Source organism: Fragaria vesca, linkage group LG7, assembly GCF_000184155.1.
Source record: "Fragaria vesca subsp. vesca linkage group LG7, FraVesHawaii_1.0, whole genome shotgun sequence".
Lineage (NCBI taxonomy): Eukaryota > Viridiplantae > Streptophyta > Magnoliopsida > Rosales > Rosaceae > Fragaria > Fragaria vesca.
Genome location: NC_020497.1, coordinates 17,899,710 through 18,017,799, shown reverse-complemented (window position 1 = coordinate 18,017,799; position 118,090 = coordinate 17,899,710). Strand labels below are relative to the sequence as shown.

General features: G+C 38.6%; 19 protein-coding genes, 1 non-coding gene and 1 pseudogene across 20 annotated transcripts; 13 read left to right on the top strand and 8 right to left on the bottom strand.

The window, feature by feature from the left end:
- The first annotated feature begins 2,550 nt into the window (after positions 1-2,550).
- LOC101296042 (nematode resistance protein-like HSPRO2-like) lies at positions 2,551-4,160 on the top strand. The gene is made up of 2 exons (XM_004307573.1): positions 2,551-3,042; positions 3,091-4,160. Exons 1-2 carry the CDS (start codon positions 2,551-2,553, stop codon positions 3,985-3,987), a joined length of 1,389 nt encoding a protein of 462 aa, XP_004307621.1. The 3' UTR covers positions 3,988-4,160.
- A 3,176-nt stretch (positions 4,161-7,336) lies between these two features.
- Positions 7,337-8,678, bottom strand: LOC101294810 (annotated as a pseudogene).
- Positions 8,679-11,628: 2,950 nt separating this feature from the next.
- LOC101295757 lies at positions 11,629-14,629 on the top strand. Its single transcript, XM_004307572.1, has 3 exons — positions 11,629-11,829; positions 11,975-13,597; positions 14,119-14,629. The coding sequence occupies exons 2-3, from the start codon at positions 12,261-12,263 to the stop codon at positions 14,360-14,362; spliced, it is 1,581 nt and encodes a 526-aa protein (XP_004307620.1). The 5' UTR covers positions 11,629-11,829; positions 11,975-12,260; the 3' UTR covers positions 14,363-14,629.
- Positions 14,630-16,599: 1,970 nt separating this feature from the next.
- On the bottom strand, positions 16,600-19,420 carry LOC101294521 (exostosin-2-like; the record flags this gene model as incomplete). The annotated part of the gene is made up of 5 exons (XM_004308875.1): positions 16,600-17,126; positions 17,735-17,805; positions 17,923-18,086; positions 18,315-18,711; positions 19,167-19,420. Coding segments are annotated over 5 exons (1,047 nt in total), but the record flags the coding sequence as incomplete, so codon positions are not given.
- A 6,244-nt stretch (positions 19,421-25,664) lies between these two features.
- On the top strand, positions 25,665-27,253 carry LOC101295462 (probable aquaporin PIP-type 7a-like). Its single transcript, XM_004307571.1, has 4 exons — positions 25,665-26,109; positions 26,192-26,493; positions 26,593-26,733; positions 26,849-27,253. Exons 1-4 carry the CDS (start codon positions 25,773-25,775, stop codon positions 26,939-26,941), a joined length of 873 nt encoding a protein of 290 aa, XP_004307619.1. The 5' UTR covers positions 25,665-25,772; the 3' UTR covers positions 26,942-27,253.
- A 2,893-nt stretch (positions 27,254-30,146) lies between these two features.
- Positions 30,147-33,120, top strand: LOC101295176 (eukaryotic translation initiation factor 3 subunit F-like). Its single transcript, XM_004307570.1, has 6 exons — positions 30,147-30,520; positions 30,979-31,058; positions 31,330-31,601; positions 32,232-32,353; positions 32,444-32,557; positions 32,762-33,120. The coding sequence occupies exons 1-6, from the start codon at positions 30,302-30,304 to the stop codon at positions 32,849-32,851; spliced, it is 897 nt and encodes a 298-aa protein (XP_004307618.1). The 5' UTR covers positions 30,147-30,301; the 3' UTR covers positions 32,852-33,120.
- A 3,635-nt stretch (positions 33,121-36,755) lies between these two features.
- Positions 36,756-37,425, top strand: LOC101294227 (WUSCHEL-related homeobox 5-like). Its single transcript, XM_004308874.1, has 2 exons — positions 36,756-37,104; positions 37,211-37,425. The coding sequence occupies exons 1-2, from the start codon at positions 36,756-36,758 to the stop codon at positions 37,423-37,425; spliced, it is 564 nt and encodes a 187-aa protein (XP_004308922.1).
- A 1,056-nt stretch (positions 37,426-38,481) lies between these two features.
- Positions 38,482-41,639, top strand: LOC101294892 (probable 26S proteasome non-ATPase regulatory subunit 7-like). Its single transcript, XM_004307569.1, has 10 exons — positions 38,482-38,790; positions 39,416-39,508; positions 39,597-39,678; positions 39,975-40,071; positions 40,217-40,292; positions 40,408-40,466; positions 40,584-40,706; positions 40,822-40,879; positions 41,008-41,093; positions 41,196-41,639. Exons 1-10 carry the CDS (start codon positions 38,604-38,606, stop codon positions 41,262-41,264), a joined length of 930 nt encoding a protein of 309 aa, XP_004307617.1. The 5' UTR covers positions 38,482-38,603; the 3' UTR covers positions 41,265-41,639.
- A 1,356-nt stretch (positions 41,640-42,995) lies between these two features.
- Positions 42,996-58,815, bottom strand: LOC101293941. Its single transcript, XM_004308873.1, has 3 exons — positions 57,842-58,815; positions 56,763-56,806; positions 42,996-44,897 (listed from the first exon to the last, which is right to left on the bottom strand). The coding sequence occupies exons 1-3, from the start codon at positions 58,764-58,766 to the stop codon at positions 43,293-43,295; spliced, it is 2,574 nt and encodes an 857-aa protein (XP_004308921.1). The 5' UTR covers positions 58,767-58,815; the 3' UTR covers positions 42,996-43,292.
- A 4,641-nt stretch (positions 58,816-63,456) lies between these two features.
- On the top strand, positions 63,457-67,939 carry LOC101294604 (peroxisomal nicotinamide adenine dinucleotide carrier-like). The gene is made up of 11 exons (XM_004307568.1): positions 63,457-63,677; positions 63,768-63,845; positions 63,968-64,042; positions 65,274-65,404; positions 65,698-65,752; positions 65,915-66,025; positions 66,106-66,174; positions 66,262-66,369; positions 66,483-66,551; positions 67,114-67,168; positions 67,443-67,939. The coding sequence occupies exons 1-11, from the start codon at positions 63,597-63,599 to the stop codon at positions 67,622-67,624; spliced, it is 1,014 nt and encodes a 337-aa protein (XP_004307616.1). The 5' UTR covers positions 63,457-63,596; the 3' UTR covers positions 67,625-67,939.
- A 479-nt stretch (positions 67,940-68,418) lies between these two features.
- LOC101294307 (probable signal peptidase complex subunit 2-like) lies at positions 68,419-70,925 on the top strand. Its single transcript, XM_004307567.1, has 5 exons — positions 68,419-68,585; positions 68,672-68,823; positions 68,950-69,031; positions 70,262-70,404; positions 70,528-70,925. The coding sequence occupies exons 1-5, from the start codon at positions 68,502-68,504 to the stop codon at positions 70,622-70,624; spliced, it is 558 nt and encodes a 185-aa protein (XP_004307615.1). The 5' UTR covers positions 68,419-68,501; the 3' UTR covers positions 70,625-70,925.
- A 951-nt stretch (positions 70,926-71,876) lies between these two features.
- Positions 71,877-77,342, top strand: LOC101294017. The gene is made up of 4 exons (XM_004307566.1): positions 71,877-72,465; positions 72,674-72,789; positions 75,055-75,298; positions 75,649-77,342. Exons 1-4 carry the CDS (start codon positions 72,088-72,090, stop codon positions 77,113-77,115), a joined length of 2,205 nt encoding a protein of 734 aa, XP_004307614.1. The 5' UTR covers positions 71,877-72,087; the 3' UTR covers positions 77,116-77,342.
- A 7,643-nt stretch (positions 77,343-84,985) lies between these two features.
- LOC101293725 (coronatine-insensitive protein 1-like) lies at positions 84,986-89,003 on the top strand. The gene is made up of 4 exons (XM_004307565.1): positions 84,986-85,145; positions 85,219-85,850; positions 86,865-87,348; positions 87,838-89,003. Exons 2-4 carry the CDS (start codon positions 85,372-85,374, stop codon positions 88,660-88,662), a joined length of 1,788 nt encoding a protein of 595 aa, XP_004307613.1. The 5' UTR covers positions 84,986-85,145; positions 85,219-85,371; the 3' UTR covers positions 88,663-89,003.
- A 2,247-nt stretch (positions 89,004-91,250) lies between these two features.
- On the bottom strand, positions 91,251-93,561 carry LOC101293437 (transcription factor DIVARICATA-like). Its single transcript, XM_004307564.1, has 2 exons — positions 92,515-93,561; positions 91,251-91,987 (listed from the first exon to the last, which is right to left on the bottom strand). Exons 1-2 carry the CDS (start codon positions 92,907-92,909, stop codon positions 91,468-91,470), a joined length of 915 nt encoding a protein of 304 aa, XP_004307612.1. The 5' UTR covers positions 92,910-93,561; the 3' UTR covers positions 91,251-91,467.
- A 6,033-nt stretch (positions 93,562-99,594) lies between these two features.
- TRNAR-CCU lies at positions 99,595-99,667 on the top strand. Its single transcript has one exon. It is a non-coding gene; the product is annotated as a tRNA-Arg (tRNA).
- A 153-nt stretch (positions 99,668-99,820) lies between these two features.
- LOC101293645 (laccase-22-like) lies at positions 99,821-102,500 on the bottom strand. The gene is made up of 6 exons (XM_004308872.1): positions 102,405-102,500; positions 102,175-102,326; positions 101,859-102,103; positions 101,643-101,771; positions 100,516-101,433; positions 99,821-99,951 (listed from the first exon to the last, which is right to left on the bottom strand). Exons 1-6 carry the CDS (start codon positions 102,498-102,500, stop codon positions 99,821-99,823), a joined length of 1,671 nt encoding a protein of 556 aa, XP_004308920.1.
- Positions 102,501-103,401: 901 nt separating this feature from the next.
- Positions 103,402-104,101, bottom strand: LOC101293356. The gene is made up of 2 exons (XM_004308871.1): positions 104,093-104,101; positions 103,402-103,911 (listed from the first exon to the last, which is right to left on the bottom strand). The coding sequence occupies exons 1-2, from the start codon at positions 104,099-104,101 to the stop codon at positions 103,402-103,404; spliced, it is 519 nt and encodes a 172-aa protein (XP_004308919.1).
- A 423-nt stretch (positions 104,102-104,524) lies between these two features.
- Positions 104,525-106,650, bottom strand: LOC101293139 (sedoheptulose-1,7-bisphosphatase, chloroplastic-like). Its single transcript, XM_004307563.1, has 8 exons — positions 106,413-106,650; positions 106,188-106,307; positions 105,891-106,076; positions 105,628-105,709; positions 105,268-105,489; positions 105,048-105,148; positions 104,888-104,959; positions 104,525-104,806 (listed from the first exon to the last, which is right to left on the bottom strand). The coding sequence occupies exons 1-8, from the start codon at positions 106,524-106,526 to the stop codon at positions 104,525-104,527; spliced, it is 1,179 nt and encodes a 392-aa protein (XP_004307611.1). The 5' UTR covers positions 106,527-106,650.
- A 1,525-nt stretch (positions 106,651-108,175) lies between these two features.
- Positions 108,176-111,177, top strand: LOC101293055 (cucumisin-like). Its single transcript, XM_004308870.1, has 8 exons — positions 108,176-108,383; positions 108,504-108,747; positions 108,867-109,395; positions 109,501-109,595; positions 109,680-109,922; positions 110,011-110,122; positions 110,231-110,426; positions 110,645-111,177. Exons 1-8 carry the CDS (start codon positions 108,176-108,178, stop codon positions 111,175-111,177), a joined length of 2,160 nt encoding a protein of 719 aa, XP_004308918.1.
- A 2,285-nt stretch (positions 111,178-113,462) lies between these two features.
- LOC101292843 (uncharacterized protein At2g39920-like) lies at positions 113,463-115,462 on the top strand. The gene is made up of 5 exons (XM_004307562.1): positions 113,463-113,513; positions 113,679-113,831; positions 114,170-114,614; positions 114,715-114,915; positions 115,066-115,462. Exons 2-5 carry the CDS (start codon positions 113,762-113,764, stop codon positions 115,274-115,276), a joined length of 927 nt encoding a protein of 308 aa, XP_004307610.1. The 5' UTR covers positions 113,463-113,513; positions 113,679-113,761; the 3' UTR covers positions 115,277-115,462.
- LOC101292548 lies at positions 115,459-117,861 on the bottom strand. The gene is made up of 4 exons (XM_004307561.1): positions 117,748-117,861; positions 116,999-117,334; positions 116,240-116,896; positions 115,459-116,141 (listed from the first exon to the last, which is right to left on the bottom strand). The coding sequence occupies exons 2-4, from the start codon at positions 117,314-117,316 to the stop codon at positions 115,701-115,703; spliced, it is 1,416 nt and encodes a 471-aa protein (XP_004307609.1). The 5' UTR covers positions 117,317-117,334; positions 117,748-117,861; the 3' UTR covers positions 115,459-115,700.
- Between the last annotated feature and the right edge of the window lie 229 nt (positions 117,862-118,090).

Sequence of the window (118,090 nt, the reverse complement as noted above, 5' to 3'; positions counted from 1 at the left end):
AAAGTGAGGTGAAGGTTCGAAGTTCGAACCGTGAGGAGCCAACGTTTGAAAAAAGGTGGGTGGTGGTGGTGGTGGTGGGAATGAGACAAGGACTAAGTAGGAGGGTTATCCAAAACCTAACGGAAAGAAATGGCTAGCTGTGCCCTCATTGTTTGAATTGAATTTTTCCCACTAGGGTTTTTTGGATATTTTGATCTTATAGTCCACCCATTGTGCATCTTTTTTCATTATTTACTTCTTTAGTCTATACTCTTTCCATTAAGTTTTACACTTTTTGGTTTAGCGCATTCCGGCCGCCATTGTAACTTCTTATATTAAATTAGTGGACGGATTTTGTTACAATTGGTGCGAGCAAATGATTTATGGCGTTGACAATAACCATTTATTGTATTATGATGACCGTCATTTGTTGTTGTATATTTTGGCAACTTACGATGACTATGTAAATGTTTCATAATTAAATTGTGTATGACTCGTATTGATATTTTTTGTCAACTACGTGTTTTGACCTTTATAATATCAACAATTGAGAATAGACACTGCATAATTGTACATCAATGAAGAAATAGTGGACTGAACAAGACTATAGAACGCTATGATTGACATTTCATACAGGCAATGGAAAACATAACTACTGCTTAATTATGAATTTAAAATTCTAGTAAGAATAGTCTCACTATATATAGACTAGGAGAAAGAACCTACGTTTTTGGACTCTGCAACCAAGTAATTCTAAAACAAAAATCAAAGCCCTAATCAACTTGATGTATGTATAAAATCATTTTACAGCCAAATGACACTATAGCTATATAGAATCGAATAGACGATAAGAATGTAAAACTAAAACATTAACAAACTGTTGAAGCCTAATCCAAATTGCTCCTCCACTTGTGTAAAAACACACCCAATTGGCAGTTTTGTCTTGAACAAATTCCCAGGTGCCAGCACCCCCATTTTAGGGTTTTGTGGATAACCCTAGAAAGCTGGTTTACATGCACCTTCAAACCTAACTGAAAGGCCATCATCTCAGATTTTCAATTCAATTTGAGTAGCAACATATTGCTTGGTGCCTAATTAAAAACACATACTACTCATGTCACATTCTTAAATTTTGACCAGGAGTTATATAATAGACCATACACTTTTTTTCTCCGGAGAAAAAAAAGAGAGGAAGAACCAAACCCCAATTTCGGAATGGACAAAAACGTGCAGAAAAACCAGGAAGCATCCCACGAACGAAGGAATCGAAGGTTCAGCTAAAATCTGGAAGCTGACCAGAAAATTTCAGTTACAGCTATTGACGTGCTCAAGATATATACAGTATAAAATTGCTGTAAATAATATTTGTCGACAGAACATATGTATACTCTTATCAACAATAGTCGGCAAAATCGATCACAAAGCCTATTATAAAATTGTTTCTCCTCTATATTGGGAACCTATGCGTCTCCAGCTTTATTGTAGTTAATCTTTCGTAAAAATCTTTCATCCTTATCTAACCTCAAATTAAATTTACTTGGTTTTAATCGGACGAAGAAAGATATTTTGTTTCCAAATTTTTTTCAACCTTTTTATATTTTCAACCTTTTTATCCTTGTAGATAAGAATCCATATATCAAATCACAATGTAATAACATACCCTTGGTATGAGGGATACGACCAGATTTTTCAGGGGTTTGATGACTTTGATCCCCTTATTTAAACAAATTGAAATGTCGGTAATTTGTCTTGTACTGTAGATATTTATTATTTAATTTCAAAATTCTTTTTTGTTTTTGTGTTTCAAACATAAAAAAATTAGAAATTTAAAAAAAAACTCCAATGAACACTTCATTTGAACATATCCTCAAAGTAGTAACGTTTTATTATCGACACGAAAAGACTTAACACGAAATGCCTATTAGTCTCATTAAACCTTCCTCAAACTGGAAAGGAAGTGCACCGCACTCCAACCAGTATTAGGAAATGTTCTATCGATTTCACCTTATATACCATGTATCACACTATTTTAATTTTTAAATGAACTAAAATATGTCTACTTCACAGCCAACCTAAAATTTGGATTCAAAATTATGGATAAGATTACGAAGAGGATTTTGGTAGCTCAAAGATTATAGTTGACGACAACTAAACCAGTCCAAAGCAAGGCAAGACGGTGTATGGTAGGTGGTTTCATCGAACCAAACCCAAACAATGACCAAGGTCCTCGTCCATCTTTTCCCTTTAAAAAAACGGTTCGTCGTATATTCCTCCCAAAACATTCAAACAAAGCTAACGTTTACACCGTATAGGTCAGTCAGTCGTTTGGTCATATGGATAAGCTTCATTCCCCCCCTATCTAAAATACTAATATTTTTAATTGTTTTCCTTTTTTTAAACGGAAACCGCGACTATCCAAAATAACGCTGCCCATTCCACACGCCTTTAGGAGTTAGGATTTTGCGTTGCCCTATAAATACCCCGCCCTCATCCATTCCTTCTCAATTTAACCTAATCACACTAAAATCAATCCCTTCAGATTTCAAAACAGTTTTTCTTTCTCTGATAATTATGGTTGATTTGGATTGGAAAGCAAAGATGGTCTCCTCAGATATACCCAGCAAATCACCCAGGCTCTCCAACAAGCTCCACCACCTCTCCATCCCCACCTCCTTCCGCGCCGCCCCTCTCCAGTCCGACATCGCCGCCGCCTCCGACCAAGCCTGCTCCACCTACGAGCACTACCTCCGCCTCCCTGAGCTCCGCCGCCTATGGTCCACCACCGAGTTTCCCGCCTGGAAATCCGAGCCTGTTCTCAAGCCCGCTCTCCAAGGCTTGGAGATCTCCTTCCGCTTCGTCTCCACCGTCGTCTCCGACCCGCGGCCGTACGCTAACCGGAGAGAGTGGCGCCGCCGCCTTGAGTCGTTGATCACTAGTGAGGTTCAGCTCATCGCTTTGTTGATCGAGGACGACGAGGAGGACAGCGAGTCACGCGGCGCGGCGCCGATCGTGGATTTGACGACGTCCGGCGGCGCGTTGGCTCGCGACGGGAGCTTTGCCGAAGTGTGGAGAGGCTCCGGCGAGAGCACGGTGGTGAGCCGCACCAGCGAGTCCAGCCTGCTGCCGCGGCTCGCCGCGTGGCAAAAGTCGGAGTCGGTGGCGCAGAAGATTCTCTACTCGATCGAGTGCGAGATGCGGAGCTGTCCCTACACTCTCGGCCTCGGAGAACCAAACCTCGCCGGAAAACCGAACCTCGAATACGACGCCGTTTGCAAACCGTCGGAGCTTCATTCCTTAAAGAAAAGCCCCTACGATAACTACATCGACAACCACGAGAACCAGGCGTTGTACACCACGCACCAGATCCTCGAGTCGTGGGTGTTCGTCTGCCACGAGCTTCTCAAGCGCGTGAACCGCCGTGTGGAGAGCAACGCCGCCGAAAAAGCCGCGAGCGACTGTTACCTTATCGAGCGCGTCTGGAATCTTCTAGCAGAAATCGAGGACCTCCACCTCTTGATGGACCCGGAGGACTTCCTCCGCCTCAAGAATCAGCTCAAAATCAAAACCGTCGACGATACGGAGTCGTTTTGCTTCCGATCAAAAGGGCTGGTTCAAATCACACAGCTTTGTAAAGACTTGAAGCACAAGGTTCCGAAGGTGCTGGGAGTCGAGGTGGACCCGATGGGCGGGCCGAGAATCCAGGAGGCGGCAATGAGGCTCTACTCGGAGAAAACCGGGTCGGGTAAGATCCATTTGCTTCAGGCGATGCAGAGTATCGAGTCGGCGGTGAAGAGGTTCTACTTTTCGTATAAGCAGGTGTTGGTGGTGTTGATGGGGAGCTTGGAGGCGAAGGGGAACAGGGTCGTGGTGGGACCCGAGTACGGCGACGCGCTGAGTCAGATTTATCTGGAGCCGACGTATTTTCCGAGCTTGGATGCGGCGAAGACGTTTCTTGGGGACGGTTTGAGTCATGAGAACGTGGCGGAGAGACGGACGAGGAGGAGGTAGTGGGCTGGTTGTGGAATCGGGTTTGACCCGGACATATAGGATTATATATGGCTAAAAAAGGAAAGGAAAAAGGAATTCTTTTTACTGTTTTGGTTTTTAGACTTTTGTCGATGTATGATGGAAGCTTGTAAAATATTACAATTCTTATGAAATATATCTGATTTTTTCTGATCTAAAGGTTTTACTGTTGTTTTACCCTAAAAGGAAAGAAAATTACATGGTAGATTCTTTGATGGCGACTAAGCAATACTACAAATTCTTTGACAAGAGTACAAGCCTAGAAGTTTCTGTCTTGCTTTTTCAACTAGGGATATAGTGGAGGACTAAGGTTTGTTGGTAAAAATGCTTGGGCCTAGCATTGTTGGTTTAAACTTGGGCCAGGATTAAGACAGAGATCCATATTTTGTGATTTTGTCTATTTTTGCTTTTACGTGTTCTTCTATGCAATGGAGAGAGAGGAACTATAACCTAAATATTTTTTTTCAATAAAACAATCACAGAGGTTGGTAAGAATCTAGGTGCGAAATCTCTATAACCAAGTTTGATTCCTGTCAAGTCATTTTTACTATAGGCCTTTATAGTAACTTGGTGTTTCTTGACCAAATATCTTGACCATCAGGGCTTCCAAGGAGTGAAAACAAGTTAAACAAAGTCATTTGTAAGTTGAAAATAGATAACCTGGAAAGATAGAGAACGCGAGCTGGGAGACAATGCCAGTTTTTCTCGTTTTTGAAATGGATTTCATTTGAACTAGAAGGAATGAAGGATTTACAATTAGATGGTGGCTAATGAGTGGCCTCGTTAAAACCTTGCCCAGTTAAAACCTAGTGGGACAAAATCCTAGGCGAAGGGAAAAAGAGTACCACACACCCCTAAAGTAGAGAGATAAATGTACATGATAGCCTCTATCTGTCCACAATCCACAACAGTATCCAACACTAATGCAATCTTCACCACGACTAAGAGAAATTGCATGACAGAGGTGTTACATTTCTTTCGGAGAGATTTAACTTCTCTCATCATCTCTGCTTGCTACTCCAGAACTGTACGTTTTCATTTGTGTAACAGTCCCAGAAAATATACGAGGAACCAAACGATAATGAAAAATGTATAGGGAAACTTTAGCAAAGACACATTCCTCTTGCAGATGGAATTATGAAGAATTCTTTACCAAGGTTGAATGAAATCAACAGCTCCATCTAAGTTACGCTGACAAATCTGCAATGCAGATTACTGCATGTACATCATGGTAAGGTGCCTCTTGGAGTTTTGAGGTTCCTCCCTGTAAAAGAATCAATATGATCATTGAGTAACAATATAAAGCTTGTTTATGGCGAATCAATATTTGATCGATGCTCTACGTAGTTCTATTCATAACAGGAATTACAAAGCTGAAAGACAAAGGTATGCTCCTTACGCTCACGATCACATACACTACCTCTACCTGATGTATTACTCATGATCACATATTTGTATTACTCATAATGGTTTGCAAGGATGGTTGTAATTAAATGAATTAATTTATTCCGGACTATTGTCATTTTTCTTCCTTAGACCTTAGTAGTAATGATATCATAGCTATACAAATGTGTACAGCAGCCGAACCCAATGTTTTTACCATGAATCATCATTTCCTGCACATAAGCCTCGATCTTAAAAGTTAACTAATAGCTAGGTCGAGAACAAAAATAATTATCAGAGCATTGGAGACAAACATTAAAGATAATCATTTGCCACAGTATATAGCTGTGTATCTAATCTCCACATAACTTATGTGACATAAGTAATTTGTTGATGGACGGCTTATATATTTTCAAATTATATAGGTTTTAACCTGCTATAATCGTTCTTATTATATATATAGTTGTAAGTGTAATGAAATATTGTTGAAGGTGCAACATACATTTACCTTTTCAATCTTCAGAGTTCTTCTTGCGCGCTGTATCTAGACATTGATGGTTGGGATGTGAGAAATCTTGGTCCACGTACTGCTCACCTATTCCTTGTTGGTTGGGATGTGGCGTCTTCCACAGGAGTTCCTGCAGTGCTTTTAGCCTATGGCACCAAGAAATTGTCAACTCGGAAAGGCATGGCATTATTATTGCCATCTTCTCAGAACCTCCCTTGACTCCTTCCCACTCTTTCCAGAGAAGCATGTCGTCGAAGGTGAGTTGCTTCAACTTCGGGAACGACGTTTGCCTCCTACCTTCCCAGCTAGTTTCTAATTCATCATGAGCATGCAATCCTCAAAACTCAACTCCTACCATTCTCACAGAAACGCCCTTAATGCTCAGTGATTCAAGGGATGCCAGATTTGCTAAGCAAGGCAAATCATCACTGACATCATACCGTGTAAGTGTAAGCAGTCTCAAGGTGTGTAAAGACGACCACCAATCAGTCCACAAGGGCTTCCCTTTATAACGATGAATCCTCAAAGATTCTAAACGGGGAGGTGGTTGTAGGGCGGGCCATCATATCATTCCATCCCAAACCGAACTCAACATTTAAGACCAAACGAACGAGGTGCACCTTCTTAACCATGATCGCAGCTGCCTCTTCTTCTCTCTCTGCATCAGCAGCCTCTTCTTCTGTCGCCGCATCAGCCTTTCTGCCTCGTACAGTTTCAATAGTAAGACGTCTTGAAGGTGGTTCAAGTTTCTCAGATGTTCCAACTTGTTTCCTTCATCACCATCTTGGACATAATACTTATCTAGGGTTTGCAGACTCATTAGTCCATCTATTCCCCTCAGCTTTAGATTCTCACAGCCACGGACACTGAGAAGCTTCAAGTTAATTAGCCCTCCCAATTCTACTTTCTTGAGCCTAACGCACTCAACTAGACGCAAGGTTTGCAGATTGCGTAAGTCACCCACGTTGTCGGGTAATTCCTCCAGCCACCGGTTCTCCGATAAATCAATATACCTCAAATGGATCATCCAATTATCTCCATTGGAATTGCCTTAATCCCAGTTCTAATCCAGGTTAGTGTCCTAACGTATTTCAAATGCACAATCTCCCTTTAGCTAATGCAAAGATCGAAACCAGGATAATTCCAAACTACTAGGGTGCGCAAATTTTCACACCTGTGAAAATTATCCAAAATGCTGGAAGGTTTGAAATTTGTTAGAGTCAAATGACGAACCTTTTCATTCACTCTCTGGAAGAAAGGTTGCCCATCATTCACAATCAGAAAATAATTCTTCGTCATATACAACAAAAAGTCATGTATAATATCATGTATTTTGCAATTTGTTTTCCCGGATTCATCCACCTCAACTTCAAGGAAGAAAGATCGTTTTAGTGTTTTACTCATATGTCAAAATACTTTAGAACAGGACTTTTTGTTTCTTCACTTTCTTTCCCATTCAAATAATTTTGCGACCTTGTCATACACATAATCTTTTGGGAAGATAGTACAGTACAAAAGACAAATTCTGATTTCATGGGCCAAATCATTATAACTCAGTAATAGTGGTTGAAAAATTTGTTGTTCAATATCTTCTATCTCCCACAACTTGCTATTTAGAACATTTTCCCACTCTTTCAATGTTTTCTTCTCACGCACCATGCTACCTAATGTCTTAGCAGCAAGAGGCATGCCATGACCACTTTTCTACTATCTTTTCACCAACATCTAGACACATTCTAGACTCACTACGTTTCTCTGCGCCTGCATTGTAATAAAACAATGACAGACAAAATTCGTCACTCAACTGCTTCAAATGGATCAGAGTAGCAACTTCCTCATTTCGAGTAGTCACTATTATTCTACTGCCCATGACACCATAACGAAGAGGTTTAATTAATTCTTCCCACTGAGAATGTTTCGGGTTCCAGACATCATCTAAGACAAGGAGAAACTTTTCTCTCCTAATCAAAGAATGTATACATTCCATCAAAACTTGCGAGCTATTTGAAGTTTTTGAGGTGTTAAACTTGTCTAGACATTCGATAACATTTCTAGCAATCTTGACCTCATTAAAAGTGTCCGTCACACAAACCCATATTCTCTTATCAAAATGGGTTTTCACTTTTTTTGTCACTATATGCGAGTTGGGAAAGAGTTGTTTTTCCCATTCCGCCCATTCCTACAATAGGGATGATGAGAGGGACCTCATAATCTTGACTACTCTCCTCATTTAGCAACTTGCTTAGTATAATGTTCTTTTCCTTTTCTCGACCAAATATCCAACCACTGGGAAAACATGTGGTTTCTTGTCGAGGTATTTCACCCCCTCTTGTTGTGTGGTTTTCAAACTGAAATCTTTGTTTTCCCTTGTCAATCAAAGCTAATTTTTCATTTAGCTTTTTTATCCTCACAACAAAATCACGACAAATACTCAATCTACTAACTTGGCCAAAACTAGAGCAAGATGGAAAAGAGCGGCAACATACCTTCTTCACATTTCCCCCTCCATACGTTGCTTTAGGACATGAGTGCTCCATTCATCCAACATATTATCCATCTCGTCGGAAACTTCATTTAGTTCTTGCAGCTAATGTCTCTCGCATGCCTCCCCTGCTTGTTTCGACTCTGCATCCTTGAGGACAGTTTGAATTGCTTTGAGATTACGGGTGAGACTTTTGACTTCTTCCTCAACTTCAGTGACCAAGTTTAACTCTCCTCGGACCTTGTCCACGGTGATAGTAGCCGCACGCTCTAGGAGAGAGCCAACTAGTGCTTCAGCCATGTTCTTACTTCAAGACCGATCGAAATGTAAGTGGAAAGGATATGAAATATGGAGTAAATGGTAAGATTTCCCAACTTTATATCGCATTAATCATCTCAGTTTAATGTGTGGTCTGAGTGTGAAACATGTTTCTCACGGAACTTTCACTTTTGATCATTTGCTATCTTGCAAGCAATGTTCTAAAAAACGCTAATCGGGCGGACAGTTAGTGCCTAACGCCCAGAGGATTAATTGGACGCCTAGGCGGTTTTGTATTTTCCATATTTTTTACTTTTTAATAGCAAATAAAATATAAAAATAAATTTATATAATGCATTATAATGTTCCAAAATAGCAAATATACTTCAAAAATAAATAAAATGGTCAACTACTATGTTCTTAGAAATAAAAAAAAACAATTTGAAATAAACAAATTAGGCTTTGATGTGTTTTGATTTTTTTTTATTTAAAAAAAAAAACTAATTGGGCCGCCTAGCTAGCCCAGGCGCCGCTCAACTTGCCTAGGCGGCCGTTTTTCATGTTGCCACCCAGATTTAAATGATTAGTGGGAAATCAGAACGGTGAGCTGACGCTTAGCGCCTAGACGGCCCTGGGCGGAGTTTTTTTAGAACATTGCTTGCAATTGTGTCTATCGAGAGGATGATGCTACCAAAGACTAAAGACCATGTTCCTTTCGGGTTAAAGGTAGTGGTGGGAGATTGTCTGCTGTCTGCAAACTGTAGTTGGTTTTTTTGCTATTAACGTTTCTGTGCTGGATTAGAATGATGTTGATTTTGCTTGGGAGTGTGACGGACCAAAAATCCAAAATGAATTATTGAAGACTCTTCTACTTTTTCAAGTGATGTGGAAGCATCTTTGTGGTGATAAAGGGGAAAGATTCCTAGCCTGCTTTGGTTTTGGCACTTTGGTCATCTCAATATGCATAACTGAGAGTATGCATGATTGATATGAGGAGAATCCGATAATCTCAACTATGTATATGTGAATGTATAAATGTATATATGGAGATATATAAATACATATATAGCATATGATTTGGGTGGAATGATGATGAATTTTAGCGCAAGTAAAAAGTCCCCTGTTTTTCTGCTGCAAAATTCAACCCTTTCTTGGATCCGGAAAGGTTGTCAAAATATTTGATAATTTCATCTGTGTAATGGTACCAGAAAATGGATGAGGAACTTGACGAAAATGATAACCGATGAGGAAACAAAAAGTGCTTAGCAGTTGCATGACTTGCATCCCTCAAGCAGATGAAATTGTCTTGAAACTTCTAAATGAATCTAGAGACGTAAAATTGCAAAGATATTTCCCAGTTGTGCAAACTCCCCATCCTCTCCATTCTCCAAAAAGGAGTCTCCTAGTGAATGAAGGAAACAAGAGTGTGCTGAAGTCGTCTGATTGGTACCTCTGCTACTTGACTCGATCAGCCCTCACCTGGGTACATCTGAATGCTCGATCGACTTAGACTCGTGCATAGATTAGCCGAAATATGTTGAACAGAGCTGAAAGTCGATAGTACAAAACTACAAATACAAGACAAACTACTCTCTAATAGATGACAAAAGAAAATTCAATGAAACAGGGAAGTGGACATTTCTTCAGATAATGTCTCACGAGTTACAGGAGTTTCACTACCTGCAAGGCACAAGTTATAACTGATACAGAGTTGTGTTAATAACCAGAGAAGCATCCCATCAGTTGTGCTTGTGCAACTACAAAGTGATTCTGAATGCTTCGAGCTTCAATATGAGCTCAGAGCTCTGCCCTCTATCTTCTATAATTTGTACAAAAATTAGTGGAACTAGACGCCTAGTAACCTGAATTGAATGAAAATAATCACTTCTCCTCAACACTAGGGGAAGCAGGAAACTCCGAGCGGCTACTCATACGTCCATTCTTGCAAGTTGCAACCCATAGGTGCAGAGGATCTGCATTACTGCATATTATGAGAGCATATCATCGAACCACCTAATTTAATTTATCTACACCAAAGTACATCAACCATAGTATATAGTTTCATAGTTGCATGCCTTAACTAACTCAATCACGGTTATTGGATGCAAACAAAAAATGATAATGTACCCTCATCTCTTCATACTCATTCCATTTTCTTATACAACGAATGAAAGCTCGAAAACGGAAACTACATTCCTTGGTAGCATGTAGTCGCCTGCCACTGCTCTTTTGAACAACTGCAAACACATTTGAATCTAATACACAAAGTTATCCCCTAATCTCATGACTTCACTCTTTATCATACCAGTACTCGACAGGATTTTGTTACATCAACTTCTACATCCACCATGAACAATGTTCTAATTCCTGCCTACATTCATCATGGTTTGGAGTTTCAGGTACATATTCTCCCGATCCTTCTTTTTGTTGATAAGTTTCTTATATGCAATCATTTCATGTAATAAAAATGAAAAATATTTGGTGAAAGTTTTTTGACCCGTTGTATTTCTATAGGGAATCGTAGAAGAGTGCAGGATCACTACCCACTTGTTAAAAATATTGAAAGAAATTTAAAGAAACTCGAAAACGGAACACATAAGCCATTTGCGTGCTGACACGTCACAACTTCAGATCGCGGCAAGTGTCATCTCTTCAATCGAGCACGTGTGAAGGTGACTCAGAACCACCTCACATAATAGGAGCTTCGGCTAGTTTCAAGAGAAAAAGACGCTTGTTTAGTTGTAGGCATGTGACTCGGACATAGTCCAAGCTAATCCTCAAATTCAACTACATTTGTATAGTCACTGATGTTGCAAACAAATATATAATATAAAGATCTGTAATTTCTCCCCTGGATTTGCCTAAAAAGCAATCATCAAAATAAGCTGGTTCAAATTTAACAAGAGCAATAAAAAGCTCATTAGCTCTCATTCACTGAACTCCGAGAATTTCGACCATTCTATGGCCATTAAGCTCTTAACTTTCTTAGCAGAAAGGAAGGCTCTAAAAAGTTTCTTATTTATTTTTCCTCATTAGACTTTCTCAATTCACACAGAGATTAACAAGCTCCTATCTGCAACTGAAGTCTCCTCCATGTTAGAGGAATTTGTGAACAAAAATGGTGGTGGGAAGCCATTCCAGCCAAGCTGAAGATCATCTGGGTTTGCCATGCAATCATCTATTATGTAAGTATGTATGTACTCTCCAATTTCACCTTTATTGATTTTCAGTTTTAGGATGTGGGTTTGTGGAAAAGAGTTCCTCATTTCCGTAGATAATCATGAAGATTGTGAATTGTTGACTAAAAGGGTGTTTTCATTGCCTTTTATCCAATTCAGGTTGGATTGAATAAAAGCAAAAGCGATCCTAACTTGTTTATCAAGAAGAGAAAACGACTTCTGGAGCCAAGTTAGAGACTTTTTGGTGGTGGATCCATATCTTGTTTCCAAATCGAAGACGTCTTCCTCATTATAAGGCTTTTTGTTTCGGCACGGGCTTCATGGAAGTGTAACCCACTTTTTCTCTATTGCACACTTTCAATCTTTTCTTCAATTTTCAGTCTTGTTGTGAATCTGGGGTAGTATTTATTTGTGGTAATTCTCGAGTTCTCTGTGTTGAACAATCATGGGTTCGGGGATTGTTGCTTCTGGGACTTGGCAAAGGTTACAGATTCCAGCTTCTCGTTCAGTTTCTTGTGCTTCTTGTAGTTCAAAGTCATCGTTTTCGATTTCTTTAGCTAAGCCTAGTGGAAATGGAGGTATGAGGCATGGATTAGTTCATAGTTTGGTGTTTTCAGGGTCGAGTAAGTTAAAAGGTTGTAGCTTGAAGCAAACTTGTAGAGCTAGTTTTGAGGATTTCTCCTATGATGAAATGTCAGATCAGATTGAGGAATTGTCTCGGAAGTTGGAAAGTTGTAGCGATAATGACGAATATGAAGAGGATGATGCATCTTGGGTTATGTCCAAAGTTTCGATGTCTAGGCTCAGGCAAAGAGAAAAGAGAAGAGACAGTGGTTTTTCAATGCAATTTTCGAGGTGCAAGCTTAATGCTTTAGAGCCATCTCTGCTTGGGATTAATCCTGAGCCATCATTCTGGCCAGAGAGAAGTGATTTTGTTCTAGCAGACATTGCACGAAAGGCAAACAGCCTTGAGTTTCCTATGTCCCTTAGGTTGTTGAAGAAGAAGCATCAACAATGGGGAGAGAGTTCCAGAGAAGTAGGGCAGTACACTGCTTTTAGCTCTGTGAACAAGGCCTTCTCGTCCATGGTGTTTATCATCCATGAGCTTCATAGCTATGCATTAAGTATAGGGGGTTGTCTATACTGTGAAGACTTTAAGGATATCATATCAAAGGTGCAGAGAGAAATGAACTCTTCATTTGTATGGTTGTTTCAGCAGGTCTTTTCAAAGTCACCAACTCTCGTTGTGTATGTGATGATATTGTTGGCAAATTTCACGGTTTATTCAATGAATGGTAAGAATGCTGTTCTTCCAGATACTACTCCTATGCCTGATGTGGCCGGGACTTTGGGTCGGTTTGTGTATGAACCGCTAGAACTACCGCCCCTTTGGTTCCATGGGGATGATGACCCCTGTGAGCAAGGCGAATTGAGCCCCAGTGAAAATGAGAATAAAGATGGGGCTGGCCCTAAGTTGTTCAAGTTTCCGACTGAAAAGATATTTGATGTTTCGTCGTTGAATAATGAGGAGCTGAATTTGTGGAAATCAGTCCTGGAAGAAGCTTCTAACATGCAGGCAGAATTGAGGGCTGAGGATCTTGATCATGAGACTGTGCAACAATTTGTGTCACCTGTATCTGTGAATCTGGAAGCAGATGATTATGACTGCTACTTTAAAACAGATATTTTGTACCAGATGAGCTTAGCTCAGGAGCCAAATAATACACTTCTACTGTCAAACTATGCACAATTTCTCTACCTCGTGGCTCATGATCATGACAGGTGAATTACCATATTATTTGTTTCAACGTACTAGTTGCTTTTATGGATAACTGTCGTTGCTTGCTTGTCTGAACTAAACTCGATTATGAGGAACACACCATTAAGGTGAAATTTAACTAATAGATGCATACCATATATGTTATTGTCTATGCATACAAGTCCTTAATTTGTTAGGTTGGACCAAGAAGGAACTGATACATACATAAATTTGGTTCTATTTTGTTATTTTTTAAGGCCTGCATTGCACTGGAATAAAGGAAATTTAGGATTGGATGTTTATATTTGCTGCATGTTGTCTTCTTTGATGATATGTATACTATGGTGGGGTTGGGTGAGAGATCCTTACGGATTTTGCTGCTCTGATTTACATGGGTCCAAGAAGTTCAAGTGCCCAACAAATTTTACTTTGTATTATCTATCATACATATGGTTTTTAAATTGTGACCGATGTGGTGTTACTATCTAGTTTATGCCCGAGTAATGACTGATGTAATTTGTATGATCTATGTTGGTGTATGCAGGGCGGAGGAGTGCTTTAGGCGAGCAGCTCAAGCTGAGAAACCTGATGCCGAAGCTCTAAGCCTATATGCAGACTTCTTATGGTATGTAAGGAACGACATTTGGGGTGCGGAAGAGAGATACCTGCAAGCAATATCAGCTGAGCCCTCGAGCCCCTATTACGCCTCCAGGTATGCCCGTTTCCTTTGGCGTACCGGGGGCACAGACACTTGCTACCCTCTCGAATCCTATGATAAAGTGTCGTAATTGGTTAAATAAAGATACAGGGCTGTATATGTTCCTCGATGCTTTATTTTTGTTACATAATCTACTAATGAGTCACTGCACTAATTAGATTAGTTATCAATACCAGCGTAATTCCACTAAGGAAATAAAAATGACTGACCTCATTTGAGATCAGATTGATTGCAAAATTAGATGACCCAGTTTTGTAACCTCAGTCATTGCAGAATTATCTTATCCAATTTTGTACTCCAGTTTGATCATAATATGAAATGAGCTTGACATTGAGTTTTTCCACTGGAGTTTGTACCCCACTACCCTTTTTCACCAACATTTGGTTTTATTTTGTCATTTCACCTATCCTAGATTCCTAATTCATTGGATAATGAAGAACATGTGATTATCATCCGTGCAATTCTAGCCATAAAGTTGCAATATTGATGAATGTAAGCGAGTAATGCTACAAAAGTCGTTTGTGCTTATCAGAGACTTGTTCAGAGGTCTCTAGTTGATCTGCTGGACTTGTATTGAAGAAGTAAACCAAGGCAAGGTCCCTTCTTCTTGCTACACTATGCAGTCCCTTCATGTTAACCTTCCTCGATCGGTCGCGTGTATGAGCAGCTGAGCAAGAGTTGGATAGCAAAAACACTAGACTGTCGATCTAACTTGCTAGTAAGAGCATCTCCAACCCTTGGTCTAAAACCTATAATAGGTTTAGGATTTGTAAAATCTCATCTCCAACCCTACTACCCAAGTTGAGCTAAAATAGGATTTACCTAAAATGTGTCCTATTTTGACTAATCAAATATGACCAAACCTATAATTTATGAGGGTGAATAGGTGTGTGCGTGCCACTGGGTCAGATTTTATTATTAAACAATTGGATTTCATTTTATATATGATTAAATATGTTTGGGTTTTGCTTCCATGGGTTGAAGATGTAAAACCTATATGAATATTATAGGTTTGTGTGGCCTAAAATTTGAATATAAGTTTAGAATTTAAATCAATTGATGGAGATGCCCTAAGGTCATCGCTGCACAATCAAGAATTTTAAGAGTAGGTTTTAGTTGGGTTTATCTCATGGCAACGTAATAATATGGCTCTAAAAGCTGTAGAGAATATGTAGTTTTCATCTATAACCGCCTTCCGCTATTAATATGGTTGTTGATCATAGGGGGGTGGTAGGAAAATGAGTTCTAGGAGAAAGACCTTATATAAGGGTTTTAACAAACAAGCTTACACAAAATATGATTAGCTAGATGACTAATAGCTAGTGCATTTGATGCTTCTTGAAAAGTGCAAGCAAAGACTTCCAAAGGAAAACCACTTACATTTTGAGGGCACATAACAACTTCCCTGACTGTGTTTCTGTAATAGAATAGGAAATGGGGAAATGGATCACATAATCTGATCATTTCTTCCCAAGTCCAATCTGAGTACTTGAGTAAGAGGGATGCAAATAGAAGTAAAATGGCTGATCATGTTGCTTATTTGATTGCTGAGGGAAGGACCCGCTCCAGTAACTTGCTCACAATGCTCGGCATCAAAATGTGTGATCATGATCAAGCACAAAATTTGCATTGCATGCCTTCAGAAACCGCAATCATAATATCTGGATGAAGTAACAATCACAATAATCTGGAAGAAACCGCAACCACAATATCGAAAACACAAACTATTTCCCTTGGTTCATCATCGGATGTACATGTCAAGGTTTGCAGTCTTCACATGAGCCAAAATGCATTGGTAGTTTATAGGGCCTGTCTAGCAGTATTCTGTTGGAATCTAATTAACAAAATCTTAGTTACAGCATTATTTTTTATCCAAGCATTCGTTCGTTCATGACTTCAAATGACTACAGGCATTACTTAAACAAATGTGTAATCAAATGCTTAGTTGATATCAATTGTCAATGAAAGATATTGGGAGATATTAAACAAACTTGGTGTGTTTGTATTTTCTGGGACGTTAAAAGATCGGTGGTTTTTTGAGGGTTTTGCAAGAGGCTGACATACATATGGTAATGAGTTGGCTTGTGTTGGCTTCTCCGCTGTTCCATAATAGTTGTGCTAGCATTGCATTAGAGATTATCGCTATAGCTTATGCTTATGAAAATATGAAATTGTTGACTTCACTGTCAGAACGTGAAATGTAAAAACAATATGAATTGAGCTATAAAAGACATTTTATGTTTTACGATTGTCTATAGGCGTGTATGTATTGACCTTGAACAGTACTTAGGTTCCTCTAAGACACACAAAAAAAGTGACATGTAGGAAGTGATTCTATTTTGAATCTCTAACTATAATATCTGGACACAAAAATTACTCCAGGGGTACTTGAGCAAGATATGTTCTACAATCTGGTGCAAGTTAGACTTGGAAAAATCCTATCTAACTGCCTCGTGTTACACGGTAATGATACAAGAAATCGACCTAATATGGACGTGCAAAATTAGCTACTGTCACTAACATTGTGGGATGCAATATTACAACTCAGGAACCAACAAGCATAGAGAGTTATAGCCTATAGGAATGCCAGAACTCAAAGACTGGAAAATCTCCCAGCGATTTGATCAAACACAATGTAAAGCTATGAAATCACCAAAACCAGATATTATGAAATCACCAAAACCAGATATTGCGACTGTCAACAGCTTTCACAGAAGTAGGTACCAATGGCATCCGCCCAAACTCAGCAGCAAATCTATCAACACAGTGGGTTCTTTTTTCAATATGGCCTCCACTGCTACTGATTCCAGTTGATCCAATCTCAAATATCTTACCTGAATGAAAATAGAACATACAGCGAGACATAATTAGTACATAATAAAAATTAGAATCAAATCATAGATACTAAGATTGTAACACATTGCTCTGCTGCATCAGCTTGTCATCCAATTCCAGCAAACAAATGCATATTTTCCTTCAAGGAAAACAAAAAAAGTTGTACATAAAACCCACTTCCTAAGCACCTAATCATGGAGGACCTGGGACATGTCTGAAAAGCGATAACCCTAGGAAACATAAATATTCCCTCAATAGTGTAGCAGTTCAAATATAACAAAACATGAAAATGTCATTCAGGCCTATGGTGTCAACTAATACTGGACATTTGCTCCTGCCACAATCTAAAATTTGAAAGATGAAGTATAGACCAAGATGACTTCCAAACACGTAAAAAGTAACATGGTTACACCCAGAAGACAGTCGGCTCAAGTAGAAGCTATAAATGTTCCACAATGACCAGACAAACACCATCAGTTTTAAACAATCCAAATTGTAAAAATGAATCATGGACAGAGGTAAATGACCAAATTTGTAATTCATGCACAGCATATAATACAAAGGCAAACAAGGAGATGCAAGGAATCAAACTAGGATATAGAATTACCTTTAACCCATATAGGAGGAGCGCCAGTCACATTTGCTACAAGAAAAGACATCGCAATGTCTTCACAGTTCCTGGTGAAATTCAATCCAAGATTTAGTAATTGTGTACAACAAACAAACACACATACATTTGCAGGCACAACTGAAAATATATGACCCATAGGAAAACTTAAGCAGTGAATGAGAAACCTGTTCTTGGTTATAAAGTCTTTGATTGATGCTGGCATTTCATTTGTATAGAGTTTTAGATACTTTTTGTGGAAGAAGGCTGCCTTAGACAGTACCATACTGTATGTACCAGTCCACCAAACCGACCACCATCCACCATATATGTAATGATCCATATGACCATTCTGCACAGAGAGCATAAATCGGTCAGACAGTTGACCAAGTTTTCCATTTGAAAAGAAATGGCTTTCTTAAGTGATTGCTAATGGTCATTATATAAAGGTTGCCTAGTCTCTACAAGTAGGGAGCATTTAACAGGAATCACAATAGTTCATAACAGTCTCTACTGAGGGTAGAAAATCTCAGAAATAAAAATTGCAGCAAAAGGAAATATATAACAGACTGAGGCATACCGTGGGATCAACCCAGTGCATACGAGGCACAAAGCCAACCATAGTATCTGATGCACTTTGCCAAACATCAAAAGCAAATTCAACAGAAGAGCATGGGAATATGACATCATCGTCAATAGAAAAAACAGCATCCGTTTCCAAGTCTGGAATTTCTTTAAACCTGTTGTTCAAACTATCTTCCTTATTGATGTCGAACTTTAACTTAACTTGTCTCCCATCTCTAGTGTTCAACTCTATAATGTGGTAAAGAAACTTTTTCAGAGAATCTGAAGGAGGACTCGGCTCACTCCACACAATATGTATCGAATCAAGCCGAGGACATCTGGAATAGTGAGAAATAGACTGCTTCAAAAGATCGTATCTCTTCCATGTGTTCATTACAATAGCATATCCTTTGCTGTGTAAAATTGCACATCACAGAATGAATTTCATAAGAACCGGAATCAGTAATGATTTATGCATCATACGACATTCTTATATAAACATCTCGGCAGTGTACACTTCACTTTCGGTGAAGTCTACATCTGATATATTGAATTTTTTGCTTTATTTCTATATATGTACCATCCTACGTAGTCCTTCAGTTTTCTAATATGGAACATTTTCAAAGTGTCAGATCCAAACAAAGAAGATTCAAACTTTTATTTCCCACCATTTGACCAATGTAAGAATTTAGAGAAAGTTCCAGAGCTCAAGTCATGAACAATTAAGCGCTCATTTGCTAAATATAGAAATTCAATTAACACTAATCAAAATTCACAAACAAGTACCAAAATTAGAATCTAATTAACAATTTTCTGAATTTAATGGCTGCTAATCAAGTTAAGCAACTACTCGACTAGCTTGACTAACCTCGAACCGGAGTACCGTTCCAGAGAGGCACTGTGACTCGTCCACCCCATAAACCCCGACGCACGGCCGGCAAGCGCGATGAGAGTAAAACCGATGCAGAATCCGAGCACGAGCTTAATCTTGACCGATCCCACGGTCGAGATCAGCGCCTGCCGGAACCTCTGAACTCCTCGCCGGTTCATCAAGCTCCCCCTCTTCGCGCCACGTGGCTTTGCGAACTCCGTCTTGACGAGCTGAGTCGGAACCGTGTTGCTTCACGCTTATTGAGCCGTTCTAGAACCTTCCATCCAGCTCTGAGCTCGCCGGCTGTGGCGGAGAAGTACAGATGTGGACGGCTGAGATGAGATTGAGATGGAGCTAATGAGCTTTGATCTCGCCGTCCAGGCTTGGGTTCTCAGATCGGAGGAGGCTGAAGAATCAGAGCGCGGGGTTAAAAACGACGACGGTTTTGGTTAGAGTAGTTTAGATGGTGGAAGGAAAGATTGGTGTTAATTGCGTCACTGCCTAGGAATGAAAGTGAAAGGCAGCTATTTTTGACGGGGGGAAACGTGGATTTTGTTTTACCTGGTGGTTGATATTTTTGACCTTTCTGGAATCTGGATGGACAGGAAGAAAGGAGGTATGAGACTTTTGTTTCCCCTGAAATACTCTTCACGACGTCGTTACCATACGAGTCTGTGCGGAATCTAGTAGGGCCTTGCATTTATCGAACGAATAATGTAGAAAGAACTGAAATCTATTTCGATATTTGATAGCGTAATGAAAGTTATTCGAAGAGTTATTAAAAAGTACATGATAAATGTATATTTTTTTTCTGAAAAAAATAAGGATTCTATTTAATCCAATAAGGATGACTACACAAAATAAAGATGAAGACTTGCTCGTACCTCCCATGAACCGGGAGCGGATTCTACGCACCAATGTGTACTTACATCATTAATGTATAAGTCATCAAATCGTCGTATGCAAAGATCGAAAGAAGATTAGCGACCCTAAATTCTTTCCTTCCATTTTCATTTTTGATCCGATCAAATTAAGCACTCATAATAAGAGTGTCTATTCTTCGATCTCGGGTTCTCACCTTCTGAGTTGGAAATACTTAGGACTTTTTTCTTCTTTTTTTTTCAGTTTTGTTAACAGTATTGGTATATATACATGATAGTGCGACTTGATGACCGGATCAAAATATTGTATATTAGTTGTTCGGTTCACTTGCACATTGGTGCGTAAAAAAATTTTCACATGATTACAGCCAACCTCAGAAAGATACAATCTCCTTGCGAATTGTATATCAAATCCGCCAACACACGTGTAGAAGCATCTCGCCTTTACTTTTAATTATATTAGCATAAATGAGATTACCAATTTAACAATAAAATCATAAATAATTTAAATTTGGACACGTAACGTATGCTAGGTAACTACTTCGGACTAAACATCATCAGACTTTTAACTTCGGCAAAGTCGTCATTGGATAGTTATCGTCCAAAGTCCACATAGTGATTGTCAGACTGAAAGAAAATCCCAAATTCCCAATAGACCCTGGTCCAAAGCATTAATCGGGCCTTCTATGAACTAGCCCACAAGGAATCCCAGTGTATGATTATCATAATTCAACACGTATAGCTAAATAGCTTATAGAGATACGAATTAATCTGATGCACAAGCAATTGTTTTAGAGAAGAGAAAGATGAGCTGGTGAGGCTAGATTGTCCAAATAATCAATCTAGCCCTGTGAAATCCTCAATAATCAATGACTAATTGCTACCTAATCCATAATGTTTAGTTTCAACTAAAATTGAACTCTAGCTTAGTCTCTGACAAGGATTTTGTTTAGTTTCAACTAATTGATCCCTAATTCCCTATAGCTTAGTCTATGACAAGGATTTACTTTATGAGGCTAATATTAGCCATGCATGCATGACTTTACTCAAATATGAAAAGCGAATAATCATTTACTAAATATTAAGAAATGACACTATATACGGTCACACATACGCTGATTCGATATTTGTTGTATAAAAGCTGCATATTTATTTACATTCGAATTGTTAAAATGGAGCAAATTAATCTTATGTCAGGTACAATAATTTAGAGTTATTCATTGATTTATAGCACTAATACATCTCCATCATCACCAACATACACGTCTCGGATGTGTTAATTGACTTTGATTTGTCGACAAATATAAGTGTCACCGGACGATGCTCATTGACACGATTTAGGTGTTTTTTTACTTTAATGTATAGCTATGTCTTAAGTCTTAACTGCATCAATGCAAAATAATGCATCAAAGGAGCAAACTGCCCCTTTGCAAGCACCTAACAAATTCTTCAATTCTATATAAGGTGATCACTTGCGTTAAATTCCCGAACACATCACAAGTTTACATCAACAACAACAAATATAGGCACGAGTTTGGTGAAAAAACTTGCCTTCAAGGCTCGAATTATCGGTCGTCGAATTATTCTTGATATTCATCATGTACATGGGGAAGAAGCAAAATGATTTACGCAGTACATAGTACACACCGAGTGTCCTTTTCCTCCTAGCATGCCCGAGCATTTCCCATCATACACAGACCACTGAGAACAGTATCACCCACTGACCCATCATTTGAATTTTAAAACATCAACGCATCACAACGAGCAGAAGAAGTAGAAGAAGAGGAAGAAGGGCGGTGACAGTCGGTGTTACTTTATTCGCATTATTGCTGCGTCTGGAAATTTAATCAGTTAATTCTTTCTCTCCTATGAATGTTGATACAGACATCACAAAATACAAAGAGCCAAAAAAATAACACCAATTACAAAACTACTAATCTTCAAAACAAGTCGGCTGGTGACTATTTCATAGACTTTTCTGTACGTATATACAGAAATCTGAAATCTATGAGAATAATCCAGGCTATATTCTACGTACATGAACAATCACAGTCTCTGTTCTTGTTTGGTCGACCTTTGCGTGAACAGTCTCCACCACCTGTGCTCTTTAGTCACTCGATCAAAATAGATTGAGGTGAAATCTATGGAGATTTTTTTTGGCTTGATCTTGTCAATTAGTAGTTCGTCGCTAGCAACGAGGAAGTTAATCTCAGCTAATTATATTACTAGTTTCCTTAATACTGTATGTTTGAGTGTTGGAGCATTTTCCATAATGATGTCTTCCACATTGGATAGTCTAATCACTTTGTTGCTTGCATTCTACGTTTTGCTTAATTCAATGATCGTTATTTGAAACATTTTTTTTTTTTAAAGAAAAAGAAAATTACAACGAAAAATCTATAGGATAACCAGTTTAACAAGAATCTAACTAAAATACACCGAAAGCTTGAAGAGGGTAACTCAAATCTTCGGACCCTGAAGAGCATGACCTGTATTTAAAACATTGGATCATAAATCTCTTGAAACACTTTTTCTTCTTCTTGTTTTTCCATTAGATTTTGCTTTGTCTTTAGTCTTGTTTCTTTGAAACCCTAGAGGTAAAGATAATTTAAATGTCGACGCTTGAAAGAATCATCATTTATATGTTAAGAACGAACAATTATGTTGATCATTTCCTCGTCGTCATCTTTTAAAAACGCAAATGAGAGAGGGGATCCAAGCCATAATTGGTTATGATCGGAATTAGGATTATTATTTGCAATATTCCGACTAGAATATACTAAATTATCATTTGCCCCAGCTAGCCTCCTCAATCCTTATCATCATTTCTTTTTCATATAATGTAGGGTGATGGAATCAAATTACCTAATCACCTACTCCTTCGTCTTAATTTCTGTGAATATGACAGAACATCTCACTTTTTGGTTGCAGTTCTATAATCATATTTGTCTCCATGGTTTAATCCATAAAGATTAAGCTTAACTAAAAGTTTAATTATAAGCAGTGAAACGGTAACCCTAGCTAGCTGGTCAAGGCTTACTCCAGAAACGTCTGCACGTGCTGCCAAATCAGCAAAAGAAGCACTGGCCCTAATCAAATGGACGGCGCGGGTAGCTACCAAATTATTAGAATCAAATTTCGACGAGATTTTTGTCACCATTTATTGAGCATTATAAAAAACTATAACATTATGATTTTGGCTTGGAATAGTTGTCTATTCCGCTGGGGATTATCCGCATAGTATATGTTCATATTTATGATTTAAACATAAATGGCCAGATCATCAATTAGAATGATCGAGGGGGCTCAAAAATGGTTGGTTGAGCATTCCGGGCATGTCAATCCGAACATTATGACATAATAAGTTATAAACTGTCTTAAATCGCATCGTCAGTAGCAGTTTGAGTCAGTTCGTGTTTAGGAAAACCGCTAATATATTAAAGAATTAGACATGCAATCGATGGCATGCATCACTTATTAACTCAATAAGACATAAACAAGTTTAATTATAAATATGGTTGAAGTTTGGCCAAATCGTGATCATGTGGATAAATCTACCTCGATCATGGTTTAAAATGTGACATTTTGAAGTATACCTCGATCATGCGCGCCAATATAAACTATCAAGTAGATCGAAAGTATCATTGTTTGTGAAATGTTGAAATTAAGTCTTGCGTGCCAAAACACCAAACCCTACGTATCAGGACCAACCCTAATTCGATCTATCGTCTTGCGTAAACTATTCGTCCTTATAACCATAGAAGTCCATAGAATTCGTTTAGCTAATAGTAACCCTAAACTAGTGAAACAGTAGCAAATCTAGGGCAAAATAAAGCTTTGAAAAAAAGGTGTTCGCTATGGTGCACATGTGGTCCAGATGGACGACACCCCCGACCCCATAGTAGGTCGATGATGAAAGTCCCTGATATATCTGGCTCACTTCAATTCCAGCAATGTTTAACTTTGAAACGCAATAGTTTATATGAAGGGACAGATAAGACATTCAAATTCCACCCCATGTGATAGCTTCTAATTTTCTTAAAAATACTGGCTTATAATTTTGCGCCACAACAAAGTTGTGAACTATATTAAATCGCAAAAAAGAGTCATATAGAATTGGGAGATGATTGCAAATGCAACAACGACGGGTACCATTATTTTTCCTTATCTCCAAATGTCACTGCATGATGAATTAAACTATATAGGCTACTGCATAATTAACTAGCTAGTCTGTATATAATCATATTATAAAGTTTGATTAGTAGAATAAACTAAATTCCATGATGATTCCTAACCATGTTTAGTTGTTCATTTGATCAGTTGTTGATTGTTGTCTAAGCAAAGCAGCTCAGCAGATAACATTATTAGGTCTATTTGACATGATTAATTTGCTAAAATCATAAAAGTTTCATCTAACATGTGTGTTTTCTCCTTATGGTAAATATGTGAATGGAGACTTGGAGGAAGCACTCTGGTGAATCTTTGTTCTTTAACTACAAAAGTCTACAGTAAGATCCCATACTTATAGAAATTAGAAACTATATGTGTGTTCTTATCTCAAAGACTTTTCAGGCTCATAAACTAATCCGCGTTGAAGAATTTTGTTAGAATGCTTTCTCCCTTGGCCACCAATAATAAATTGAGATTTAACTCTCATTAGCGTCGGCTAGGATTCGAACCTGGGTATGAGGGTTCTACACCTAAACTCTTATCAACTCGACCACCTGTGGTGGTTTATGTGTTCTTATGTGTATATGTGTTATTCAAAATAACATATGCGAGTTAATGTCAAAACAAATAATCAACTAAAAATATCTCACAACTTTAAATTCATCTGTTTTATTTCGTCTAACATAAATTATGCACAACAACAACTCGTAGTCCGTAGACATAGAGTATTCTATTTCACGCCCTATCGGCCTATATCTTATATAGTGCATCAATTAGAGCGATAATGTCTTGTTTGACAAAGCTCAACCAAGAACAAAATAGATGCTTTTCTAAACTAAAAATCAAACCTATATCAAAATGCTGTATATGCAATAATACATAATCCATGTGTAAGAACACAAACAAAAGAAAGTACATTTTTCGATCATCATCTAGTTCCTTCTAATCTGTGTTTCATTTGCCACCTCTTAATTAGCATATATAAACTTTGTTTATCGATCTACAGCACGAGCTTAATATAATTGCATGCAGGAGAGACCGTGACCGATCATGGCCCTCACACGATCATAGCTCACTCTCACCAAAACTGTTGTACACTTCTGTCTCATCCTCATCATTCTCGAACTGCTGAACATGGACTGGCCGGTGCCCTATTCATCTCCTCCTGCGGCAAAACACCCACTCGTGGTTACAATTCCGCCACGTGTCCACCCTTCCCCGGTTTTCTTCCCGTTAAAATCATAAAAAGACATTTACGTCCCTATCCAAAAACACTCATGAATAACCCGGAAAATGATTGGTCGGCCACATGATAATAATAATAAGAAGAAAAAATAAATAAATAAAACCAAAACCCTTATTCACCCCCCGTGGGCCCCGCCACTTCCCTCCCCTCCCTTCCCCTTCAAAACCAGTACACTGCTATATATGACCCAACACCACAGCACCACTCTCCACTCAAACCCACTACTACTCTCTCTCACAGTCTTCAATCACATCAAACGCAGTCGTTTTACCTTTTTTAAAGCTTTTTTCTTCTTCTACTACGATCATGGAGGCCAAGGAGGAAGATGTGAGCTTGGGAGCCAACAAGTACCCGGAGAGGCAGCCCATCGGAACCGCCGCTCAGAGCCAGGACGACGGCAAGGACTACAAGGAGCCTCCCCCGGCACCGCTCTTCGAGCCAGGCGAGCTGACGTCATGGTCGTTTTACAGGGCCGGGATCGCCGAGTTCATCGCCACCTTTCTGTTTCTCTACATAACCGTCTTGACTGTGATGGGAGTCTTGAAGGGTCCGACTAAGTGCCAAACCGTAGGTATTCAAGGGATCGCTTGGGCTTTTGGTGGTATGATCTTCGCCTTGGTTTACTGTACCGCCGGCATCTCAGGTAACATTTGCTCTAAAGAATCAACACGATATCCTGACAGGCTTTCTAGGTCGAGAGACTAATACATCATTTTTGTATGCAGGGGGTCACATAAACCCGGCTGTGACTTTCGGCCTTTTCTTGGCCAGGAAGCTGTCCTTGACTAGGGCGGTGTTCTACATCATCATGCAGACCCTTGGCGCCATAGCCGGAGCTGCCGTGGTGAAAGCTTTTGAGAACAAGAACCATTTCTTCGAGTTGAACGGTGGTGGCGCCAACAGTGTAGCCCATGGCTACACCAAGGGCAGTGGTCTTGGTGCTGAAATTATTGGCACCTTTGTCCTTGTCTACACCGTCTTCTCCGCCACTGACGCCAAGCGTAGCGCCAGAGACTCCCATGTCCCGGTATGTTACCGCTTCACATAAATTAACGTATTTGATCGGAATTTACTAATTCTGAGATTATTTATTTTAGCACTAACTTGTCCGGTGATTGATCAACAGATTTTGGCCCCGTTGCCAATTGGGTTCGCCGTGTTCTTGGTGCACTTGGCTACCATCCCCATTACCGGAACAGGTATTAACCCAGCTAGGAGTCTTGGTGCAGCCATCATCTACAACAAGAAGCATGCCTGGGATGACCACGTAAGCCTAGCTTCCATTAGATTCTGACTAATTGGTTCACTTATCAATTCCAATTAATAGTTTCAGGAAAATTAGGCACTGATGTTAATTAACTGGGTCTATGTAATTGTTGCAGTGGATCTTCTGGGTTGGACCATTCATTGGTGCAGCACTTGCAGCTTTGTACCATGTGGTTGTGATCAGGGCCATTCCCTTCAAGAACAAGTGAATGCTTAAGCAGTGAGTGAGCGTTTCAACAATCAACAGCTTTGTACTTGTGGCCTTTAGAACATGTCAAGCTCATCAAATGAAGCTCCGGCTGATCGAGCTTGTTTGTTTTTCTATCTGTATGGGTTTTAATTTAAGTTTCTTAAGCAAGAATTGTAATATCTCTGGTTCTTCTTTTAGATCAAGGCCCTCTTTTCACTTTCTTTTTTAGGCACGGGGGGCCTGGCTTTTATGTGAGTGTACCATTGTATGTATTGGCTGTGAATTTGTGTATTGTCAATTCAGAAAAATAACACCCACCATTTTCCAGAATATATACCATCATCATGTGCAAAACACTATCACAGCTAAGAGTTGTTGAAGTTAGGTGGCAATCTAGCCAATGAGGGCCATGGGGCTTTGGTTTTTTGGTCGTCCTCTACTGCAAGTGTGTGCATAATTGAGGATAAGCATGAGCAATTCGAGTTTGCATAATTGAGGATAAGCATGAGCAATTCGAGTTTAATTAACTAGATGGTTTGGTACTAGATGGTTTGGTTTAGGAGTTGAACTTTTACAGTCAAGGGCCATCTTAACCACAGACCTTGCATCACGTTTGAATTGAAAATGGAAATTTTAACTAACCACCTGTCATCAAGTTGTTTAATGTGTTACGAGTGTGGTTCTATTCATCTGACTTTGGTTTGATACAGTAGATGATAATTTTATGTAGTAATGAGTTACACGCTAGTCTTGTACATGACAACATACATGATACTATGTGATGTTTATTTTTGTTGTTTGTTTAACGTGTCACAAATGTGGTTCTATTTATTTGACTTTCGTTTGATGCGGTAGATGAGAATTTTATGTAAGAGCGAGTTACACATTAGTCTTGTATATGAAAGAGTATATGATCATCTATGTGATGTTTCTTTTTGTTTTTGGTGAAGTAGTTCGATTTTTAAATCAGTAAGGACTACCATTTTACACATAGAAATAAAGATTAAGTAGATTCTTATATAATCATCAAGTGGAAAAAATGGTAATAGTGATGAAGACAAGTCTCATAAGAAATGTGATGCAATCGATATTATTAGAGGCGTGTTGCACACTTTTAATTGCATGCATCAAGATCTTTGGCATTAAGGGGAACATATATTGGTTGGCCAAGTTCTTGGTACGTGCTATATATTGAGGTGATCGCTTCCATATGTGTTTGTGCAAGTTGAGGCAACTTCTTCCCGGGGATGATGAATAAGAAGAACTGAGGAAGGATGGATCCTCGACTCAAACAACATTTCCATATAGCAGCTGGCTATCGGTGCTACTGCTGGGTTTGCTGAATGAACAAGACTATGGCGACGTTGCAACTCGATCACAATTCAAATTTGTAGTAACGTACAGCAACTAGCAACTAGCAAGACGAAAAACCAAGCAACATTGGCGACTTGTCGGTCGTTCAGGGTGGGATTACTGATGGGAGCACTTGCTTTGTTTTAGCTGCCGACTTTGTTAGTAAGGCACTATGGGGCACTATGGATGTAGTTGCCCATACTATATTTAGAATGATACTGTTTGGAGTGTTTGGCAAATACTATTCTTGAACCTGGCAATAGATTTTTGGTGCTCGAGATATGTACAAAAGTCTTATTATAGTCTTACAGTCTTAGAAACCTCATTTTCCAATAAAAATGAGTTTCTAGATCTTGAATTTTTCTACATTTATGTCAAATTGCTTTGCTATACTGCTATAGCACTTGCAATCCTTTTTTTTATTTTATTATTTTTTTTAATGATATCAATTTGTAAGTATGGGTGGTGACGAAGAATTCTAAGATCATTGTAACCAATCTCATTAGAAGTATTACTAGCACCAATTTTATTTTAGCCAGAACGCTATATATAACGTCATCAATGAAGAGCAAATAACGTATATTTTAAACAGTAATGTCCAAATGCTCCGACAATAGTTTGTTGGTGCTTAGGACATCTCCTAAAGTCCAAATCTCTAATATTGAAAACTTTATTTTTCAACTGAATTAATGTCAAGAACCCTTATGTGTTCGAATGACAGACTAAGAGCAACGCCCACAACTAATATATTTTGGTCTGTCTCAATTTTAAAGATAGTTGTTTTGCTCCAACAGATTGCCTAAACGTACTTTATTCCGTAATACAAAAACAAGGATATGAGATAAGAGAGAAAACAACATTCCCTATTAGAAATTTTGCTTTTTAACTAGTGACTAGTTATTATTTTTCAACAAATTTAGGGCCCGTTCGGTACGTAACTACAAAACGGTTTTATGTGTTACCAAAACAGAAATGGATGAAATACATGTTCGGCAACTTAAATCCCGGAAACACAAGAAACCATTTTTGAGATATAATCCGGAGCTTCCGTATAAATATCGAAAACGGCTTTCGCTCGTTTTTCTTGTTTTCTGAAAACGAGGGATATAGAAAAAGAAAGCCGACCTATCCAGTGAAGGGAGTCGACATGCCGATGAACTAATTAACTCGAGCTCATAACCCCTGCCCAGATTTTAGACTTTTTTTCCATCAATCCCTAATCCTTTGTTCCTGGCAGTTTATCATAATCAATCTCCCTTTCTCCATATCATCGCAGATAAACATATTTTTGAAATTCATTAGAATATAAAACAAGAAAGAGAAGAAGAAAGAAGCATATGCAAGTTTCTTCCATTGAGCCATTGCTTTTCTAATCTATAGTTGTGGATCAAATTGATTATCGGAGACATGGATCGTAACAATCATCCTTTGATTAACTATAAATGGATTTAAAGACTTGAGAGAAAAAAGCAGCAACAACTTCTGCCAAATCTACACAGAAAATCCAAATTTGGTTTCAGATTGTTCTTAAGCATTAGTTTTGATATACCAGTGAATGCACCTGGAGGTGTTTTACATAGAGAACGTGGAAGAAAGGTGGGCAGATATTGGTAAGGAAAAGATCAAAGCCTTTTGTGTACTAGTCTAGTTTCTCATCTCCTGTAAAACATTTTCTACAAAAGGATAATGCATTTTGGTATATTTTAGATTCTAAAATACAAAGTTTGATTTTCTGTTTTTGTTTCACAAAATAGTTTAAAAAAAAAATAATTTGTGAAATGATACATAACACACCCTTAATACCTTAGCCCGACCCGATTTGGATACGATATTTTGATGGACTCTAAAACTAAGTCCGAGATCGGCCCAATACAGAGCCGAAAAAATCCCCAAATACAATCAGAACCAGCTCTCCACTACCTCCACCAAAACCCTAGTTGCTCGCGCCATCCTTTACCTCTGTTAGCTTCACACTCTCTCTCAGCTTCACCGAGCCAGATCCAATCGAAGCTCAGAGAGAAAAGAAATGGCGGTGACGGTGAGCGAGCGCACGGTGCTACAGTTCTCGCCGACCTTGACGGCGAAGGTCCATCCTCTCGTCATCTTCAACATCTGCGACTGCTACGTACGCCGTCCTGACCAGACCAAGCGCGTCATCGGAACGCTTCTCGGCTCCGTCCTCCCCGACGGCACCGTCGACATCCGAAACTCCTACGCTGTTCCTCACAACGAGAACTCCGAGGAGGTACTCTCATCAACCTCGCGTATTTGTCTGAATTTGTTTCAGTGATGATTTAGGTTTTCGAATTTGGATTCATATTGGATATGATTTCAATTTGATTTTGTTCGTTTCGGTTTTTTGATTTGGTTACTGAGAAGATGCAATTTGTCCCCGAATCTCAGTTCTTAGTTAAGATAGTTGTAAATGTGGTGAAGTTGCTGCTGAAAATGTGTTTATGAGTTGCCTTGAAGAGTGATTGTGAGAAAGTTAGAATTGGTTATGCTTGCTTTCCTTCACGAAAAAGTAATAATTGGTTATAAGATGAAGAAATTTGTAATAGCATGTAAGATCATTGCTATGATTTTTGATACAGTAGATGTAATCATTTTGTTATAGGTCCTTTGTTATAATTATTGTTAATTCATCATATTGAGATTCTCGGGAAGGTGTTTAGATTGTTTTTTGTTTTGCCTGTTTTGCAGGTTGCTTTAGACATTGAATACCATCACAATATGCTGATATCTCAGCAAAAGGTGAATCCTAAGGAAGTCATTGTTGGATGGTAAGTTTCATGATACTTTTATCTGGCTATAGGAACCTTCTATTTGGCTAGTTATCGCCCTGACAATTTTCGGGTAGTTTTCTTGTTACAATGATATTCAATTTGTTGTCAGTTACACAATAAAATAAGAATTGATAAACAAAGAAATGGGAGATGGTAGATCAGTTGTTTGGCAGGTGTATGATGAGAGTCTGAAACATTATTCTCTTGCATTTTTTATTTTTGACCATTTGATTACATTTTTATTGTCGTGTTTCATCAATGTTTGTAGGTACTCAACTGGTCTTGGAGTTACTGGTTGTAGTGTATTAATCCATGACTTCTATTCTCGTGAGGTTCCCAACCCAGTTCATTTGATAGTTGATACGGGATTCAGTAATGGAGAGGGTGCAATAAAAGCATATGTTTCATCAAATTTGTCTCTGTCTCTTGGAGAACTAAAGCAAGCAGTACGACCAGCAGGAGATCATCAACTTCCACTTGCAGCACAGTTTCAAGAAATTCCTCTGGATCTTCGCATGGTTGAAGCCGAGCGAGTTGGATGTATGCTTTCACATTTAACCATCTCATTTTCATTCTTTCACTATTGTTGTTAATCAATGTTTTTGCTTATATGAACACAACACATGAGTCTCAGCATGGTGTATATAACTTATTTCACTTGATTTTCAGTAGGTCAAATGACACTAAATATTTTAGCATAGCTTTATTTGTCTTTTCAGTGTTCTGTTGAAATTGCTATTGATGTGCATAACATTGCATTTTGTAAGGCATATAGTTGTGCATCGCATAACTAACACTTATGAGTTATGATATGTGAATGACATGCATATGTCTACACATGCACAGAGAACGAAATGGGGTCAGATCAGATGTATTGAGACCAGGTGTATTTAAGTTATTTTTATTTAATCTAGCAGGTGGTATAGTTGCCCTTATCTAAGGACTTTTATAGAGAAGACATTCATATATGTGCACACATATTAGATCATGTTATTGATTTAAAAGAGAAGTAGGAGGGTTAAGGAGGGGGCTTCTCTCACCGTGTTCTTTTCTCATCAATCAGAAATAAGGTCATGCATCTAGTCAGGAATCAGTCTATGGGTTGAACTTAAGTAATTTTGCATCTGATGGTGAATATTAATGTGTGGCCTATATTTTTTCCCATGGCAGTTGATATTCTTAAGAAAACAATGACGGACAAGCTTCCAACTGATTTGGAAGGAATGGAAGCCTCAATGGAGCGGCTACTAGCTTTAATTGATGATGTCTACAAATATGTTGACGATGTTGACGTAAGAATCTTCAAATTTGTCAATCAGTCTTGGAAAACTTGTTCTGGAATGTGACCTTGTATAATGTTGACATAAGGATCATGTTTTCAGGAAGGACGTGTTGCACCAGATAACAATGTAGGGAGGTTTCTATGGGATGCTGTAGAATCTCTTCCAAAATTGTCTCCTGCAGTTTTTGATAAGCTAGTGAATGACAGCTTGCAGGTATGATGAAGTCTCTTTTTGCTAATTTTGTCAATAATGTGTAGTTTTCAGTATATATGTTCAATCGCTTTATCCTTGACCAGCTAAGTTGATAACAACAGCTACCTATGTTGCCGATCTTAAAATACAATTTTAATTTTGTAATTTAAATATTTGCATGAAAGTTTCGATATATTAAACTTTGTGTGATGTCACTCCTTGCAGGACAATATGCTCTTGCTATATTTGTCGAGTATCACCAGGACACAGCTTACCCTTGCTGAAAAGTTGAACACAGCTGCTCAGGTTCTGTAAGGTCTATCCACTTAGAAGATCTATGTGCCAAGACAACAAAGTCATATTAGTGATATATGGCCATCTGTGGCCATTGTTTTCTGAGAAGGCTGTAATACTTTTGCTTCATTTTGAATATAGGTAGGGATTTCAATGTTATTGAGATTGTTTCATCCGGTTTAAATTTTGACCTCTTACTGTTTGACTTCCAATCATACTGCTTGATTGCCTGAATTGTGTTGAGATGATTTGTGAATGCATATTCAAATCAGAGTTAGATCACATATGTTCTCTGATATTCAGATCCTTGATCAACCTCTTAACAACAAGACTGGCATAGAATACGATTCCAATTATGTAATTTCACCGGTTTGTTGAGAAACTTGGAAGCATTGTTTGCCCTCGCAGCGTCTCTCACTAGGAAGCCGCCAGAGGTGTAATATTGGTTTGTTGTAACATAGGTCGTCAGTATATACCAAATGGTATGAAAGGATAAACTAATCCCCGCTTAACTTTCTGTTAATACAGATTTGGTACTTGGACACCGTTAGCCTTATAGTAGACACCGGTACAAACCATAATCACCAGTACAAACCATAGTGATTATGGGGTTGCAGGATAGCCAAATGCCCAAACCAGAACATCTACAACAATCCCATTTGATTTTTAGTTGCATGAAGATGCTCCGGAAGAGGATACTATTAAGCACTTTGGCCTTTGCCAGTAATGACATACAAGCAGGCACTGGCTTTCCCCTAAAACCATATTCTCTTTGTTAAACTATAAAAATCTAAGGAATGATTGGTGGCTTTTGGCCTTTTTGTCTGGATGATGGCAGTGAAGCTTCCACTAATCCTCTTCTGCTAACTGCTTAAACTATAAGCAGCAATGGCAATGGAGACAAGAAAATCGTAAAGAAGGGTGAGATTTATTAGTGGGCGGCCTGGATTTCACGCGTGCCCTAATTCTAGCAAACGAAGACTACTGCTTCTCGAATCTCTCACATCTTTCTCATGTCTCAAAGACTCTTAACTCATCTATATTATTAACACCCTTCACTCTCTTTGATTACTATCTTTATAGAAATGATCGAGTTCAAAAAGTTTGGGTAGCTACGATGGATGGACAATTACAAAGGACACACAAACAGGACACCATGGCTCTTATACCAATCTTACTTGCCCTTCAACTAATTACTCTCTCTTATCAGGTAATTACCAACATACGCAACTGTTAAATTCATATGTTTGATTTCAATCTGAGTTTGGTTTCAGTCAATGTTCTTATATACTAAGATGCATTGATCGAGAAGATGGAACGAGGTGATCTATGTTCCTCAAGTCTCTCATATTCGACAGTAAATGATGCAGGTAAAACCTGCCTTACATAATCAATATTCAATCTGAAAAAGAAGAGCAGTACAGCTGATTCAACAATGATCGACTTGAAAGCTCAGAATGGTCTTTTTGTTTTATGCTCTTCCATTAAGAGACATGTTCAAGGTTTTCATACACTGATGATGGGTTGGCAGAGAGGCACTTACCCAGCAAACCCTAGTGCGCAAGTACCATAAATTTAGTGTCCTGGTGATCCATGTTGTCATAGTCATCCATCACCTGCATACTATGTTGGCTCTAGGTTTGTTTATTCTAGTTCAAAAATGGGACTCCTAGGAGTTAGATCAGATTCATTCACAGACAGCAGTCAGCAAACTATTGTGTTCCAAGAGCAAACAGACAAATATTTTGCTCATCGTGAACACAAGATACTCGGGAATTGTACAAAAGTGCCCAAAACAGCACAAGTTGCCACTACTGCTATTCGATCTTGACTGGCAATTATATACATTATTATTCCACATCTTCAGACCAAACCATGCATGCTCGAAGACTTTCTTGGGATTTTGTCACTTCAAAATAGGTGATCATAACCTTTATCTTCACAATCTTGAAGATACACATTATATATTTCGGTGTTTATTTGATATACATGCCTTATTTCAGTATTTGTTTTACAGTTTTCAAGTTCTAGTTCTACAGACTTATTTACCAATTATCATGAATTACCTCAAGAACAAAATTATAGATAACTGAACAAAGCTAGCTAACGAGAAAACGAGGGGATAGAGGTTGTTCTTTGATCTTTCACGTACAGTTGTAACAATACAGATGTTTTTAAGGTCTGGAGTTATATAATATGCTATCGAATCATCATTTCCAGAGGGTGCTACATCCAAATTGTCAATTGACAATTCATCCCCGTTGGATTTAGGACTAAATGAAAGGTGTTTATGCATGCACTAGTATCTAAGGCATTCAAAACTACACTGGTACAATGGTACACCAAGCTAACTAGCATGAGAATTTCAAACATTTAAGGAAACGTGGTATTATCAAGCAGTACTATATAAGTAGGGCTAAATATTGTTTAGTCCTTAAATGTTGCTTTCGAATTCCAGATCTCAGATTCGAGTTTCAAACTCCATGATATTCATTACCTGTGTAGGACAAGCCCCAAAATACAAAGTTTTCACCTATTACTTTTGATCACTCCCAGAATTTGTCACCTTCAATCAAATGAGAAGCTTCTGTCCAAAACTTATATCAATCAGTTTGAAACCAAAATTAGGAACCAAACCAGGTGACTGGAAAAGGGGCACTGTGATTTGCTTACGACAAGGAGCCCCATGACAAAACAAAATCCAATCTGTCTCCCCCTTTTGGCCAGTTCTGAGTTGTCTGCCTTTCTCTCCCTCATTTCAACTTGGTGGCTTCACTGGCATTTTCTTTATGTTCCCACTCCCTTCAAACCCTTAAAAGGAGGTTCATCTTCATTCCCACACTACTTGACTGCGAGAGCTGTTCATATTTAGAGTCAACCAACCTAACTAAACCTAACTCAGTATCTTTGTCAGTCTGCTGCGATCATAACCCTCCAATCTGGATCAGACAATGTGTAATTTTGACCTTCACTTGCATCGATCTTCAATTTTTTTTTTGCTTTTTTTGGCTAAATTACCCAAATTAAGATAATACTGTGGGTTCGGCACTGTTCTATATGGTCTTTAGCAGACACCATCTGAATTAAAAATGGTCATGCTTGGCTTACTCCCATGTCCTTGTGGTGTTGGCCTTATTACTAGAGTAGTCCTACTAAAGCATATACATATGCATGAGAATTGTAAAACTAAACCCAAGATCAACAACATTAATAATAGAAGAACATCCATGGTTTACTGAAAAGCACAAAACCCAAGCAATGAAGAAATGAACAAATCTATATGTGCTCTGAGCATTACGATCTATTTCTGCTTCCTAGAGGTCGAGATGCATAACTTGCTTGCTTTCATTATGCGGTTTGCGAGTTGCTATTGTCTACACATCTTTGAGGGAAGTTGTGAACATCTTATAGATCTTCAGGAACTGAAATATCAAAGGTGGAGGCAATTTGCTAATTTCATTGAGACTGCTTCTGAGTCTGTGCATATATGAAGTTATGAACAATGAACTCAAGGAGAGTAATACACTTTGTGAAATTTTCATATTGCTCTTCTCGCCGACCAATGCTGAATAGTGGCAGCTTTGGCGCATGTTCCTTAATATCTATCTCTAGTGCACAAAAACCAGGGAATAGATAATATAAGAACGAATACAAATCCATATAATTCAATCTCAAATTCCCTAAAAACAAAGCAGACTGCAATAAACTAACCAAGTTAAGCTGATTTCAATAAAACATCAAGACCAAAACCTACTCCATAAACAATACAAGGATAACGATTATAAAATCGAACTAGTCTCTAGCTTTAGGGTATTATATATGCACACGGGTTCACACAGTTTTGAGTTCAGAAGCTCAGAAAAAAAGTTTCAGAAGGCAGCAGAGACTTAGAGACTTCTTCTTTCTAGGCATTTGAAGCTGAAAAATGGATGAAAGCATGTCAGGGTTTTGTATTAAAAGTATTCGGGGTGGCGGTGGCGGTGGCGGTGGTGGTAATGGTGGTAATAACAAGTGCGGGCGTTGGAATCCTACTACTGAACAGGTCAAAGTTTTGACGGACCTGTTCAGGTCTGGACTTCGAACGCCCAGCACTGATCAGATTCAGAAAATCTCTACTCAGCTAAGCTTTTATGGAAAGATTGAGAGCAAGAATGTATTCTACTGGTTCCAAAATCACAAAGCCAGGGAGAGGCAGAAGCGCCGCAAAGTCTCCATTGATATCGACAAGGAGTTCATTCGTCCAGATCATGAGAAGAATATTACTTCTCCAAATGGTAAGAAGTTAATTAACATGAACATACATATAGAATCAGAGCTCTCTATGTTAATGTTTTTCTTTTGTATGATATATATTGTACTCATGTTCCATTTTCTTTACAGAAGTGATAAATCAAGTGAGTTCGGAGCCTGCAAGAGTGATTGAGACGCTTCAACTCTTTCCTATAAACTCGTTCGATGAATCAGGAGCAGAGAAGCTGAGATTTTATGCAAATGAGTTTGGTTGCAAAGAGAGTACTAGAGGTTTTACTTACACTGCTGTTGGGGGAGAAATGGATCATCATCCACCTTTGGATCTACGCTTAAGCTTCTTTTAAACTTCATGAGTAGTCTCTAGCTAGCCAGTAACCGTGGCTGTCGATCATTCTCGTAGAACTTAGGGTTAACTGGCACGAATGGTGAACAGAAAAAGGGAAGGGGGAGAGAAAGGAAACTTGTAGCTGATCAATATTTTACGTAATGAAATTAATTTCTTATGAAAGTTTTGTTGTTTTGAGTTAAATATTGGATGTTAGTGTTGAACATTCTCCTCCTGCATGCTCAGAAAACTTTGTGGTCAATTAATTTCTCTGTGATTTACTCTGTTGGATTCTTGTTTATGTGAATGCTTGGAAATTGGATTTCGCTTCCTCACATGAGAAATGTCTCCTTGGAATGCATAAATGTACTGGTGGTAATGTGATTGACTTACAATTGGCTTGGTCATGCTCATACCTACCTAGGGTTTGCTTCCAGCAGCTTTGAATTTCATGTGCTAATCTCTTGCTGATTTCCACACCCCTTGCCAGTTGCCACAACCTTTTGATGCAACTTTTCAGAATCAGTCAAGCTTGCGAACACAAGATCGCATCCATAGTGCAACAAGTTATCGACATAGCGAATCCGGCCATGAACTTAAAATTCCTAGTGCATTATCCATTTTGTTTTGCAATATTATCTATTGATAAACATTTTTCGTCAATATGATTAAACACGATTTATAAAATTAGGATATAACGAATATACAAAAGTTAACTCTCGTATTTACCATCACACAATACTCAACACAAAGCTTAGGTGAAGAGTAGAATTGAAAAATATACTCAACACAAAGCTTAGGTGAAGAGCAGAATTGAAAAACTACTCAAGAGAGTCACTAAAGGCGATTATATTGTCTTCTTTATATAATTTTAAACAGTTCTAAGTTCGAATCTTATTTCTTATTAAAGAAAAAAAAAAAAAAAAAAAACCCAAAACTAACCCACCCTAGTCTTATGCAGTGGCCAGGCCCAGGTGCAAAACAGCCGGTTGTAATCGTAGCCCAATATCTATTGGGGCCACAAGGCCCAACTCATGCTTCGATACAAATTCTTTTTCACACATAAAATAAAAATGGAGGCTTCGGGTGGGAGGTAAGAGAAAGAAAAAGAACTGAGAAAGCAAAGAGAGAGAGAGACTCTGAAGCTCTGAAAAAACTGTAGAGGTTTCCTGGAGAAGAAGCTACTGCAAATCCAGAATGGATGTGATTAAAACACAGCAAATCTCATTGACGCCGATCGAGAAGGTGATAGTTCACCCTCTCGTTCTCCTCAGCACCGTCGACAACTACAACCGTGTCGCCAAGGACACTCGTAAGCGCGTCGTCGGGGTTCTCCTCGGCTCCTCCTACCGCGGCACCGTTGACGTCACCAACAGCTACGCTGGTGAGTTTGTTCTTTCGCTCTTTGACTATTCGCTTCTGCTTTTGCCGTTCGGTTCTGTTTGGATCTCGCTGTTCTCTTTTTGAAGTTTAATTTCCCTATTTGGATCTAATTAGGTCAGTTTTGATTAGTATAAAGAGGAATTATTGTTTGTTCTTTTGGAAATTTGTGTTTAGGTTATGAAATTCAGTGTGCTTTGGAAAATTGCTATGAGCTTCAGCTGAAAATTGCTCTATTTTGCTGCATCTATACGAGTTTGTAGAGTTAATTTAGTCTAGACATGCAATTGAACTCGAGCGGAACTGAAGAATTGTACTATTGATTGTTTTTGTGATGCTTGGAGTTTTGAATGTGAACAAAATTTACTAGCTTTTTTGCGGCATTAAGAACCTTTGTGGATGTTGCGTTGAAGATTGATTATATTGTCTTTACCTATTTCGAGTTTCTTTCTATAATGCATTACTGTTGTACTACTTAAGCGATGGTGTCGTTGTTATGTTAATGCTGTGGTAGAAGGTTAACTTAGTTTTACGTTTCCCATCTTGATTTTGGAGATATTTTGTGTTTCCACATCAAACACATTACTTGTGAGTTGTGACTGATGTATACTTTGAACCTCTTTTAACAGTGCCCTTTGAAGAAGATGACAAGGACCCTAGCATCTGGTTTCTTGATCACAACTACCATGAAGCCATGTATTCCATGTCAAAGAGAATTAATGGTACTAGTTATCATATCTGTCTTTCTTTTTACCAGAATTATGTTATCTATGATGGAAAATTGACAAAAGAACTATTTTTTCTTTTCAGCAAAGGAGCATGTTGTGGGATGGTACAGCACAGGCCCAAAGTTGCGAGAAAATGACTTGGATGTTCATAATTTGTTTACCGAGTAAGATTGCCAACCCTATGCAATGCTGTTTGACTTGGTCTAGAATATTGAGAAGTGTGAGATTGACATTGTTAAAGTTAAAGCTAGATATACCTAACTAGATTTCAACAACTAGGTGTAAATTTGTACTTCTACACTGTCATGTAACAAAACAAAAAGGTTTACCTCCCTCCTGTTTCTTTCTTTCCACTGTCCAGTGATAGACAAAAGAAATAGTTTAATGTGGCACCAAGAGTGACCGTCTCCTTCCCCCTCTTAACTATTTTCTCTAATCTATTTCCCTTATTCATTTGTAGCTATGTTTCGAATCCTGTCTTGGTAATAATTGACGTCCAACCTAAGGAGCTGGGAATACCTACAAAAGCTTACTGTGCTGTTGAAGAGGTTAAAGAGGTAGAGTCAGTCTTTATACCTCCACTTTGTATTTGCTTGTATTGCCAGGCTGTTAGAAATTGTACTCTTAGGGTTACGCCTGCTATCGTTTGATTTGATATTATCTTTTGTGCTATAAGTGTAATTTGTTTCAATGTACTTACAGAATGCTACCCAGAAAAGCCAGAAGGTGTTTGTTCATGTGCCCTCTGAAATTGCTGCCCATGAAGTTGAGGAAATTGGTATGTCCATTGGAAGAAAAGATTTTCTATCATATTTCATGCACAGATATCCTTGGTGGGTGGGCGGGACATGATTACGTGCTTATGGATCTAATAATTTGTTTACCATCTGTAGGAGTGGAACACTTGCTTAGAGATGTGAAGGATACAACCATTAGCACTCTTGCAACAGAGGTTTGTTTGAACTATCAGTTACCTTTTTCAGTTTTTACTTGTATGGGGTCAAAAATATTAGATCTTCTTATCCTAAGGAGAGGGAATACGAGAACTTAAATTTCATGTCTTGTACAGGTAACTGGCAAACTGACAGCTCTGAAGGGATTGGATGCAAGACTCCGAGAGATCCGGGGTTATCTTGACCTCGTTATTGATGAGAAGCTCCCTTTGAACCACGAGATTTTGTACCACCTACAGGTAGACTTTTGGCTTATCAGCTTAGACTTGATATTCTATTTACTTATGAGTTTTAATTGTTATATCCATATTTTATTTTGCATTAATGAATCAGACTTTTCCTAAATCATTGTAGGACGTGTTCAACCTTCTTCCAAATCTTAATGTTTCAGAGTTAATCAAGGGCTTTGCAGGTAAAGAATCCTACTGACCTAATTACCTCTGTCTAGATACACTTGAGTTGTTTTGGATTGATTGATTCCTTCCCATGCGCCTGTGCCTGTGCCGTTAGAGTTAATTCATGCTGTTGTCGTCATTGCAGTTAAAACAAATGATATGATGTTGGTCATATATCTGTCCTCCCTCATCCGAAGTGTTATTGCTCTTCACAACCTGATTAACAACAAGGTAGAACGTGTTTCCATTGAATCCCCAATCTTCATATTGTTATTCCTCTGGTTAGAGTAGTTGTTGATTCTAACAAAGCATCAAAAATTTGGAATATTTCAGATGCAAAACAAGGAGCACGAAAAGGCAGAAGACTCTAAACAAGTTACTGTACCAGCTGCAGCCAGCTAGAACAATTTAAAACTTTGGACTTCAAGGGATGCAAACATCCAATGCGTACTTTCAGTTCATTCCATCAATTGACATATTTCAAGTTTGAAATGGAGGAATGCATATAGAACTTGCCTGATGGTGCTTACCTTTTTCTGAACAATGATGTCTGGGTTATCTATTGAAATTGGATAAACCATCTTGTACTTTAATTTGAGTTTTTTTCCATCGTGTTTATCCATGTTACTCTCAACCTTATGAAGCAGCTGGTCTAAGTCCAAGGCAAACTCATTTTATTATACAATTGAAACTGCAATTCATGCCATGTTTACATTCTGGGTTTCTGTAACTCTATCATCCTCATAAATTACAAACAAAATGTCAGGTTCTTCGCTCAATCTTCTTCCCCGTCATACTGAACTGATTGCCGGAACTCGGCGTCCATCAGAACCCCATCCATAACATGAATAACACTCCCCTTCCTCCGTAGATCAACTCTCTCCGATCGAACCCCATTCACAACCAGCCTTCCATCTTCATCTTTCGAAATGTGCAGCACAAACCCCGATATTGAATCATACGACATCTCCTTCCCAAACGCCACCGTTTCAGAAACAATACTCCTCGGCACGGCGGAGAAGCCCAGCACTCTAGAAACCACTGCATAAGTATCATTCATCTTCTCCCCCATAAAAGAATCACTCGGGTCCAGCCTCAGGTCCCGCTTGAAAGCCTTCTCCGATGGGAGAAAGACAGTGAAAGCTAGATCTTCCGGCAACATTTCCATCATCATCTCCCCAAACTTTCCGATGAGTAACTTGTTATGATTGTTGGAATGATGAGTGGTAGCTCTTGTGGTTGGATCTGGAAGACGAAGCATTGTAGTGAGTGTGAGTATTACAAAGCAGCCAAAGACAAGCCCCGATACAAAAGCGATTGGATTCCTCAAAACCCGGGTTCTTCCCCCCATCGTGCTCGACGATCCAATATGGTCAATTAGCTGAGGCTGTGGAGTAAAGTTAATACTGGTAAAGCCGTAAAGGTGGAGAAAGTGCTTGAGATGGAATTTAGGTTGAAATGGAGTTGATGAGGTTAAGTCTAGGAGCTTCTTACTGTCGTCCAAGCTCAGGCTCTGAGTTCAGAGCTGGTAAAGCTTGAGATTGACGAATGAGGTTCTTACTTCCACGCTTGAAAAAAGGACGTCGTTCGTATTAATGGACTGGAGTACTAGAGTGAGTCAGCCCAGATTCAACAAAAAGCCCATTGCTTTAGTTTGAACTTTGAAATAAAAATCCACTCCCATTTTGGATCTCATGTCCTAACGCTTTTTTCCTCGCGGCCATCAACAATAGTAACAATACTATAACAGATTCAGATTTAACTCCAAGCAGTATAGACGGGATTTAAAATTGAGTAGAAAAATTTGACACCTAAACTCTTACAAACTCGACCGCTTGATAACAAGATAACTGATAACTCCATATACAACGATCAGGATAAAGATTGTTTAGTATTGTGTCGAGTTGATCTACAATACACAAGACTCATTTTTGGTTTGTTTTTGCCATGTCGATACATCAATGTATTACAATATATTTCATATCAAGGTGACTCGCAAGATGACACAGCCGAATTACATTAAGAATTTATACCAAGATCGGTAATGTCATTCACCATAAGTCCACTCAATTCTTAATCACACTAATTAATAAAAACATTGAGAATCAATTCTTAATTTTTAACATAATCATGCTTTAGATAAGTACTAGAGTACTTGATGACTTATCACTTCCCAAATCATCATATAGAAACAAATGGCACTTGGTAAAGATAATGTTAATTAAAATAGTTAACAAGCTTAATACATTATATCTAATAGACTCAAGAAAATACCCAAAGACCAGAAATTGAGAAAAAAAGAAACTAAAAGTAGTCACAAATAGACAAGTCCTACACCAGATCAACACCGTCAACCCAAAGTCAACACCCCACTTTGCACACAACAATCCCATGCTGAACTGCACAAGATTATTCCCACCTGACCACCTATTAGTTTGACACGTATTGCATGAACTCCAAATCAGACTCCAACCCGGCCATCGTTTCCGGCGACAAAACCACCTCCAGATCAACGGTCCCTGCTCCGTCCCTCCCTGGAAACGCCGAGATCTTACCGTCGAATTTATTCGCCCTTCCGCTCCTAACCGCCAACGGCCTGCCCCACCCGAAATCATTATCGTACATGGGAAACCTCGGCGAGCTACCCATCGTCATTGATGCACCGTCGAAGTTCCCTAGCGGAAACACCCGCGGGTTCTTCTCCCAATCCTCTACGCACTCTCTCACCCTATCGCTACCGTGCGCCTTCACGTTCTCATTCAGCTGCTCCGCGCACCACCTCAGGTCCCGTGACGCCACGTCACCGGCTGACGCGTACGTCGGGATGCTTTGGATTGCGTTCCCGAAGTAGTACGCGTCCAGCTTCGGCTCCAGCCTGTGACGGCAGTTCACCGCCATTCTGAAAGTCGTCGTTTTCGCCTCAGGCAGTTTCCTAGCACGCGTCACTGCCTTCCATAGAAGCGCGCAGAGGGACTGAAACGACGAGATCTCGGCTGTCGTTTTGTCTTCAGTGATTTGCGGCTTGCAGTTGTTAAACCAATTTTCGAAGATTGCGGTCACTCTTGCGCCGTTGTTGTTGGTGTTGTAAGGGTTGTTGCTTTGTTTCCCGAGAATCTCGACGAGGGCGGCGACGTCGTCGTTTTGGGTCCATTTCTTGTTGTTAGTTCTGGCTTTCAGTTTCAGAATGGCTTCTCTGCTGAAGCTGAAGATTCTCTCGGCCAATGGCTCGTTGACGTTGAATGTGACCTTCGGGCCGCCTTCCGGCAGCTGAAGCACGGCCTGGGAAATCAGAATTGATTCTCGGGTGAAGTCCGGCTTTCTGGAGAAGCTCTTGCCACCACGGCAGACCTCGGCGAAGGTGTTGAAGAAGTTCCATAATGATGTACCATCAATGACGGCGTGGTTGACGGCGCAACCAATAAACACTCCATCTTTGAGCTCGGTAACCTGGACGGCCAGAATTGGGTTATGGTGGCCGGTGTAGCTCACAGTCCTGTCCAATGCGAAAAACTCCTTCACCGATTCCGGGACGTGAGTCGGAGACAGAATGTCACGCACGGAGACTTCAGTTGCAGTTGCGTGAATAAAATTAACACCGGCGTCGTTGCAGGTGATGTGTATGTAGCCATCTTTGTCAGTAATCAACCTTCCGGCCAAGGGCGGGAAGCGAGTGAGGGTCTGAGAAAGGCCGGTCTTAAGCAGCGAGATTAAAGATTGAATCGGGAAAGAAGGCTTAGTGAAGAGGCCGCCTTTCTGGATGTAGTGGCAGGACAACATGGGGAGGTCTGAAACCGAAAGCTTGAGGTCTGCAAGAGTTGAGGTCTGGTCAGGAAACACCATGGATTCCGAGACCACAGAGATAGAGATCGGCGAAGAAAAAGGCATTTTGAAATCTATGGTAGTTCCAAAACCGATCGCCGAATTCTGGAACGGGGGAGTAGTGAAGAGTGGAGTTGATGGTTTGGGAGTGAGGAGTGATGGGAGGTTGAGGAGGTATTTATAGGAAGGGAGGATGGAGTTGGGTTCATGAACGTGCTGGCATAAGCTTAATTTCGCTTAATTTAGTGATAATGATTATAGGCCTTAATCGGCATGACATGTTGTCTAAACACATCATTAATGTAAAAACTCATGTCATTTCATTCTTAATATATAAAAATACAATCTTATCATTCTTAAATCCAATGTTCTAGATTATTTTGTCTTTATTTATAATAAAATATTTTGAAGCCATTTTATTCATTATGTTCATCATGATTAAATTTAAATACCTAATATAATATATTTTTGAAAGTATTCTTGTTCAAAAAAATGAATTCTTATTTTTTTTTAAAAAATGAATTCGATCAATTGAATATTTATATATATATATATTTATAGATATATAGTTTTTCGAAGGAAAAAAGTTATACATATATATATATTGTACTTCTAACCGTAAAAGTAAAAAAGAATGATGAATTAAAAAGTTAAAAATTGAATTTTGATTCACAAAGATGGAAAGAAAATCGATTTCAAAAAAATAAGATGGAAAGAAAATTTATTAATATCGTAATTGTGACCCCTAAAATCTGATAAATTATTATAATGTTAGACTCCATTAAGAAATAAATTTAATATAATTCATGTAAGATAACTAAATCAACTCGATAAAAACGGTAACTAAATCATCTAGATGAAAGAAAAATTTGGTATAATTATTGTCTAATTTGGATTTGAGAATGATAAGATTGTATATTGACATAAGAATGACATGACATGATTTTTTTTAATTGATGATGTATTTAGGTGACATGACATGCCACGCCACGTAAAATTAAGACCATAAATATTAGGCTTCTAACACTATTGATCTTTTAGTAATTTTGGTTGTCATGGATATTTTTGTTATTTTTAATTGCTATAATTTGCTTTGAGATTCCATGCATGGCTCTGGTGATGCATTGACTCGTTTCATTCTTTTTTTGCAGTGTTAACTAATCAAGCTAAGGTTGATGATGATGACCGGGACAACCACGTGTTAATTTACCACTGTTTCAGCTTCTTCATGAAATAGCGGCCATTTTTATTGACCTCAATTTCTGTTTGGAGGTTTTCACTGAAGGCCAAAACCTGAGCTCATCTTCCTGCAGAGATGGTTGGGTTCGATGATGATGATGATCACGAAGACGAGTCAGGTCGTTGTTTATGAACTACATTACAAGCGCTTGTGATTTCCCAGCATCGTGGCAACTTCATTAGCAAGAAGGGTGGCAACTGTAGCTTACAGCATTATGTTGACTGTTGACCTCAAAATCTCAGGCATATATAACAATAATTAGCTAATTAAGACATAACCAGCTGGTGATTAATATATAATCAGATCAGTACTAGCTAGATATGTGATATCATAAACCAATTTATGTGGAATGCAGTGAGATTTTGTATGATCCCAAACAGATATCCAGAGTGGATTTTGCTGATTAATTACTATAATTAAGAATCTGTATGAGATATTTAGCTGCTTTAAGAATCTGTGAGATTTTTTCTACTAAAATCCCAGCTAGGGCTTCAGCAATATCCATTGGAGTCCGCCTAGAATTACACAATTGCTATACATATAGGAGATACTCATGCCTCCTGAACCATCCAACAACACTCTTTCCTAATAAGATTGTTCACATTCTGCAGTCAAACATTGATCACCAAACTCGAAGATTTGTGTTTATTTGGAAATTGGGCAAATCAACTTCCGATTTCATGCGTATATATAACGGATCGTTTTTTTGTGTATTCTGGCTTGAACATAAAGTAACAATTTCTTTCTCTAAACGAAATCTTAGTTAAAACTTTTTTTAATTGTCAGGTTATTTGTGGTCGAGTTAGTACTAGTTGACGCGTGTTTGTCTTCTATGACTTTAAAAATCAAAACTTTATCATCCAAACTGTTCATCATAGAAGAAGCTAGGTAGAACAACACATTAATAACTAGCATCAAACAATAAAAAATAAAAATTAGTAACTAAACATTTTGTACCCAATATTAAGTAAATCTCAAATAATTTCTTCACTGCAAGTTGTCAACTAGTATGATCATTGAGTTAATATAAGAGTTAAAAAAAATTTCTTTATCTTCTATGCTAGCTAAGAACTCCTCCTACATGGCAATATTAAAACTAATACTACCACCATGTTGCTTAAATCCTACTCACTTGCCAGTTAGCCAGTGTACTAGTGTGAGTTAAACTGTGTATTAATCAATCTCATGCAAAATTAAGTATTAATCGAGCGCCGACTATTAACATTCTGGGTGTTTGCTGTCATTCTCCCAATCCCTATAAAAGTCGGCTCCAAAGAATCTCAACTGTTTGATTAGCCTTAAACCTTGTTTCAACTACTGTCTTCTCAGCATAATCAGATTTATTAATCAGGGTTTTGCTAGCTTGCGAATCCTGCATTTGAGCTAGCATGCATATGTTGTATTATTGAGATTGTTCATGTTTGAGATTACCTAATGAAAATGGTCGGTTTATGAAAGATTCTTCAGACTCTCAAACCGTCATTTCTGATTTGTCGGCGTGTGGCAGGTTTATTTGTTATTAAAACACTATATAAACACATACATTAGATTAAAAATTAAGCACATTCAGCTTAAGAAGTAGCTGAAAGTGTATGTGGCTTTTTTAATTGTTTGACTTGTAAGTTCCATTTGCTCTGAAAAATAATACTATTTTTGCAGTACCAAAACAAAGTTTATAGTATAAATGCCAGTTCCAAACCAGCCGTGGTGTCCAAATACTAGGGTTCTGCCTCCCCTTTGCATATTTGGCATTAGGGTTTTATGGCTTCAGAGTGAACCTGGGTGTGTGCCACGTGTGTGCCAGTTCGAAACCAGCCCCCACGCGCCACTCGGCAAGGTACGTTCCCTGATTCTGCATTTGGTTCTGCCCCGGAACCACCATCATCGGGTGTTGCAGTCCTTTGAATCTGAAACATTATTGATGCTCTATGAGGCTGAGATGCAAAGGATTTATACCGAGAACACAAGAGGTGCAAAGGATTAATGACAATGTATAGAGGTGGTGTGATTCAATTCATTACTTAACTCTTTCGGTAAAGATTTGAAAGTCGTAATTTACGTAAAGACTAATCGTTTGTTAACGCTCGTGTAAAGAAAAAGATTCCATTGTCATGATATAATGTCCGACCAATGCTATATCTTTTATATTATGAAATTTCATTTTCTTTGCTTCATTTTTGTGTCTGTGTTCTTTCACTTGCAGCTAACAATATATATTATAAATTGTTAACCATGCATCGATCAGCTAGCAATATATAGCTTCCACTTAGAATAAAATAAAAAGGGAAATTTTTAAGAGCCTAAGTTTTCCCCTAAAACGAGAAATCTTGAGAGCTTATAATGGATACACCGCTACAAATTAACAATATTTCCACCTGATCTATAGTTTTAGGCGACCTCTATAAAGACTATAATCAACAGCACTGATCATGTTTGAGTAAAATAATGTATGATTATGCACATGCATGTAATGTTAATTAAATTGCAGTCTAATAGCATAAACACAAATTATCATTACTAGTGTACTATCATATTCATACTCACACCCACTAATTTAATTACCTTTTTTTTTTGCTTTTTCTAAAAATATTAAGAACTACTTAACAGAAAACGTTTTGTACGTGCATTTGCAATATATGAATGTGTCAATGTAGACATACTGCGCGCAAGTGTTAGATTGTAATTGATCGATGATGACAAAGAGTCCATCAGTCTCTAAATTTTCTTGGCGGTTCCAATCATATTCATATAGATTATGCATGCTTTTCGCTTTTTGGGTTCAAACCTACAATACAAAGAACCTCACGATCAGCTAGCCAATTGATTAAGGTCAAGAAAGTATTGCAATTCACTTGTATATAGAGCAAAAAAAGGAAGCTATATATAGCTTAGCTTGATAAAGTAATGGCCATGAAAGGAAGAAATCTCCACTCGATCTGCTAGATTGTCAATTCAAAAATGAAGCAATTGCTTAGCTTGATATATGTATTGAACACATGTACTTTGTTCTCCTCTAATGTACAAATATTTGTTGCTATCAACCGGAGAACTTATTAGAGGGTCGTAATTCAGTTCATTTTTATCCTCACTTTGTCTTCGTTTTGGCGAAGCTCGTAAGATTTGGATTTTGATATACGCATTGGTAAGTATCGTGAACATCTCGTATATGCCTTCAAAAATTTGCGTGAGACTAGCTCGGCTTCTTGAGCTCAAACTAAAAATAGAAAAAACCTAATGTGTAGACACATTGATGAAGTAAAACATGATGGAACTTCATTGCCATGATCTATATCGTTCTCCTCGGATCCGTAAGTGTCTTTGTATGATTCTTAATTTGACCAATGTAAAATGGAGGAGCCAATTCAACTATTGCCGTAGGCCGATATAGACGTCATTCCACCGACCTATCTATATACATTTCATATCTTCATGAATACTGCTACTGTTACGGCTACGGCTATACCAAGAAATGGAGTCACCTAGCTACATTCATACATTCATGAACTGCAATGAAGGTACATCTCGATCGATGGTGAAAAATCTAATAATGGCAAATGCAGGGAGTTGTTACATATACAGACGACGCAGTTTTTAGGGTTTATACTTATTTGCATGAGCATCATCACACAGAGGTCAAATTGTTAGGCAATATTAGGTTTATAGTATACGTACGTAGTTAGGTTTAATCGATCGTCATGTAGTGGCTAAGTTAGCGAGCAGCGTTCATGTACCTGCTGCCTGCAGCTGGGTTTGGAAACAAGCTTGATATTTAAATATGGGTGAGTAGTCGCGCATAAATATTCTCTTTGACGTTTGATTCTTTGAATTAGGGCTAGGGCTTCTAGTTAATTTGTATAGGCCGGCCGAGAGATTAAAAGACGGACGGCCATTCTGAAAGGTTCACCCTACCAAACTGCATGTATCGTTTTGAAGATAGAACACTAATAATAATGTTGTTGTTTCTTATAGGAGCTAGAACATTTTCATGTTGGGATACATAAAGTATAGAATAGGGTCCAACTTATTTACTTTTGATAATAAATAAAAAGGTTTAGTTCATGAGCCCGCACCGTATACATAGTAGTGCATCGAATATAAATCGGAAACAACAAATGAATAAATTTAATAGTTTGAAACAAGAACAAAATGGAGCAAATGCCACACAAAAGAGTGTGGTCTTTAGAGGTGTTGCAATCCACATTTGTGTGACAATTTTCCCCTTATCTCCACTAATATCCACACTTGCCATACATAACGAAGAATACAACACCTTTAAAGGCCACACTAACATTTGCTCTATATTGTTGTTGTATATACTATTGTTTGAGGTAGATTATTGAACACTTTGTTTTAACCTTTTTCTCAATTCAAATCTTCATACTTGTTTTCACATATTGCCATCTAAGCCTCTTAATCGAAGCAAGGCGAAGATAATCGATATATCATACGTTGAGAGATTAGTAATACCCGTTAGTGTTCATATAAGAGTACTCGATCTACCAACCACATTGATGCCTGGTGATTAGTGAGTGATAGAAAGAGTGGACGTCGGAGCAGTTTAAGGGGTATGTGATTGTTTCAAAGACTCTAAAAAGGTAGCTAGCTAGCTTAGGTAGTTTGGATTACGATTGGATAAGTTGAATAATTGAGACCAATACTTGAGATTCCAAAGCATAAATAGTTCCACGCTTTGCAGATCATGTTCCATGACTAAGACACAAAAACTTAGAGGTCCATTCTTCCTTCCAACATGAGGATTATGGAAATTTGTTGGATGAAAAGGTGCTCGGGACATGGTCGTTTTCTGTCACCCCCATCATACAACTACTACGTCCAACTGCATAATGCAGACAATTACGCCCCTCAGCAATACTTTGACGTCTATGCATGTATTTTCTTATTCCTTAATTATTTTAATACATAGATAAGAAAATAATTGAACGTTTACCATCTAAATTAAAATACAATATCTGTTGACATGTCTCTTAAGTCTCTAACCAGCACCAACTACAGAAAATAACTGTTTCTACGACTTAATCTGGGCTAACTTGAGCTTAAAAAGAGAGACCCTCTAATTAACCTAAGTATGAGCATGATTTACATCCATCCCTGCTGCATGAAATTGATTATTTTAGACCATGATTGATTCAATATTTGGAGTAATTTCATTACCCAAATACTCGAAATATTCATATGACCAGAAAGCTACTTTTCAAATGCAATTTTTTCTAGAATTCAGTGGTTTGCATTTGAACTTTAAAATCTCTATCTAGGTCGACTCTTGATAAATCTAAGCTTGCTGCCACATATTATTATATTTTATAAATCTTCCCCATTATCAACAAATTAACCCCTGTCTTGGCTGTTTAGAAACCAGCTGCATAAAAAAGACTTCCAATATATATTTTTGTTTCTTTGTAGTTACATCATATTCCTTCAACTATGTTAACACTAGGAAAGTCAGAAACTGAGGGCAAACCTGATCAGTGCATGCATATACATCGATCACCAGCTAGCTGCTAGTACATACGTAATAGTTTTGCATTCTGAATCAAACCTGAACCTGGACTTGGAGCTAGCTGTTGAAGATATATATGTTAAAAGCTTTAGGAAAGGCTACTCTCTATACATGCATATATATATTTGCAACCACTTGCATCATAGAAAACATTTTCGATGGCCGGTTTGCAACTTGGTTGCAGAAGTAGTACTGAGAAAACAAATTTATCCATCAATCACTAAGTAGTAGTCATTAATCTAGCTAAGGGAATCTTCGAAGCAGACAAGGAACTATGTACAAACATTACGTTTTAAAATCTATGTAGCTAACAGGTTCACGCATTCAGCCAATTTTGGAGTTGGATCTCAAATATATAGGTCATTGCTAGCTAGCTGCTTTCAGTATTAACGGGCAGCCAGTCCTGGCCTTATCCCAGACACTACAGTTACTTCGTTTTCTGGTTTTTCTTTGAGCAACTACGTACAAGTGGAAGGGAAGAAGAGTGGGTGTTTTCGGCGCTATATATTTCGATCATGTTCTTGCTCATGGGCGTGAAAGAACTACAGCTGCTAGCTCAGCTATTAGGGACCATGAATATTGTCGATCATAATTAAGCTTGTTTGTATCAATTTGTACTAACCAGGGGATAAGATAATTTGTATGCATGATTAGGGTTTGACAGGGACAACGCCTAATTAAGACTCAGCATCACTATAATCTTCCAAACGCATGCATGCTCTGAATTATCAAGAACTTGTGTCTGTTGTGGTCCAGATTCACATGCAGGTTCGATCTTATTAGTTTGATTTGCATTATCGTTGTGAGTTCTGAATCAGTAATAATTTTAACAGAAAGACAGATAAAGATCAAGCAGATAAGAGTTTTCTACAGTATCCAAAGCTAAATCCAATTCATGTACGTAAGACTACTATTCGGAACCATTTCGATTTTACAAAGTAATAATGGCGTTAACCAGATTAAGGAATATATTGAATACATACATATAATCTGCAAATCATATACAGAAGCTAGGTGAAAAGAGAGATCAAGTATATTAAGGAGAATGCAATGCATGATTCCAACACATTTTGTTGGTGGGGAGGAGTAGAAGATGCATGAATATGGTAATTGACTATTGTTCTCGGACTTCTCTCAGGATCAATCAATTGCAGGAAAGAATGTGATCTTAACCATTAGCTAATTCAACGTAGCGGGATATATAGCATAGGATATGATATGAATCATATCCCCCTAGCTTGTACGTACACTTCACTGGAACTCATTCGGTCATGATCACTAGAAACCTCCACTGAGAATCAATGAAATCTGCAGATAGTGACCTAGCTTGTTGATTTGTTTGGTGCGTGCTCGCTTGCTGGTCATTTCAAATAGCTAATCACTTCAACTATGTCGGGATTCTCATCTCATCAAGAGTAATTTTATCAGCATATTTACTAGCTATAGCCTTTTCTTAATTTTCTGATTTTCCACTACTCTAGTTTCTTCGGTCCATCTCCTTCTACATTATCAATAGCACTCATTCTGAATTTTCTCTTTTCCAACTCAAACGTGTAGAAGAAAAGTGGGGCAAATCAAAGAAATGAATAACCCTAAATATTCGATCTTTACAATATTGTTAATAATTCGACAGAAATGGCATTTATACATATAAGACGATGATGGTAAACATTCGATTGGCAATTTTGCAACTGAGAATAATATATCATGCAGCTGAGATTGAAAGATAGAAAGTTGGGGAAAATGTAGCTAGCATATATGCATTACCTCATTAGTTATTTACACTTGTATTCTTACATAGTTATTTCTGTTTGTTTTTTGACAGATAAATTGCTATCTTATTTGAGATTTTGAGTACGTACTGAGTTTGTTTCTTGTGGCCAGCTCGATCTGCATTATCACTGGGTTCTATTTTGTCCCTTTGGCTTCTAAAGCTATATATCTTAATCTAATATTGTCACAATCAATCTAAGTCAAGAGAAGAAACTAGCAGTTAAAAATAGTGTGCAATATTTACATACATTGAAAGGGGGCTCGAATTTGTGCTTCTAGTTCTACGTACGTACCCAGGAGGCAAGAGTGGACAATGAAACTTTTAAATATTTCCCATAATTCAGTTAATCTATTGGGACTTTGTCCCATCTAATGGTGTCTACTCAAGCATCAACCCAAACAAGATAGGGTTCTTCACATCAAAGGTGATTGAAATCCAATTCCAACTCCAATTGATTTGGGCATTCTTTCTAAAATAAATCAATGTCTTTTGGGGTACATTGAACGCCAAGATTGTGCTTCCAAAATATCTACCAGGAAATTATAACTATGGTTTTGGTCCTGGAACAAAAAATACAAAAGAAAACTGGGGACCCTCTTCCTATATGTGCTCCACTTCTCTGGAATAGATTATCTCGCAGATTGCAATGGTCAAAATGAGTTGATTGAGGGCGCTTATGTTTCACTCATTTCAATATTTTATCAAATTTATTTATTTTCAAAAAGTATGCAAGTTTATGAATCTAGCTCGTATTTGTGTTTGTGATGTTTTAGATTGATCATTTCTCTTTGTGGGTTTGCCTTTTGGAAGAGATATTATGCGATGTGGATTACCTAGTTTTTAACCAGTTGAATTAGATGTATCTTCCGAGTGGTGATCAAAGAAATGAAAACTACCTCACACAGGATAAAAAGACAGAAGAAAGATCAGACAAAGGTGAAAAAGACTTCAAAATTTGGTGAAATATTTACCATATCTATCTCGTGTCTTGGCCCATTTTGTATGAGAGATTTTTTGGATGAGAAATTTAAGAGAGAGGAATCCCCTAGCTTGGACGGAATTCTGGGAGTAAATTCTTTTCATAAGTTGTTTCCGAAACTCAAATACCAGTTATTTTGCATGTTGAAAAAACCACTCTAGCTTGGCACTGCTTGATTTGCCCCTGTAGGAGTAAGGATTGGAAGACTAACAATCCTAGATTCATTAACCAGTTCAAGTTTCGTATCTCTAGAACTTGTCGATCTTACAATACCGATCCAAGTTTTATAGGAAGAAAACGTAGTGGATGTTTGTTTCCTAGTACTGACTAGGAATGTGTTAAATAAGGAGTCCAAGTTGGTTAATCCTTTGTTTGGTGTCAATAGGTACTAATATAAATGGGTTTAAGTTGGACCTGTCTTAGCGTGGGTACTCCATTTTGACGCCCCTTGCTAACAGAATCTCTCTCAAGATAAGATTGATTTCAACTCTTCTGATCTTCCTCCTCCACTTCCTCCTTCCTCCTCGTCAATTTCTTTATCTCTCAAGGCTCTTGGTTTTCTGCGTTTTGGGTAATGAGGCAGACTACAAGGACGATAAATCTGGGTTTCTGCATTTGGAAAACTCTGGGTTTGGAGATTAATTAGCAGAAAATCTGGGTTTGAAAAAATTTGGGTTTAATGAGTTTTTGCATTTGAAGAAAATCTGGGTTTGAAGAAAATCCCGATTGCAGGCACTTCCCAATTTCCATTACCTATAATTTGGGTTTAATATGAGTTTCTGCATTTGAAGAAAATCCGGGTTTGAAGAAAATCTGGGTATGAAGAAAATCCCGATTGCAGGGACTTCCCAATTTCCATACCTATAGAAATGTAAACATCTTTCTGGTTATTAAAGACGAAATGGTATGACATGCATCAACTTGTTTGCTTTAGCTTTCGTTTTGCTGTATAATTTATTTGTTTTAGTTGCTAATCGGCTGAGAAAATTTAAGAAATATTGTTTCATGGTGGAAATCAAATTTTGTGTTTTCAGACACCGTTGATAATAGTTAATATCAACTACTGCAGGGGGATGAATTTCAAAAGCTAGCTGATTCTACAATACATGACCTGGTGTTTGTCTAACATCTTGTAGAATTACAACGATTGTTTCCTGGTTGATAAATAGGAAGCATGAAGAGATTGATACAAGAAATTATCATGAAGTTGAAAGTTAGTCCAGTGCACCACCAAGGCTCAATATTAGTACAACTTAAGGCAGTCTACATAAGTCCAGTATTAAAATTTAAGGAGGTGAAATGCAGTCCTGGGTGCCCAACGTGCACTATTAGTATAAAGCTATACACTACAGTAGTTTATATATACTTTCTCAAGGCCTCAGTGTCTCGCACACTCGAATGCGGGCATAATATGGGACTTCCTGTAAAGCTAACTCTCACACCCACCAACACAAAAGGATAAAACCAAATGATCTGCTGACTTACACTAGGATGAAAGGAAGAAGTATGCATCAAGAAATAGAACTTACAAACTCAATTATAACACAATGTATTTAAGCTGAAGAGTATGCATGCTTGATGAGTGCTGTCAATATATAGAACGGTCACTTCTCGTTGTCCACCAGAGAGGACTCAGAATGCATCTAAAAGCCAATGACATCCTAAATCCCATTCTGCAATGAGTTGCATGAAACCCTGTCCTGATTCTAATATCACCTTAGCAAATCAACAAGTTTCAAGAGATACGTGACAGTGGTTCCTAAATTACTAGAATACATGTCGTCAACCATGTCTCAAGTCTTCATCAGTTGTAATGAGAAAATGACCTAAAGCTAGTTCCAGTTCCCAACATAAACTTACTTCTCACTTCACCTCATTTCAGATTTCTCCTTGTTAGTATGCAGACACACCAGGCATGCCTATAGAAAATTTGATGGCTCTCCATCACCTATTAAAAAAATGCGACATCTACAACTAGTTTCAGTCCAAGTTGTCAACACTATCCACACAACCCCCTCTTCCTTATATGCCGCTTTCAATCAAATATATACATGCTTTCATCTACAACTACAACTGTGACATCTACAACTAGTTTCAGTCCAAGTTGTCCAGCACTGCCACACCCCACCCACCCAACCCCCTCTTCCTTATATGCCGCTTTCAATCAAATATATACGCTTTCATCTACCAAGATTTACGAACTACCTATCTTTAACGACCCAAATAAAGCACTATCTGAACTAACTAAACCTGCACCCTACTAAGTATTCTGGCTTCAATAATCATTAATTCCTAGTCTGCATTCTTCTATAAACACATTTCAAAACACCAACAAGGTGATAAGAAAGTACACAAACCATTTTTCCCCTTTCACATAATATTGACTTAAAAATCCATCCTCAATCCTGTCTTGCTTCAGTCAGCAACCAACCACTGAAAAGCACCAAACTTTGCCACAAATCCAACCTATATATACTTATACATGCTATGCTCCAAACTACAATATGCATTTTGACATGCAAGCAGAAATATAAATAAAAAATTGTTTGCTTTCTATTTAAGGATATTACCAGGATCAAATTCAACTTTTCCATAACAATCCAGTACTGTGTATCTGCAATGCCCATAATGTTTAGACAGATAAACATAGAAGCCTTAGAAAGTGCACCATACAAATGCCAAATGGCAGAGAAAAGATAGCTTCCAAAGTCCAAACAATTGAAAAACATTGAAAGTACACCAGCTTAATATCAAAATCAAATCAGAACTAGAATCAAACTCTTATTCCTACATTTTAACATACACTCTTTTGTGAATCCATCAGCTGAACAAATCAATCAAAGCCTGTAGCAAAGACAGGCAATCAAAGCCTGTAGCAAAAACAGGAAGACCTATTTACCAGTGGCTCAAGTACTACCAGAATACATATAACTTTTTCTTTTTTGGGATCACTACAGATAGTCAACTTTCCTATCCGATATAATAACTTGTTTGTGATAACCAATGACTCCAGAATTTTAAACCATCACCCACCTCTTCTTCTCCTTCTATATACTAAGAGACAAAACCCTCTCTGCATTTGGAATCATTTTGATTTTTACAATATTAACCACAAATGATTTGATCCCCGTAGTCCATGGCAGAAGGGGTAGATGTTCTTAAATGCCTACATGTCAATTAAATCGAAAGTTGAGATCTGATAGCAGGATACATGATCATCTCTTTCTAGCATCACACCAAGTTATGTCAAAGGTTAACACTAGGCCCTATCATACATTCAGTGTAATACTCCACTCAACTGGATTCTTTCATCTTATGTTAACAATCCCAATAACAGTCTCGTTGCTACAAAACAATGCAGACAAGAAGGATTTGACATAGATCCTAGAGACATGCATTTATTCAATTCGATAAACAAATTATATCAAGTAACAAGATAACTAATAGTAAACACCAAGCATTTATTGTTTAAATAGAACATTTCCTCCATAAACACTTAGTCTCACTTCAAACACTCAAAGCAACACACACTACATATCAAATTCCACAAATATATATACACACAGAAACACCGTGAAACCATGACTTATCATTGAGCTTTAGTAGTACTTAAAGCGTACCTAAACTCCATCCAATTATCAATAATCACCCCGATAGTTGCTGTAATCGTCACGAATCTGCTCCCGCTCCAACTCATTCTCCACCCTGTCAGCAATCTTATCTTCTTCATACCTGATTCCTTCCTCCAATGCCAGTCCACCTAGAGCTCCGGCCACTGCGCCCACAGCCAATCCGGTCCCCATCCCCATCTTCCCACTCTTCGCCTTCTGATCATACTGCGAGTACTCCAGAGGCGCCGAAGGCCCACCGGACGGCCCACCATGCCAGAACGGCCTCGGTGGCATCGGCGGCGGCGCGCTGGAGTAGTACCCTGGATAGTAGCTTGAATACGGATCTGAGTATGAGCTGTAGTGGTACGGCGGCGGCGGTGGCGGCGAAGGTGATTGAGTCGGAGCTGAAGCTGTGACAGATGAGCTGTACGGCGACGGCGAGTAAGCGCGGTAGTCGCGAGCGGAAGGCTGTAGAGGCATAGGAGCACTGGAGTAGAAGTAGCTCGGAGGAGGAGGGGTATTATGGTAATCTGGCGGGGGAGGCCGTTCACGGAACGCGAGCTTCACGCGGATCTTACCGTGGGGACGGCCCGAGGGGCGGACGAGCTCGAAGGTGCGGATTCGGGTCGGGTCGTCCGGGTCGGGTAGGTCACGGAGCGGGAGGCGGAGGGAGCCGACTAAGGGTTTGGGAGTGTCGGAGGGTTTGGAGTGGAAGATTTCGAGGGTGAGGAGGGAGTCGTGGAGGGAGAGGGAGAGGGGGAGAGTGAAGCGCTCGTTCCAGACGGGTCGGGTCGAGCCGGAGTCGTCGGATTTGGTGGCGAGGCGGCGGTCCGGGTCGACCCAGAAGACGGCGTAGGGCTTGAGGTCGCCGTTTTTCCAGTTGACGTTCTTGAGGTGCTTGGCGGAGACGATCGTGAGGTCGAGATCGAGAGGCTTTGGCGGCGGAGGGCGGGAGGAGGCCATGGCGGTTTGTGGTGGCTAACGTGCGCGGGGAAAGCGTGTGGAAAGGTGCGTAGGATAAAAGGGAAGGGAAGAAAGTGAGTGTGGTGAGGGGAAGAGGTATATATTGCGAGGCCCAAGAGAAGGAAACGTGTTGCGGTGGAGTGGTCGAATGTCAGATGACGAAAGTGTCCCTGGATTCAACTGTTGCAATATGATAAAAAAAAAAATTATCAAATAAACAACTAATATGTTACGACGAGTCTACCGTAAATCGAACTCACGACCTCTTCTTATATCTCTCACTTATAAGGAGAGACTTATACCAAGACACACGTTATGGTTATGTGTAAATACACGTCCAAGTATGGACCGCTACACCAAGAAATATGTTCGCTCTGAGATGTTCTGACTCAGAGAGTCAATTCCTTTTTCTTTTGTTCTTCCAGTCTTTCATCCCATAAGGAATTGAACTTCTACTGTTGTAACGTCCATGATTCCTCCTAATATCCATGATCATTTATTCATCTTCGTTCTCCTCTCCATGGTTGATATATAACTAGGTTTATGTGAATCTAGAGGAAAATAACATGGCGTATGTAGATGGAGGTTATATAGGATAGAAACTCTAAATTTTCTAGGACAATTAACCTTTAATGGCATGGTACAAGATATCCTGGACCGGTGTACCGAGAATATCCGCATTTATGTGTTGGGACGATTTTTATCATCATTTTCAGCATTGGGTCAAATTTCATGCATGATAAATCACCGATTACTTAGTTCATTATACAGTTTAAGTGTAATTAAATATTTTTCTTTCGTACGTATTGATGTTGTTATGCATCTTATCTTTGTCATCTTTTTATTTCAATAAAAGTTCTCCTAATTTCTCTAAAAAAAATAAAATTTGAAAAACTGGCCAGCCAGCTCATGAGTGATGACATTCATAATTAGATTCTTAGATTTCAAATGCAGGAAAAGAAGCTTTGTCGTATTCACAATTGAGAGAATGGGAATAAAAAAAGGTTGATGTTATTAACACATTTTTTTTGTGTTATTAACACACTCTGTCAATTTTATTATCTACATATTTAAATTTTATTTACAATTTCATCACTTGAATATGTTTCATGATTCGCTCTTATCATAAATGAGGTGTGTGAATAACATAAAATGTTGTGTTAATAATATCAACCTAAAAAAACAGAGAAATAAATATATTAACGTCGATGAATGTGCTAGGTATCGAATACAAGAACAAACAATTCACATCACTGCTTCTTCCTCTTTTCTAATTTACGAGTGTTAAGCTTCATTGACAGCAATATATCCCCAGCAATCTTGTTCCCAGCCCCATCACTCTTCACAAGTTCATACCGCCCTCTTACTTCGTCATCGAGCCTCTTCGGAAACGGAATCCTTGCCCGGAGCACCTCCCTTATGCCGTAGGAGGTTCCAGGGTCACTGCGATTCTCTATGCTGTTATACGTTAAGACCTCCACGTTAAAAAAAAACCCTCGTTCACAGGGTTGACCTTGAAGTTAATGGTGTACTTTTCGTTCCATTTAGGTTTTGGGTAGTAGCCTTTAACCCAATCAGATGCGTGCTCTCTGCCGCCGGGGTCAATCCGCCATACGATTTGGTAGAGCTATTTAGAGGTGGGCAAAGTGCAGAGACATGGGGGGTTAAGTAGGAGGGCTCTTTGGAAAGTATGTAGGTGACAGGGTTTCAGTAGGAAAGGGACTCCTTTTGATATCAGGAAAAGAAGCAAATAAATCCTCAAGGAAAACAAAATGAAAAATAGACTTTGGAAACCAATCAATCATGAGTACTTGCATAATTGGAAGTTCAATAGGCGTTACACAATACTTGCATGAGCAAATCAAACCATTTCCTTTAAACTAATTCTTTTTACAAATTCAACTACTAGACTCGATCGAAATTCACTGCTAATGCTCTGTTTTCATAGAACTAACTTCCGAGAAATATACAATCCGGCCTTTTCTTCACGAAAACGTCCATCTGTAATAGTCTTTGGTCCATGTCTCCAGTGACATCGTCAAGTCTATATCACCAGCGATCCTCATGTTCCCGGCTCCATCAGGCTTCACAAGTTCATACCTCCCTTGTATTGTATCTTCGAGCCTCTTCGGAAACGGAACCCTAGCCCGAATTACTTCCCCTATGCTGGGATCGTCGGAGGTTCCGGGGTCGCAGCAGTTTTTCGTGCTGTTATATCTCAAAACCTCCAAGTTTACAAAGAGGTCCTCACCCACAGGGTTTCCCTTTAATCCAACGTACCACTTTTTGTCCCATTTAGGGTTCGGTGACCCTGTAACCTTGTCAGAAATGTGCTTTTCTCCGTCGGGCTCAATCCACCACACCACTTGGTAGCACTGATCAGAAGTTGGGGGGTCAAGTAGGACGACTCCGTCGAGCTCAAGAAACAAATCTACACCGTGAAATCTTCTTTGTCGTATGATCCTTTTCCTCTTCATCTCAGCCGTTGCTCTGCACTTTTTACGGCTGGTGTTGTTGTTCGAGGTTGCTTTTGGAGAGCGATGGTTGTCGTCATAGCTTCTCTTCATAGTTGCGTGGCTATATGACGAACTTTATGTGAGATTTGGAGAAGAATCGATATCGATTTGCCGAGAAAGTAAGCTAAAAATCTGTGAGAGTCGATCTAGGTGAAGAGTATTTCTTTTGGAAGAGTATTTATAACCACACGAAGGTTATATACTCATATATGGAGTAGGATTGCTAGTCGGATCAAGTATCCTATAGGAAAGGGATTCCTATTGACATTTGGAAAAGAATGCTACATGAAAAGTACGTTGTACAGCAGTACAGACCTTATACAAAGGGAAATTGGCATTATCTATTTAGCGATTGTAGCCCATGCACCCTATTTTTGGATATTAGATACGCCATTTGAGCACTAATTTCCAGAGCTCTAAGTATGGTCTTTTTTTTCTATCTAATTAAATTGTGTCATAATGAAAACTTAAGCCTAGCCTGTATATCCATGGTGCTGATGAAAAGGGAAGCTCTTTGATTTGATTATTACTGGAAAGGAAAAACTACTCGTGATCAATTAAGACTCGAAAAGAACCACCAGCATATATAATCGCTTAAGTTTTCAAAAAAAAATATATATATAATCGCTTAATAATAGGTAAACCCTTCCAGACACATTGCCAAAACTATAAACCCCTCAATCTTGAGGTTGCCAGACCCATCAAGCTTCACAAGCTCACACTGCCGTGGTATTTTCTGATTGATCCTTGCCGGCAAAGGAATCCTGACCCGACTGATAGCCCCTATGCTAGGACAGCCGGAGGTTCCGGGGTCGGTGAGGTTTTCCTTACTATTAAACCTCAAGACCTCCACGTTCAGAAACCCCTCCCCTAAGGGGTGGCCATCCAAAGGAACAGTCGTATATCTTAACCATGAAGGGTTTGGTCCTTTTACCTTATTATTAAAGCCTTCGACTTCTATTTCTTCTGGTCCGTCAACCCGGCACACGATTTGATAGACCCGTTCGGAGTTGGGTAGGGTGCTGTGACTTGGGGGGTCAATTCCCACGACCTCTTTGATCCAAATCTTCAAGGACTTAACATGAACTTTCTTCTCTATAACTTTCTCTTTCATCTTCTTCTGCTTCATCATCAGGACCGAGGATTCCCGAAAACCGCCGGTGTAAGCAAAATAGTGTGGCTGCTTACACGGTTTGTTGTCATCATATTTGGGGAGCCGTAAGTACGGGTTTTTAGGATTTAGGGAACGAAGTTTTGATAGCAACTTTCTTATGAGACCCATAAATTGTGATAATAAGGTCATTGGAGTTCTTACAATTATAAGGACTGGTGAAGAGTGAACAAGAACATGAGTTTAGTTTTAAGCGGAATACAATCGAAATTTTAGTTTTATGAAATTGAGTTTCTATAGGATATGGATTGTATTCCTAGCTATGTATGAAGGTATCGATCCCTAGATCAGTTAATTAATTACCTCAATAGCTCCAGTGAACAAGAACATGATCGATTAGGGATCCGTAACACAAGTCCTAGCTATTTGATCAAGATGGTCTTCTGGTCTTATGGTTTTGTTATAGCTAATTACAAGAATAATATCTGTAAGTTAAGGAGTCCCAATGTCTCTAACCTTTCAATAGCTGACCATAGCTAGCTTCAATCACAGCCAAACCAACACAGACTGAAACTCAAATGCTATCCCAAGAAGACCTCACGGTTATCAACCTCCTGCTCCCCTGCCCCCTGTCTCTCAGACCACCACCTCACCATCTCAGGCCACCTCTGATTTTGGCGCCCAAGGTAAAAGACCAGTACGTAGTCCTTCTCTTGAATTTGATTAACAGTGAGCTTGTTCTTAAATCCATGACTCTTGGTTTCTCAAATCAAAGACTTCCAAGAGCAAGAAAGAGGAACCTGTGGAAATTTGGATTTACAAGTTTACTAAAATGATGAGCTCCAGCAATACCGGGTGGGTATGACCCGGCCCATCTCCACCCGGCTGAAACATAGAGAAAGTGGGCCAATGCGCGCTAGGGCTAGGCGGTACCCAGTGTGGTGGGGCCTAGGCAGAGACTTCACGGTCAACCTTTAAAAAGAAAAAGAAAAGGGTAAATTCGTAACTTCAGCACAATCGCCTACCAACTTTCTTGAACGGAACAACAACAACGATAAACCTTGCTGATAGCGAGTGCCATCAATATGATTGCATCGGTTGGTTAGGTTCGATAAGGCCAAGACTTTCTTCTCCCTGAAAAGTTTCAGATCTCTTTTGATCCCTTGATGGCCAGAAAATAACAAAACTTCCGTTCGAGAAAATATGTCGGACGCCGTGATCAATGGCCTCGCCGGCGCCGGCGGAGGGATCATCGCCCAGCTCATCACATATCCACTCCAGACTGTAAGAGCTACTCCATCAATCATTTTCTGTCATCAATTTTGTTTTTCCGAGCTTCTGTTTGAGCTTTGGAGTTTGGCCGTGATCTTGTAGGTGAACACTCGTCAGCAAACGGAACGTGATCTGAAGAAGGCGAGGAGGAAGCTCGGAACTGTTGGCCAAATGTGCCAGGTTTCAATTTCGTTCGATTTCGGCTTTTCTTTTTACTGCTTTGTTGACTTATATATAGACTTTGACTGCGTGTGGTTGCTGAGAAAATGGACTGTGTATGATGATTTTGGTTGATGTTGCAGGTAATAAGGAATGAAGGATGGGAGAGGTTGTACGGAGGTTTGGCGCCGTCGTTGGTGGGAACAGCAGCGTCTCAGGTGAGCAGAGCTTAGTTATTTGCTGGATTTTTTTTACTTTTACTGAGAGTAGTGTCATTCTTGTTACAATTGTTAAAATTAGGAGTGAAGGAGCAAAATCTATGTGTGTTAGAGTATTGCCTGAAGTTAAAAACAATGAAAAAAGCTTAGAAGTTAAATGCTACAACTTTCAGTGAACTTCCATTGTACTGATGTTTGTTATACGACAATGTGACTTGTATTCCCTAAAGACCAAAGTCTGAAAGAAAATTTTTGAGGACGCAGTTATTACTGTCTTCTCTGTTCTGAATCTTTGATAGGGACAGTTTTACTAGTTGTGGCTAGTTACCGGGCTAGTGTTATGACTGTTATCACCGGCGAAAGTATTATAGAAAAGACAGGATCTAATAACCATGGTATGCACTTTGGAAATCATTGGAGGGAGTTTTGATAGAGTATGAGTGAATTCTATTAACCATAAGTCCATAACCTTAGTTGATTCCTTCCAAACACATCTAATTCCTGTGACTATTCCAGTTGGTTTTCAAATACCATGAAAATATAGGTATTGTTGTATTGCTATGCAACTCTTAAAGAGGTATTGTATACGTTTGGATTTCAACTTTGTATAAGCCTACCCATATCCCGGAGGTTAGTCATCGACTTATCATTCCCTTGTAGTTGTTTCACGATTGGAACTCTGCCTGCTCTGTTGGCTACCTTATCTGTGCCTAGAAGTTCTGTTGTTGGCCCTATATAAAAAGGTTTAGCTACTAAAAAAGTTTGGGGTTGATTTGGATACCTCACCACTTTTAAGTACATGCTAGGTTGTTAGTTAAATGGTAACATTTTGAATACCATATTCCCCTTCATTTGGTAGGCTAATCTAGATATGCTCATACATTGCTTGATAAAATAAAAAAAAAAAAAGGGCTCTTAATAGCCGTACACTTCTTTAAACATCGAAGTCTTTGTGCACTGAGGAGATAACCCAAGGTATTTTGTTAGTGTGCTAAACCCCCTGAATCACAAAGAGAAACTTGACTGTGTAACATACTTGATAAAAACTAGCTACAAAAATAGCAGATGTCTTTCTGAGAATCTGAGCCTTTGTTTCAGACAGAACCTCCCCTAGGGTTACATGACAGCTCAAAAGTGGGTTTTGTAAAAACCTGCATTACATATAACTATATATATATGGTTGATTTGGTTCATCTGGTTTCTTATATATTTGCTATTCTTATTGGTACAGGGTGTTTACTATTATTTCTATCAAATATTCAGGAACAAGGCTCAAGTTGCTGCCCTTGAACGTAGTAAGATGGGCATTGGTGATGGATCAGTTGGCATGCTCTCTTCGCTAGTGGTGGCTGCCTTATCTGGGTATTTTCTTTGGTCATATTGACTATGGTCCTCATGACATTTATTCTTCCTTGATGTACTCAAGACCATGAAGGGATTATTTCCTCAAGTAGCTCTCTGGCTTCATAGAAAAACTCTTGTTATTAGAAAAGAAAAAAGAAAATCTTTCATAGAGCAGATAAAAGTATTAGCAGTGAATTTGGGCCTTGGGGCTCTATATTTCATTTGTAGTTTTGTATTAATGTTGTAAGTTCCTATTTTTTTTATTCATGTAGTTTTCTGCTAAAAATTTGATCACAATTTCATTTCTGTAGGTGTGTGAATGTACTTTTGACAAATCCTATTTGGGTAGTTGTTACACGCATGCAGGTAAAGATTAAAGAGCTAATGATTTGCCTCAACTTTCAGTTTAACTGTAGTTTTCTTAATCTTCCATGAAAGAGAAACAGACTGAAGCTTAAGCATCTCTCCCTGTCTTGTATTTAAATGTGGTGTACTTAATTTATTGCTTTGTCTCATTGCACTCTGCAGACGCATCGAAAAATCTCAAAGAAGTCCCACCCTGATCAGATGCTATCAACTGATCCAGAGGAAGCAATTGTTTCTGCAGCTGAGCCTCCTCCCTTTGGGACTACTCATGCGGTTGGTAAATTAATTTTTTTTATTCTGTTTTCCATAGTGACGTTTTCATTTACTGATGAGTCTAGTCGAAACACGTACAGGTACAGGAAGTTTTTGGTGAAGGTGGATTTTTTGGTTTCTGGAGAGGGGTATTTCCCACATTGATCATGGTATGTATATATGCTAAGGGACTAAGGGAGTATGACTTCAATACTTGCTAAGGCTGTATGACTAATAGTTCCTGCTTTTAATCACAGGTGAGTAATCCTTCCATGCAGTTTATGCTGTATGAAACTATGTTGAAGAAGCTGAAGAAAAGACGTGCCTTGAGTAACAAAACTAACAATGGAGTTACTGCTGTAGAGGTTAGGTTTCATCTACATCTGAAACTTTTGTGCATTACTGTCCTTATGTAATATCACCCTCAACCGGTTTTCAAATTTTCCTTTGGAGCTAATAGACTGGCTAATTTCCATAGATATTCCTGCTTGGTGCTTTGGCAAAACTAGGTGCTACTGTTGTGACATATCCTCTATTAGTCGTGAAGGTAAATTTCGTGAGCTTATATGCATTTATGTTTGTGAAGCAATGCATAGTAAATTATACTATCAATTGCCGAAAGTGGGCCATTTCATGTTGACTTGGTAGTCTGGACTGTAACGTCTTCAACTCTTGAGCTGTTTTCAATAGAAACCCCTTTGGCTTGTTTCATTCAAAGTACCGTCCATTGCATCGGTTTTAGAATATGTAAATGAGTAGACAAATGGTGAAAAAATAAAGGGTTCTGCAAACACAGGAAAGGTTAATCGGAGTTTGAATTATAGGAGAAGAGTCAAAGTACACCATCCATTTGTTAGTTTTAGAATATGTAAATGAGTAGATTAATGGTGAAAAAATAAAGGGTTCTGCAAACACAGGAATGGTTAATCGGAGTTTGAAGAATAGGATTGGAGTGATGAGGAGTGGGTCTAGGAACAGATGAGACAACCTTGCTTGGATATGGTTGCCATAACCTTACATGTAGATTCAGAAGCTTTATAGTACGTTGTGATTTACTTCATGTATCAACTGATTGTTTCAATTTCTTATTGTGTTCCTTGCTGTTGCAGTCGAGACTTCAAGCGAAACAGGTTACAACTGGTGACAAAAGGCATCATTATAAAGGTTTAAACTTTCATCTATCTTATACCTTGAATCATAAAATTATCACTCGCAACATCTGTATCTTGTCCCCTGAGCATTGCTCTCAATTTGTGACCACCTAAGAGGGTATATAGCGGTATCTGCCAATCCTAATGATCAGTCACGGGTGGGTGAGGAAAAGATGATCTGAAATAGGATAATTCATTGAGATATACTAAAACCTCAGAACATGTATTGTCTCATTCCCAAAGTTCTATATTTGTAGGTAAAGATGCATGTTTGTGTTTACTTTCAGGAACTTTGGATGCCATTTTGAAGATGATTCGCTACGAAGGGTTACATGGTTTCTACAAAGGGATGAGCACAAAAATAGTACAAAGTGTACTTGCTGCCGCTGTTTTGTTCATGGTCAAGGAAGAACTCGTCAAGGGTGTCCGGTTCATGCTCACTAACAAAGTGAAATCAAAGCCTCCATAATTGGAACTTGGATCCTCATTCAGGGGTGTGCTCATTCTCTGTTACACTCTTACAGCCTTACCCCCAATACCCAAATTGTTTGGTTATCATAATCTTTTCATGACACATACTCAAATGTATGTTTGGAAATGTATTGCCATTTCTCGGCAAACTCAGATATTTTACACGCTAGGGATTAGGAGGGGGTGGGGATCAATTTGATAGCGAATAATTAACCTTCCTTAAACATTTTCAATGTTCTCAGACTCTAGATAGTAATGTGAATGTGAATAACTAGTTATTTCTCTTCCAGGTTTAAGAGTTTCTTGTACCATAATTTGATTGATCAAGTGTTTTCTCATCTAGCACAAGTAGTGTTTCCTCTCGCTCTATCTATTTTGATCGAATTGGAGATCTATGTTCTTTGTTTTTTGTTGCTTTTCGCCTCATGTTTGCAGGTTTTGTCCTTTTGATTAATAAATTATTTATTTCTCACAAAAAAAAAGGTAGTGTTTTACCATCTAGCAAGTTACTGTCGTGTGATTTCATCGGGAAGAAAGTTACTGTTGTGTGACGATTATGCCCCTGAGATTGACTGACGCAAGGAGGGTTAGTAACGTAATAGGCTAGGAGCGCGGAGAGAAAGAAACGCCGTTATACAAATGCAAACTACCGCGGTAGAAGTGTGAGCCGTGAACACGTAAACGGTGACTGTGTAACCAATCATCTTCCTACACGTAGGACTAAAATTACCAATCAGGGAAGTTAAAAGTAACGGTGGGAACAGTTAAAATAGAGAGAGAGAGAGAGAGAGAGAGAGAGAGAGAGAGAAAACCCAGTCTAATTGGAACCAGTATTATCAGACACAAAAGCGTCAAACCCCAGTCGTCCCCAAACCATGGAAGAGAAGAAAAACCCTAAGAAGGCCAATCTCAGAGACCACCACTCCATCAAGCACGTCCTCGACGAGTCCGTCACTGAGGTCATCACACTCTCTCCATCGATCTCTTTCATCTCTAATTTTCTCTTTTTTCTTGTTGTTAATTTTTGCTCCGCAATTCGAATCAGATCGTGACGAGCCGTGGATATGTGGAAGACGTGAGGATGAGCAATCTGAGGCTGGTTATGGGGACCATTATCATCGTGGTTGCTCTCTTCGCTCAGTTTTACAAGAAGAAGTTTCCGGAGAATCGAGATTTTCTGCTCATCTGCATCGCCTTATATCCTTTTTGACGTAATTTGTGCTTGTTTCTGTTTGATTGATGAGAAAAACTATTGAATTCTATGGAAAATTGATTTCGATTGGTTTTCGCGCTTTGATTGTGTTTGATCCTTGACTGTGGCAAGTATGTGGTGTTGAATGGGATGTTGCAGCTTATTATATACATCAAGGAGAAGAACGCCATCCTCTTCACTTATCCTCCAAAGGTGCGTTTCTCTTTCGGATTGAAAATGTAGCTAAAGTGCTCAACTGAAGGTTGAGGTGTACTTGTGATATCTTTGTTTTACTATGGGGTTGTAATGTATCTGCAGGTTGGGGTCTGGTTTGATCAACTAAGAAATAGTCGATATGCTAGGATACTTTTTATTTGGGATCCCTCGTGTGTAGCTTCATTTGTTAGACCGATTACTTAGTCCATTGGTACCTGGTTTTTAATTTTTTTAGATGCCAGGGCATGTCGGTACTGCCTGAACATCGTCCGTGACAGTGTCACCTCTTTATCCTTGCCTGACAATTCATCCCATTCGAGGCCTTTCCTTGAAATTTAAAATGTAGCTTCTGTTACAGAAAGAGTGGCTCTAGCACCTAAGTTTATGATATAGTGTTTGCTTGGGATTGCTGTGTGAAAGTTGAGTAATGACTGAATTCAGGGTGCTCTGTCGAGTATAGCTGTATATATGCTCTTTGGGATTGCCTCGATGAAAGCTAATTCTAACTAGTTAAATGCTCATGATAGAGATGTGGCTAGTTGAGTATAAATGCGTTAAGCTCAGATATTGTGGTTCTGAGTAGAATTTTCTTGCACAAGTCTTTCAGAAATAGAGGTCGAATATGGTGATGTCTCTAGCAGATGCCCGTCAAGGATTTTTGTTTTCCTTTAGGGACTGTTTGCCAAGGTGCCTATTAATATGGATTACTTAGTATGTGTTTAGGTGTTTTTTCACGTGCTGTACTCCAAGTGAGGTGACTGCTTTAATGATGGGGGCATTTTGGCTCTTATTTCTGGTTGACTGAACATGCATATCCCTGTCAGGAGCATGAATTTGAAACAATAATTTGCAGATTTAGAAGGCAAAGACATTGGAAATTTTGTACTAGTCTTCTTTGGTGTAGTAAATAGAGTAATAGCGTGTACAAAGTTTCTCGTGTGAATGAATAGCCCCCAAACTCTGTTCTCTAGGTGGGGTTTTATGAGCATACGGTTTCTTTGTCTTGATGTCTTGTTAGTGTTGACTATTTAGTAACTAAACCCGGACATGAGCACTGTTGAACTGAACACCGTACAATCGAATTCACATGTATGCAAACCACGATTCTTCCTAAAGTTTTAAAAGTTCAGAATACAATACTGTGCCATTCACATGATGATGCTCTACAAAGTTTTAGAACTGGTGAAATGTTAGTAAACTGTATTCACTTGTGAGTTGTTCGTGCAGGATTCCTTCACAAGCACTGGATTGGCGGTCTCTTCCAAACTTCCAAGATTCTCTGATCTGTACACCCTTGAGATAGCGAGTGCAGACCCCAAATCTATTTCCGCAAATCAACCAGTACAGTTTACGAAAAGTGTTACCAAGTGGTCTCTTTCTTTCTCTATCTCTCTCACAAATTTTCTTTATGCACCCATGTAGAGCATAGGCCGCACATGAGAGTAAGGAATATTTGTACATGCCTGCTTAAACAGTTATTTGTAACATTTCAGGTTCACCAAGGATGGAATTTTGGTAGAGGGCCTCTTCTGGAAAGACATTGAAGCACTTATCGATGAATACGAGAAAGAACCAAAGAAGAGCAAGTGAGAGGAAACAGGAATAGGTCGACTTATACAGTCACTTCGTTAATAGATGTTGTTCACTGATGATGTGGCCTTTTGCACCGGTAATTTTAGAGCATCGCTGTATGAGTCTGAAAATTTTGAACAGTTACTATATGTCTTTCCCAGCTTATCAATTCGAGTATGAAATGCTTTAGAACGTTTAGAAGTTTAGCTTCTGTTATACATTTCCTCCTGTAGATCTCTCTTCGTGCAAAAGGTAAACCTTCATTCGTTTTCTTTCTTGTGAAACTCTTTTGTTTAATTGCATCGGAATGTTCCTGCCTCATCCCTTGATTCCTCAACTCAAGAAAAAGGTTAAACTAGAAACCAAGATGCTTTGGCTTCAATATAGAAATGCTAATGGATTTATTGCACATAGCATAGTCGTTATGATTAGCCAACTGAAGTCCTACGCATCAAGAAAAACATCAATGTTTGGCAAAAAACAAAGGTAAGGTATAGACCCCCAATCTCATGCCTTTGGTATCTCACCATTGAGTTAAAGGCAGCAAATGATGGTTAAACTTGAGTATGTGAATACAGTAGAAACTCGAACTTTCGGGTTACGACCATGGCAGTTTTGGAAGAAAAAAATTATTTTTACGTTGATAGTTAACTGGCTGCTATTACTATATGAATGAGTAGAGAGATTGTTTTCTCAAGGTTTTAACGAGGTGGCCACTGTAAAATCCTTACGATTTCACCTAGCATTGCCCAATTGGAAAATTATTATTTGTACTCAGAACACCACATGTTTTATGTTTATTTTTAATCTCATTAGCCCAGATATTTTATCCTTATTTTTTCTCATTGGTGTATTTAATTACTTCTACTTTTTTTTTCACTTTTTATTGATTTCTACATGAATGTAAGTTATATAATTGGCCGGGTACACCAGATAATAGTGTCACATGGTGTTACCGGTGCATAATAATTACTCTGCACAATTTAACAGTGCAACAGAATAACAGAATCTTTAACCTCGTCGCCAATCGCTTTCATCCGATACTTATGGTCGGTTAAGCCACTGACGTGGCTGCTCTCCTGATTATCGTTGGATCTAAATCAACCGGGTCCCAAAAAAGTTGCTGACGTGGTGCATATGCAATCCCGCCCCGGATCTGATAGCGACATTAGGGTCGAATTTTACAGACGGCCTTCACGTCCGCTTTAGTCCCAGCGCTCCTGTATAAATACCAAACTCCCAATTTCCCATCCGTGTCCTTCATTTTTTTGCAAACACAGAAGAAAAGACGGGGTACAATTTTCTGTGGGAGATATTTCTTCTCTCTCTAAAAGCCTCCTATCCTTCTCTCTCATCATCCTCACTCGATTCAATCATCTCCGATTCCGATTGAGATTTTGAAATTTGAAACGATAATAATTCACGTCTAATTAGGGTTTGGAATCTTTTTCACGGCGATTTAAAACAACTTTTTTCCGACGATGACCGGTGGTCCTAGAAACGAAGACTTTCACAACGACGAGATCGACGGCGCCAATCGCATTTCCGATCGGTCGAACGCCGAGGGATTCGAGGACTCGTCGGCCGCGAACGAGGTCGGGAGCTCCGGCGAGGGAGCGACGTCGTCGCGGAGTGAGATTGGGCTGGAAGAGCGGTTGACGGGGATACTTGTTGACGGAGGAGATGGAGATCTGTTGCTGCAGCAGAGCAATAGAGAGGACCGGGTTTTGCAGTGGCTTCAAGCGCTTGATATGCAGGTTATGGGCGCGTGTCGCGCAGACGAGAGGTTGAAGCCTTTGTTGAAGATGAATGCCTCAAATGACGCCGCCGAGGGTCGGTTGCTGGCTCAATTGACACAGGTATATGAATTGAATTATAGAAATCAAGGCTAATGTGGTAGCGAAATGTATTCGAAATTGTATGCTGATTTGATTAGTGCATGCTTGGTGAATTGGTAACGCTAGGTTTGCTGATAATTGATGGAAATAGGAGAATAGTTTTTGAGATTCTACTTATGATATTGATTTGTGCTTTGGTGAACTGATGGTTTCGATCTTTGATGAACAGCATTTTGAGCCGGCGGAAGTTGGAATGCTAGCGAGGTGCTTCTGCATACCGCTTGTATCTGTTCGTGTTGGAAAGATCAACAAGCAAGGGATTCTCTTGTGCCCTACTAATTCAAAGTAAGTATCTTGACTATCGATTTCCCTTGATGCTCCTGTTTGGTGTGTTTGTTTGTTTAGATTGCAGTTGGTAATTAGTATTAGATGTGAAATGATCCATATTTCAATTCTTGTGCACATTTAGTTGAATCAGAAATGAACTTGGTCTGATAGTGACGTCTGTGTACTTTAGATATATGTATTTAACTATGTCAGAGTCATTGACATTCACTTGTGTGATTGTGCTTCTTTTACTCCCCCCGCTTGTCCCCCCTTTCCTTTGTGATGGCAACTTTATGTGGTGTATATAGGACATGAAGAAACATAATGTTATCCACTTTATGCTGCTATTTGGTTGGAGTGGGATTTGGTCACAGTTATGGTTGTCATGCTTCTGACATTCCATGCAGGCAGCTTGTTTAAAATATAATTCTGATGTTTCGCCGTTAATCAAACATGTTAATATCTGCCTGTAAGTTCAGATTTGTACCTTACTGAGTTCCTGGTATTTTTTTTTGTAGTTTTATGTGCGTTTGCGGTGTTTATAATTAATTTGCTCATTCCTCTAGAATTTGGAACACGGCTGTGTAATTGTAGTTGATAGAAACTTGTGAGTTTGTATTATGGATGCAATTTGAAAAATTGTAGCTAGCTAAACCATCTAAAAAGACAGAACTGTTATGTTTTGTTGAGCAGTATTCATTCTGAATAGACCATCTTTACATCAAATGTCTTTTGTATGTTTGGTCTTTTTGAATAGAATACATCAGTATCAGAAGTTTTAGATTTCCTTGATTAACATAGTAGCAAATTTGGAATGCATAATCCCTGATTGCGGATTGTAGGGTAGTAACTGGAAGATAAATTAACCATGTGTGATTTGTAGATTCTATCGTTTGTTGTGAACCTTAAAGTATCTTGATGTCACCTTGCACTGCATGCTGGTTTCTGCAGTCGGACATGGCAACACGTTTTGGAGGTTAGTCTGATGATGTATTGTCATATTAGTTATGAAAAGAATTGGACATTCACGTTAGAATATTTAGGAATATTTAGGCAGAACGACTTTACCTGAAGCATACTTTTTGAATCTTCTGTGGTCTACCTTTCTTTCAATTTATCTTGTAGTTATCAACAGTTTGCAAATGAATCATGTTCTGGCCATCCTGACATTGTTTTTCATTAAGGGTTACTTAACTAGCAGTAGTATCGACTAGTGCGGCTGAATTAACTTGTGGGTGAAACATGGTTTCAGTGGTATACCAGTTTAAAGAGCTTAGTTGATAGTATTGAGTAGGTGTACAGATGTAACTCTCAGGGGGTGTATTTAAGTCATAATGTTTTAGTGCTTATTACTGGTAACCATGTTCATTCTTCCAAGTAAATATATCTTTTGACTTGTAGGTATTGTGGGCGTATACTATTATGATCTCTGAATTAAGAGGAACTAAAGGTAGTTTCAAGCTCCTATGTTAATAGCCTGCTGCTGCTTTTTCAATATATGATTGGCGTTCTGATGGAAATCAAAATTGACATTGACAAGTTCATTGTCTCCCTTATGTAATCCAGAATCTGTTTCTGATTTACATATAGCTATTCTAATTAGACATTGTAGTACTACTTTCTTCCCGTAACGTGGTTTTTAGTCACTTTTATTTTACCTTTGTTTCATCTCCGTTTCTTCATCCACAGAAGGAAACATGTCTGAAATGGCGTTGTTTGATACAACTATAAATGTTCACAATATAATATCAGTGAAACTAAGAAAGACCTTTCTTCATTCATATTACATTTCTTTTGGCTGCTTACTGGAAGGAGCTCAACCATTGTTGATGATACTCTTTTGTTTTCGTTTTGTGATTTTTGGATTTGAGATTCAAAATTTAGGTTGACAACTCTAAATATTGATTTATAATCAAGACAATTTAAAGAATGGGTAGTTAGAAGTTTGTGAGGATTTGTTATGACCTTTGTCTCTAAGACCTTTAACTTCACCTTATCGAACTAGTTGTGAATTTAGTCTTTCTTCTTTCAGTAAAAAAACAAAAAACAAAAGAGAAACAAGAAAATTTTGAAACTACAATTGCCGAGTCTGATGGCCATGGATGTACTGGGATTTGTCTGAAAATGCAAACAATCTTATGCTTCCTTCTTTCTTTTGGAAACTACTTGGAAGTCATAAGTTTTATATTAACCGAGTTTGTGCTGTTTCGTTATTTTATTTTATTTTATTATTTCACTTTATTTACGTATTGCTAAGTATCTGTTAAATTTATGTTATCACAGGGGTAATTTAAATCTTACAATCTTGCCAACATCCGATCTACGTCTTTCATTTGTTGGGGATGATGGGCAGACTGATAGATTATTCACCTTAAATAGCAAATCCCAGTGCTCTGCTGTAGAAGTCAATGAGATTCCAGCAGACAATTCTGGCCGGTCTTTCGTTATCAAAATCCCAGATGGTCGGGTGTTTCACTTTTGGTGCTCTGAGACATCAAAGCTTTTGGGAATTGAATTGATTTCAAAGGTACGTATAAACATAATAAGCTTTGGGGTTACACATGCATTGATCTTTGATATACTAATACAATGGCGCTGAATGTGAAAAACTAGTATTGTATAGTAGTGGAGATCGTGAAGTCTTGCATCTCTTTTTAAAGTTGAGTCTGTTCTTCGATTTCTGTGAAGTAGGTAGCTATAACATGAATTGATGCACAATATTCATTTTGTCAGTTTTATATTTACCTGGTATCTGTCCGACTTGTCATAAAATTAGTGTGTTTGTTTCTCTTGGTATTTGTTTTCTAACATCATTTGATCTGGTGTGGTATTTTAAAGTGGATAATAATTGATTTTTCACCTTTTTCACACTTACAGATGAAGGATCTGATCAGGAGGAAACCCTCCATTTCCGAATTAACTGGAATCAGCGAGTCACGTCTTGGTTACTTTGCAACTCACCTTCGTGCCTATCTGGTAGGTTCAACTGTGGTTGGAAGTGGATCAAGTTCTGCACCCTTAAATATGGATGCTAATACCACCAGTATTGAGCGATATGATACTGCTCAAGATGGACAACTCTCATCAACATCATCAAAGTCGCTGCGTTCTCGACTTAATGTGAATCAGTCGATGAAGGCAAATTCATCGTTTCAGGGTAGCCTGAGTCCAAGGTTGAGCTCTTTCAAAGAGGGTCTCCCCAGAACCTTGTCGTCACTGAGGAATATAAGCAGGGAAAAGTTGAGGAGGCGAGGGGACATTTACCTTTCAGCGGTTGATGACTCCACAATCGTTTCACCAGTGGCAGTCAATGCATCTTGTTCAAATCAATCTGAAAGTGACAAGGGTCCAGAAGTTGTCGCAAGTTGCTCATTATCTTCATCAAGTTTTCTGGAGTCACTTGGAAAATTGACTGTCCAACCAACCCTGAACTCTGCATCTCAAATTTCATACATGGCTAGTCCTCTTTTGTCTCCTTACTATTGTTGGTGCCCTCCCGGATCGTCGGGTTTGCAGTACTCACAAGAACCTCCAGCAATCTCTGGCTCATCCAGTGAATCAGCTTTTCTCCCACCACTTTCTTCTTTATTACCTGCCAATATGCCCTCCTGTATGTTGACAGCAAAGCCAACAGTTAATTTGTCTGATTGTCCTTTATTGGATTTCCCTGCCTTTCTTCCAGACCCACTCATCCGGTTGCCAAGGCCAACTTCTCAGCAGATCCCAACCTTCAATCCTTTGATTTGTGATCCGATTGTTCACATTCCAGTAATTGATATTTGCTCTTCCGGTCAAGGCTACCTTGTCAGTGCCGGTCCTGCTATTTCAACTGGCATTCCTCCATTGCACTCGAACCTTATGAATCCGTTAATTCCTCAAACTGATTCCATGTTGGAGAATGGTGCTAGAGAGACTCTGCGTCGGCTGCTCATAAGTGGTTCAACCCAGAGTAGCTCACCGCTGATGGATGTACTGCCTGCCATGTTCACAAATGGAGATGAGAATAGAAATATGCTTGTTGCTGGAAGCCGGGGTCTATACTCTGGAACCAGTGATGTTGATGTAATTGCAAATAGCATTGCAGCCATGAGTATGGTTTCACTGCCTGGGAGTCGGGGTCTATACACCGGAACCAGCGATGTTGATGTAATTGCAAACAGCATTGCAGCCATGAGTATGGTTTCACTGCCTGGGATATCTACCGGTGGAACTGTGTTGGAGAATCGTGGCGGCAGCAACGGTTTTGATATACAGGAAGAGGGATGTAGTGGATTGGGTGGATCTTGTTCTGAAGATCAGGGTACCTTTTGTTCGAACTATGGGGTGAAAAGGAGCGATGAATAATGATGTAATGGAACGGGTTCTTATTGTTTGTTTCTTTTCTAGTCCTTTTATCTTAGATCTACCGATGTAGATATGGTTGGTGGCTGTAGGTTTGGCTTTTGCAATTGTAATTAGGGGTGATCCCACCTTTATTGTGTTTCCATGTTGTGCCTCCATTGATGTTGTTCATGATTACATATGAATGAAATAACTGTTTCAGTGTTTTGAAACACATCCTTGAACTTGTTTCTTTATGACTTCCTGTTCTTTTGTATGGTATCCTTGTGTTGAGTGGCTAACAAAAGTAAAGATAAGAATGATGCTACCAGTTCCCTGGGGGACATGAATCGACTTCCATTTGAAACACATTATGAAGACTTCTAACCATTCCTTGTACCGAAGACTCTTTAGTTCGAGATTTTACTGTTTCGTCAATTGGAACACATTCTAAAAACATGACTTGTGAGTTTAAAGGTTCATCATATTTCAAGGTGTTAGTAAGACTGAACATATTTCAGAACGGATTCTAAGCACCAAGGGTCGCTGCGGATTCCAAAGACACCAAGGGTCACTAGAACTAGTCATGTGCATCTCACGTGCACTTACAGATATGCTTGGTCGTCGCGTATACTCCATGTATGCTTGGTGGTTTTAATTCTTCCTTTTCTTTCCACAAATTTAGTATGCATTGAGCCACTCGATCCCCAAAAAAGAAGTGGATAGTGTTCCTTTCCATCACTTTCCATCAACATAGGAAAAGCTGGTCGTATAGTTTTGGTTGCGGAAGATTGTGGTACTGTCATTGTCTTTAATAATGGAGCATAATATATAGACTTAACCCTCGACCGTATAACTCTTGTCTTAATCAAAAGGAACCCAGTAATCATCAACAATTGACCAAGCTATGGAGGCTGAAGTGTTAAGCTGGTTGGTCAGCTGAGCGAGAAGCTATTAATCTTACTGCTGCCAACGACGGTTAAACTTCAGCGTACAACGGTTCTGAAGCAACTGCTACACCAAACAACCTACACAGCACGGTTTGGTATGCGTAGAAGGACAGCGATCGAGTTCGAAAAGAACAGAAAAATCGGGTATAACACTTTAACTTTAGCTTCAGATTATGATTCCATGAACCTCTGTATATAGATATTCAATGTGTTGATGTTCAAGTTGCCTGACTTGGTCGGAGCATGACGAATCGAAGGAGGCCAGCTGATGATCTTGGTTTGGTTCATTTGAACTAGGACAAAAGGGAGACAGAGAATTAGGACTTTCATGGCATCTCTCAAAGAGAATAATAATAATATGAGAAGGTGGCATACCAAGTGAATGTTGATGGCTTTGCACTAATTGACTTTTTCTCGCCCACATTGATCCAGATATATTCTTTTGCCAACAATAATGTCAAGTATATATTTAATCAGTAGTTTTTTTAGAGTGGCGGAATATTTTTTTTATCAGATAAACAACTCAACGCTACAACTATCTAGTACATCTTAAGTCGAATTCACAATCTCACACTTACATATGAAAGACTATACGACTATACCAAATTATATTAGAAGAGTGAATGTATAATTAGTTGCTAGTACTTCAAAGTGAATCATTTAGCTTGATGATACGATCATGATATTAACTAAAACCGTGATTTATCTATAGAATATTATTGCAAACTCAAACGTTTGATTTTCTAGATTGCTTTCAAAAGAATCAAGCGATTTAATCATCTAGTTGCAAGATCAAACAAATAAGTAAAATTGTTACTCAATCAAATATATGAACAGGATCTTGTAAGCAACTTCTTTAATATAAGATGAACTGCATGGAATTAGTAGACAACTATAAGTAGCACCTAATCAAAATCTTTTAGGTGGGAATGCATGCCCCCCGTGGAGGAGAAATGCTAATCCATTATTATTGTGCTGATCAAGTTATGTATATGTTAGTTGTTTACTTCTTGTTTCCGTTGAGGGTCCAGACTCGATTACATTAACTACCTAAATGATCAATTAGCAACTCCATGGGGCTTGTATGAAAATATGAGTGCTTACGAATTCAAACTGTCATCCTTACGTGTACTTTTGAGGCTTCAGGAAAATGTGCATATATCGCACTTGCAATTTGAAAAGATATCGCTATTATAGGCTTTAGGGTTTATTGGCAGACAAGTTATAAAAATGTCAAGTAGCACAGCATAGTATAACCCCGTCGATTGGTGATGAACAATAATGTTAACCAGTGTTGGATATCAAGCGGAGGAAATTTCACAAATTAGTAGAATGATATATAAAAGCTACTATAAATCGACATAACCCTGATATATAGTATGAATTAGCTTAGGTAGCTATGACCACACTTTTGTACTAAACTGAACAAATCATGACAATACAACCACTAACCGTCATGAGTCACAACTGTAAAACTTTATGGCTTTACACAATTAAGAAATAATCGATTAGTATATTTTAAAAGAAATTTATCACCAAACTATACCAAAGTACCAAACTATACGGCCGCAGTCGGAGAGCTTTCGATTGTACTCTCTTGAGGACAACATGGATATCATTTCAAAGAAGTATAGTTCATAATGAAATCAAAAACGTAGTACTTATACAGACCAAAATGCAAATGTACTTATACAGACCAAATGTATTATTTGTTCAACGGCTAGTCACATCACCATGATAAGTTGACAGGAACATCGATCATGGTTTTGTTTAAGATCTATGGTTTCTTCCATATAGGAATAGAGCGTCTTCAAGTCATTCCAGCCATATAAAACCAAACCCTTACACATATTGACAAGATTCTCTGGATTTGCAGAGTGCCATCCAAAATAACATAATCAGCTTGACATTGAAACACCCAGATTTTATTTTCTTCGATGACTTCGTAGTTCACTTACCTTTTCAGTGTCATTGGTACTTGGCCCCCTCTAGAAATGTAGTCCCTTTTAAGAAATCAAAGCACTCACTTCTATGAACTCAGTAAAATTTGGAACAGTAACATGTGTGATTGGTCGCGCCACTCGTCGATTGTCTATGGGTCATATGCTTATATTTCTACTACAGTTATATATCATCGAATTATATGTTAACGTGACTTGATGTAATGTATGATTCTGTAACTCTGATTTGCCCATATATTTTCGATATGGTGTATTGGGGTTTATATAATTGTATTTCTATAAAGTATCAGATTTACATACAAAAATGCAAGATATGTTCTTATTCAAGCAAATGTCATCATTTCTTGTAGAAAATTTTCATAACGGCCCCTTTCGAAAATGAAGTTTCGAGATTGAAAAATTCATGCATAGTTTTAGGATAGAAAAATCCGACTTTATTAAAGACGTAATCGAGTAGTGATTCAAGCAGCAACTTCATTGATGAGGAGTTTTGTAAGTCCTTAGAATTACCTGAAATCCTAATTTACAAGATCACAACTATAAGCTTAGGGAGAAATTGAAGTCGTCAACAACCTTATAAAGATATTAGATATGTATGACAACCAAAATCTATCTTGTTTATCATATAAATTTAATTTTGGGTCCAAACGAGAAAAGAAGAGTTTAATTTTGGGTCCAATTTGATATAAATTCTAGTTCATAACATCATACAGTATGATCTGGATTTTTCAATAATACAAATTATACAATAACGATGACTGACTTATTTCAGGGATCAGATTGATTCCATCCAACCTACCTAATTAGAATCAGAGTGACGTTTTGAGATCAAGCTAGTGATCACAACTTGATCAAGCTAGGGTGTATATTTAAGTATATGATCACAACTGCCATTTTTGCTGAGGCTATGTACCTTGCTATCTAAGCTAATTAATCCTAATCTAAATGAGTGACCACCCTACTTATCGGGGATACTCTTGTATACATTATTGTCTGGCCTTTTGGAATGAAATTCTACATTATTCATATGTATTAGCAGTACTAATATCTAAAATTATGAAACTAGCTAGTTACTATAAAAACTAGCAGTTCATAATTTGCATCTTCATGCACTAAATATAACCTGGTCGATTGTGGGGTGAGATTCTGCACGACACTTGAGACAAAATAACTAAATCAGTTGTTACAAACAAACAACTAAAAATTAAAAATACTCGTCATGACATGTAAAAAAATTGTCAATACAAAGAGATGACTAAATTTTAAACTCAATTGCTTCTTCAATATAATAGATTAAACGACTCTACTTAGATCAAAGATGCAATTCACGTTAAGGTGTAAGTACACTTCAGATTTTTCACACACAGATTTAGATTTAGATTTAGATTTTGTAACATATTCAATACTTTAGATATATATAACGTCAAATTACAATTATTGTTAGCTAGAATGTGCATGAGTCATATGCTAAGATGTGATTATAACCTCATATGCTGGACGAGCCATATTGCTTTGACTAGTGAACTCCAATATCGAAATATCCCTGTCCGCAGAGGAGATAAAATAATGAAATGCGTGGTTGCAATTTGGATAAAGAAAATAATTATTTCACACACACTGCTACTGACCCTGGGGCCTGGGCATAGGTTAGAAGTTTTGATTGAGACTGTGAAATTTTTGTGCTGCTAGCTGGGTTTACAACACAAAGAGAACCGAACGGTGGGTGATCCAAGGATTGACCAAAAGAGAAAGTGGGTCACTGAGATCCAGTGTTTGCTTGAGGAAAGGAAAGTCCAAGAAGAAAAATAGAGGAAATTTACTATAAGGCCTAGTTTGGTTCATAGAAAGGAAAGGAAAGCAAATCTGTTCCTTAAATTTTCCTTTCCCATGGGAAATTGCAACTCCTTTCCATTTTCCTTTATGGTGTTTGGTAGAACCAGGAAAACAATCTGAAATTTATCCTTTTGATTCCATTGCAATTTTAACATCCAAAACAACTTTAAACCCTTCTTCGGGTTTTTCGGACCCGAAAAACTGTAGATCCGAGATCTGATCTGGAACCTTCTGGTTCTGTTTCGGAGGGGAGCAATTCTCCTTGGCTTTCGGGAGCTCCTCCGGCTTGGGGAGGTCTTTGCCGCGCTTGAGGATTTTGACAGGGCCGGTGAGGAGGGGAACAAGAGCTTTCTGGACCGGGGAGGCCGGCTTGGGCTGCGGCTTGCTGCGGTCGGGCTGGGGACGGGCGGCCTTGTTAGGGGTAGGGTTGCGGTGGTGGTACTTCATCGGAAGAGAGAGGAGACCGTGAGATGAAGGGTGTTTGAGGCAGTCTTGTGGGCTGAGAACTTCGACAACCATGGTTCAGATATGGAAAAGCTAAGAAGGATACAAGATCAATTTTTAATAGCAACAATTTGGTCAAAAAATAATAAATAATTGTATGAATGTGGCCGGGAATGAGATTGCTTGGGGTAGGCAGAGGGAAGCATTTTCCCTCCAACTTTCCTTTCACCTTGGAACCAGTTTCCTTTCCTACCTTTTTCCTGTTGGCTTCCAAACAAAGGAAATGAACCAGTTTCCTTTCCCAAACCCTTCATTCCATGAACCAAACAGGGCCTAAGTGTGTAAATGTTAGGCCACTTTACATCTGTTGCACGTATTTATGGGAATTTGAGATAACTTAAGGGATGTGAAATCCATATTTTTTAAATTGTAATCCACATTCTTATTTTTATTTTTAGTCGTTATTTTTATAAGAAGACAAAAATTAAGTCACTAAAAACAAAATTTGAGTTACAAAAAATGAAAAGTAGGAGTGTAGATTACAATTTGAGGACCGGTTTTAGGCCAATTTGAGATAACTTTATGTTAACTTAACATGTTTTCTGACTTGTTTAATTTCGATGAGGAGAACTTGTTATTGCTGATACATAGATGATGTATACTTGGGGTTGTCGCCCTCAATGGGATATTACAAGCAACATTAATCTCATAAATGCATAAAATATCATATGTGGTAAACTTTAAACCATTCAAGTTGTCGGTGAGCTGTGACTTAGTTGATTAAGGTGTTTAAATGATAATTTTGAGGTCACTGATTCAAATCTCACTGACATATGTAGGGTGTGTGAGTTATTAATAAAATATTATTATTAAAAAAATAAAAATTTAAACCACTCAAGCTCCTTTGCTGAAAACTTTACATTTGGTAAATCTAGTACATTCCATTTTCGGAATATTAATATCCTAAAAATGGTGGAGGGATTTAACGAGGATTATGACTTATGAGGCATTGGATTTGTGGTAGGTGTAAAGTCATAAAAAGTTATAAATTTATATTTTTAATATATAATATATCTTTCCAAATATCTTGTAGTAACAAATTTACTTTATATATTTTCTTCTATATTATAAAGGATTAGTCAATGACATTAATGAATTTAATTAGGGAACAGAAAATGAATATTGCGTATTAAAAGCACCATTATTAAATTAAGATATGTCCACAAATTTTTGGACCAATAGTTTTCTTTCAACAAATTAATTATTTCCTATAAATTTTTCTTCCAAATAAAATTAATATATTGAATAAGGTGACAAAAAAAGGCATTAAATCTCATTCTAGATATTAATTAATTTTGTCCATACAACATACCATTTATAAATACAATTGTTGGATTATGTCTTTTTTATTTATGGGAATGAATATATGTGTGCATAACACACATGTATATTTACATTATATATATATAAGAAAAATACGTAATGCAATGCGGTGTGAAGGTACAACCCTGAGTAAGGAGACATGAGCTTTGCGTTCCACAACTAAACAATGACGCTCAAGCCTCCTTGCTCAAAGGAGCACCTCCCCTCAGCGTCACTAACGCTGGAGTAGTAAAACCTAGAGCCTACAGTAGGGCGAAAGGCGACCTGACTTGAACTTCGTCAAGCCGACACTACATTCAGATGTTGCTTCAACATCATCAAACCTATGTTGGCAGCTTTTGGCGAAATCCCAACACCATAGATCTTCGCATCGATTTTAGGTCAATTGGAATACTCGAAGGGTCAGCGCTCCCATATAGATGCTCGAAGGGTTTGCGGCTAGGTAAAACCCTAGCAGTGTAATCCTCATTACGGTGGCTTTTTAAACCTTATTAGCAATTAAAAATATACCTTGTTTTGTTTTGTTTTAAATAAGTTCTATTCTTGCAGGGGTTAATGTCATAACACTTACTCTCCCGCGGTCACTGAGAATAGATCAGTATCAGCGGGATTCGAACCTATAGATGAGGGTTCCACACATAGATTCTTACCGATTCGAACGATAAGAACATACGACGCTTTAGTGCTCAACTCCCTCCCATATAATATATACCTATTATACTTTGTGAGAACTCAACGTATGTTTAGATGGTAGCAATAACATGTCTACATTTCAGTGTTCACTTTCACGTTTCGATCTTCTATTTTTCGTTGTTCTCGTCATAAATTAAACTTTAGTGATTATTAAAAAAGAAAAAAAAGAAAAAAAAAATTCACTTTTGTGTTTAAAAACAAAAGGTACATTTACCCTTGTCCTCACTTATAAGCACCAAATGGCACACTTACATGATTAAAGACCCAAACCCCAACATCAAAATCTGCTTGCATTTACAGTTGGTGCTCACTTTAACACAAAATCAAAACAAAAAAAATTATATTACATTTACTTCTTTTGATCCCCCACTTCTCTAGCATCATCCAATATAACAACTCCCTAGACAGCATCTGCTCCACCTACAGCCCTGTTACCCTCACTGACACCCCCTACCCACTCTCCTCCCGCCACGCGTCCTACTTTCCAACCCTTCCACATCACCACCCCCGTCACCTTCTCCTTGGTCCGTCTATATTTTAACCCATATTTTATTGCCCTTGTCTCTTTTATCTTTTTCCCTCTCTTCATCCTCCAGCTCCCTTCTCTCTCTCTCTCTCTCTCTCTCTCTGATCCAATCCCTCCTCCACAGAATAACCAAGTCCTTAACCGTCGCCGCCGATTCCGCTCCGGCCAGCTCCACCTGATCGGATCCTCCCCCTCCTTCCCGCCATGGCTTCTCTCACTCCCCGCCATCGATCCGACTGGTTCGTCCTCGACGCTCCGGTCTAGGTAGATCTTGCGGCTCAATTCATTTTCTTCTTCCAGTCACAGTCTTTAAAGTTTACTTGATTCTTTTCTGCAGCTGTTTTCGAATCTCGGTGAGTTCTGGAGAGGTTGGAGATTCGGACGTGGATCTTTAATATACAGCTTTGAATATTTCAGTTTTCTGTTACTAGCAGAGAGCTTTTATTTTTTATTTTTTATTTTTTTGGGAGAAGTTTTGATCTGTTCAGAAATGGAAGATCGAAGCGTCAAAGTGAATACTGGAATGTCCGACGTCGTCGCCGGCTGCGTGATGCCGTATATCGTGGACGCGAAGGACCGCGAGGCGGTGTCGTTAGTGTGCCGACGGTGGTACGAGCTCGACGCGCTCACGCGCGAGCACGTGACCATCGCGCTGTGCTACACGACGAGCCCCGAGCGGCTCCGGAGGCGGTTCAGTCAGCTCAAGTCGCTGAAGCTGAAGGGGAAGCCGAGGGCGGCGATGTTCAATCTGATACCGGAGGATTGGGGAGGCTTTGTGACGCCGTGGGTGGAGGAGATTGCGGAGTCGTTTAAGAGCTTGAAGCATTTGCATTTCCGGAGAATGATTGTGAGGGATTCGGACCTGGAGCTGTTGGCCAGGTCTCGTGGCCGTGAGCTCCTGAGTCTTAAGCTGGACAAGTGCTCCGGTTTTTCGACACAAGGCCTTGTCCATATCACCCGCAACTGCAGGTATATTTTACGTTTACAGTTTTTACTGAAAGTTTCGTTTATGCTTTGTTGAATTGTTGATGTGGAAATGTTTTGTGCTGCAATTGCATATTGGTTAGGGTAGAGTTATATGCGTGGAATGAGTATGGACATTATTCGAAAACAAGCAACTCCTTGCTTTTGATTCATTTTGAGATGTACCAATCAAATTGAATTCATTTCAAATAAGTAAAAGACAAAATCTTTAGTTTTCTTTATTGTTTCGACTTGACACAGCCTAATAGCAGCAGTATGGATTACAGAGAAGTTCTACGCCAATTAATTTTAGTTCAACCGAGTTATGACCAAAATCTTTATGATTGTTTATTGTTTTCTTTTGACACAGCCTAATTCTGCAGCAATATGGATTACATTACAGATTAAAACCTTAGTTTTAGTATTATGCCTCACATCTAAGAATTGAGTAACCTTGGGTGCAATGCTTGTTATACTTCTAAAGATTTTTTCTTAGGAAACCTTCCCTTTGCTCCACACCCACATGCAAACCCCAACTCCAACCCAAACATCCAAGCAAGAAAAAAAATAGAGCCTTACATTATCACTCCCATTTTTGAACGATGATTGAATATCACTACAAAAATTTTGTTCCTAGAAGATTCAACCGGAGAAATAGGTGTTATGTTACTATATTATTTTGATAAGCAAGTGATTTCTGCATGGGAACCGCATTTTCATCCATCTGTACTGAGATTTTAATTAGGTACCTTAATCTGTATGTTGTTTTTTATGTTCATCTTTTTTAATTTATGTAGGTTTTTTATTTTAATTATTGCAAGTAGCCGAATTTGATGGCTCTATAGTTGGAGCTTTTGGAGGAATGGTTTTGAACTCTACATACACGAGTGCTCACAGAACACACACTGAAATAAATCCTTGATTTTGTAGACATGTTATGCTGTTATTCTGAAATAAGCTATTATTCTGTACCTGTCATTTGGGTATATGTTATTTATTGATTATTATATTGTGTCCCAGGGAGTTGAGGACCTTGTTTTTGGAGGAGAGCTCAATAATTGAGAACGAGGATGAACGGGGTGAATGGCTACATCAGCTTGCTATTAACAACACTGTACTCGAGACTTTAAACTTCTATATGACGGATCTTGACAAAATCAAATTTGAAGACCTTGAACTCATTGCCAGGAATTGCCCCTCCTTAACCTCTGTGAAAATTAGCGATCGTGAAATATTGGATCTTCTGGGTTTCTTCCATCATGCAACTGCTCTAGAAGAATTTTGTGGAGGTTCCTTTAATGATCAATCAGAGGAGAAGTACTCAGTTGTATCATTGCCTCGAAAGTTATCTCGTTTGGGTCTCACAATGATGGGGAGGAATGAAATGCCTATTGTATTCCCATTAGCACCCCTCCTCGTAAAGTTGGATCTCCTCTATGCATTGCTCGACACTGAAGACCATTGTACTTTAATTCAAAAGTGCCCCAACTTGATAGTTCTTGAGGTAAAATTTCAAAATCTTTAGTTCTTTTTTAATCTGACTTTATGTTCAGCCATCTGTGCTTGTGTGTTTTTCTGTGTTCAACATGTTGATGGAGTATTAGTTAAGGTGTGCAAGGGGTGGGTATTAACCCTTTGGTATATAATTATTTGTTGAGTGATCTATGCTATATTAAGTTGATCCATTGAAGTTTCATATTCCATCTATCCGTTAGTCCTGATCTTTGGACCTTATAAGCCTCTGCAATTACCTTTTGAGGTTTATAGGATCTAATTCAAAACTCACTTTGTTGTTTGCTAAAGTAAGTTTTACATTTGGCGTTTAACTTGTTTTTCTTGTGCTAATGACAATTAGTAATCTTTGAGTCCAAAATGCCAAAAGACACATTTCAAAATCAATACATCTTCTGGAGTGTGTCTGTGCCATAATTTGGAATGGGAATTGTATTTGAAAGTTGTATCTGAATTCTAACCTTTTTCTGTGATGGGGCAGACAAGGAATGTCATTGGAGACAGAGGACTAGAAGTTCTTGCACAGAATTGCAAGAAACTAAGGAGGCTTCGAATTGAGAGAGGTGCTGACGAGCAAGAGATGGAGGACGAAGATGGTGTTGTTTCACAGAGGGGTCTGATGGCTATTGCACAGGGTTGCCTGGAACTGGAGTACTTGGCTGTGTATGTATCCGATATCACAAATACATCTCTGGAATGCATTGGGACTCACTCTAAAAATCTAACTGATTTTCGCCTTGTCCTGCTCGACCGTGAAGAGATTGTATCAGATTTACCTCTTGACAATGGCGTTCGAGCTCTATTGAGGGGCTGCCAAAAGCTTCGGAGGTTTGCTTTGTATCTCCGTCCTGGGGGTCTGACTGATAAGGGGCTTTTTTATGTGGGCCAGTATAGTCCAAATGTGAGATGGATGCTTTTAGGTTATGTTGGTGAAACTGATACAGGGCTTGAGGATTTTTCAAGGGGTTGTCCTAGTCTGCAGAAACTAGAAATGAGGGGCTGTTGCTTCAGTGAGCGTGCACTGGCTAATGCAGTGATGCAGCTGCCTTCGCTAAGGTACTTGTGGGTGCAAGGGTACAGGGGATCTGGGACAGGTCATGATCTTTTGGGGATGGCTCGCCCATATTGGAATATTGAATTGATTCCCCCTAGACGAGTTGATGTTTCTGATCAGAGTGGGGAGGCAGAGACGGTAGTGGTTGAGCATCCGGCTCATATTCTTGCGTACTACTCTCTTGCTGGACCAAGAACAGATTTTCCAGATTCTGTTATCCCCTTGGATCAAGAGTCTATGATTAATGCGTAGGAGCTGTACATACAAGCTTCTTTTTTCTTCAGATCGCAGTTCCCCCCAGACCTTGTTCATATATTATTGCATCTTTCTTTACTTTTTGGATAGTTGAGGGTTTCAATTTTAAATTTCATTTTGTGTTGAATTCTAGACTTTAGTCTGGCAATAAGTCTCTGTTGCTCTGTACTGTAGCAGATCTACATACAGGCAGTTAGTTACTGAGAATAAGTTTCTGGATTTGTATTAGTCTGATGACTTGTTCTTACTGGATTTTCTGGGTAGTTTTTGGAGCATAATCTGGATATGTTTGAAGTCTTTGAATAAAATTACAGCGTGATTTCGCTTGTTTTTCAATTATAGCTACTTGTCTTAATTGCCTCAGTTGCTGATGCACTATTGACTGAATTCATGCCGAGCACCAAGCTAGTGTTCAGAAATGTGGATCGGTGAGTTAGCTATGACATTGTAGCTACTAACAGGTATTCAAGTTCAATGGCACCAGAAACTCTATCAAATTCGAGTATCTGGTATCTGTTTCTTTCATAAGTTGGGGTTTCATCTGGTTTTTGATTCCATGTTATTATCCTTGCTTGCACCGTCTCAGTCTGACTATCATAGATTTCTAACCCAATAGATGGAAGTTCTCAGAAGCTGAGAACAAAGTGTCTGTGATGCTGACATGCCTAGAGGGTAGGAATTAGAATAAAATGCATCATATCAGGTGCAAAAAAATTAGAGAATATGAGATATGAATGAGCAACCAAAATGTCAACGTATCAAATACTCATTTCATCATATGACTTTATGCTTAGAAGAGAAGAAAATAATGAGTGGGTGACTACTGACTCCCATTGAGAGAAGAAGGGTTTAGGGATTTCAAGTCAATTTCCAATTTATAATGGAGGAGCATGTACTTCCTCAATCATATATATCCAATATTCCAACCTCTACTCATTTTATTCTTCCCAACAATAACAAATCTATAATTTAATTTACAAATATGTTGTTTTTCTTTTTGTTTTTGTTGTTTTTTTTTCCCCCAAGCTATTCTGTCTTTCCTTCAAGACCAACCACCAAGTAAGACAAGGTCACCCAGTTCTATCCCCTGATTTGATGTCAAATGTGAGAACAAAACTCTTTGCTGGAAGCTTATCCTTAAGAATATGTGGATCAATGAAAGAGTCCTGGAGATTTGGAGCCTAGTGTATTATATCTGTTCTGATATGATACTGGACTTTGTATGGTTTGCTCTTAAAGAGGATAATTCAGAAAACAATTGTCCTTTTTATTTTTTTAAGAAATAAAAAAGTTTAGGGTTTAAGTAACAATGTCAAAAATTTGATTAAAGTTAGAAGAAAGTGGCAAGGAAGCTTTCTCATGCAAGTTGCAGAAGGATATGACCTCTCTTTAGAAATAAAAATGATATAAAGTGGAGGAGGGGATGTGTCATTTACCAAAAGGAAAGGAGAAAAGGTTAATGAGAAAGATAATCATATTGCTCATGTGTGATGTTGCTTTGGGACTTTTTATTGCTTCTATCAAAATTTGTGGTTTACAAAATGATATGTGCAAAGTGACAAAACAAGAGCACTGAGTTTTTCTCATAAACAGTCTAAGGCTCTCAAACATTGGTTGGTGGAACCAACTCAAGAGAAAACAAACACAGTAAGACCATTTTACAGTGACATTATTTGGTTATTTCATTTGTCATTTGTGGAATTAGGAATGCCTAACTCTGTGATGATCATATAAGTCAAAAAGCTTGGATACTAAATGAAAAACTATAATGATATCAGAATAATCAGATTATGGTAGTTTGATAGAGATAGTGACTGATTTCGGGTGAAATTTTAAGGTAAATAGTTGTCTAACATGGTACAGGAGCCCGACTTCTTAAGAGTTTTGATCGTAGAAGACGTTCGAGTCCGACTAAATCAGAAAGTCTTCAAGGTCAAGATTTTTATCTGCGTAAGTGCAAAGCTACTCCAAACAGCTAACCATGAACAGAGTCTGTAAAATCAAACTTTTGGGTTGTGCTTAAATCACAATAAAGCATGATGCTTTTAGACTTAAAAGAAATGGCACTATGCTGATGCAAAAAGAGTGTTGCCACCATTACAATTGGGATTGGAGGAGACAGCAAAAATATCACTTGGAAAGGCCAAGTTGGATTCAAATTTGCAAAATGTAATAGTATTTGTTACGTGGATCATCATAAATCCTGCGATGGTATGAAGTGGGGATGCTTACCAAGTGGAATGCAAACTCAGCATCAACTTATTGGGGGCAATAACTGGGTCAATTTGGCCGTATTGGGGGTGTGTAAAGCAAAATAAGACGGAAAGTTTTCTGATAAAAAAAAGATAGAGCATTTCAGTGATTGTGCCTACTGAGTCAGCTTGTTAGGCCACATCACCCAATGACATGGCTTCTTTTCCAAAGTGGCCACAGAACCATTCCAGGTGTGAGACCTTAGAGATCAAACCAGAGCCATTCCAAGTGCAAATCCTTGGTGTTTGTAATATGACCAAGCACTAGAAAACTGCACAAAATTCTCATTCTGTTTCAAATCAGATGCTAGCAGAACCAAGCTGTATGAAAATGAAGACCATAAAGGGAAGTGCAAATTTACCATTCATTTCAATTGTACAGTTGAGACAAACACTTCGAGAAGTAATGGATTCTTTTATCATTCTGCAATGCTCAAGCATTATGCAACAACTCAAATCCTTATTATGCTAATCACACACTACCATGACTAAAGGGCCAACAGTGAAATTAAGCAAAAGATTATTTACTTGGATCTTCAATCCATGAGCTTCATCCATGTATCTGATGTCTTGAGGGGTGCATTAGATACATCGAACTCGGTGATCTAGCATGAGCAGCATAATGAGTGGTACTGGCATATAGGTTCTGCCAATGTAACTTAAGGTCCTCTGGGGATCCAACATCATATGGAGACGATGACTCAAAAAGATCGCCATGTGTTGCGCCAAAGATCATAGCTCCTGCTACTCCATCATTAGGCCTAATATTCCAGTCAAGTACGACTCTTGGTGATTCAGTGGATTTGCTGTTGTGCTCTGGTGGTGGAGACTGGTCTAAAGGAGACCTATTATTGTTTTGTGATGGACTAGTAGTGGTAGTGCTCGTGAGGTTGACAGTCGTTATATCATGGATGCTAGGTCTCCTTTTATCTTTTCCTCCCGAGTGTTGCCTCATAAAGTATTTCTGAGCATGGCTAGCAACTTGAGTTGGAGTTTTAGACATAACAAAATTCCTGGAGATACTTCTCCAATCCCCTTTCCCATATTGTAGAAGTCCCTTCAGAAACCGCCTACAAACATATACAACAACATATCAAATTAATGCTACATACTCATAAACAATGAACAAGCTAGTGAATTCTGTGTTTTATGACAATTTAATCCCACCAAAGATACTTTAGAACTAAATTCAGTTTTGAAGATTTCCATACATCATTATTGATTCTGAAATCTTCGAATGAAACAAAGTGTTAACCAGTAATTTCTGAATTACTTCCAATTCCAAAACACCACTGGAGAAACACCATTTGGATTCATGACAGACAAGTAGCAAATCCAAACACATAACAGACAAATGATAATTAAACATGATCATAACATATAACTTATAATTGCTACATATTCAATCATTCTTTAATTTCCAATACTTGTACCAGGGTGCAAAGATAATACCCATAAAGTCAAAATTATGCCTTTCTTGTTCATCATGACCTCTTTTTCATACTCATCAAGACATATTTACTAGATCAAATTAAAAAAAAAAAAAAAACTCTAACAATTAGAACAAAATAAAACAAGGCAAGACAGAACAACTCACAGATGCTCATCTTCAGTCCAAGGAATCCCCTTCTTCCTCTCCTGATCAGAACCTCTAGCTGCTGCAGACCTCTTTCGATTAGCATCGAAATTCTGGTCATCCACCAACTCCAATGTGAAAGCAGACGTCTGCTGGTACCCCGGAATTTCAACCAGCCCAGCTTCTATGTTAGTAACATCATCTTCCAGCTCCTTGTACTGCTTGAACACATCGAAAACCGTCTTCCCCGGAATCATCCTCGCAATCTTCACCCACCGGTCCGGCGTTTTCTCATCATAGATAGCCAGAGCACTCTCAAATAGCTTGTTCTCTTCTTTAGTCCAATCCGAGCTCTGGCTCTCTTGCAAAAACCAATTAGTATCAGCCATGTATGAAGCTGGGTACAGAGTTTGCATGCTCACAAATCCCAATATATCCAACAGGGCTTTTCTTACACACTCATTTCTGAGATATCAAAGCAGAGCTTCTTTCCAGACTAGAAAAAGATAGAGAAAGAGAGCAGAGACACAGAGATTGGAGTCTTGCAATGGCTTAAAAGGGCATTGAACTCAGAATCTTTTACTGGGAATCAAGAATCTCCTTTTTTACCCAAGAGCATAAACAAAGAATCCCAAAAAGACCCACTTTTGGGAATCGAAGAGAATCCGAGAAAAAATCTGATTTGGTTCTTCTGAAGCAAAACCCAGATAAAGTTCGGAGGTTTTTGAGAGAAAATAAGGCCAAAGGTGAGGTCTTTATAGCAACACTGATCTGAAAAAGAGGGTGAAATATTTGGAGGACCCAGAAGGGCAAGAGGGGTGAGAAAGGTGGAGAAAAGCAAAGGAAGAGATTCTGAAGAATCCAAGAGGATGGAGAAAGCGGGAAACAGTTACTGAGCTTCGTTTCTTTGAAGAGAAGGAAGGGAGAGAGAAAAGGTGAATGTATATATAGGTGTATATATGAGTGTAGATAAAATGGAGAGGTCGGTCTGAGAATGATAGATATGGAATCAGAGAAGAACAATTCTATGGTGGGCTGTGGACGAGTTCAGAGAAAGGAGAGAGTGGCCAGTTGGATTGGTTGGAGTGTGACTGGTCTTAGCTTCCCTCTTTTATTCTAGAGAATTCCTCGTGCTATAATAATGAAAGATTTTGCATTTTTTTTTCATTTCTTGAAAATAGGTTTTAATTCGATAAAAAAAGAAGAAGAAGGTTTTAATGTTTCTTATGAAGGAAACTAGGAAAGAGTCGAGGTTTGAAAAAAAAAAAAAAAAAAAGGGTCGAGGTTTGAAATATCTATTGTTTCTCATGCAAATATCGAAAATGTTTACTTTGTATTTGTATCTGAAGGAATCCTTGTGATTTTATGTATTTGTTGTTTAGACAAATCTGACGGTTCGACTGTTTGATTGAAAAAAAATTTCATTTTAAAAACTTTATAAAGCTTGTGACACTAGACAACAATCTAAACTAATTTTGAGTAACGTTGACAAACTTGTGTTATGCGAGTGTATGAAACAATAAGAATTTGGCATTTGTTTTTTGTTCATATTTATGTGGAGTGTTATAAGAAAATCAGTAAGTGTTAACATAGTTTGTGTGTATAAGTGTGTTGGTGTAATTTGTGAAGTAGTGGAGAAACTTGGTACACTTTTATCTTGTTTTACCATGATGAGAAAGTGAAATAATGCCCCATTGAAGCACACATTTATCTTGTTTTTTTGTTTTTTGGTGAGCGCTTATAGGGCAAGAAATATATTAAACATAAGCCATAATAGGCCATTACATACAATTCCACTGCCATCTATAAATATATAAGAAAATAGTGGTAGTACCACAGTGGTATATAGAAACTAGACCTACTCATTAGACATTCAATACGTCGACCTAGTAGACTCCTCCTTTGTTAATTACTACGTCAGAGGTACTAGAAGAACTATAGACTCAGCTTTCCCAATTTAACTCTTTTCACCAATGATTTAGTCGCATGCGGACCTTTATGGGTGTACAACTAAGAGACACTGAGAATTAATTTGACAAAATAGAGATCCATAGTCCGTAGGAAAGAACTAGGGGCACAAATTTGTGCGTAGAAGGAGAGCTCACCTAGAGAAATCTAAACTAGAAAAAACTAATTAAAAATGACACGACCCACCCCGAATTTCACCTTGACACCCGGAGTAAGTTGTGCAGGGACCACCTCCAAGGAAGATATTACAGAAAAATCGGCATAACCTCCTTTGAAAATGGATAACCCTTCCTAAAGAAAACCTGTAAACACTCCCAAAATTTTCAATCCAACCTTAACTCCTGGAGCCTACGTGCTCCTCAAAAACAACCACCACCAAAAATAATAATAATAAATCTTCCAAATCAACACAACCTCAACATAAATATCCAACTAATAAAATACGACATCCTTAGGATATTCCAAAATATTAAACAATGTCTTAGCACACAACCAAACTAATAACATTATCCTTCGGGTAATCAGAGCTGCTAACTAGAGGAAGCAAGAAAATGCTGGTAGGTTAAACATGTAACTTACTGATAAAAAGTGGTGGAAAAGCGGGTGACTATGCCTCGTCTCCTACTAGATCTAATCCGTACTCTGCAGACTGGGCATTTTAAAACGAAGGGCCCAGGGTAAGACATTTGAAACACGTTAGAGTGAGTGGACAAAAATAAATTAATAAATATTTATGCATTCCCAATTTGAATTTCATAGAAAATATATTGCATGCGGCAGCTCAAAAGCTCTCAACTCAACGATTGACAATTTTGTGACTAGCTCCGGCTAGTCTCCAAATTTAACAAAAATAAACTCTCTCAGGCTAAATTATATAAATATATATATATGTATTTATACTCGTCATACTCCTTGTACGAATTCTATGAAGGAATAAGCAAAATAGAAATTCATACAAGGCTACTACGCTTGCGTCTAACGCGCGCGTCTAACGCTCACGTCACACCATAATGAAATTTTTTCCTCATTATGGCGGAAAAACACGAGTGTATATACGTGTGGACTCCCTATATGAAAACCTATATGAACCAGAAAAGAAAATAGTTTTCATATAGGGCTACTACGCTTGTGTCTAACACTCACGTCACACCATAATGATATTTTACCTCATTATGGCGGATCAAGCACGTATGGCTAGCTAACATTTATATATACATACTATCCTCATAAACATCTAATAAACATATCCACCGAAAATCTCATTTCCGGGAACTCTCCAAAGGAGGAAAACTGCCAAATATCCAAGAAAGAAATAAATCTCAGCAAAAGAAATAAATGATCAACAAAATAATTCATCGCATGCTTTTCAATTAAAACAAAGGTCCACTCACAAATTAGGCCTAACCCTGATGTCGCTCCGATGCTTCTTCTGCTCGGGCCTCTTCTCGTCCTGTTCCAAATATATAATTAATTTCCCACTAAAAAACCAATAATTAAACAAAATGGGCAAAACTAAACATGAGCCTCCCTCACACTCATCATTGCCTAACTTTGCCATTTTTAACTCAAAATGGCTCAAACTTCACCCAACAAATCGGCAGCCCTAATTCAATATTCCATAGATTAATGGCTTAAATCCCTCGACCGGATTCTACATTATTCAACCGCCAAAAATACCACACTTCGGAAAATCATAAACCTATCCAAAACTCATCCAAAAAAATTCCATAATTCACTTCAATAAACTCCCCTTAATATTCCAAATTTAAAAACATTAAAATCTTCCAACCGGCGCCGGCAGCGGCGGCCGGAGGCCGATTCCGGTAACCTCCAATTCCTACCAAATTTTAACAGAAGCTTCCTCTCTACTCCCTCTACAACTTTCCTAATTAGCACAAACACAAATTTCAAGCCTAGCTAGGGCAATCGAACACAAACACCTAAAGAACCCTAGGATTTCAACTTTGAATTTCTCCTTACCTAGCTCAAGAGGGAGTGAGACCTTTGGAGGGGTTGCTGCATAGGAGGAGGGCTACAAAACGAGCCAAGGATCGTCGGCTTTGGTGGCGGAGGAGGGAGCTCCGGCGAGTGAAGCACCACGGCAGTCAGCCCTTTCGGGGGAGAGTACTCCTTCACGGCGGCGTTAGGGCGGCTATCATCGGTGCAGGGAGATAGCTGGGTTGGAGGCCGACAGTTTGGGACCGGAGCGGCGGCGAACGGTGGCCGGACGGCGGCAAGCGGACGGCCGAAAGTTCGTCGAGGAGAGGGAGCTCGGGGGAGGCTCGGGAGGAAGAGGAGAAGAAAAGAGAGAGAAAAGAAAGAGAGGGAAATGGGTTTGGGCCTCACCCAACTGGTCCAACCTTATAACTATACCAAACTCCACCAAAAATTTACACCCCAAATTAATACCCTAATAAAAATTACCTTTTACTAGCTAAAATTTACTATTTTTACCGTCGTCATATTTTTCTCCTACGAATAACTCTCCGAAATAATCATCCCCCAAAACCCCTCTAGGGACCAATTAAACTATAACTTCGATGACGGAGACGATAAAATTCTTATTATAACCAAGCTAGTAAATAAGGTAAAAATTTAAGGGTCGGGATGTGACAAAAAATACTACCATGGGTCCAAGGCTAAGCCAGGCCCAACTATTGACTGGTCCAAATCAACTTTAACGGCTGCTGAAGTTGCTTCTCCATCCCGATGGCAGAAACCTCCTTTCCTCCGCCGCCAACCACCGCCTCTTCACCTCAAGGGAGCGCACACCCACCACCAAGTTCCACCTCCTGCGTGTCGGCTAGGAAGTCACCCACCAACAGATCATCTCTGAACTGCTCAATCCAAATCAAATTCGTACGACCCGATTAAGGCATGGTATGGTGGATCTCTGCCACGTCGTCACACTGTCATCACCACTCAGTGATCTCCAATACGACAACAAAGCTTTGAACCACCCATCAAACAATCTGAGTAAAAAACCTGGGATGCAATGACCTCTGCCCTCCCTTGTCAACCATCATCCCTCCGCCATCATGCCACGTCTTTTTCTAGATGATCTTGACAAAGTCGTGATAGCGACCGAAACCGGGCGTTTCAATTAAAAACTCTTTTGTGTCAATTGTAGTATATAGCAAATAAGGGTATCGTTACAAAAGCCGGGGGATTGAGGGTACCTTTACAATTTATGTTAATTACAAAACAAGAGAAAACAAAAGATGATAGTACTAGAGATATGAGGTTTTGTGATTATAAACAAGAGAAAACAAAGAAACAAAATAAAGCAGAAAAGATCAGATAGATGAGATGTTAGAGACTTAGAAATCCACCACCAGGTATGTTTCAAGACATGTTAACAACCAAAACTTCAATCATTAAGTCACAAATCGGTATCAATCAAGAACAAACAGTGAACACACTGCATAAGTCCTTATTACTTCCCTGGATTACTTAAGCAAGATGCATGAACGCATCGTTACTAAGCCTTTAGAATAACCGATCAAGGTATAGACGCTATCCTATCAACAAATTATTCTAAGCATTAAGATCAATGGAAGTTTGATCGGACAAGTATGCAAAACTAGTGTGGAACGCCTACCTAGCATGCAAGTCTCTTTATTTGGTTTCACCTTTTGTCCTATAGGTTTCACTACTTTGAAACAAGTCTTTTAACTGTTTGGGAGATTAATCGACCTATTTCTAGCCCCACTCATAAGTTCATAATTTTCTATGTTGTGCGTACATGAATATAAACAAGCAATCAAGAGTTCTCCATAAACCAAAATCAAATAAACAATTTGAAAGACTCAATAATTCGAAACCAAGGTTCAAAATAATATCTAAAACATTCTTGGGGCTTCAAACCTTGCCCCAAACTAAGAGAATTCAGCCACACATGGCTGTAAAATCACACATATGGAGAATAAAAGATGACAAAAGAAAGATAAACCATTGATGATGGAGAGATCAATGATGGCTTGACGACTTCCTTGTGCGAGTCCACAACTATGGAGGTTCTGATGATGTGAGATCGCTCGCCTCCTCTAATCTTCACGCCCTCTCTCTTTTCAGCTATGATTAGGGATATGAAACCTTCAAAACTCGTTCATGGGCTTGCCAATGTGGTCTGGGCCTCAAAATAGAAGTTTTGGTCCAAATCAGAAATTCGGGCAGACTGATCTTTGTCCACTAAAACAGCCATAAATTCTTGTACAAAATAGGTATTGACGATCCGCAAAAAGTTCTGGAAAATAGACTCTTGTAGCTTTCCATTGATATATGGCACATATTCTGGATCGTTGTGAGCTAATCACAATCTTCTATCGAATTTGACTGATAATTTCTGGCATATTTTCTAATTTCTTTTCTTGCACGACATAGATTCTTTTTCCTTCAAGATTTCTCCTCTTTTGTCTCTTTTGGGCTCCTCGGTTTTATTTATGACCTAAAAACACAAACTTAGTTAATATGAATATTGTTAAAGGAATTACATAGTTAAATAGGGTCGGAAATACATTATAAACATAACACTTTGTGCTCCTATCAAGTCGCCACCCTCGCAGCTTCTACATCGATTGGACCAAAACTACCAATGAACAAATAATCCCTTCAAGCCCGTTCGACGCCGCCGCCACGAGGGCCTACCGTCGGACAAGGTAGAGAATTCCTTAGAGGTTGTCAAGCGCGTGCGGTGCGTTCTAGAGTATTAGGGTTTTTTCGTTGATAGTGAGGTCTTACTTTTATCTTGTTTTACCGAGATAGTGAAATAAGGCCTCATTTAAGCAAATATTGTCGTACCAACGAGTTTCTCAATGTTTTATTACAAAATTTTTAAGCATTGCTAAATCAAGGAGGTTCTTTAAAGTTTCACTACAAATTTGACCGTTTTAGCCGTATTTTTACCAAAAAAAACACACGTGAGACATCACTAAAATCAAATTTAACTGTAAAATATTGTTGATATGTATGTTTCCTCGCACTAGAAGTATAGAAAGATCACTTCACTATTAGTGTAACAGTAGCATCCATCGACAAAATGTTCACTCATCGTCAACTATTGACGTTATCATATATAATTGAATAGATGACAAATCTGGTATGTATAATATATGACAGCATATAGAACAACCTGCGCCTGTAGCTCAGTGGATAGAGCGGTTGTTTCCTAAGCAGAAGGTCGTAGGTTCGACCCCTACCTGGCGCGTTTTGCTAACTAATTTTTTTTATTTATTCATTCTACTAATCTACTCTGTCTTGTTCCTTTTCTCAAGTCAAATCCTTTCAAAACCTTCATTTTTTTTGGGGGGCATCTTTCCTTACTCTTGTGGTCACTTCTATGATTAGCAGTCGAGCAATTCTAGCAAGCTGGAAGATCAGAAGGAGGTGGTGTCAGAGACTCATTTGGGCCTTCCCCATTGTCCACCAAAAATGCCATCTTCAGCCCCCATGTTGTGTGCACTTCTAGATGACAATGCAGAAACCAAATTCCTACAAACACCAAAATGATGATAAATTTCTGATCAATTATAGTTCATCATTCAAAATTGTAAGCATTTTTAAATTAATATATAACTTTGCTCGTCAAGAATGAGACTCAAAAGTTATTATGAGTAGCATCGTTATAACAACATTTATCTTATTTTAGTGTAAGATAATAATAACCTATACTCATTTTCCCTCTTCTTCCAACAATATATGGAGATAAAATGATGTTATTTTTGATCTTCTTCATTTTTTAAGCCTCTTTCTAGTATTGTATCAGAAGATGTTACTTGTTAGTTTAGTCCCACACTCCCACATAGCCCAAGTCCCTTTTGGAATATGTGATATGGCACAAAAACAGTCACACTATTGAAGCTTGAAAATTATACAGCGCACCCGGGTGTATCCACCGTCCATTTTGACCCGCAAAAAAAAAAAAATAAAAAAATCAACGGTGGAAATGACGGGTGCGCCGAATAGGCTCTCATTGAAGCTTTTGAAGAAGAGCAATAGTTGGCATTACAAAGCTAACACTTCCAATAAATTACTAAATTGTTGTAGATATATTACCTGGGTTATCTGCCCTGAATCTGATTGCAGTCCATCCACCAGTTGGTACTGATACTGTGTTCCTCTCCACCGGATCGACAAGATTAAACGTTTTTGTGTCCTTGTCTGGATCAAAATTGCCTAATCCTGTCCCAACCACAAAGAAATTAAACCCATGAAGATGGGTAGGATGACTCTCTGGTAGTATGATAGCAATGTCTTGTAACACAATTTGAACCGTCGAATTGTACCCCAGCCTATACAGCTTTGTGCCATTTGCAGCCTGGACGTTAACTGGAGGAGTGCCAGTGTAATCAAAAGGGTTTGGTGGCTTTGGTGGGAAGTCGAGTGTGTAGACTCCCTTTATGTTGTAGTAATAAGCTTGAAGAAGAGCTATAGTTGGCATCACAAAGCTAACATTGTTAACAGAAGCCACTAGCTTGCTACCATTAACACATGTGTCACATGGATTAATACCAACTCCTACGGTGAGAAAGAGAGAGTGGTCTATGGTTAATGGGACATTAGCAGGGTATAGTTTCGAGTCGAGGCTTCGAAGGGAGTCGATGAATGTGGCTGTTAATGGGGTTGCGTTTTGAGGAGGAATGCTGGTCAAGAATGTTGTGGAATTTCGAGGGGTGTGTTTGTATCGCAATGTAGCAATTGAGGTGAAGTTGTCAATGCCAATTGGGGCATCCATGAAAGGAGAAACTGATATTAAGTAATTGCCAATGTCTTTGTTTGCTTCTAAAAGTGCTGTTGTGGTTTGGCCTGGACTGATGAATATCGTGTCGGTTTGGAATGGTTTCGTGTAGGAAGCATCGACTTCAACAACTGTTAGGTTGTGCCTGGCAATCTTGAAGAACAAGTCATCATTCAGTGCTGCGTTTATGATGCGTAGCAGATAGGTCTTGCCACTTTCAACGTGTAAAGTGAAGCCTACAAATGTGCAGGTACAAAACCATTACATTCCTCAAGTCGCTTCGCTTACAAATGAATGACAATACTATTGTCCGGGAACATTATGTTGTCGGATTATCACCAATAATTTAGATGACAGTCTAACAATATAACATATAGAACGTAACACGGTATAATAACATGTGTTCGAACAATTACGAAAAATCAAGTATACCCCATTTCAGTACCCTGAGAAGAGCAACCAGGAGCCGGTCCTGGATGGCCATTTATTGTGTGAGCATCAGAAATATTTGGTGGCAAGCCAGATTGTGTAGACTCATCAACCACAGCTTCCACATCTGATTTCCACCACTCGGCTACAGTTTCAAAAGAATAACTAAAATCAATTTACCCAATTGTGCAACCACACATCATTTTTTAAACTGAGAAGTTTGAGCACTTACACAATATGATGATTCTTTCCTTTTGAGGTGTGGGAAAAGGGTAGGGAGTGCCTAGCTTGGGCAAGATGACAATGGCACCATGTAGTGTGGCTCTTAGCCACGAGTCATGAGCATGCCAAAGAAGTGTGCCTCTTTGTCCTGTAATCGTGAACTTGTAGATGAAATTTTGTCCAGGCTGTATTGGGCACTGTGTGATATATGCTGGCCCATCTGCCCAGCATGTTCCAAGTTGTTTCACTCCATGCCTAGTACCATTACAAAAAATAGACATTAGTTATAAGAATGATGTATATCAAACTAGCTTAATAGTTCTCACCAGTGGATTGTCACATTGCGATTGCCATGGTTGGTGACCCTGATGATTACAGTGTCATCTTCCCTAGCATATAGAGTTGGTCCGGGGAACTTTCCATTCACAGTAAGTATGGCCTTACTCGAACAGAGCTTTGTTGTGCTCTTCAACACCACCTGCATATCAAGGTACAGGAATTTCAGACTAAAACTTGTTCTTGGTTTTCCAGTTAGTTCCTCGATGAATGTACTTACCCTGAAGTTATAATGTCGAACCAACGACTCGACCATTAGTGCCGGGTAGATGAAAGCAACCAACAGAATCACCTGAATCCGGGATGAGAACTTCATCTTTGCCAGCATACAGCCCCCAGAGGCTGTGTGTTAATACTAATGTGGTTTCTGGGTTATGTACTAGGTAGCTATAATTTTATGTACTGTACATGCTTATGACTTGCTACCTTAATCTTATAAAGAAGGTGCAAATGATATTCTTTAATATGTGATAGGTACCTGAATGAGAAATGTGAGCCATATGTATTATTAATAGTTCTACAAGCTAAGTTTTCTTCTGAGTTACACAATATGCTTGAAGTAGTACACTGCGCAAGTACACAATTGAAGCAAAGCCAGCAGTGCCCAACTGTACAATGCTATCTGTCTATCTATGCATCTGCATTTTGTTTAAACGTGCTCCTTTAGATCATGTTTGATTCTGGTAATGTTTTACCATATATTTGGACATATTTGCATGAATGAGTAATGTCGCACCTTTAGAAAAAGTATACCAAGTAGAAAAAGCTGAGAGATGGTTTTCAAGAGACTTGGAGGTAGCTTGCTCCTATCCAAAAACTTCAAACAGAAATTTCTAATGAGGGCTCTTCCACCTTTTTTGGTCTTTTTTCTTAAATATGAGGAACTAGACTTAACTTTTCATTTATATTTTGACATCTAAACGGTTCAGCTTTAAGGTCGTAGATTAGTTTTGTAAATTTTTTAGCCAAATTGATGATCGTGAAGATGTTTTAAGGATACGTGAAATATGAAATATATATTAAAATATGTTGATAGACGCACAAAGTGTGACGTTTTTAATACTTAGTCTTTATCATTTGCCTAAGTTATTCTCTTAATATAACAGTACAGACAACAGGATCTTGATCTAAGTCTTACCATCTTACTTCCTTCGGATCAAATACAGAAGAGAAAAACTAACAGAAAGTATAACTAGTACTTGAAGAGAAGTACTTGACTAGTTAAACCGTGACCCTGCTACTGAGACTTTGCTGGATGCTTCTATAGCACCCTCAATCCTGTTAATACAAGATTTGTATAGAAATCCCAGATAGTCTATAATGCTATCCTCACATGTGCCTTGTAAGGGGTCTAGCTCATATGACCAATCGACTAGTGTCGAATCATTCCCATAATCTACAAGCTTAACTGAATTGACAGACCCATCTAATCCTACATTGCTTGCCTCCAATTTGTAAACATATCTATGCTGTGGTATATCTATGGACACCAGCTTCTCTTTGATCCATGACCTTTCTCCATCTTCTTGGGGGAACATGAAGCCGGAGACTAGTCGAACATAACCAGGAACACCTTCCTCTCCAGCTAAATCGGTGCAGCGCTCAACCATCGGCATCCATTCTGCTAGTCTTTTGGTTTGTGACACCATGGACCAGACTTTTTCTATGGGAGCTTCAACAATCCCGCCAACTGATCCACGCCATTTCTCACTTCTAGCCTCGGAGGCCTGAAGAAAATGAGAACTTAGGAGAATGTAAATCACATAATTGCTTTATCATTTACCAATATGAAAAACAGAACAAGTAGAATTCATACCATGGTTTTATCTGAGTCCTGATCACTTCAGTAGTTCTATCTCAAAATGAAGGCAGAGGGTGCACTAGGCTTATCAAAAGTGTATTGGAGACAGTATGCATAGTTTTCAGTGAAAAAGGACTCCCAGGAAACAATTATATGGTTTGGCTTCTATTTTTGTAAGAAAAAGACAAGGGGTTGGAGCTGATACTCCAAGGCGTATACTTAGGGATTTACAAATATGAAACTCAATCTTGGAATCAAGCTTTTATCTGATTATTTATTCAAGTCTTCCTTTTTGTTTTTTGTTTTCCTACAAAGATGCATGCCATTCAATGTAGTAAAAAAAAATAGTAATCTGAAGTCTGAACCATTAAAATCAACTTGATTGATCAGTCCACAGATTTTTAGCCTTGTAATTATTGTCCACCATCTTTGAGCATTTGTACAACATTACACAAATCTGTATGAATAGCTCTGATTGTTCTTTTTCCTCAGAGAAACAAAAAGAGAAAAAGGAAGGCATGAAAAGCAAAGGAAATAACTTAAGCGGCAGCTCCAACAGCCACACCTCCTTTGAGCCTGGATGAGCCGTATAGAGTTTCTTCGAACCGGATGATCTCATTCTTGGATCCATAAGCAACTTGAGTTCTTTCGTCGAGCTTTCCGATGACCTTGTCTAGCACAGACTGATGACCATCACTACTATAACCGCCAGCATTCTCAACCAATAACCCCAATGGAGCTACCTCAAACAACAGCCTGAGCTTGGCTTTGGTAGTTGGAGATAAAACATTGGTGAAAACCCCCTTTTCCTTTACAATTATCTGCACACAAAGAAATCAAAATTCGTTTTATCATTCTTAAAGTACTAAAAGAAACTGATTAAGAAAGAGTTGTATAGATACCTGGTTGACATCTGGTACCATTCCTCCAGTGTATCTCAGTGTGTATTTCTCTTTGACATAGTAGTTGATCAACTATTAAAACAGAAATAGTTATGAATGAATCTGTTAGATGGTTAGTTTACTGATGGCCTGATGGGTACATTAAGGTAGAGAAATAAACCTTGTCATAGTCTGGATTATCAAATGTGGCTCTCAAATTTCCAGGAGAGAACATTTTCCCTTCTGATATCTCTGTTGTCTCTTTGACATGTTGCCACTTTCCTGACCAAGACAGGAGTCGGATGTCAAGTTAATCATCAAAAACTTGCATAAAGATGATAACCTTGTCTAGAATGTTATCATCAAGCAATTACGATGTTTCAAACTTTCAATGTTCTCACCTTCATCGAGAAGAAGGAACTCATGTGTTCCGGGGAAGCCCTTAATGGCAAGGACATAAGTAGTTCTAGGACCATAAATTCCCATGGCTGCAGCAACTTGGTCTGCCCCTGTTACACCAGTTAATTTATCTCCTGGCCAAACCCCAAAGATGGTGCCCACAGTGAAGTTGGTGTCAACAATGCTGGAGCCGTCCAGTGGATCAAAAGCAACACTGAATCCACCTATTCATGTTACAAAAGCTCGTAATTAGGCGACCGAAAGATCATCATTCATATGAAACGAGAAACTGAAGATCCGGGAGAGATTAACTATAAATTGTGATCATTATTCATCAATGAGTGATGCCAGGATTTGCACACCTTCAACTGGACCTCCCATGTCTTGGAGTTCTGGAACCTCTTCAGAGCAAGCGTATTTGCAGACATGTGAGTAAGTTAAGGCCTAAGCAGCAAAAATTGGAGCAGGTATTAATCTAGTTGCTGATGTTTGAAATAAGATTCGGACATCAAAATGTACTAATGCTTTTCGAAGCGTTAAAAATAGTACTAATGTGTTGCCCACTAAAAATACCAAAATTAGTTTCACTTAAAAGTGTGCAAATTCTCTTCCAAGATGATCTTACCTCAAACAGAAGTTTGTCGGCGAGCATATCTACCGCGAGCTGCTCATCCCCGAAAGAGTTAACACAGGCTGTTCCTCCACATGAAGCAGTTCTCACCTTGAAGGAAATAGTTCTAATTGCTTCCCCCATACACATCATCAACCTGATCAGCCCTTTATCCGGGGTTGCCTTTGTAAGGAACTCCTCCTACACTCGCAACAAAGTAGTACATATGCATCAACATATCTAACCCAAGTTTACACTCAAATCAATCAGCATATCTAGAAGAAAAAATTTCGGTTTCAAACTCTAACTCACCAAGCTATCACCAATTTCACATTTGGTGACCAAAGAAGACTGCTTTGTCTTTGAAACCTTCAATGATGATCTTGGCACTTGTCTTAGTGACTCCCCAAACAGGGAAGTTGCTTTTAGGCTCTGCCAATATCATAATATAGAGACAAATAGAGAAGGGTCACATATTATCTTAGGGAAACTATGTGACCTTGAAATGCATGAACTTGTATACTTTGACACACAAACCTTGGAGCTGAAAGATGGAGAGATGGTGGATGGAGCAGCCAGTGCAGTCGAATGCTGCGTCGAAACACCGGGCAGGAATGCCCTAGCTGAACAGCAGGCTATGCTGGCCTCCATGGTTGAAAAAGAAAATCCAAAGGAAAGCAGGGTAGCTCACTGCAAAGAAAGAGCTAGCTACTTGCTTCAAGGTTTTTCTTGGTTCTGATGATTAACAACTTGCTAACTTAGCTCCTGCAGTGTTTGAGCTAGCAGTGGCTTGTTGGGGCGGAATACGAGCTAGATAGATAAGCAGTTAATGGAATTTCGACACGTGGCGGATGCTGAGTATATATGCTGACAATATCAGGGCTCATTTTCATGGAGATGGATTAGGCATGGGTAGCTCATATGTGGCTCTGCTCTAGTTGATCGATCTGTGTGAAGAGAAGAGATAATGGTGCAGACGCTCTAAGCATTTTTTTAAGTTTGTGCCCTACGGTCTCTGTTCTGCTGACGTTTTGCCATTTAGTTTGTTATCACTTGAACGAACATAGTAGGGATCTTGGAATTTATTTTGAGGTTTTTACTCGTAGCTACGATAAGCTTTTACCTAATTACCATAAATAAAATCCGTAATATATAATTTTCATACGGTAGTCTACTAACATCAGTAGCATACTAAGAAAATCTATAATATCTATTATTCTATTATATGCGGTAGCTACTAGTGATCAATAGTATAATCTGACACAACCGTATGACTACCTTATATAAGAATATCTCATAATTCGATTTCTAAATTTTGAAGTCAAGCAAATAAAGAATGTAACCCTGTATGCTTTTCTAAATTTCATAATTTGACTTTTTTTTTTGGGTAAGCATAGAGAGACAAACATCGTTCTTTTACGAAAATTTATTAAAAAAGTAAAAAATGTACAATAAGCTAGAGGACTAGGCCAATGTCAGCCATATAGTACAAAAAACGTCTGATACCAAGAGAGAAAAACAATCAACCCTAGACCTTTTTATGCTTTTTGTACATCAATCCTATATAAGAATCTCTTATAACTCATGACTCATCTCTTTTTCCTGGTTTTTGAAGTTTCATTTTAAGCAAATAAACCCTAGCCTAAACCCTAAACCCTTTTTATGTTTTTTATGCTTTTATGCTTTCAATAGCAGTGTGCACTATTTGCTGTTTATTTCTTGTACATCATGGTTCCAATTATATGTTAAACTTAATTATCAGCTCTCAATAAACACAAATTTTTATTCATCTTGTATGAATTGTTCTCTTCTGACATTCAATCTTATTTGTTATTTATGGATAATGATGGTCAAACTATCCCAAAGTTAAGTCGCAACTTTCGCATCAAAGAAATGCTTTTGGATTAACAACATCCACGCGCGGTGTTGTGTTGAAATCATTACACTCGTTCAGAAGTATAAAAGAGGCACTGACACTGATACATGTTGAAGTTCTTGAACGAGACCACTGCCATTGATAGGCTCTAAGTAGCATCATAAATAAAGTAATAGTATGCCTCTTCGGTCGTTAATCCTTCTCAGCCTCATTGGCAGTATTCTACTTCTTGTTGATGTTACTCATTCAGCTACTCAGGATCCCCGAAAGGTATATCTCCCAAAGTCTTGTTGGTCATAGTTAATCAAATTAACTGACATTAGTTTACACATTTGTTGGTCATTTGCGGCAAGCGTAGCTTTGTATCGCTTGAAGTTAATCGATCTTGTCTATCAAAAAAAGAAGTTAATCGATCTTGCAATTGATGCAGGCCTATGTAGTGTATATGGGTGACAAGCCAAAGAATGGGGTGCCAATAACACCTGATCATCATGTGAATATTCTACGAGACGTAGTTGACAATAATATTAACAACGATATTTCACATGAAGCACTGCTTGTTCACAGCTACAGGAGAAGTTTTCATGGATTTGCTGCGATGCTCACAGAAAAAGAAGCAGAAAAACTAGCTGGTATAACCCTACCTTTGCTTTCAATAAATACTACTAGTATTTGTACATGAATGGATCAGGTAGCGTACAAATGTATTTAAGCTAGCTAGCTTGTGTTATATATCAAATGTATATGTACAGAATATGATGGTGTAGTGTCTATCTTCCCAAGCAAAAAGAAGAGCTATAAAACAACAAGGTCTTGGGACTTCGTTGGGTTTCCACAAACAATTGAGAGAATGCCCCTTGAAAGGGAGATCATCATCGGTGTGATGGACACTGGAATTTGGCCAGAGGCAGAAAGCTTTAGTGATGTTGGTTTTGGCCCTCCACCTAAGAAATGGAAAGGCATATGCCAAGGCAATAACAACTTCACCTGTAACAAGTATGCCAAAAATTGATCCATATATATAAGCCAGCCAACCACTGTACCAAACATATATGCACGTAAATAAACGTCGAATCCTTTTGTGCTAATATGAATTTGGTTTATTATCTTCACAGTAACATCATCGGAGCACGGTATTACCTTCCTTCTGGATCCTCCAACTCAGAAGACTTGACAGACGAATTTGAGTCTCCAAGAGACGCCAATGGACATGGAACTCACACAGCATCTACAGCAGCTGGGAACTTAGTAAGAAATGCGAGCCAAAGTGGATTAGGGTTTGGAACAGCAAGCGGAGGAGTGCCATCCGCACACATTGCGGTTTACAAAGTATGCTGGGGGGAGCAGCATTGTGATGATGCTGATATTCTAAGGGCATTCGATGATGCCATTGATGATGGTGTTGACGTCATCTCTGCTTCTCTCGGAGGCTCCGTTTCAGAAGATTATTTGACTGATTCAGTAGCAATTGGGTCATTTCACGCTATGAGAACTGGGATCTTTGTTTCGAATGCCGCTGGTAACGATGGTCCGAAAAGAAAAACTGTGGAAGCCTTGGCACCATGGCTTCTTTCTGTAGCTGCTTCCACCATTAACCGCAAGTTCATCACTAAAGTTCAATTGGGTAATGGTAAAATCTATGAGGTACTTAGTTAGTTAAATATAGCTTTGCAGCTGCTATATATTCATACGTAGTTAATTAGTACTTGTTTATTAATTTCTGTTTGTGTGTTAACGTACTACTGCTAGGGACTTTTACCGAACTCGAAAGACCTCGAGGGTAAATTCTATAATTTAGTTTATGGAGGAAACGTACCCAATGAAACAGATGGTGGTAAGAGTAGGTATTTTTCTTCTTTGCAATTTGGACTTGCCTGGGGTCATCCATTATATTAGATATTTGATGTTACTATATATATATATTGCAGTTATTGTTTACCAAACAGCTTAGATAAAGAAAAGATCAAGGGTAAAATTGTGCTATGTGATTATGGCCCCGCTCCAGATACGAGCGACAATGGCGACGGCGCCATAGAAGGAGGTGCGGTCGGAGTTATTCTAACAAGCGATCAACTGTCTGAACAGCTCTCACAATCAGACTATCACTTTCCTGTAGCTACTGTCGGACTTGAAGAAAATAGCAACATTTACAACTACATCAACCAAACGAGGTAATGTACGTAGAACTAAGAAAAAAATAACTCAAGTAACGGTGAATATTAATATGACATGCATCTTAATTAATCTTGATTGTTATAGTAACCCAACTGCAACACTTTGGAAAAGTGAAGAGATTGATGATGTATTGGCTCCGTACATAACCATGTTCTCATCAAGAGGTCCAAATCCTTTGAATCCCAACATTCTCAAGGTGACTAGCTCGCTCTTGATTCTAGCTATCATATTGATGAAATCTTGGTTTAGCAAGAAGAATGATCGATAATGCAGGTGATGATGCTTAACTTATGGCCTTCTGCAGCCAGATTTAGCGGCTCCAGGAAGTAACATTCTAGCAGCAATTCCCCCAAATGATCGAGATAATAGTAACACTAGATTTGAATTGATGTCTGGGACATCAATGGCGTGCCCCCATGCTTCGGGTGTTGCTGCATACGTCAAATCAATCCACCCAGAATGGTCACCAGCAGCTATCCTATCGGCTCTCATCACTACAGGTTTGTTTTTACAGCAGTGTTCACCTAGTAACTGTTCACCTAGTTAGTTACTGACCAACTAAGAAAATCATGGTCAATCACTGTTGGATTTACATTTAAATGTTAAAAACAAAACAACTATACTTAAAAATAATTCTTTCCTGAAACTCTTTTTAAGGGAGAATAAGGTTACGCTGAAACCTAGCTAACCATCCTTGTGCATTTCCAATATTTTGCAGCTAAACCTATGAGTGTCCATACCACCCCGCACGCTGAATTCGCATATGGAGCTGGCCTAATAAACCCTTCTAGGGCTCCATTTCCTGGTTTGGTATATGATCTTGAACTACAAGACTATATAGATTTTTTGTGTTCAAAAGGATACCGCGGAAAGGAACTAGAAGACATAACCAAGGACAAGACTATCTCATGCTCATCAAAATCTACCAGTGAAACAACCTACAATCTGAACTACGCTTCTATTGCTCTTTGTATAAAGGATCCGGAATCATTTAGTGGGATCTTCCATAGGACTGTCACTAATGTTGGATCGCCGAATTCCAGATACAAAGCTGAAGTGATGGCTCCACTGGGACTCAAAATCAGTGTGGAACCGAATGAGTTATCGTTCACATCTCTCCAGGAGAAGAAATCTTTTGTTGTCAAAATTGAAGGGCCCATTGAGAAATCAAATATAGTCTCTGCGTCTATGGTGTGGGATGATGGTAATTTCCAAGTCAGGAGCCCCGTTGTTGTCTACATGGACTTCTAATTCAGAGGCGTGTGACTATGTGGTGTATTAACAAAATAAATGAAATCACGAGCTTAATATTGGAAATTTTAAGCAATGTTGGTGTTCTTGTTGTTGTTTAGCTTTAATTTGATACGAAACAAACAACTAGAGAGAGAAATCTTTCGGACAACCCGCATTTACATCATCAAATAAGACAGCTAGCTGCAGTTAGTAGGAAAATAGCCAGTCATGTGTGTCTATTAGGGAGAAGATGATGTTCATGAGCAATTGAATCCGTTACGAAATTTGCTTCTCTAATTACATGTTAAAAGCCGATTGAAGTAAACGATCTTGCAATGTTTATATATATAGGCTCTGATACCAAACACAAAAAAAACAACAATACTAACTATTTTTTATTGATGGGAAGAAAGTTTCTTAGAAGAGGAATACAAGCTAGGAAAGAGAGCAAGGCTATCTATACGCCGATATCTTCTCTTCTACAACCTAGGCTATATATACAAGCTAGGAAAGAGAGCAAGGCTATCTATACGCCGATGTCTTCTCTTCTACAACCTAGGCTATATATACAATGAAAAAGTAACTCTAGTTATTTAACTGTAGTTACAAACATAACATGATTAAGGTAAATCACCAACCATGGTTAAGTTAAGGTGACACCTCACTACTATTTACATACTTTATCTACTTACAAACATAAAAAGAAACAACAATTCTAACTATTTTTATTGATGAGAATGAAGTTTATTATAAGAGGAATACAAGTTAGGAAAGAGAACAATGCTATTTATATGCTGATGCCTTATCTTCTACAAACTAGACTATATATACAATGAAAAAGTAACTATATATAGTTACTTTTATGTGTATGCTGGTGAACTTGCATTACGAGCCAAAGTAACTATCTATATGCCGATGCCTTCTCTTCTACAAACTAGGCTATATATACAATGAATAGTTACTTTTATGTGTATGCTGGTGAGCTTGCATTACGAGCCAAAGATTGAGCTACTAAGTTATAAACCGTGCACCGATCGGAGCAAGGCGAGTAGAGTCGGCCGTGAATGCAAATGTAAGGGAAAACCAGTGGAAGTTCTTTCAAACTTTGATTGCAGAAAAGCAACTGGTTTTGTCTGGTAAGGGAATCATATTATTGGATCAACTATTCAGGGGACCCTGAAGACTTGCCATTGGAAAACAGCTCTTCCTATTTGTGAATTGTGATCATCATCATTATGCCCATTTGTCTCTAAAGATGGTGACATGTGACAACTTTCGGGACAAGAATCATTTTCATGTGACCTGGCTGTGATATGATCTCAAAGAAAGAAAAATTTAGATGATTGAGTGATATTATAGATCATACACGGGCAATCTGCTGTGCCTTCAATTTTGTAGATATGAAAATTGTGCAGGGTTTATTATTATTATTGGACATACTAGACAGTTGTCATACAGAATCAGTGGCTAAAGGTTAATAATTGGATTACAAGAACATATGTGTTGAAATTGCTCATAGTCTTTCTCAACCCTGTTGCTAATGAAAAAGGAGTGCAAATACATGTATCAGTAATACTTTGTTTACATATCCATCAACCAAATTGATTGTGATTCAAGTGGGGATTCCTCTAATTCTGTCGGATATTGAAGACACTGACAAATACATAGATGTGTGTAGAAGATGAGCACTCTTTTTTTTGGGAAAGAATAATAATTGATTTTTTCTATTCCAATCCAGAAAGAGGAGGACAAGGACTTTCCATACCCAGACATATATTTGGATATGCACTGTTGAGTTTCTTTGGACAAAACTACCCTTAACTGTTTTAGTACAAAGACTGAAAGGATCCCTGTACAAACATCATTAATAGCTTTGTTTCAGGAAACTTCCTGAGGAAAAAGAAAGAGAGAGCAGGGTAGTCCTGTGATTTGGTTCAGAGAACTCCATCAATGTATATCAGAGGTAATTCTTCATTTCTACTCTTCTTTCTTATTCTTACTCACTGTCTCTGTTGCTTGGTCATTTGAAAGCCATCAGATTTGACTGTATTCTTGAATAGATGATTAACAGGTTGTATTATTGGTTTTCATGGATGACTTTCTGGGCTGCATTTGTTGTTTTATGGACATAAGTAATCTTGGATTATGTAGTGAAATGATTGGTTTGCCATACTGTAATCACCAGCTGGTTGAGAGTATGATATGTCTGATGATCTAATCAGTACAAGAGATAGTTGACCCAGCTGATCATTTCATCTATTTTACATGAACTTGAATCACAAGGTTTAGGATTTTCCAAATCTGGTGGATTTTGGATTGCTGAAATGAACTAAATAAGCTACATATTCAAATGGGTACTCTCACTACTCTGTACAGTAATTTTGGATTCTTTGCATGTAATAAGATGGAAATTTGGATTCGTTTCTTCTTCTTTTTTTGGAGAGAATTTGGAGTCTGAGATATGCTTTTGGTAGCTAAGTCTTACACTGGTGTTTGATTTGTCACTTTGTAAATTGCAGGTGACCCTTCTATGAACTGGAAGGGGACCTTTGGTTCTTTTGCAGACTAATTGAGCCGGCGTTTGCATCTTTGGGCTATAACCATGTCTGCTTATGGCCACCATATGGAGCAGGAATACTCCGCCCAGAGTCTTTCAAGTCGTGAAGGTTCTGGTATGTGACACCATTCTACAAATTTTAGAAATTTTAAACTTAATTAGGCTTGTCATAAACTTTGCTGATGGTGTGATATTGTGATTCTTATTGAAAAACTTTTGTGCTACAAAACAGCGTATTTGGAAATGAAAAAGAAATGCTGTGTTCCGAAACTGGAAAACTAGAATAAATGTTTGTGTAAACCCTCTTCTGCCTTTGAAATCTTTTCTCTTCTGCTGTATGATGTGGTGTGTGACTGTTGCTTGGGTAGACTAGTGAAAGATTTTAGCTTTAGACCATAAACAAAAGCAGGTTGACCTTGAGTAATCAACTCATGATCTTGTTCATGGACACAGAGAGGGCAAGCAGTTATGTAATGGAGTCAGGGTTCTACATGTCATCATTTGCTACAACGATCTTCATTGCTTCACTCGTTACAGTCGGGTTATTATTCATCACTTTGCTGATTGCACTGACGGTAATGCTGCAGTCTTGTGAAAGCAAGAGCCGTGGAGCTGTTGAGGCTCAGAAAGGAAGTTACGATTCAAATTACTGCCATCTCTTCTCTCTGCATATGGAACTCAACAACTTTGAGGCAGATCAGTTCCCTTCAGTATGCAGGGTTGTTGCTCTTCAGTACATCAAAGAAGGTCAATATGCAAGAGATTTAAATTCTACCATGTGGATGATTGAGGACTATTTTGGTAGTATTACCCCGCAACATGATGGGGATGTTGTGTTGATGGACGTTGATGACATTCTTTCTTCAGACCCCCAGTATAGTAATGTTTCCATGCACCGGTAATCTTCCTTCTAATATTTACGGAATTGTTCTTATCTGGTGTTTTATGAATTTGATTAGCCATGTTTACTGAATTCTATAGAATGGTCTTTTTGACAGATATGATCACTATGGTTGTAGTGATTGTGTGGAAGAGGCAAAGCATCTGAAGCACATGCTTATTCTTAGACTATACATGAAGCTTCATGCTAATGGATGGCCTTTGATTTTGTTATCAAGAAAACCAGAGACACATAGGAATACCTCCGTAGAGTACCTTGTAACTGCAGGATTCACAGCTTGGTCTTCATTGATTTTGAGGTATTGTTCAAGTCTTCAGATTCATCAGAACCATGAACGTTTAAGTCTAAAATAGCCAAATTTCCATTGTTTACCTTGAGCCATTACCATAATAAATAAATCCTGTATTCGATCTTTTGCTGTTGTAATGTTGATTGATATGGTTAGCAGATCAGAAGCTGAACTGCATATGGATAGCAGTGACTACTTCTCTAGACGAAGGGCTACAATGCAGAGAGAAGGATTTCGCATAATGAGCATCATAAGCAGTCACATGGATGTTCTAAGAGGGCCACTTTTAGGAAAGCGTATTTTTAAGCTTCCTAACCCACTATATCACAATCTTGAACATCAAATTGAGGACACACATACACCAAAATAGATCATTAAGTTTCATCCTGTACTTAATACACATTGCTTTTTATTCTGAAGCAGCCATGTAAATATCATTGTTGCTGCTTTAGAGTACTTGTGGTCAAGATATGTCATATACAAATATAGTTACAATTATTGTAAGCATTCTTCAAGGATTGTATAAGTTTTGCCAAAAATATAGTACATGGTTGCTCTTAAGATTGTGTACTCATTTTTATTGAGTTCATCACTACACTTCATCACAAGCTCACATGAGAATTTGCTTACAGACAACCCAAAACCTTACCAAAAACTTATTTTCCTAATCATTAGCAATGATTAAAGAAAATGCTACTTGCAAGAGCCGCCTAATAATTTGAACCAAAGATCAAGAGAAATCTGATATCCAAAAGAACACCAATAAAGTCGAAAGATAACAAGCATCCAGTATGTTACACCAAAGGCGAACCAACTGATTGCAGCCGCTGCAACCATGCAATCCTTACATTAGGCTTTTTCAGTTGAAGAAATATTTCCCTGTATTCCTTTTTCAGGAATACATCTAGTGCAAACAGATAGAGATCACTTCCTTGTACAACTTCCTCCATGGCATCAAGACAGTCGATGCACTCTCCAATGCTATAAGTGAGCTTGGCTTGTCTAAAGGAAATTGGTACAGCATCAAAATGTTCAATGTTCCCAGCTTGGTTCCCCATGCTACGTTCGTCTATGTTCAAAACAGATGCACTTGAATTCTCATTATTCTTGCTCCGCTTAGTTGGAGGTTCTGTGACTTCTGTCTCGCCAGTAACTGTTGTTCCATCAAATATGATTTCCAGTTTGTCAGTGAACTGAAGTTCTTTGTATCTAAAAGGTGCAGCTTCCGGGTTTGTCTGTAGCAAAACAAAACCAATATGCTTTACCAACCTGAGAGGTCATTAAAATATATCCACCAAGTGTTCAATCATATGGAAATACTTATATATTATACCTCCAAGTAGTTGGCCCAAACTTCTTCAGTTGCACCAAATTTTTTCGTCTTTGGATCCCATCCCATGGTACTTGTTCCAATAAGCTTAGACCAGACTCTCCATTGTTCCTTGGTGATATCCCAATGATTCTTCAACTGTAACCTATTATAACCAAGGCCTGTTCTTTGTTGAAAAGAATCGATAATAGTCTTCCAAGCATCCCTGGTGAAATGTGTCCTAGGCTTGTTACCCTTTAATGTCTCTTCTACACATAGATCCAGAAATGCTCTATGGAATGCTGGTGTCCAAATGGCCTTTGCCTTTGTCTGGGATGAGCTAGATAAACTAGGTTCACTAGCAATTGCTCTATGGTTTCTTAAATCAGACTGAACCATTTCAGCACTCCGTACAGGTGGAATGGCATGAAAACCATGCTCATCCTCAACGGCAAAGAGATGTTCATCCTCGGTGCCAAAAAGATGCTCATCCTCCCCCTCCACATTAGCGAAATCTTGTTCTTCCGATTGCATAAAGGAACTGTCTGAGTTATCATTCTGCTTCTTACGAGAATAAGAGATCTCCATACCTTCAGCATCTATAACTCCGGCAAAAATGAGCTCCAATTTGTCAGGGAAGGGGAGTTCTTTGTACTGAAACTGTGCTGCTTCAGGGTAAACCTGCGACAAAGAACTTGCAATTACTAATCTCATTTCACGAACATACTCCCTGGTCTCTTTCTTTAACATCGCAACACTAGCTACTGTGAATCATAAACATACCTGTACATAATTAGCCCAATCATTCGCACTCGCACCAAACTTGTTGGTACTCGGATCCCATTTCATATTACTTTCAGCAACCACCTTAATCCACACTTTCCACTGCTTCTTTGTAAAATCCCAGTGATTCTTCAACTGTTTCTTAGTATACCTCACACCAGTCTTCTCATAAAACTTTTCCACGATATTCATCCAACCCTCCTTATTAAAATGTGTCCCCGGTCTATTCCCTTTCGAAACCTCATCTAGACAAAGATCAAAGAATATTTTGCGGTGCGCAGGCGACCAAGTAGCTTTCTGGGTTGATGAGCCAACCATCTACAAACTCCAATTGTTCTGCCATTACATATAATCATAATTCAATTAATTTCAGACTATACCATAAAAACAAATGTAAGAGCCTATGAATCTCTTTCATAACCCCAAATTGATTAGTGCTGGAAATGCAATGAAGAAACTAAAAGGCAAACTATCCAGATTGGGGTTCAGTTAGTACATTTTTCCAGCAAACCAAAGATGAAAACTTTATGACCCCAAACTATAAAATGTAATGACAACATAAAACCCAGATGAAATTGGATTGCATACAATCAGATCAAACAGAGACCTTTAAAATTTACAGTAATTCTGGAGCTTAATTACATGCATATGTAGGAACAATCTTTGTGAATCTAAAATAAGAATTGAAACGAAATAAATTAGATTAGTAATGCAGAAAAAATTGAAATAGGGAGAGAGAAATTCCATACCTGCGATTAAAAGGGCGGCAATTGCACTTTGCAGTTGCACGCATTAATATTTGGGGAAGAAGATGAAGATGGTCACTGAAGCTGCAAACGACGTCGTGTTGTACTCCGCTACCCAATTTTCTCTCTCTTTAAATTGGCGACCGGGTTAGTATATCTTTTCGTATTAAATAGTGGGCCCCCGACCCGACTAGGCCCACTGAACCTCGATCCGCCTAGCCTCACCTGTTGTCCGCCTAGCCCGCAAAAAGACCATTCCGACTTAATTTTTATTTATTTTTTAAATTTATTTTATTTTCAATATGTTCATTACCAGTTAGCTCCCAAGTCATCTATCTTGGACAGA

What these genes read in the sequence shown, in the direction of transcription:
- LOC101293725 (XM_004307565.1), top strand. Translation starts at nt 85,372, where the DNA reads ATGGAAGATCGAAGCGTCAAAGTGAATACTGGAATGTCCGACGTCGTC. An exon ending in CATATCACCCGCAACTGCAG is followed by an intron (nt 85,851 to 86,864) that starts GTATATTTTACG and finishes ATTGTGTCCCAG; the next exon opens with GGAGTTGAGGACCTTGTTTT. An exon ending in CCAACTTGATAGTTCTTGAG is followed by an intron (nt 87,349 to 87,837) that starts GTAAAATTTCAA and finishes GTGATGGGGCAG; the next exon opens with ACAAGGAATGTCATTGGAGA.
- LOC101292843 (XM_004307562.1), top strand. Translation starts at nt 113,762, where the DNA reads ATGTCTGCTTATGGCCACCATATGGAGCAGGAATACTCCGCCCAGAGT. An exon ending in AGTAATGTTTCCATGCACCG is followed by an intron (nt 114,615 to 114,714) that starts GTAATCTTCCTT and finishes TCTTTTTGACAG; the next exon opens with ATATGATCACTATGGTTGTA. An exon ending in TGGTCTTCATTGATTTTGAG is followed by an intron (nt 114,916 to 115,065) that starts GTATTGTTCAAG and finishes TATGGTTAGCAG; the next exon opens with ATCAGAAGCTGAACTGCATA.
- LOC101295757 (XM_004307572.1), top strand. Translation starts at nt 12,261, where the DNA reads ATGGGTTCGGGGATTGTTGCTTCTGGGACTTGGCAAAGGTTACAGATT. An exon ending in GTGGCTCATGATCATGACAG is followed by an intron (nt 13,598 to 14,118) that starts GTGAATTACCAT and finishes TGGTGTATGCAG; the next exon opens with GGCGGAGGAGTGCTTTAGGC.
- LOC101292548 (XM_004307561.1), bottom strand. Translation starts at nt 117,316, where the DNA reads ATGGTTGGCTCATCAACCCAGAAAGCTACTTGGTCGCCTGCGCACCGC. An exon ending in ATTGGGCTAATTATGTACAG is followed by an intron (nt 116,897 to 116,998) that starts GTATGTTTATGA and finishes TCTTTGTCGCAG; the next exon opens with GTTTACCCTGAAGCAGCACA. An exon ending in TTTGGGCCAACTACTTGGAG is followed by an intron (nt 116,142 to 116,239) that starts GTATAATATATA and finishes GTTTTGCTACAG; the next exon opens with ACAAACCCGGAAGCTGCACC.
- LOC101294227 (XM_004308874.1), top strand. Translation starts at nt 36,756, where the DNA reads ATGGATGAAAGCATGTCAGGGTTTTGTATTAAAAGTATTCGGGGTGGC. An exon ending in GAATATTACTTCTCCAAATG is followed by an intron (nt 37,105 to 37,210) that starts GTAAGAAGTTAA and finishes TTTTCTTTACAG; the next exon opens with AAGTGATAAATCAAGTGAGT.
- LOC101293437 (XM_004307564.1), bottom strand. Translation starts at nt 92,909, where the DNA reads ATGCAAACTCTGTACCCAGCTTCATACATGGCTGATACTAATTGGTTT. An exon ending in TGGACTGAAGATGAGCATCT is followed by an intron (nt 91,988 to 92,514) that starts GTGAGTTGTTCT and finishes ATATGTTTGTAG; the next exon opens with GCGGTTTCTGAAGGGACTTC.
- LOC101293139 (XM_004307563.1), bottom strand. Translation starts at nt 106,526, where the DNA reads ATGGAGGCCAGCATAGCCTGCTGTTCAGCTAGGGCATTCCTGCCCGGT. An exon ending in CATGGGAGGTCCAGTTGAAG is followed by an intron (nt 105,490 to 105,627) that starts GTGTGCAAATCC and finishes TAACATGAATAG; the next exon opens with GTGGATTCAGTGTTGCTTTT. An exon ending in ATAATCCAGACTATGACAAG is followed by an intron (nt 104,960 to 105,047) that starts GTTTATTTCTCT and finishes CTGTTTTAATAG; the next exon opens with TTGATCAACTACTATGTCAA.
- LOC101293941 (XM_004308873.1), bottom strand. Translation starts at nt 58,766, where the DNA reads ATGGCCTCCTCCCGCCCTCCGCCGCCAAAGCCTCTCGATCTCGACCTC. An exon ending in CGATTACAGCAACTATCGGG is followed by an intron (nt 56,807 to 57,841) that starts GTGATTATTGAT and finishes TGGGCATTGCAG; the next exon opens with ATACACAGTACTGGATTGTT. An exon ending in AAAAGTTGAATTTGATCCTG is followed by an intron (nt 44,898 to 56,762) that starts GTAATATCCTTA and finishes AGCTTATGCCAG; the next exon opens with CACGTTCATGAACCCAACTC.
- LOC101293055 (XM_004308870.1), top strand. Translation starts at nt 108,176, where the DNA reads ATGCAGGCCTATGTAGTGTATATGGGTGACAAGCCAAAGAATGGGGTG. An exon ending in AGAAGCAGAAAAACTAGCTG is followed by an intron (nt 108,384 to 108,503) that starts GTATAACCCTAC and finishes GTATATGTACAG; the next exon opens with AATATGATGGTGTAGTGTCT. An exon ending in TGAATCCCAACATTCTCAAG is followed by an intron (nt 110,123 to 110,230) that starts GTGACTAGCTCG and finishes GGCCTTCTGCAG; the next exon opens with CCAGATTTAGCGGCTCCAGG.
- LOC101294017 (XM_004307566.1), top strand. Translation starts at nt 72,088, where the DNA reads ATGACCGGTGGTCCTAGAAACGAAGACTTTCACAACGACGAGATCGAC. An exon ending in TTGTGCCCTACTAATTCAAA is followed by an intron (nt 72,790 to 75,054) that starts GTAAGTATCTTG and finishes ATGTTATCACAG; the next exon opens with GGGTAATTTAAATCTTACAA. An exon ending in GAATTGAATTGATTTCAAAG is followed by an intron (nt 75,299 to 75,648) that starts GTACGTATAAAC and finishes TCACACTTACAG; the next exon opens with ATGAAGGATCTGATCAGGAG.
- LOC101294604 (XM_004307568.1), top strand. Translation starts at nt 63,597, where the DNA reads ATGTCGGACGCCGTGATCAATGGCCTCGCCGGCGCCGGCGGAGGGATC. An exon ending in TCACATATCCACTCCAGACT is followed by an intron (nt 63,678 to 63,767) that starts GTAAGAGCTACT and finishes GTGATCTTGTAG; the next exon opens with GTGAACACTCGTCAGCAAAC. An exon ending in TAGTTGTTACACGCATGCAG is followed by an intron (nt 65,753 to 65,914) that starts GTAAAGATTAAA and finishes TGCACTCTGCAG; the next exon opens with ACGCATCGAAAAATCTCAAA.
- LOC101294307 (XM_004307567.1), top strand. Translation starts at nt 68,502, where the DNA reads ATGGAAGAGAAGAAAAACCCTAAGAAGGCCAATCTCAGAGACCACCAC. An exon ending in TCGACGAGTCCGTCACTGAG is followed by an intron (nt 68,586 to 68,671) that starts GTCATCACACTC and finishes AATTCGAATCAG; the next exon opens with ATCGTGACGAGCCGTGGATA. An exon ending in TCTTCACTTATCCTCCAAAG is followed by an intron (nt 69,032 to 70,261) that starts GTGCGTTTCTCT and finishes TTGTTCGTGCAG; the next exon opens with GATTCCTTCACAAGCACTGG.
- LOC101295462 (XM_004307571.1), top strand. Translation starts at nt 25,773, where the DNA reads ATGGAGGCCAAGGAGGAAGATGTGAGCTTGGGAGCCAACAAGTACCCG. An exon ending in CCAGAGACTCCCATGTCCCG is followed by an intron (nt 26,494 to 26,592) that starts GTATGTTACCGC and finishes ATTGATCAACAG; the next exon opens with ATTTTGGCCCCGTTGCCAAT. An exon ending in AGCATGCCTGGGATGACCAC is followed by an intron (nt 26,734 to 26,848) that starts GTAAGCCTAGCT and finishes TAATTGTTGCAG; the next exon opens with TGGATCTTCTGGGTTGGACC.
- LOC101293645 (XM_004308872.1), bottom strand. Translation starts at nt 102,500, where the DNA reads ATGAAGTTCTCATCCCGGATTCAGGTGATTCTGTTGGTTGCTTTCATC. An exon ending in TTCGACATTATAACTTCAGG is followed by an intron (nt 102,327 to 102,404) that starts GTAAGTACATTC and finishes CTTGATATGCAG; the next exon opens with GTGGTGTTGAAGAGCACAAC. An exon ending in TCCTGGTTGCTCTTCTCAGG is followed by an intron (nt 101,434 to 101,642) that starts GTACTGAAATGG and finishes GCACATTTGTAG; the next exon opens with GCTTCACTTTACACGTTGAA.
- LOC101294892 (XM_004307569.1), top strand. Translation starts at nt 38,604, where the DNA reads ATGGATGTGATTAAAACACAGCAAATCTCATTGACGCCGATCGAGAAG. An exon ending in CATGTCAAAGAGAATTAATG is followed by an intron (nt 39,509 to 39,596) that starts GTACTAGTTATC and finishes TTTTCTTTTCAG; the next exon opens with CAAAGGAGCATGTTGTGGGA. An exon ending in ACAACCTGATTAACAACAAG is followed by an intron (nt 41,094 to 41,195) that starts GTAGAACGTGTT and finishes GGAATATTTCAG; the next exon opens with ATGCAAAACAAGGAGCACGA.
- LOC101295176 (XM_004307570.1), top strand. Translation starts at nt 30,302, where the DNA reads ATGGCGGTGACGGTGAGCGAGCGCACGGTGCTACAGTTCTCGCCGACC. An exon ending in AAGGAAGTCATTGTTGGATG is followed by an intron (nt 31,059 to 31,329) that starts GTAAGTTTCATG and finishes CAATGTTTGTAG; the next exon opens with GTACTCAACTGGTCTTGGAG. An exon ending in TAGTGAATGACAGCTTGCAG is followed by an intron (nt 32,558 to 32,761) that starts GTATGATGAAGT and finishes CACTCCTTGCAG; the next exon opens with GACAATATGCTCTTGCTATA.
- LOC101296042 (XM_004307573.1), top strand. Translation starts at nt 2,551, where the DNA reads ATGGTTGATTTGGATTGGAAAGCAAAGATGGTCTCCTCAGATATACCC. An exon ending in GCGACGGGAGCTTTGCCGAA is followed by an intron (nt 3,043 to 3,090) that starts GTGTGGAGAGGC and finishes CGCACCAGCGAG; the next exon opens with TCCAGCCTGCTGCCGCGGCT.